Consider the following 131,451-nt stretch of genomic DNA (forward strand, 5'->3'; position numbering starts at 1 on the left):
GGCTGCCTTCAAGATATTTTTCACTGTCAGAATGGCTTACTTGTCAAAGCTTTTATTTGGAGGACATTCTGGGGATACAGTAACCCCAGACCTTGGAAAATACCCGATTCTTTAAGGTTCTTAAGGTCCACGGTCAGTCATGAACGTCCTGAATATTTAATGGGAGCAATTAAGATAAGTGTATTTACCAGATTCAATCGAGTCCCTTATTTCAGACCGTGTGAACATTGTTGTCGATGGTACCCACTTAATTTTTAAGAGTATGATGCTACTTTTCTGATTACTCATCTGCATTTTGTGATTCACCTCTACAGATGCATTTTCATTGACATCATTCCTATGCCAGTAAAAACATGCAAATTTTTCTTATTAAATCGGTATTCGTTCTCTTGAATTTCAGAGCCTATCACTCTTTTTCTGAATTGGTATTTTCTAACAGCTGCTCTTTTATTTTTTCGGACTGACGAGCTTTATCGTGTGTTTACTGTGCTACTCAAACCCTTGCCTGCCGGCGGACGGCCCTGACACCAGGGCACCGCGCTGATCCTGAGGGTTGTGCGCGTGGGGCCAGGCTGGTGAGACTCGTGGGAGCGGATGAAATCTGTGGCACCTGGATCAGAAACATGTCAAGAAGGTGTATGTATATATATACACGTGTGTATATATGTGTTTATAAAATTCTGTACCTTTTTATATCTAAAAATCTAGCAGCTTATGAAGAAATTTATCGAACTACATGCATTAATTCACGTTTTTAATGACTGAACTCCTAGAAAACAACGGTAATGGTGAACAAAAATGACCGACGCAGAAGCACCGGGACGCCTTCCCGTCGCTGGAAGCCGTCAGGATAGGCGCCCCTCGCTTCCGTGAACGGGCACCGAGGGGAGCGCTGGGCTCAGCCCGGCAGAAGCCGCTGAGGGAGCGGAGCAGGCGGGAGCTGGGTCCCCACCAGGCCCCCGGGGGATCCCGGCCCCCGACAGTGGATGGGAGAGCGGAGCGCGGACACCGCCGGCAGCCTGGGTCGGGCCGCGCCGCGGGGGCGGCGGCTGCCGAGGACAAAGGGCTGCCTCCGCCCGCGCCACCGCACCTGAGGCCCGGCCTCCCGCCCCCCCCCCTCGCGGCCGTACCCCTGGCGGGGGGCGTGGGCTCCGCCGCCCCGCCCTCCCCGCCGCTCCCCCGGCCCCGGCGGTGCCGCCGGCCTCCCCCGCGCTCCTCCGCTCTCCCCTCGCCCTCCCCCCGCGTTGGTTCGCTCTTCCCCGCCCCTTTCCCCCACCTCTCCGGCCCGTCCCACCCCCGGCGCCCCGCGGTGGTGTGGCCCGGCCCGGCGGCGGAGGGAGGGAGGGAGGCGGGCGGGCGCTGGCTGCCGGGGCTCTCGCTGTCCGTCCGTTGAGGCGCCGGCCCCTGAGGAGCGGAGCGCGGCGAGCGCCGAGCGAGCGAGGAAGCGGGAGCGGCTCCCCGACGCCGGGCAGCGCCATGAGGTGAGGGGCCGGCCGCGGGCGGCGGCGGCGGCGGTGGGCCCCCGCCTCTAACGGTCCGCGGCAGCCTGCGGCGGGGGGCTCGGAGGAGGACGAGGAGGAGGCGGAGGAGGAGGAGGAGGAGGAGGAGGAGGCGGCGGGGGCCGGGCCGGGGGGGAGCCCCGCGGTGGGGGAGGGCTCCATTGTTAGCGCCGCGTGGGGGAAGGGCGGCCCCGCCGGACCCGGCCCCCGCGGCGGCGGCGGAGTTGCGGGGCCCGCGGGGAGGGAGCGGGCCCGCGGCGTGCCCCGGGGCGGCCCCTCGCATGCTGGGCCGGGCGGGCCGCGGAGGTGCGCCGGGCACGGCGGGAGCGGGGTCTCCCGGCGCCTTCCTTTCTTCCTTCCTTTCTTCCTTTCTTTCTCCATTTTTTTTTTTTTTCTTCCCCCCCCCCCCCCCCCCCCCCCCCCCCCCGTAACCGGCGGGTGTTGCATTGCAGCAGCGGCCGGGCTGTTCCCCGTGCGATCAATAAGCAGGAGCGGGGGGCTGGGGATTCCCCGCTCGCAGCCGTTTGGGGCTCTCGGGTATAAACACGGCGGTGCCCGCCGCCAGCCGAGCCCAAACGCGGCGCTGCCCTGCCCCGCGGGGCACCCGGGCTCGCTGCGGGCTCATTCATTTGAAGCCGAATTCCTGCCGCCGCGGCTCGGCCCCGCGCCCATTTCTTTCCCTCCTGCTTCCCCGGTCCGCTTCCCGGGCGGCTGCGAGGCTCTGGGCGCCGTGTAGGCCTGGCCCCGGTTCCCGCTGGGCAAGGAGCCGGGCTCTGCCCTCGGAGGTGCTGCGCTTGGACCGGGTCCTCCTTTGTGCTCCCTCCGGGGCACAGCACAATCCTAATTACAGGTTTTGAACTTCTTGCCCCCCGCCCCACCACCACCATGTGTCCACACCTTCTTCCATGCAAAGGGCAGCCTCGTAGCTGGAAGCATGGCGAGGTACCCCCCTGTTTTGTACAAAACTTTATTCCTGTATTTCCCTCTAGTCTTCTTTGTTAACTCTTAGCATTTATGTACTACGTTATTTTAATCCTCATCTTGTGTTATGATACTTTATTTTCACTTACTCATGTTACTCTGGAGAAATGAGATGCCCTGCAAGTTCAAAGTTACAACTTAAAAAACCTTACAGATCCTTCAAACATAGCAGTTTTATTTCGATAATCTTTAACAGTGTACTGAGTACTGCTAATCTCACAAAGGTTGATACAAACATCTTGAGAAGCCCTGTATAAATTTGGTTTCTATACTGGCAAAAAAAAAATACTTTCAATGTGCGGTTGATGCTGAGTGAAGTAAGCTCTACCAGCAAGTCTGTGCTCTCGCTGATGTAACTGTGTGTGTCCTAGGGCTTATGCCAGTTCAGAGGCAGCACAATGTTCCTCTTAACCAGCACAACAGGAAAGTGCCTGTGTTGAACCTACCCTTAGGTTGCTTATTTAGGTGTTTGATTCGTTGACTTCAAGCAGTTAGTAAACGTCGGCAAATGATCTGGTTGTGTGCCTGAAACTTTCAACCTGCTCCTGAGTACACAGCACGAAGCTGGTAAGAGGGAAGCTCCATAGCGAGTTGAATGGGCTTGCTGAGTGGTCATGGGGTATTTTGAAGAAAGCTGACTCCAGAGGCTCGATTCCAAACCTTTTTGAAAAAAAAGAAGCAAGCTGTACTAATTAAACTACACAAGTTACGAAAACGATGTGGTTAAAGCAGTATTTTCCTCTCTATAGAGACACCATTAAATTGACTCGGTTTTGTTTAATTGGTCCAGCTCCAGTACAATGGCAAGCTTTCACTGCACGCTCTCCCTTTGGACTTGTTTAGACTAGGATTGACGCTATATTTCTGAAACATGTTTAAACCAATATCTGCACACCCTATTATGTTTGAGCAATGAATTTTAGCGTGTATTTACTGGTTAAGGCAAGTCCTGATGGGGGAGGAGTGAGAAGGTGGATAAGGATAAGTGACCAGTGCTTCGTATATAGCTCTTCTATATGCAGGTATTACTGAAAATATGCTTTTGACGTGAATGATGTTGATGGTTTCCTGAAATGCATAAACTGCATTCTGCTATTGCTGTTCCATAGGTATGTATGCAGTTGGCGCTCCAATTTATATAAAAAGCAATAAGTATCAGAAGTCATTCTGAGGTGAGGTGGATGCTCCCCCACCCGCTTCCAGAAAAAAAAACAACTTAGTTTCTGTAATGTCCTTTGGTGCCTACATGTGTGAGAACCCAATCTTCGGCCATGTCAACCTGACATGATTATGATAATTTCATGTTAAGGTCTCACATCTTGTCTAGGCTGCTTAGATGATCAGTTACTAAAGAGCAAACTAGTTGTCCTTGTGGTAGGTAAAATTAAACATCATTGTAGACGGCATCTTGATATTGTAAAATGACAGTTCAGTAAGATGCGAACATCACAGCACAAGTTGAACACAAGAATTAATTCTTGTAGTAGTCTGTTTTGTATTTGAATCAAATTTATATGCTCTTTGGGTAGCATCTGTTAGGGTTGCAGGTGGCCGATAACGTTTATTAGACTTAATATTAAGCATCCCAGTTAAAAGGTCTAGCCTAAGAATGAAGTGACTCAGTTCAGGACACAACTTGAACAGCCACCCCCCAGCTTTAGATAAACAGTTGATTTTGATGAACACCCATTTCTCTTATTGTATTGTGGCTAGCTGACAAAGTACTGCTCTTAATGTAGTTTCCTGAACGGACTTATAATAGGAACCCAGAAATAGGTGTATTCGGTGAGATTTCCATTTGCTAGCCAAATGGAATGTGGTGCTGGGAAAAAGTAGTTAAAGTATAAATAGGAGCACAATTTTGTGCCCTTGTTCTAGGAATAGCGTAACTTCCCATTGTATTTATACAAGAAGCTCATGTGTAAACAGAATGATAGCGAAGGGTATGTTGAAATCTGTGTTATAGAAGCTGAAAAACATAACTACTGGTACAGTTGGGATTCTACAGTGAAGGCTAACTGATTGATCTTAAGTTTTTATTTTTCGGTATCCAGCTCATTTTGTATGCTTACTCTAAAAATAAATGAGCTTCCTGAGATGCTGACTTTTTAAATCAAACTGTGTAAGGCCTTCTCTTGGGATTTCTACATCCATTTCTTTGTGTGGGAAAGAATTGTTTTTCATTAGTGTGCTAGTGAGAAAGCAGACTGCTTAATCTGGCTTTGTTACCCAAGTTTCAGGAACTGGGAAAGAAACAGTATTATATTAGATCTTTATTTATTTTAGAATTTTAAATTCCATTATTTCTAGAGCTCACGGAATCACAGAATGATTGAGGTTGGGGGGGACCTCTGGAGATGATCTGCTCCAACCCTTTGCCAAGCAGGATCACCTAGAGCACGTTGTGCAGGATGACATCCAGGCGGGTTTTGAATGTCTCCAGAGGAGGAGACTCCACAACCTCTCTGGGCAACCAGCCCCAGTGCACTGTCACCATTACAGTAAATAAATATTTTCTCCTATTCAGCTAGGAATTCCTGTGCTTCAGTTTGTGCCTGTTGCCTCTCATCTTGTCACTGGGCACCAATATTCATTTCTTAACTCATATTCGTAGCTCACTATATTAATTTGTGTTTGATAGGCTTCTATGCATATTGTATGTGTGAAGGTTTATTGTATATTTAGATGGGGCAAACAGCTAAATTGCTACAGATTTTTTTCTTTTTAGGAAATCATGTCATATCCTCGCTCATTTTTTCAAAATGAAAAGTTAAATTTTTGGTCTCATTAATGTTTCTGCCCACATTCAGTAGTTTTTCTGCTCAAGTATGTTGCTCTAGAATAGACTTTGTTACTTAAGTCTGTATTTTGTGCTGGGGTTAGTAAGCCTTCATTATATTCTAAATTTTGTGCTAGTATGTCTGATATCATACTCCCTGTTTTTTTTAATGTCTTTAATATAGGAGTGAAAGCCCATGCAGAAGTAACAAAACATGTACCTTCACTAGGACTAGGAATTCTTGAAGGATGCCATGTATGTTTTGTGGTTTTCCTAGACAAGCAGGTATACAAGAACATAATGTTAGTAGTGACAGTAGTATCACAGAATCATCTGGGTTGGAAGAGACCTCCAAGATCACCTAGTCCAACCTTTGACCTATCACTAACAAGTCCTCCACTAAACCATATCACTAAGCTCTACTGCTGTAACTGCAGTTATTCAAGGTAAAATACCAGAGTAGAAGAAGCCATTAATTTCAGTGGCAATGTTAAGTTATTGTGTACATCAAAATGTAGGGTAATGCTTTGGAATTTTGCCTTTATTTTAGTTTTAATACATGCATAAATAGTATATTTGAACTAGAAAGCTTAATTCAGTTAAGAAGTATTTGACAAAATATTGGAAGTGTAAGCAGGCCAATAATTTAGACTGGGTCTTTGTAATGGGAGCCAATACACTTCCTAAAAATTGCTCATGTCTCAAGAGCAACATTGGAGGTATAGGCAGTTTTTTTTCAGGTGGGTACAGGAATTCAGGTTACTTTCCGTCTTCTAAAGTAAACTAACAGATGGACTGAGTCATCTGTCTGATAGAAGTGCAGACTTCAGCTCGTGTTTTATCTGTGACAATTGAAAGTAATTTCTGGACTGGTTGTTTCTGCCCACCCGATAGGGAATCTGACAACTGTTTTGCCCTCAAGGTATCTGGATAGAGATTAGTGAATTTTTTTGATAGTAAAAGTGTAAGTCTTTAAAAGATTACTGTGTGAATGGAGGATGCATGAGTCACTTTTTTTTTTTTCAGAAGCTATTTATGACCATCTTACCAATTATGTTGTCAGCCTCTAAGAATTAGAAATAGTCTGGGAGTGTGTATAAATCAGGAATGCTCTCTGGAATGCTATATACACATGTTTTCTTGACTCTGATTCAGGGCTTCGTATCGTTTGTTACTGGAGGTCAGAAAACAAGACCAAGTTGGTTGGCTTCCTACTTCAGACTGCTATTTAGTGAAAGCCTTTTTTCTACGCTTGTGTAAAGAGGTTATTCTTTCAGCACCTGTTTCAGTGGATGCCTTCCCGAACACGCCCTGAGTGACGTATCTGCAGTGCCTTAGGCATATGATTGGAAATACTTGGTAATGAGGACTGCTGCTTGCCGTGCCAGCACAATTCATGCAGAACTATTGTGGAAGTGGGTTATTGAACTGCTGGATAGAGTCATTTGCTTTCATTACTAGAGAGCAAATGTATTTTGTGAAACAGATATTATTCTCTTCTTTACTGTGACCTTTCATCTGGAATTGCTCTTGACAGTTCATGCCTGCTTCCACTCATCAGTGTAGGAATACATATGCCAGCTCTCTAAACATCTAGACGGGTTTAGGTTTTAGGAGTCCTTTAGTGCTGAGGGAAAGCAAAAGATACCATCTTCTTATGTTTGATTGGGAAAAAAAGAGAACGTGATTTTTTTTTAGTAGTAGTTAAAAGTAAACAGAGAGGTAAGTCATACAATCCTTCTTGAACAGATTCAATATTTTTAAGTAATTTTTGACGATCGCTTCGCCACCCCACCCTTCCTTTTCCCTGCCAGTCTTTGTGAATTGTATAAAACTGTGTTGTGTTCTTGGGACGTTGGCATCTCCCTTGGGACTAATATGGGAGCAAAGTGACTTTTCTATCTGGCGATACTTAAACCTGCTGTATGAAAAGCCAGTGCTGTGGCCCTAGTGGCTCTCCCTGCTTTAATTTACCCTGTGTTATCACAAATACAAATGGAAAGTAACTAGTTTTGTGTATAGCTCTTTTTGTTGGACTACATACATAATCTTTTTTCCCTTTTAGAAATGTCTGCAACACCTAGTTTTAACTTTAAACGTTTCTAACTTTAAGAAGAAAAAATGATATCTAAGTAACTGAGTTTGTTTTGCCTTGCCTTGGTTTAAAATGCTGTGTACTTATACAGGCTTTAGATGAAAACGTGCAATTTTATTTCAGCTACTGCTGTTTAATTGCTCTAATGATTAATAAGCCTCCACCTGCCCAATGTCACTAATTGCACATCTTGCTTTACTGTAGCTATTTCACAATTAATGCTTTAAAAGTTCCTGAAAAAAATGGGGAAATCATTCCCGACATCTTTTGGCGGTGTTACGCTCCTGGTGCTCCTTATGTTGTAATTCTGTGGAGACTTACAGGCAGCTTATGGAACTGCTCCTTGTGAGAAAATGTGAAGTTCTGGGGGTTTGCTGCCCAAATGCCAGTGCCAGCCTGGTGAAGAAAAGTTCACTGTGCCATTAGATAAATTGTTAGTTTGCTTTGTCTTCTCAGTCGAACTGCTAGTAGTAAGTACGTGGCTTGGGAATCAACGCATAAGGGAGCACAAGGAGCTGAAGTTCCATCACTCTCTGAGTAATGTTTAGGTGGGGCTAACTTAAACAGAAGAGACAGCACATGCAAAAAAACTTCCATGATCAATATTCTGGCCAAAAAAAAAATAAATCTGCTCTTAGTTTTGTATATTGAAAATTCTCCAGGCAAAGCTTGCTTATATAAAGGAAAAATAGTGGTTAAAAAAAAAAAATTAGTCCCAAACTAGTACGTTTCTCTAAATTTGTGGGGTGGTAATGTGGCTTTTTTTTTTTAAGGTTACTCTTTTTCTAACTGTGGTTTAAAAAAAAAAAAGTGCTGATACCCCCTGAGGTATGGGGGGGAGAAGTGGAAACTGATTGCACTCTGGAGTGTGATACAGAAATGTTGTTTTGTTGGACTGGTCTGCTGCCAGAAACAACCCTAAAGTTTGTAGCACAAATAAGATTGCAAGGATTTTGTTTCAAACCTTCTCTCATTCTTCTTTTATTCACAAATTTGAAACTTAGTTTCAGTTTCCTGAATCAGATCCTAAAGTTATCTATACCTATTGCAAATTCCATAAAGAGGGTGAATTTTGGTTGTTGTATGTTCTAAGTATATGAGCCATCTAGTAAAAAAAAAGTTTTTAAAACTTTTGAATTTAGCAGAAAAATAAAGGAATAAGTAATCATTGGTGTAGGTAAAGCCTCTGTTATACTTGGTTGCAGTTTTATAGCAGCTAGAGGAGTATTTTCGTTCTAGAAAGAAATTTTTTTTTTTCTAGAAGTCAGTTTGTGGTGTTCTTAAAGCAGAATCCTAAAATACGGTTTAATGCTTTTTTTTTTTTAGGCTACTGACTACTGTCATCCTCCACTTCCTTGGAGATGACACTGATAACAGATTTTTAACTGAAACACTTAGGAGGTGATGTAGTTAAGGGAATGTTTTACTGTGGTCTCCTCACAGTTGAGGAACTACTGGTAAATGCTTTATATTTCAATTGTGTATGACAGTATGTCTTTGGCTGTGAAGCTAGCAGATATGATTGTATATTTTGTGGAGATTTTCATGTAAGTTGCATTGTTCTTACTGTGCGGATTGAAAATGCAAATGCTAAATGGGAAAGTGGTTGAGATTCTGTTGTATTTCATGCATTTCCAAAAAAAACTTTCAATACTGCTGTATTAGTGGTATTTTTACTGGCATTGGAGGGAAGAGGTGGCTGGTATTTTTAGGTTACATTCAACTTTCTGTTTGTCTCTTTGCAAATCAATCTTCAGCATATGCTCTGTGTAAATTTGTGCCTTGAACCTAGTAGTGTTGCTTCTTCAAGTCGCTAGCTCTTGAAATAGCTCTTTGGGGCGGGGGGGGGGATTGTTTTTCAGGCACCGAGCTTCCAACTCTAGGCTAGCAAGAATTTCTCTTCTAGTTACTGTAGCTGTTCATGTCAGTGATTCGTTACATTAAAGAATATATACTGCTGCTGCTTCTGATGACTTGTTCTCTTGTTGTATTGCTTTATTCTGTTGAAATCTTTTCCCTTTGTTGCTCTCTTCTAAAAGCTTAGTGTCTTTTATAAACAGTGCATAGTGATGTGTACATTTGATTTCCTCTCCTGTGTTAAACTCCTGCTGATATTTCAGGAAAGCGTACCAGCCTTTTGGCATACCTTAGTCCATTGAACAATGCTGACTCTTCTATGAAAGTATTTAGTCTAAAGTAACAGCTTGTTGAATTTGGACTTAAAACTGAACACAGTGAAGCTTTACTATAAAACTCGTACTGTTTTTGAATGCGGTTACAAAGCATATTTTTAGAAAACTAATTGGCTGCTGTAGATTAAGTTAAATTAATTTTACAACTTCAGAATAAAAATGGTTATCTGTGGTCTAAAACAAAAGGTGTGGCCATACTTAGCAGTGAAACTTAATCCAAATGAACCTAATTATGGCAGGGCTAATGAAGTAGTGAACAACGGTACTGTTATGAAAATGATCACTGCTGAACCTCATGTGCATGATCTTTGCGTGTGTAAGTCTAACCAGTAAACATACTACTTCAGAGCATGTGTAGGTTGGCTGTAGTTTTATACTACTCTAGCAAAACTACTGCTTTTTTTAAAGGAAATTAAGTTTAGAGGTACTTTTTTCCCTCGTTCAGAATATGCCTGCTTTGATTAAAAAAGCTTGAAATGTGATCAGAATGCAAGAAGCTACTATTACATTTTAATTTAGCATTACATGCTGGCTTATTTAGCCAAATCACTCTGATATAAGTGGAACATGAGGATGGCACAGGAAGCAGATGATACTTTGTGCCTCCATTTTCTGTGTGTGTGTATGAAATATGCTTTAAACACTGACCTGCCTTACAAGTCAGGTACAAACCATTTGGTCTGAAATGGAGAATGAATGAAGAAGTATATTAAATTTTGCAACTTGAAGATCTTATGGTATAATCTCAAGGATTGTGGTAGTGCTGTTAGTGCTGTTGTTTGTTCCGGTTTCCGCAACATTGTGTGATGACTCCAGTAGTCCTCTTTAGTGACCAGCTTAGTTAATTGCACCGTATATGAATTGCTTCTAAAATGGTTGCTGCTTGACTTTTCATCTGACTTTACAACCGTCTGATGAGGTGAGGAAACCTGTACTGCTGTGTTCTGGGGCTTCATTTTGTATTTTTCTGATGTCTTACGTTATTCTTTCAACCTGTAAGAAGATTAGTCTATCTTGGACTTCTTGGTTTGCTATACTCTAAAGGCAGCTTTGAAACTGATGGATACTACTGTACATTTATTTGCTGTACATTTCTTATTCAGTGATAGAACAGTCCTGTGTCCCTGCCGCTGCCACTATTCCCAACAATAGATAATTGCACAAATGGATGGCAATAAGATAAACACAAAGGTGGTTTTGTAGGTTATGAGTACTGTTGCTGTAGCTGCGTTGCTCTGAGAATATAAATAAGACAAAGGTTTTATAAGGAGAGGCAATATCTCTTACTGGGTCAGCTGCTGTATTGATGGGGAATGGGACACATGCAAGTTTTCAGACGTTCCAGTGCTCATATCTTGAGAAAATTACTCAATTCTTTGGAGACACCCTGTGGAGGTTTTGTACTGTGTGGATTGTTACAGGCACACTGCACATACAGGTAGATATTGTGGTTTTTAATGGGTAGCTTGTAATTTTGAATTCTTAGCCAAAAAAGTGAAGAATTAGATGCTTCAAAGCAAGTAAGCAGATGTAGGATCCTATTTAAATTGACACTTGGTTTTGTACTGCTCTGCAACCATGATGCTTGCATAGAGGAAGTGGAGATGGCATTGCAGAGAAAGATGTCAAAGTGAAAATTGTGAAAATCCTTTTCAGATGTTACTGTTCGTGTGTGAGAGCGTATTTTCCTTTGAATTATCTGACCACTGGAAATCAGCGGAGGAAATGTTCAGTATGGTTCGTTTGAGGAGCCCATCTGCATTATTTTTATAGAGAGGTGGTCTTGGTCACTAGAGTGGCTGCACATAGGTGGTAAATCTCTAGGGTGCATGGAAAGGGTTGCATCCTAGGCATGACTAATACTTAATAGTAGGATTTTATCTTTGCCCTGTTGAGGTCCCTAGTTAGTCATCGCAAGATAGAGGCGTGTATATCTAAGCCTTTTCTGGGTGCTGTAAATATCTTACCTTCAATGCACGTGTATCCCTTTTCAGAGGGAAGGTGGATGCAAAACAAGCAACCTCTTCTCCCTCGCTGCTTCCTGTTCCAATGCTAAAGAAAACTCCCTGTTCCTGATGCGTACTGTTAGCCTCTGCATGCTGCCTAAGTGTGAACGTGTGAGTCCCACATTTGATGGGCAGCCTCCATCTGTGGGCAGGTAGCTGATTTCTAACTGGTCCATTCTGCAGCTCCACAGTTAGGAATACGGAGGGAGGCAAGTGACAGTAATGTAGGGGAAATCCTTAGCTATTATGAATTGGGAAATATATGTAACTTTGTTAATCGCATGATTTCCATTACCAGGCCTTATATAATAAGGCTTATCTTTCCTTAACTTTTGTTTCTAAATAAATTATACTTACTTTGTAAGTGATGTTAGGATGAAGACTGAACTGTCCTGAAAGGAATCCTTTCAGGTTCGATGATTTATTTATATGCTTCCAGGCATAGTATTCATCATGCATTTATTTGAAGTCTTGCATTTTTCTTTGGGAGTTGAACAGAGCTCCTGATGTTGAAGTATGCCTGCAGATGGGGTGGGTCTGGGGGGTGAACTTACCCCCAAAGATCAGTCATGAGAAATTTCCTTTGTAACTCTTGGCAAAATACCACTGTCTTTCTTGGGAATGGGGAGGGCTTTGAAAAAGAAGAAAGCAAAATACCAAAGGAGATTGATAGTCCATAATTTCATATGCCTTGTAATGTATCAATTTCCCAGCCAGCTGAGTGATCACAATTTCCTCGCTTTTGGGGAAAGGGGAAGAGATGTTATGCAATTTTTATTGGCTTATCAAAACCTTTACGTCCAAACAAGAGGAACAGTTTAAATGTCCACATGTAGTTTTGCTTCAAAATTCATTACAGAGATTAAATTCAATGTAATCTGAGTTAAGTCTTTTTTCTTTAAAACAAAACCAATCCCTGCAACAAATAAAAAAATCCCCAAACAAAATGAAGCAAAACTATTTTGAAACAAAGCCATAGGCTTTTCTTCTAGAATTTGAGAGCTTTTGTTTTGTGTTCAGTAGGACAAAAGTCTGGCATAAAATGATAAAAGCATTCCTCTCTTAAGAACAGAGATTCTGAGCATCTAAAGAAATTCTTCTTGGATGTTACTGTAGAAATGAAGCATTGCTGGCCACGTTCAGTGTAGCTGTGAACTTTGTCTCAGCAGCACCATGTCTTTCGACCATTTAAATACATTGAATTTTTTAAATGTAAAAAGTTAGGTGTTGTGCCTCGGATCCTTGCTTAGGTTGGCGAGGAGAGTAATGTTTATTCTGGGGACGTTCTGGTTCTCAGGGTGGCTGGGGTTAATGGGAGCTTGGCAAGTAACAAAAAAAAAAAAGTTCCATATTGTTTTTCTGCAGTGGGTTCCTGTTGCTATGCGACAACCAGAATGTCACTTAGTCCAGGGTGTATTAAATTTGTATTCCCTGCACATAGCTCTGCACGTTCGTTTTATACTCTACCAGGAGGCCACGTTGCTGACTTCCTGTAGGACTGTAGTACGAAGTATATATCGGAGTTTCTATTCTGGTGCTTGCTGTGACTGTGCACACGTCAGCACGCTTGCACAGCCTTTCTTTGTTTTTGGATGTATGGGACACCTGTGCGGCACAGGCAGACAAAAAGGGGCGATGGTTGTGTTCCTGGGGGTGGGATGATATTGCCAAGCAACATGCTAAGGCTTCAAAAGGGAGACATTTCTTGTATGGAAAAACCTCAGGCTATGAATTTTGAAAACATTTAAAACATTTAAAACATGATGCAGAGAAAGTTAATGCAGGTGGTATACTATATGAATCTTCAAACCAAAAAATCCAGTTAATTTGTAGTGGTTAGAATTAACTTTGTTATTTGAATATGTTGACATCTCCCTTCCCTGTCTGAAACCAAGGCTCTCGCCCCCCCCCCCAAAAAAAAACAAAAAGAAACAACCAATGGCAGCATCCAAACTCTTCAGCCTCTCCCCATTCACTATAGATGGATGGATTCCGGAATGCTAAAGATGTGTTTGGGGAAAATTAGGTTCTGTGCCTCTGAAACCGGTAATGGACAAACGACAGTGCTGGCAAGGCATTATTCCATAATCAAATTAGACTTTCATAGTGGAAAAGAAGTCAAAAATAATATTTGAAGGCTAGGAGGATGTTAATTTGATCTTTGCTTCAAAAAAATGTCATGCAGCATGAATGGCAAATACAGAATTTGAAAGCTGCAGATATTTAATACTGTGCTTGTAAGAACAAAATTGCACTGTCTTACCTGATACGACATTTATCCTATACAGTAGCAGGTCTTATTTTTAAGCACTTCTCTGAATTTTGTTCTGGATTTTGAAAGCTATTTTATGAAATCTAAACTGAAATTAAGATAGATCCTGAAATAAGCAGGTCAAACGGTGTTACTTTTTCTGCTCTTAAAATTGAGATATGCCATTACCTAATATCTCTTTCAGTTGTCAGTCTGAAGCAGATTTATAAGCATGTGTGTTTTAATGTTTTTTTTTTAAGCTTGCTTATGTGTGGCTTCTTGATAAAAGTAAAAGTGGAAGAGTCAAAATGAAGTCAAGAAAGATCAGAAATATCTTGTAGTACTGTTCTCTTCCTTGTTTTACCAAGGATATGCCTCTAATGCATGAAGTATCATTAAAGGAAAGGCAGTATTTAATAGTACCATTTTCTTCCATAAGTTTGCTGCTTAATTCAGGGCTAACTGTTTGAGCATTGCATGCATGCTCCCAGGCAAAAGCAATAAATACAATTTCTCAGTGTCCGCAAAGAGTCTGCTGTAATGTAAAACACTCTTACGGCATTTTGTATTGATCTCACCCAATATGGAACTCTGTTACAGAGAAATGATGTCATGACATGGGTGGGGGATGCTTTTTTTTGTCTTATTTGGAAAAGTGAATCCATTCTTTTGTTTCAGAATTACTGTCACAAATTAGAGTACTGCCTGTAGCTTTTAACATTGTAGTGGCTTGGTTTAGTGATATCCTTTGGCACAAGAAACTGTAGCAACTTTCAAAAACTGCCTAGTCTTCTTGAGGATGCTCTGTGTATGTGGGGGAAGTAGGTCAGTTGTGAAGCTGTAACTTGAATGAAACGTGCAGAAAGTCTAGTGCATGCATGGGAAATTCGTAAATTTGAGATGCGAGTTGTAAGTAGTGCTGAGGTAGGTTATTTAAGTAAATCTGAAAGGAGCTCCAAGTAGAAAATGGGTCTTCTAAAACCACTTTGGTTTTATGATAAACAGCACTTACACGTTAAAAGCTTTAAAATACTAATCCATTTATTTTTATCTTCAGTTGTCTAACGTACTCCTCTACTGTTACTTAATTAGATCCTAAATCCAACTGTAATGTTGCTAGAAGACTGTCTGAGTTTGTGTTGTAATGTAGCCTACCCCTTTCCTTTTTTCTCCAAGTCTGGTAATGGCTGTGATTTTGCTGAGAACACCCAAGGTTAAAGAAAAATTCAAAGTACAAATCTGGGGCAGAGAGCAACGCTTTTTCCCCCCCCTCCCCTTCCAACACACACCTACAAACAAACTAACAAAAACACCTAGGAACAAATGCTGTTTAAAATCTTTTGTTCCCTCCAATCTTTTCTTCCTTTTTTTTTTTTTACATTGAGATCTGTAGTTCATGCTTTGTATGGTGCTTCATTGTATAATGGAGTAGAAATCCAAAACGAACAAAAAGATGCAGCAGTAAATTAACAATTTTTTTCCTGCATTGATGGTTGCCAGATGGAAGCAATCTGTGTATGGGTAATACTTTATCTTAATTTTTTTTTTCTTGCAGTTCAGGTGCTATTCTGCTATAAATAGGGCTATTACAAAATAGTCAACTTCTTGTATCCACCTTCCCACTGAAAGCTGATTTTAAGTTGAGGCAAATCCTGTAGGTTTGATAGCAGTAGTCCAAAGTTGTGTTTAGCTGTTTGAAAGAAGCTAACTTCTTTATGTATTTGTGGTCTGTCACGTTAACCTACCAGCTCTTGTTCATTAATACCTGTATGCAAATGCAAAATTCTGTAAAAAGTTTGCTTAAGTACTTGAACTCATCCCCAATAGGGACTGAATTCTGATTTGTAGGAAGAATTAGGTTGTTGTTTCAAGGCTGCTTTTTTTTTCTTGGTTGTCTTTCTATGTTGCAGAGGTTGGAAAGCCTGTAATGAAAGGGAAATACTTGAAGAGAGGATCATTTCATGGTCTCATAGTTTCCTGTAAGAACTGACTACTTTTTCTATGTTAAGGATTTTTGTGTCCTTTGGTACTGGTTGAGCTGGTCATAGTTGTCAAGATGCTTATTAGTTATTTCCTGACTTGTTATCCTATTGACTAACTTGAGACTGCGGAGCCTAAACTTAAAAATGTTAAATTTTTCAGCATATACCTTAATCCTTCAGAGCACAGAAAGCATCATATAACCATTGAAGGGAAAGGGCCCTAGGTCATCTTGGATTAAATGATTGAGATAGATTTGGTACACCAGTTATTGGGCTTCAGCTCTCCATTGGAGAAAACAGCTTGCAGTTTCTTGCGCAGTTGAAAATGTGAGCTTTATAAGAAGCAATGTGGAGCTATACCTGTGAGTATCACTGATGGCATTGCAGAGAAAACACATAATGAGTGAGAATAGTACTAGATTCACTGGTGGTGTCTGAGGCATCAAATTGAGGAAGAATACTGTCTTGGGGTCCAAGTAATGTATAATTTTATATGGGGCAAGATGTTGGGTCAGGTTACAGCCTACTGATAATAACCTGAATGAGGGGATGAGGTTGGTTTTGCAAATATAACTCTTTACCTTCACCACTTCACTTACTAAAGTTACGTAGCTATAGTATATTTCAGATTTCTTTCCCTTAGTCATGTTTCCCATGTGTTGCATGCTTCTGATTAAAATCCTTTCAGTTTGATCCAGGCTATTACCTGCTGCAGTGGATTGTGGCTGAGTAGTGTACTGAATCTAAAATGTTCTGACTTTCAGGAGAAACTTCAGTTTTTTATTAGAAGATGTGTATTGTTTTAACTATCTACATTGTTTAAAAACCATGAAGGAAAGTATAGTGTATTGGGTAATATTTTTTGACTTGCCGTCTGTATGTTCTTCTCATAGACTATAAGCGAATTGTTTTTAGAGCAGAATATTTTACTTGAAAATAAATCCGACTGAAGCTCTTTTGTTTTGTATCATGAGAGCTAATTTAGCTGAGATATAATTAGCAGTAGTCATGGCTTTTGTGTCTAGCAGAAATGCTACCTGTAAAGATAGGTGCAGTTTCCCTTCTTTGTACGTGGCTTATTTGCATTTGGTAGCAGACGAAGTGTTGGAAGTACCACTAGACAGTGTTACTAATTTTATGTGTAGCTAGTTGGTAGACGTAATGGATAAACCCTGAGACTAGTAATCATGGATTACTTGCTTCTCAAAACTTGATGAACTTTCATTAAAAATTGCCAGTATAGCAACTGCTGACTGCAAAATTACTTAAAATTGTAGAAACCTTTTAGTTTTGCTTTTCTTCTGTGTTGCAACAAGATACTGTTAGTAGTTGAATTTTTTGCAGAGTTCCTTGAATCTGCTGTACACTGCTAAGCATCTGTAGATTTATGTGAGTAACTTCATGCTGAAGTTTCTCGCTATCAGATGTTAGACTTGAAACACTTAATAGAAAATATGGAAGAACAGATCAAAAAGTGAATGGGAGTGGGGTGGGTGTCCATTTTTTTCACCAAGTTCTAGGGAATGCATATACAGAAAAAACTTAATTGACCATGTGGAGTAAAATCCAGAGGTGTGAGGTAAATGCTTTTATTTTTTTTAGTGGTAGGATTGTTTTCCATTCAGAAATGATCGTTGCTTTTTCACTTTTGCGTATGTATCTTAACTAGTAGGGCCAGCAAAGAGACAAATTAAAATGTGAAAGAGAAGCTTGGTTTTTAAATCTCTATCAGTGAGTTCTTAACGAAACAAATGCTTTCTTTTCGCTTGGCAGTTGATGTCTGTGTTAGCTCAACCTGCAGAGCGCGCTTTCTAGATGATTGTTTGGGAATTACAAATATCTATAGGTGGGGTGATCTGGAGAACATGTCCCAGGCAATCTCTACAGCTTGGGTTTGTAGCCCAGAGGTCGTGGGGGTGCTAACAAAAAAAAATGAGATAAAGAGAAGTTGATTGTTATATTTTATTTTTTTAAGCACCTGTCAGTGCATATAGCTGTTCTCATTTTCTGTGTTTTAGCTCAATAGCTGAGCTCAGTTTAGGGTTTTGGAATTTAATTATGTTTGGTCAGAATAAATGTTGTTTATGAAGCTCATTATCTGATGCGTGCTTTGTCTAAATTTCAGAAAATGCTGATGAGTGATGTTTAGCACTTGCTAAAGCTGTAGTTCAATGCAAGCTTTGTGGAAATTAGAAGTAGAATCTTTTTTTTGGTCTAGTGCTGCATATCTGGTTTTCTGCTGTTATCGTCTTAAATCTTGAAGTTAATTGAACATTATTATTGAACAATTGAATGTTATTTCTTGGAATGTCAATTAAAGCTATACAAGAATAATGTTTTATTCTTGTGAAGATGTTCAATATTTTTATGTGATTGCAATTAACTGGACAAATGCCAGCTGAACTGTCAATCCTAAGTTTCATTGGCATTTTAAGATTTCTTGATATGTCTTGTCTGCAAAATAGGTTCTTGTCTAAAATGGGAGCTTTTGTTTTCTAATTTTAAAGTGCCTTGATCTACAGTTTGGGTAGAACTTTGACGACTTGAACCACTTCAGAAGCAGTTTGCTTGAACTCATTTTCAGAGGTTGTAATTGAAAATGCCATTTTAAAAAGAGGCTTCAGGAAGCCCCTAGACAAGCATTCCCACAGTTTGGGAAGACTTGAGTGACATAGGCTGTGTGTTCCATGTGACTGGTGAAAAATGCTAGGATTACTTGCAGCTCTGTTTGAGATGTGGAATGCACTGCATCTATTGTTAGCTCTCCAACTGGAGCAGGATTGTTTTTCTCTTTTGACATCATGTAGCAACACTGCTGTATATAGTTTTTTGAGCAGTTAAAGGTAATAGCACTGGGAAACTGTCTTTCAGCAGTTACTTACGTGATTGTTTTTTGGTTTAAAATTCTTAAGAATATGTCAGGTTGTATATCTCTAGAAGCCTATAAAGTTCACTGTGTTTAGCTTCCCTTTTCAGGGTAGTGTCTCTTAGAAGTCTAAGCATTCTTTTTGGGCAACTCCACACTACTGAGATTATGCACTTAGTGTGTGTGTGTTTGCACCATAGTAGTGAGGATGATTGTTGCTGTCTAGCCTGTAAATAAATACAGCAGTCACAAAACCACATAATAATGTTTCTTTGCTGTTGCCTGTAGCAGAAAAGATCATAATCTTTTCTTCCTCACTCTACAATTTAAATACTGAACTCAGAATTTTATCAGGGAATGTACAGATCTGTTTTTTCTAAAATCTGATCTTAGTCTGTATTGTACTTCAAGGTGTTATCTTTTCTGAATTCATATATCTGATAACATGCTATTAGAGGGGCATGGAGCTATGGTTTTCTGATATTGTCTTCCATCATCTATCAGCTGTGGATGCTAAGGGAGCTGGTGGATGTGATTGATGGGCCGCTTTCCATCATCTATCAGAAGTCATGGTCATCTGGAGAGGTGTCGCATGACTGAAGACTTGCCAATGTGATGCCCATCTATAAGAAGGGCTGTAAGGAGGACCTGGGGAACTACAGGGCTGTCAGCCTGACCTCGGTGCCAGGAAAGGTGGTGGAACAGCTCTTCTTGAGTACAATCATGCAGCATATGTAGGACAACCAGGGGATCAGGCCCAGCCAGCATGGCTTCATGAAAGGCAAGTCCTGCCTGACCAACCTCGTCTCCTTCTATGACCGGGTGACCTCCCTGGTGGATGAGGGAAAGGCCGTTGACATAGTCTACCGAGACTTCAGCAAGGCCTTTGACACGGTCTCCCACAGTATTCTCCTGGAGAAGCTGGCAGCCCATGGCTTGGACAGGCACACGCTGTGCTGGGTTAAAAACTGGCTGGATAGCCGGGCCCAGAGAGTGGTGGTGAGAGTGGAGTGAAAGCCAGCTGGTGACCAGTCACCAGTGGGTGTTCCCCAGGGGTCGGTGTTGGGGCCCATCCTCTTTAATATCTTCATTGATGAGGGAATCGAGTGCACCCTCAGTAAGTTTGCAGATGACACCAAGCTGGAGGAAAGTGTTGATCTGCCGGAGGGTAGGAAGGCCCTGCAGAGGGACCTGGACAGATAGGGTCAATGGGCAGAGGCCAATGGGATGAGGTTCAACATGGCCAAGTGCCGGGTCCTGCACTTTGGGCACACCAACCCCATGCAGCGCTGCAGGCTTGGGGCAGAGTGGCTGGAAAGCTGTGCAGAGGAAAAGGATCTGGGGGTGCTGATTGATGCTCGCCTGAACGTGAGCCAGCAGTGCGCCCAGGTGGCCCAGAAGGCCAATGGCATCTTGGCTTGTGTCAGGGGTAGTGCAGCCAGCAGGAGCAGGGAGGTGATTGTCACCCTGTACTTGGCTCTGGTGAGGCCGCACCTCGAGTGCTGTGTTCAGCTTTGGGTCCCTCACTACAAGAAGGACATTGAGGCCCTGGAGCGTGTCCAGAGAAGGGCTACGAAGCTGGTGAGGGGCCTGGAGCACAAGTCCTGTGAGGAGCGGCTGAGGGAACTGGGGTTGTTTGGCCTGGAGAAGAGGAGGCTCAGGGGAGACCTCATCGCTCTCTACAGCTACTGGAAAGGAGGGTGTGGGGAGCTGGGGGTCGGCCTCTTCTCACAGGTAACTAGTGACAGGACTAGAGGGAATGGCCTCAAGTTGTGCCAGGGGAGGTTCAGGTTGGAAATGAGGAGACATTTCTTCTCAGAAAGAGCAGTCAGGCATTGGGACGGGTTGCCCAGGGAGGTGGTGGAGTCACCATCCCTGGGGGTGTTTAAGGAAAGGTTGGACGTGATGCTTAGGGACACGGTTTAGTGGGTGACATTGGTGGTAGTGGGATGGTTGGACCAGATGATCTTGGAGGTCTTTTTCAACTGTAATGATTCTAGGATGCCTGATAATTGGAGAACATTGCTTCTGGGGACTTGGTTTAGGTTGATTGGTTTGTTATGAAATGTTAGATAAGAATGTATCAAAGGTAGTGGAGCAGTAGATTACTTTTAGAAATCATGTAACTAGGATTGAAAGATCCTTAATTTCATATTAATTTCAGATAAAAAAATAATTTTAGATAGAAATAATTTTAGATAGAAAAAAAGAATGCTTGTTAACATTTCCTCAGCGTTGATCTCTAGGCAGTGTGGCTGTTTATTTAAAATGAGACTTCCTTCTGACTATTTTAAAGAATAGAAAGCTCTTAATCTTAACGACTATGTTTCCTGTCTTAGATACAACTCCCTTGATAACAAAACAATGAAAGCAGGATGTATAATTCAGACAATGTAAATGTCAGTGTTCTAGGATTCTCTGCCTGTGGAAAGAACTTGGTTTTGTGTGAGGTAGAGCTGTCAGTAATACAGTGGCTTCACTAACTAGAAGTAGCCTGAGGTTGACCAGTAGCTCCATACTCTGTCCTAGAAACCAGGACCAGGGAAAGCTGTTGGGAAGGCTCCAGCCCTTAGTGATCACATGGCATCTTGCTCTCCTAGCAGCCTAGAAGAAATTGTTTCGTTTGAGATTTTGAGGAATGTGCCTGTTGATTCCTCTTATTATTTTTTTTAAAGAACCTGTTATCCATGAATTCTTGTAATCCATTTTTAGCCTTCTGATACTATCTGCCTCCGTAACTTCCTGTAGCGACAAATTCCAGAAATTCCCTGTCTTGGAAAGTAACGCTTTTAGCCTTTAGGGTGATAGAAATTGTTATTAAGTCAGAAGTTCACAGTTGGCAGCTAACTTGAATTTTTCTTCTCGTGAATTCTTACAGTGTTGAGCAGTCTGGTTTATGGTATGTAGAACAATATATTGAATATATGTCTTTGCTAGTGAAATGAAAAGAGAGTTATCATGTTGCTTGTCATATACTGCAAGGCCAAAAGACTGTTAACTTTCCTTGGTGTAGACTAAGTGGATATGCAGTTTAAGTAGTTGAGACTATCCAAATAGCACCTTCCAATTTATTCCTTTTAGCAAATAAAGGTCTGCAATAGTAAGGAAAGATCTTTCTAAACATTTTGACAGTTTTTGACAGGTTACTGTAGTGATTGCTCCACAGTTTGCAATGTTTTTGTGAAACCATTTCTATAAAAGTATTCTCTACGTATGTAGGAGAGAGGCAGCATGTATTACATAATTTTTATGGATAGAGGGAAGAGCTTGAATGTTCAAATTTTTACAGCTCCTGTGCAAGATTTATACTATGCAAGAGCAGAGCTTCCTTGTAGCTATTTCGTGTCACTGTTCTGCTGCAGTACCTCATTACGTTTGTTTCTGATATTACAGGTCAATATAGTTTTTCTTTTTTCTTCCATTTTTAAAGCTGTAACTATGTAGATGTGTTTAGAAAAAAAGAAACACAGAAAACCGAAGTGGAAGTTCTGTGATGTAGAGGAACATTAAATTTGCAAATTTACTAAGTCAGAAATGATAGTACTAAGTCTTCTCTAAACTTTAAATTCAGATTTCTTCTAGGTCAGGAAGAAAAGTAGATTGTGATGTAGTAGTATCAATTGACTCTCGTATATTTCTTTCTTGTACCTCCTTATTATTAGAGTTGTAAAACTGAACTGGAGAAAAAATGGTGACCTCAGAAGATGTTACAGTGACAGCACTACATACAGTGTGGTTTTGATTGAAAATCTCAAGTAAAACAATTATTCTGTGCAAGTGTTTATTGCCTGGAGGGGGGGGAAAAAAGGATTGTTTATAATGTTATGGTCAAAATCTAGTGAAATGCTTGAAGTTACTCCTTTTGCTAGTTGTATAGTGACTATTATATTTTTGTTGTTGCTGTTGCAGTATATGTGGGTTGCCATAGTTTGTATGGAACGTTAAGGAATTTTTAACATGAACTTCTGGATATTTTAAACCTTAATTAGGCATTAATGAAGGTTTTGGGCTTTACTCCTTTCCTGTGTTCTCTTTTGCTATAAAAAGGAGTAGTAATTCAGTGATGGAAGGTGGCAATTTTGTTTCTGGACTTTGGGTATTACAGAGGTTAACAGTCTAATATTGAAGTACCAACAAGAAACTTAAGAGCAACCCTGCCTATTTTGTTCTGGAGAATCTTAAATATTCTCTCTAGAAGTTCGTGTCTCATGTACACGCAAGGTGTATTTGCTTACAGCAAAGATCTAATTTTTGTCTGACAATTGGTAGCTGTGAAGAGTGAATGTAACTTTGTGTAACAAAATGTAGTTGTGTTCTAGTTCATTCAAAATTCAATTAGGTTTCCATGTCAGGACCAAAAGCTGTCTTTATTTACATTTACAAAGCTTCTACTGAAAGAAGCGGAGGTTACATAATTTAAATTTAGGTCAAACGCTGTGTTCTTTTGAATGTTTTAGAGCAGTGAATGATGCAGAAAAGGCCTTTCTTTTCTTACATGTTAAAATAAGGAAGTGGTAGCACATAATGAGAATATATACCGAACGCCATGAGTTACTATTAAAAAAGTTTTAAAATGTTATATTTTATATTATGCAATATTTACAATATTTTATAATTTATTTATACGCCATATTGTACAATATTATACAATATAATACACAATATTTTATACTTGGTATTAAAATATTTTATACTTTAATATAAAAATATTAAAATATTGTATACTTGATGTTTTGAATTTAACTTTTTACATGCTTTTATTTTTTGTACTGGGGAATCAAATTCCTTGACTGAAAATATGTTCAATATTTTAGAAAAATGAATGGGCTATAAATATTTGTTTTGATGATTGTTTTCGTAGATGTATATAATACTATAACCTATATTAAAATACAAAAATACTGCAATAAATTGAAGTGCCTACTGAAATTGTAGTGACAATGAATTGGAAGTGAAATTCTGTTTATAGCAGCTTGATATTATAATTGAATCATTTGGTTTGTGTTTTGTGACTGGAGTTCCCAACATGGAATGTTTGTGAAGGGTGGACGTGGTTCTGACTGTCAGTGCCCCATAAATCTTGCAGGCAACACCATTTCTTAGCTGTTGCGCTTGTGTGTTGGTGTAGAGAAAGCAAACTGAACGGAAAGTTTTAAAAGCCAAGAAGAGGAAGCATTTTTTCAATAAAAATCAAGCTGGTGGGATTAAATGTGAGTTTAGAGACTTCAAGTAAACTAAGTCTATGCTACACTACTAGACTAAATCTATACTACTAATGGTTACATATTATTTTCACGCTATAGCTTTCTTTTTGGAAAAAGTGGTGATACATTGAAATTTGTCTTTGTAAGAGTTCTTAGCTGTTAGCAGACTTGTTATCAGCCAGAGAATGGGTCTGGAGGGAGCTTTCTGTCACTGCCACACCCAGGTTTCTGAACCTGACTGTTGGAAAAACTTTCAGAGGATTCCTTGTCAACTCACTGTTTAGAAGACACCTGTTAAAACTGTAGAAAGCACAGTAAAACAACAGAAGTCAGTACTTCGGCTTCTAAACATTAGGAAACTTCAGTGGCATTAGAAACTGAGTGCAACTCTTCTTAAGGTATAGGAGGAGTTTATGGAAAGTTATTCTAAACAGCCTCAAAATCAACACCTCTGGGCTTTGTAATGTAGTTTTGTTCTGCCAGACTTGTATAATTTTTAACATTACAGACTGCTTTAGCATAACAAACAATGTTATGACACCAGAAGGTATTTGAAGTACTTCTAAAAGTTTTGGAGGAAGAGAATTTCTTACTTATTTGAATAAAATAACCATAGCTGCAATAGAAAAAATTTTTATGCAAACTTGGGCAATTCATTCACTGGTTCAAATTAAAAGTTGGTATACTGAAACCAAGGACCTGCTGTTGTATTTCACATTGTTGTTTGAGTCAAATGACTTGCACAGGGCAGTAATTTGAGCAGGCACTTTGCAGACAAACAGACCTTGTGTATCTTACCAATTTTTTTGAATTAAATTTGTTGAAAATGTAACCTCTCCATGTGTGTTGTAGTCAAAACTTTAAAAAAACATGTAAATTTTCATTGCATATCCTGATGACTGCAAATGTTGCTGACACATGCAAATTTTGTCTAAGCTTAGACAGTCTTTCTAAAAAATAGTCTATATTACAGAAGGAGAGAATGAGTAGTACCAGCCAAATTCTGAGACAAGGAGCTTCCATACACACTTTCCTGCACAATTTTCTTCTGTTTCCTTGCAGACAGATTCAGACTGATCTATTACAAAAAGTAGAAGAAAAGGTTCTGTATTTCCTTTTTGTCCTTTATATACGCACCTAGCATGAAATTTCATTCATGGTGGTTGGAGCCCTAGAGAGCAAAAACGAGTCTTGAGAACCAACACCAAATACCACAAACCCAAAATGCTAGACTTTTTTTTTGAAAGAACCAGTTAATAGTTCGACCTTTGGCAGTCAGTTGTTTGAATGTAGTTACTAGTGCTGTCACAAGATGTTTAAAATTTCTACAAATACTACATCACTGAAGAGATCTGATGTCCAGTTTCTTGGGGACAATAGTGAGATTGATTGCTTCAGCATTTGTTGTTGCTTAAAATAGCTATGCCAATAGGAACTGCTAGAGGATAATCACCTGAAGTTACTGATAACTAGAAATGTAAATTCGATGTGAAATGCAGTAGCTGAGAAACTCATGCATGTATGTTTCAGCCGCCCCGCAGAGACAGTGTAACCTCTGGTAAGGTGAACAGGTCCTAAATTGCCAGACTAGCAATTGCCAGGCACCTACAAATGTTGATTCTGGCTAAGGTCCTTCCTCCTGTATAACAACTCAGACACAACAGCGTGTTGTGAGGATTTTAGTAGTCAAGTTGGCAGCGTGCTACATGTGAATAAAAGCTGTGCATGCTCAGGAGTTTTGTATCCATTTATACTCCAGAGTTTTAAAGCAGATAAAGTTCCAGACTATTTGAGGCAAAAACATGATATTTCTTATCAGCTGGATCAAACATCATTTGAGTAACTATAGAAGAATGAGTTTCCCCGATGGCCTTTATAATCTGAAACAACTGAAACTTAAATAGAATAATACTGAAAACAAATCTAATCAGTTTTATTATATTGAAAGTTGTTGAGAATTGCAACTAATTATCCATTCCTAGAGCATTCAGGGAGTGGTTGTTTCATTTTAAGAAAAATTATTTCTGAAAGCTTGTGGGTAAATGATAACCACTATGATAAATAATGATGGTGATAAATGTAATGATAAGTTAAAATAAATAATTAAAATAATTAAATAATTTTAATAATTAAATAATAAATTTTAATGGTAAATTCTTGATGTTGATTATTCTTCCTCGCTCTTCTCCGTTCTCAAACTTTCCTCATTTATTGAGGGCCATATGTAAGGATATGTTAGCGTGGTGGGGAGCATCTCCTCGTTCTCAGAATGGCCGTGTAAATGCCTCCTAGGAAGATAAAGGAAGGATTTCTGTTAGTTTCTTCCACAAGTAGAGCTTATCTCTATATGTATTATACCATGTAATATTTGAAACTTGGAATGTGAGTAGTTACTTCTGATAACTTGCCTGAAATCTTTAGGACTAATATGCTGCGTTTTGACCTTGAAAATACATACTTCAGTGTCTTCAGCATAGGGGAAATACTCAGTTGGGAGAATTATGTTGCAAATCATGCCCTCTCTCACTTATTTATTCTGGTTTGCCAGTAGCCTTGGAAGTCTTCAGTGTATTTTGTGGCAGACATCTATCTAAGAAGGCAGGATATTCTACTTTCTTAATCATAAAGAGCTCATTCTATAATTTGTTATCCTGGGACTTAGAATTAATTAGGTGCCAACTCAGAATTTACCAGGAACATTTCTAGACATGATTGCATTTGTAGGACTGTTTATCCCAGGCAGGTATGCCAAATATCAAATCAGGTGGATAAGTGCGAGAGAAAACAGCAAGAACACTTCTAAGGTTATAAAGCTGTCTTGTGTTGATGAGATATTCTGAACTGCGTGTTTCTTGTGAAAGCCTTTTTTCCATTTCCTAAGCATGAGCGCTTAGGTTCTTGCTCAGTTCATTTCTTCTGTCTGAGATGTTAAAGGAAGTTGGGATATTCTGGTCATTAAGGCTTTTTACTGCCCAGATTGAAGGCTGTGATGGAGAACATGATCAGAGTCGCAGATGGCATAGCACACTGTTTTGGGCCACCAGCTGGTGCTGTAATTGCATATTAGTTCAACTGTAACTTCAGGTCCTAATAAAGTTATGCGTGCTCTCTGAGTGTTTCTCAGACATGGGACTGGAGCTGCGGTCTAGGAACACTTGAGCCAAATCCACAAAATTTGTTTGAAAAATTAAATTCATTTGGCTGGTCGATTCTTGCTTCATACACCATCCTAAATGGTAACCTGCTGATCTGAAAATGAGATAATGACTGTTGTTGCATAAATGTGCTGTATAGATGTAATCTATGTGTGTTATAACCAAAATCTCTATCTATCTATCTAAGTAAATGATACAAGGTGCTGACTTGTCACTGACCGAGGTAATGGTGCTTACAAAAGGGCTCTGTCTGTTCCTGGAGAGTTTTCAGAAAGGGGTACGTGCAACTCTTGACCGAGGGTACGCTCTGCTGGTTGTAAGGCTCAAGGGCTGAGCTGCCTATGCACAGAGACACTCCTGAACTACAGAGTTGAGGGGCAAGTGTCAAATTTATCTTGACAAGCCTAACTGTTTCAGGAACTTCTGTGAATTTCACTTTTCTAAATATTTCATTGCGTGGTTTACATTATTTTCTTACCCCCTATTGCTTTTTTATGTATGCTGCTGCCTTCCCAAGTGATTTCCTACTTTTTGTCTGCAGATAATTCCACAGTCTAAAGGGTACTTCTCTGAGCTAAGCTTTCTAGAAAGCTAATTGAAGTTAATTTTTCCTTTTAGATTTCATCTACCTCCATTTTATTATTTATTTACATGGTATTATTTTAGATGCCAAAAACATAGTGCTTATTTTTCTTTCCTCATTGTTAGTTGGGTAATGATGAAAGATAGCCCCTATCTCTTTTATGGGATCTCTTGTATCTTGCTATCAGGACAGACCTATTTGTGTACATGCCTGTATGGGCCTGCATCATCTGCGCCAGGTTATTACAAACAGTTCCCATATAACAACCAGCAGCTAAAACTCTACAAATTATACACTCTTTCATGACAAGCTGTTTATACATAGGCTTGTCACAGAAAAGGGGGTGAAATGGTAAATCTTAAATTCACAGTTACCTGCAGAGTATTATAGGTTTTTACAAACATTCCTTTCATACTTTGGGGTAGATTTGCCACTTAGTAATTCATAACTTCTTGGTCAGTTGCTAGTAATGATACTGTTTGAATTGTTTTGACGAGGCCAGTATGAATGCTGGTTGGTACGTAAAGGAGTTGAATTTCTGTTTTACGCATCTGTTCTTAAGTACTATTTTTATATATGTATTTTTAATTTTGTATGAAGGTATTCCCTCTTGGTTTATACTGCTACATAAAATACTTATTTTGTATCTTCACCAGCCTGCTGCATAAACTGAATGTCTTTACCTGATGCACCATTTTTTTGTGATGTTCAAGGTTCTGCTTCACCTCTGTAAAGGCTTCTGTGTTTCTTACCTGCTGGGTTAAAGGATACACTGATGCTCACAGTGGGTCCCCCTATATGCTGTGTTTTGTAAGGAATTGTGAACGTTCGGTCTATGCCCTGACTTTGCCAATTGCTACAAATGCTCACTTTCCACAAAACAAGCTTACTAATTCTTTTCTGATTGCTATTAACCAGGAGGAGGTAGGATTCCATGTTGCTGCTTGTTATTGCACTAGTTTCATTTTGATATATTCTTTAAAATGACTGTTGAACTTGGGAAGTTTTTGGGGGGTGGTACAGTGAGGAACGCAGGGGTAAACTGTGCCATCTGCAGGAGCAGCATTACTCATAAGTAGTCAGGACTCATTCCACTTAAGCTGAAGTAATACTTAAACGTTTGTTTTTAAAGAGAATTCTTGCTGTTGTAGCTTGTCAAGATCTGTGTGTCCGTACTTGCTTTAAGAGATATTAGTTGTTAACACTGACTGATGTCTCTGCTAGCGGAAGGAGCTGTGTTGCCATATCTAGATTTAAATAGACACAGCGTCCTGCTGTGAGGCTGACTACTGTAAGGAAAGCAGCTACTGACATTCAAGCTACTGTTTTTAATGAGGCCTGGAACTAATTAGTCTGCCTAGATCACGGGCAGCTTTTGATCAATGGAATAAAAGCTGAAGTAACTAGTTTCTAAACCAAACCAGAAGTTTGACTGGGTTATGCAGTGGATTCTGCTGACAGCATGGCTAGCTGGTTAGCTGGGGCTTCTGTTCTAATGCTGTCTGAAACAGCCCTTCTGTAGGTTTCCAGTTTGTGATTCACTTCTGGTAATCAGAACCTTGAGTTCCCCCAGCTTATTTTTTCTTGTTAAGAATCTGTCAAAATTCTGATTTTTGTAAAAGTCGTGAAGCACTTCTGAAGAACTTTGTGTGAGAAGGGGAAGAACTGCCTGAGTAACACGTGCTGCTCATAGCCTGGGTTTGTGTTATCCTAACTAGCACGATGGTAGATGGATTCAGAAGTGTACGGTCTGATAAATATGATTAGTCATATGATTAATGCGCACTTACTGGCATGTAGTGTCTGAGAAACCCTGTTGTAAGTCTTGAAAGACTTTATCTCAACAGTCTTGCTTGATTATTTTTTCTAGATTTTTTTCTAAAACAAATGACTCACTTCATACAGGCAGTGAATGCTTTCTTTTCTGTAGAGGAACAGGGAGAATGAACAGTTTACCTTTTTGCAATAAGAGTGAAACTTTATAAAGACAAAACCAAAGAAAAAGTGTGTGTGGAAGTTAAAAGAATATAATTTCCTTAAGTCTATAACAAATTTGTTAGTGTTTTATGGAGTATTGCTGTTTCATTTCATGCATACAGGTGTGTAAACTCTGTTCTGTTGACTTTGTTTCATGTTACATTAACCAGATCTTACTGTTAAACTTCATCCTATGATTTTGGAAAAGTGCACTTGGACAATTGTTTATGCATAAATGGAAAATGGATTATAATTTATGAGGGACCAGTGGAATGAGCTGTGGTTGTAGTGTATACCCACATATGGCATAAAACAGGAAAAAAATAAATCTATTATCTCTGTGTCTGCCTGGTTTTGTTTGCTTACTTTAAGTTAGCAGTGGATGACGTTGCAGAATATGGATGTGTAGCTACTCTGAAAGTGCAATATTGTGTGATTGTGTGAAGGCCCTTGTCTTGCGCATTGCTTACCTAAAAGAGGCCTTTTATAGGGTGGGTAACAACTGAAGATAACCAAATGAAACAGCATTCTGTAGCTGCCGTTACCAAACTGTGTGCAGATCAGTTTAGTAGTGTATATAGCCTAAGTTTAAAAAAAGCAAACAAAAAATGACTCCCCCTGCCCTTTGTTGGTAGTCTGAACTTGCCAATGCCAGCAGTAAATACAGCCCATCTTCTGGAACACTCCAGGTGGGGGGTAGGATTCCCAAAGCTTTTACAGGAAGTAAGATGAAGGACACACCCTGCGTGGTTTAAAGATTAAACTTCTGAATGTACTTGTTAGAAGGGTGTCGTGACGCTAGAAAAACAGCCCAGTAGTAAAGGCTGTAAATAGCAGAACTTTGTCCTGTGGCATGGGGTTTAAGGTATCTTAGCACTTAAATGACTATTGCAGAGAACAACAAAATGATGATTAAAAATAATGCAAGACTGCCTGGAAAAGATGGTCTCTAAAATGAGGATATAGCTGCCGAGGAAAGGTAATACAATGGCTGGACTGGTCTGGGATTAAGAAAGATGCATTAAATTTCTTGATCCATAGCAGCTACCTTGTACAATGACAAAGGTTGGTGGGATGCCAGCTGGATTGTGCTTTTATGCTTTAAAACCTTTTCCAATAGTTACTGCAGTATTAGATGAACTAGTGAAAATCCATGTACAGATAAAGCTTTTTGGCACTTCTAGTTAATACAAACCTAAACAATGGATGTACTGATAAGGAGTCTTTATTTTCTAGCACAATCATTTTTCAGCTCACCTTTGCATTACAGTTACTCAACCAAATACTTTATTAGCACAAATAATCAATGAATACATAATTATGTTTTTAAATATTCATTCTCCAGTTGGAGTTGATGAATGATTTCTCTTCTTCTGCAGTTGGAAAGTAGTGATTAGTATAGGTCTCCAGCTGTTTGTGCTTCTGCTGTATTTTTAATACTAAAACCTCAGAATAAAAGCCTTAATTGGCTACAGCTGCTCTTCTGCTTGGGCTGCTTGTATTGGTGTTTTTTGGACTGAATTTATACTTCAAATTTAATGAGAGGCGTTTGCTTATATAATAATTCACTGAAGAAACAGAAGTAAAAAAAAAAAAAAAGGCACAAAGTAGTATTAACCTGCGCACTACTTTTGGTTTACACACTGTGCTTTCAATGGGAGTTTAGGTATAGTCAGTTATACTCCCTATATATGAGGAGATAGAATAACTGGCATCTAACTGTAACTGTGGTACTTGGGGGGGAAAAGTGTCTAAACATCCCTTCCAATTTTGACAGTAATGTAGTAAACACGCTTATTGGGTCTGGTTTTAGATCTTATTACTGTTTTGAAAATTTTATTTTCCTTTTTTTTCCTAGTAAAGGAAGCTGGTAAGTGCTCTTCTCTGTGCCCTAAAAGGGGAAAAAAAAAATACTTTTGTCAGAACTTTAAGGGACTTCCTGAGCTGTGTTGATAATACTGTTGTGTATAAAAACTTTTGCAAATTGTAATTTATTACGTATTTTATTATGCATATAATAAAGCATATTAAAAAACATCTCTAGTCTTTTTTCGAGTAATGTTGTTTCCAGGTTTAGCTTGTTCTGGAGTCAAGTCTTGTGCCCAAATACCCATGGAAATTTAGATGCAGAGATTTGGATTTGTTGAATAATTATTCGTGCCTGTTCGTACAGATGTACTGTGTGTACAGATTGTATGGTGTGTGAAAGCTTTGAACTGAAAGGACTCTTAGGAAAGTGTCCTTTTGCCATCATAACCAGTAAATGCAATGCAGTTTGCTTTTAAAACTTGAGGATAGAGGTAGTAATGGAACAGAAGGTCTTCAAGTGAACATGAATATGTCCTTGTATTGCTGTAGTTCTTACTGTTTAACAGATTAAAACATGTGAGGTTAATGTTATTGTGGAAATGAGTTAACTTTCTAGTCTTAATTCAGATTTTGTCTAAACCTGAACGTTTGTAAAGCAGAAAGAAAACTGGGGAGACAACTGAATACATCAGTCAGGAACAAGAAACCAATGCAAACAGCTGCTTGTTGTTTTAACTTGATAACTATTTTTCTGGTACGAAGGTAGATATAAGAGATAACATTTAAGAAGCTAACACACAAACCTCCTAAAATGGGGGAAATGTTACAATCTTAAAAAATTACACTGCCGAGAGGTATCAGATACTATGAGCTGCTTTGTCTGGAAAAGCTGTGGATATTATCAACACCTTTGGGACCGGTTTTTATAAATTCTGTTGATCAATTTTAACTAATGTGAACGTGCATCATGTTTTAGTAACTCAGATATGTGTGTTTTCTGCTATGGAGTAAGATTGTTCTTCTTTTCCCCGTAGGGTAGCCATTTTTTATAGAGTTTTGGTAGTAGACCATCTATTTAAGAGAGGCAAGATGTGTTGAAAAATAGCCTGTCTTACAGAGATGACAATTCAAATGTCAGTTTATACTAGCTACTCTGCATGGATTAAAAACAAAAGGCAACCTTCAAACAAGTGCTGAGAGCACGCTTCTGCATTGATGCGCTTATGTTGAAGGGCCGTGTGGTTCTGCTGCTTCACCTTTATCGCGGTAGGCACGTGACTGAGCAAGTCACACAGCTTCTACTTAATGGTTCATGATGTGTCTCAATCATCCCTATTTCTAGGACAAAACATTACATGTATTGAATGCACAAATGTTAATGTTAATTATTTACTAGATTGAATTAGTTACTGCAATTGTCTGTTGGTGTTCAAAGCTAAAAGTGGGTCATAGAGACTCAAAATACTTTTAGAGTGGATTCTGGCATTGATTTTCATATTTCTGCTTATGCTGTTCCTTCTCTAGTAGTTGGAGAAGAGCAGAACATTTCATTTTGTCTGTAGCTTCATAAAAATAGAAGTAACCTCTCCCTGCTGTTAGAGTTACAGTAGCACCTGTATTTCAGGAGAGAGTTAATTCCTCCAGCAGCTCCTGAAAAAGGGTTTTCTCTTTAAATCAAGCATGATTACCATAAAACAGTGGCTGTGTTTTTAGATCAAAACACCTTTGCCACCTTGTCTTCAAAATCATTAACTGTTGAAGCCAAACTTCAGACTTGAGGAAATGCTGAAATTTTTGCTGTTTGGCCAAAATAACACTGTATGAAGGATATTCAGGGGTAGAATGATCACAGGTCTGAATGATTAAGTTAATGATTAGGTTAAGTTGCATTTAAGAGTGTACAAAAGTGTACTTAAATCTAAGGGATTGGATTTCAGAAAGGCAAACTTTAGTACCTTGATTGAAGTATATTAGTAAAATTTGCTGGAAGATGTGAGGAATTGGGAGGGAGGGTAGTTGAGACAGGGCTTTGTTCAAGTTAGAATCTTAAAACTTGACTGACTTGAAACCTGACTTGAAGGGCTTCTGGAATAGATAACTTTTGCTTAACTAACTGCTTCAAGAAGGATATTACTAATAACTAGGTTATAGGAGTGAAAAAAAATTCACTTGTTTAAAAAGTGATGTTTAGAGACTAAATGGTGTGGGGAAGAAATAGGATTTAACATAATGCTGGATTAAACTTGAAAAAGATTCCAAAAGTAAGAGTGTGTGTATGTGGCAGGGGAAGAAGGAACTGATATGAATGTTACAACAGTTCGCTGTGCTGCTGTGATGAAATGCCAGGTTAGGAAAGTTCTTCATATTAAGTTTTTCAGGTATGGAAAATCGTTACCTCTTATACGTCCTTCGGCATACACTTGTCGCTTTCTGAAGAAGAGTACAATGAAGTAGAGTAGACATAGCAAGAGACCAAGCTTTTAGTAGTTCAGTTATTTTAGGGAACGGAAGGTGTTTCACGATTGACTCCAGAAAATTGATGTGTTACTTTGTCTTCGATGCTTTGTTACTGCTGTGAAAAATAGAAAAACCCATTGTGCTAGATAGGGCATGCTTTCTGAGAACACTAGCATTACTAACATGATGGATACTTCCCTGGTTTTGCAGTTGTCTATAGAAACATAAGTAAACTTTCAGTAACTTGAGACCACCTGTCTAGCTGCATCATTTGGGAATTAAATCTGGAGTTGAATACTCTATGCTTCTGAGGTATTTCCAGTGCTGAGTGGTAGGAGGGAGATCGGGATGCTGAACAGGCACTGCTGTTTAAACTAAAAACTGAGTTTCTTTAGTGGAAGATGTCCTTCTACGTGAACAAGGAGCATCTGTGCTGACTTACCAGGCACAAAATTTGTCAGTACTGTGGAACTTAGTTATGCAATATGTTAACGATGTCATTTTTACTTTTCAGTATCTCAGATGCTGGCACATCTTCTGTTGTGTTTTGTAAATACTGACCATCATCTAAATAAAGCCACCATTCATAAGGCTGGTGTGTGTGTGTGTACATATATATTTTTCAGTTTTTAGTTCTTCCCTGGGTTTCTTGTAAATAAATCCTGTGCCCTATGAGCTGCTGTGTGAAAATGCAGACTACTTGTCAGTTCTTGCACTTTTGTTCTAGCAGGCCGTGAATCGGGTGGATGTCTGAAGCATACAGGAAAAAAATGCTGTGTTTTGAAACGGGGCTTTTCTTGTCCATTGTTTCTAAACTGGGGAGAAGCATCTCTCCGGTGAGCGTATTTTCTGTGTAAATGACATGCGGGTTTCCTTGTGTCCTCTCTTCAAGGTCTGCTGCAACCGTGTGGTTTGATTTGGGGCCAGCTCAGAATAGCAGCAGAGAATGCAGTGCATCTGCTGCTTGTTGGTAGCAGGGATGACGTGTGATGAGAGAGGGGCGAGATCTGGAAGCAGCGGCACTAATGAGGAAGTGGAGTTAGCCATGGGCTTGGGCTGCAGAGAGATGGCTTTGCCCAGAGATTTGAGAACAGCACCTGTCTGAAAACAGGGAATTGGAGGAGTTGGTCACCTTAACCTGGATTGAGAGGTATTGCTGGGGCAAGAAAGCATAATTGAGAGGAGGAAGGGAAGCAGGAGAGAGGAGGTAAAAGAATGGAGCGGTTGCAGCAGGTAGCACAGTAGAAATGAAAAGGGAAAGCTTCGTGTGAGGGCAAAAGGAAGAGAAAGTGGTTGTGAAGAGCTTTGGCATGCAGAAAAGTTGGGCTGATCTAACCAGTTTTTCATTGGAACAAACAGTTGAAGAGTACTGTGATCAGCCTTGTCAGGTATTTGTCTAATTTCTTTTTGGAGAAAGAATTCCCTTTCACTTGAGATTCTAGCAGCTTCCTTTGTTAACCATCTTGGTGCATAACTACAGTCCTTATTGATTTCTTTTAATACTTGACTAAACATCTTAAATTCCTAAAATTTTTTTCTCCCTTCCTTTTTCTGGACACACAGAAAAATTATTCACCTGCTTTTAAAAAACATGTTTCACTTTTCCTGCCTTACTCTAGTGAGAGTACGAATTGGATTCCCTACTGTGTGTTGCTGGGTGCTTTTTTAAAAAACGGAAGCACTGGGGAGGAGGAGAGGAAGCATGCTGGGATTGTGAGTATTGCCTGTAGGACGTTCGGAGTAATCCTTCCACTTCATTCTTGAATAGCAGCGTTTCCGTTCACATAACGTGCCCAGATTTCTCTGTTTCACTTTGTTATACCTCGAACAGTTCATGGGGTGTGTATTTAATAGTGGAAAGAATTATAGGAGGTTCAGGGAGATCTATAAATTGTTGAAGATTGAAAACTTGGTTCCTTTGATGTAAAAGGGAAAGTACTAAGAGGTTTCCTTTATCTGGATCTTACCAAATCCTTCAGTTCAATGTTTTTTTGTTGTCTCCAGCTATGGATGGAACGAGTGAGAACACTGGTGTTTTGTTTCCCTTTCACGTACAGACTCAACGAGCCACTTTGCTAATCATAACAGCGTTTTATGAAGCTATTTTAGACTATTTTAAATATTTTAAACGATTTAAATATATTTAAATATATTTAAATATTTTAAACTATTTTAAATATTTTAAACAACTATTTTAAACATTTGTTTTGTAGTACAGGTCAGTGCTATAAATAATTCATGGTTTATTTAAACCTCCCAGTTTTAGACATTGAGCATTAGAACTTTTGGAGTTCTATAAATGAACGTCTTTGTGTACTACCCAAGGAGAGGCTGGTTGAAACCGCAAGTGTGAAATGCGTGATGTTAATCTGTGGGAAGAATGTTCCCAATAAAATGAGGTCCCAAAACAGTAATTGGCATAAATAAGGAACTTCTGATGACATGTCTGCAAATCAGTGGGACCTCCTTAAAGAATTTTTTTTCTAGAACTGTAGTGTGATTTAGCCAACATGGGAGTTCTGGGAGTTCATCTGCAGCAGTCCCCTGCTCAGACCAGGCCATTGTCAAAGTTAGGTTGGGTTGCTCAGGGCCTTGTCCAGCTGAATTTTGACGTCTTTGAGGATGGAGATTCCACAGCTAGCTTCTCTGGCAGCCTGTTCTAGTTTTTAATAGCTCTATTGGTGCAACTGCTTGTTTTGTGGTTGAAAGCTCTTTTTTTTGCAACCCTTGACTGTAAGTCTCATCCTTCTCTTGTGCACTTTTGAGAGGAGTCTGACTGTGTTCTCTATAATGACTGAGTGGTTGAGAATGGCAATTAAGTGCCTGCCTTTTAGCTTAAGACTAAAACGCAGCTGTCTCAGCTGCTCCTCATACATATTTTTCTTTGGCCCTTTAATGTTTTTCTGTTTGGCATACTCCAATTTGTCAAAGTCTTCCATGTACCAAGGAGCTCCAATCTGGACACAGCGTTCCAGACATGGTATCACAAGTGCTGAATAGAGGGAGATAATCATTTTCTACAGACTGGTTGTTATGTAGTCACAGGTGCAATTTTTTGCTCTTGCCTTTGAATTTGTTGAGGCTTCTGTCAACCAGTTTCTTCAGCCTGCTGAGACTCCTCTGAATCACAGCTCTACTGTTCAGCGTATCGATCTCTTCGGTTTGGGGCCAGCCATCCACTGGCTTGCTGAGATTGCATTCCATCCTGCTTTCCTGGTCATTAATGAAGACATTAAACAGTATTAGCTATTGACCCTGAGACATTCAGTAGCTTACCAGTTGAACTTCAAAGTGCTCCTCACTGTAACCCTTCCTCCCCCACACTTTGTAGCCCACACAGGACTTCAAGTCCTGTGGAACGCTGTGCCAAAAGCCTTGCTAAAGTCAATTAAGCGACATCACTCCCTTTGTTGGCAGAGCAAATCATCTTGCCACAGAAGGCAATTGGGTTGATCAGGTACAATTTGCTATTGAATATTCTTGCTGGCTGTCCTCAGCTGTCTTCTTGACTTTCAAATGGTTGTAGCAGGGCCTCTTGGACTATTTGCCTTCTAATGTAACAAAGATTATGCTGGCTGCCTCTGTCTCCCTTCATTTTTGTGCTTGCACTTTTTTAGTATGGTCATGACTACGTCTTTTTCCAGCTGCCAGGAACTTGATCACTTCTTAAAGCTGTTAGTAGTCTCAGAATGTCATACCTTGTTGCCTCCACCCTTGTTTGGTGCGTGTCATTAATTTCAAGAGAATTTCATATCCTCCGTGTTGAAAAGGAGCCCCTGACTTAAACTTCCTCTACCACAGGTAGTAAGTACTCAGTTCCTCCAGATTGCAATGAAGCATGTGCGTCTGGGAAGAAAACCTGTTGGTAGAGACCGAGGCAAATACACGTAGTCTCTTCTGTGTCCTTTGCAGCCAGATACCCTGTCTCGTTTCTGTAGTGGATCCACGTTTTCTTTGATTGGTTCGTATTGATGTCAATGCAGTGTTTAACTGAGCACTTGTTTTTAACTAAGTAGGCTTTACTTTTTATTTTTTAGGTGAAAGTTTTAGAAAGGCATTTCATACAACAATCTTCTTTGTAATGAGCTGTGAATTGCATATTTGTATATTAGCACCAGGGCTGTAATGTCTCAAAGATCAGCCACGTTTGCTTTACACAGCTCTGTACATAAGAGGCATCCATAATATTAAATAGGTTATGTAAAAATGCTACTATCATACTATTTCAAGAGAAGATGAGTGTTCTTTATCTGGAAGTAAAATGAGTTACGTGATCTACAGCAATGGGAAGGTAATGATGGATTCTATTGCGGAGTGTTCAAGGACTCGGATTGCCCTGGGAGTCTGGGCTTTGAAAGCTGTGATTTGTACCATGTGTTGAAAGCTTAAGAAATAACGTACGGTCATTTTTTTGTTAAAACATGTATAGGAGATTAGGAAATGTATGTTAAATGTCGGAAATGACAAAATCGTCAACAACCATCTATCTAGCTGCTAAAGATGGTGGTGTTTTTTCATGCCCACTGAAGACCTTACATTACATAGTATGACTGGGCTCAGATTCATAGAATTGTAGCAAAGAAAAAAACAAACCATCAAAAATAGATTATTTATAGCAAGGAAGTATCTGGCTAGCTTTCAGCACTGGTCTTAAGTTAAAGGATTTGAACTTATAAAGCTATGATTCTTCCTTTTCAATAAAGGTATTGGTTTTACGGCTGTTAGCGTTGTTCAATTACAGCAGACTGGTGCTTACAAATCGGTTCATTACCGGATTGTGCTCTGGAGCTTGTTTTCCATTTGCTTTGTCAAAAAGTATACAAACTGAGAATCCTGACTTTTCAGGATGTTATGTTTTCTTTATAAAAATTTGGTATATGGTATATCTTCATAAAAATCTGTCTCAAGTTGGATGAAAGACTGCGATAGCAATCTTGTGCTCCTGTTTCACTCTTGAGTAAAACTGCTCTCCAAGCAGTATTAGCCAGCCTGTGACAGAACCTTTGGCTTGCAATGCCACTGTATTGAAAATGCATTGAGGAAACTTAATCTAGTTAAATTACTGCGTAGATTCTGCATAACCTTCTAGTGTAAGTAAAGTCATAAATGCCTTTCAGAAACATGTTTGAAGAATGAGTGGAAAAATTGATTTGAGTGCAACATTTTCAGAAAAAATATCTGGATAAATTAATTACCAAGAATGCCATGTCTAAGAGAACACCCTGTGTAAGAGGATAAAAGAAAAAAATAATACGGATGAGTGCATGGAAGAAGCGTAACCTGAATTATCCTCTTTCATATTTCTAAAGAGATTAAACATAAGGTTGGTTACATTTCAACAGGATAATAAGAATGCCTAGAAAGATTTTTTTTTTCCACCCTCTCCTCACTACAAATCCATTGTTATGAAATAGCCAGGCAATGTGCTCCCTACAACGGTAAAGAGCATCTCTGTAGTCCTCCCATGTCGCCTGACCTCACTTCCCGTGTCTGTATTCTTTTTTTTTTTCCATCTAAACTCTAGCGGATTCCTGCTTAGCCATGCCAGCCTTCTTCCTCATCTCCTTGACTTCCCACATTTTGAAATTATCCTTTTAATGTGCTTCCAGTCTGCAAACGTTTGCTTCAAAGATGATGGTATTTCCTTTAGTAAAACTTAGCTTTCTGATGCTATTCTCCCTCTGCTCCTGTGCTTTGGATCTGAAACTTTAGTTACTTTTAAACTTTGCTTAATCTGTATTAGATATGATACTCGTTTTAGTGGTGTGTATTTGCTAGATGTCTTAATGTCATCTTCAGCTTGAGATGAAAATAGGAACGTTGACTCCACAGATGGTTTATGTAGTTAAGCTTGGGATGGAGATTGCAACTATAATCATTATTAACAGTATACAATATTATATTAATGTATATAAACATATATAACTTATTAATCATATATAATTTTGCTACCCAAAATCCATGGTTGAGAGTCTATTATTAATTCCTATCAATGCTTTGCTTTTATTAAGGTTCATCTTTGTAACAAGGCTGTTTCTTGCTTTGACTATCATCGTATTGTCTGTTAAATATCCCTTATTCCCTTTGAGTTTGAATAGGTTAAGAATTAGCACATACATCAATTTTTTCTGGAACCCACCTATTGCTTTAAGATAGACCGCATATAAAACCCTAGTTAATACATAAATCAAAACTTTACTGTGTTCTTCTTCCTATTGAAACTTTCATGTAATTTCAGTGGCTTTTTTCCACTTCTTGCACTGCTTGTGTCCGAAACACATTTATTCCAATTTCTCAGGGGTGCCTATTTCAGACTGTTTTAATGTGTGCTTTCTCTCAATATCACTCATTTAAAAAAAATAATAATTTGTACAGAAATTTTCAGAAGATTCATATTTCTAATGTATTATGAATTTTGAGCATCTGACTCAGGCACGTGTCTTCAGACTTAAATAACAGTTCTTAATGAAAAGAATTGCTGAATTTTATGTGAACTAGCATGAGAAATCTACAGGTAGGACTGAATTGCCAACTCAGAATGACTGCATGTCCCCTGCATAGCGTACTTTTGTGTTAAATATGGTAGCGTGCAACAATATTTCAAAAAATAAAGGAAAATACATGAGTTATAAATTGGTAATTCCATGTTGAAAAATACTGACTTTCATTTGAGATTAAGCTGTTCAAAATAATACTTTTTTTCTACCTGAGTGTCCTGGCGTGATTTCCTTAGTATTTTTGATGGTCACCTGCTGCCAGGGAATGGTTTGCTGCTAAAACTGTGAAACTGAAAGAACAGATTTCTTGGAAGAGAAATTTATTCGTAAATTACTTACTGTAAGAACAGACTGCTCTTAAATTAATGTTAAGTGATTTTACGCGTGAGTTGAAAAGCAGTTTTCTTTGTGGAAGGTGTTTATTGAGCAAAGGATGTTTAGTTTCAATAAGCTGTATACGAACTAAAATTCTGGAACGTAGTGTTGCATAATACTGTGCCAAAAGCAAAGCTGCACTTCTTTTGCAGGCGTTTAATCCCAATGGTTAGATTCAGCTTCCCTTGCTCCTCAGCAGTCGTGTTTTTTAATTCTAGTTGGGACTTTCCCATGCGGATTTCCCTGTAGTTTCTCGTGTTGCAGCTAATTTGTGTTCTGAGTAATTCATAAGAAGAAGTGGGAGAGATGAGTGATTATCCCTATCAGAGAGTAAAAAATGGGAGAGGGGAATGAATCCGTTATCAGTCGAAAGTTTTTCTAGTCAAAGGCAAGTGCTAACTCATGAGAGCTGTTAATGAAGCAATGTGGAGCTACTCCCTCTGCTTTTACCTCCCAGTTGAATGGTAACTCTTGTAGGAGTTTGACCTGCTATAAGAAATCAACAACCACTCTGGTTCTTGGGGTTTCATAATGTCAGAAGAAGAATCTGCATGAAAATCGGTCGTGAGGTACATAAGCTGGTCTCAGATTGCTCTTGCTCTAAAGCCTTAAATAGCAAGTTAAATACTGTACTGTCTGAGGTCCTGGAGTGGACAAACCACATCATTTGAATCTGGATGCAAGCAACAACACGACTAGGTTCCTTTTGCTGTGCCAAGCACACAGTGCTTCGTGCAACAACATATTCAGCTGGGTTTTTCCAGTGCCATACAAAAAAAAAAAAGAGGGGTTCTTATTTTTCCTCTCTAACTTACCAGTTGAAAGGTATCTTATTTGAGGGCACTGGAAACTTTTTTTAAATTTTTAAGGTGCTAGCGAATAACTACTGAGTTAAGCCAAATGAGCCATTTAGAACACATGCCAATTTTGTAAAGTATATGTTGTTGACAGAAAGTAGGGGTGCAGTGCCAAGTACGTATTTTTTTAATAGTGAAGTGGAGAACGAACATTTTCATTGTACTATGCCAGTAGGGGTTCAGGAACAAGTGGGGAAAATCATCTTACAAAACACCACCAAGACATAAAACTTGATATTTGGACCAGTATTCTGTTGCTTTATAAAAACGTGTGTTTTAAGATATCAGTATTAGAAGTGTTTGGAGTTTTTCTAGCTTTGTGCCACACAGTTTGAAAATCCTAAGTAGGCACTTGATGAATCAGCGTCTTTCCATTCCTTTCTGACCTACAAAGACTGCACATTTTAAGAAGGTTGTGTTTCTATGAATTGAGAACATACGAGCCAAAAAAAAACCCCACTGAATCACCAGAAGTAGTAAGTAGCGGGATATGATTTTCAAAAAATAAACAAAATCCAATCCTAGTTGTTACATCACTAAGACACTGAAGAGCAATCTTAGCTTTCCATTGCTTTGGTTTTTATATTTGATTGAATCATTTTTTCTGTGGCTGCAATTCTGCAGTTTTCCATATGCGTTTGAGCATTTACATCACTTTATCATTTTCTCTACCTCAGTAGAGGGGGGGGAAAAAAAAGCCTTGCGTTTTGGGCCAGGTGGGGAAGGCTTAGGTCAGCAGACTTTATTGGTGTCACTGTGCACTGAGCTGAAGAATTTGGGATGTGAAAGAAGGCCTGTGTTCCATCTGGGTGAAAGAGCCATGTCAGTTAGGGTTCAGTTTGCTTTTTGAGCTTTCCATATGATCTCATCACTGGAGGAGGAAAGTATATTCTCCCATAAGAATAATCTTATACTTACGATTCCTTACTACTATGTTTTTTTTTGTGAGCTTTTTGAGTGCCAGACCTCCCCTTACTTCCCCCCACACCCAACAAAAGCCAAACACCCTGTCTTTAGCTTTATATAGTATAGCTGTAGGTGGACTTATCCAGAATAATGATTGGGTTTAACAATCAGTCTTACATTTTTGTCTATAGAAGAACTGTTCCTAACATATATTTATCTAGCTATTTGTCAAGCTTTAGATTTTGGGAAGAGAGCTTGTATGCTTCGCCTTCTTGAGGTTTGGTAAGCACTGTTTTGCATGAATCCTCCCTTGTCTAGATATAATTTCATACGCTTAGTTTAGTAAATTTACTTGGGAATAGATAATCGTTTAATTTTACTTAAAGATTTAGGTTGTCACTTTGGTTCCCCAACCCGCTTCCCCAGTAAGTTGGCAGTCAGCTCTTGAACAGCTGTGTGTTTTGGCAGCTGCATGTGAAGCTGGAGAGAGTTGCCTTCCCTTATTCTCCTGCGTACCCCAGTGAATGTTTTTGTTGGGGAGGTATAGGCTAGTCCAAGTATAACCGTTACACCAGTACAACACGTGAGAAAAAGAAAAAAAAATTGTAGAGGCAAGTAAACAAAGGATGCCTTTGAAGGCCTAATGACATGGCAAAGAGATGGAAACCTTTTCCTTTTGTTCTGGAATGTGACCATAGAGAATTTGTTCGTTTCCCTAGTCTGTCCATAAAAATAAGTCTTGTAATCACACCGAAGTGGTTTTGATGCAGTGAAGGAACATGGACATTTAAAAAAAATCTATTATAGAGCTCATGTATAAATACTGAGGTGAGTGAAGATCTGTCATGTTGGAAATACAACAGAGAAGTGTAATAAGCTCGGAGAGCAAGAAATATAACAGGCAGTCTTGTGATTCATTTGGCTCCTGCACCTTTGAACTGAAGTTCATGTTTAGTAGAGGAATACAAAGGGTGTTGGGTCAAGTTCTAGTAACAGCCTTTATGTTAAATTTGGCATTTTCCCAGGAGAGGGTGGATCAAGGAAAGCAAACTAAACCTTGCTTTTTTATTAGACTTGTCAAGGACGTAGTAATGAGCTACTTGTATAGGTATTGATTTGGTGTCGTCCCTTCAGGTTAGTGGAGTATGGATCTTATTTTTAAAATGTGAATTATTTTGGGGGACTTAAATACTTAGTTTATGATGTCCCATTGCTGCAATGTAATGTGCTATGCTCAAATGCTGAGCTATCACATAAGCACTGAAGAGAAGACCTAAGGATTCTTACTTGCTAAAGCTCACATATTCATGCTCTACTTGAAAAATAAAAAAGTAATCATTTTAGAGTGTAGAACTTTTACGAAGGGAACGAAGGGAAAGAAATTGAGTTAATCTCCCCTGCATCTAGTAATGTACAGTTATTGAACCTTGAAAAAAAAAAAAGCTAGCACACCGTGGTGATTTAATTTTTCTGATGATGGTAGTTTCATTTTTCTGTCTTAACTACTGCAGGCTGGTAAACAGAGTGATGGATGGGGGGAACTGCTAGCAGGAGAGGAGTTTATCATCTTCTTCAGTTTGATACCTGGATATGAAAATTACAGGTCAGGAACATTAAAGGTTTAGCTTTAGGATTTGTGTGAAATGATGGCAGAGTGCTTATTTTGTAATAATAGAATAGGTCAACTGGAAATCGTTCATATTTGCCATTTTTTAAAGGATGTGAATCATCTTGTATCTTTATATGGGTAAGAATAACCCACTACTATTAAAAAAAAATTTCAAATGAAGCATGAAATATTTGTGATCGAGACTTTTGTGTAATATTTCCAGTTATAAGGCATAGCCTGGGAAGTGTAAGAATAGTTTGAACAATTTCTAAAGAAAAGATAGAAACGGTACTCAAGGTTATCTTATTTGTGCTCATGAATTGTGCTACTTGAATACCAAATAGCTGTAAAACGAGTAGTATTTTTTCTTATGTTAAATAAAATTATGTAAAAATAGAGCTTTTGTGAAAACTTGGACTTGTGGAAGGACTGTGACAGAGCAGAGAATAAGAAGGCTAAATTTGATGGTCTGTGCTACTAATTGTCTGCTCATTTACCATTACTTAATCATTCTTTGGTTCTACCTTGATTATTATTGAAACATATTAGCTTATACTCAGCGTCTCCATTTTTTAATAGAATCTAAATGAAGTTTTGTCTGCCACGTGATTGTGAATCTGAGGTCCATGCGTTTTTTTTTTTTGATGAACACTCTGTAGACCCAATGGCTTTGCTTACAAATCAGTATCTAGGTCCTGTCGTGTCACCTGGGGGTTTATCATGCCTGTGTTGAATCCAGATTCAAATGTAGCAAAGCTATGTTTTGGGTTCAGAAATTGTCTTAAGTTTTCTGTAATACTGCTACGTGTTTTAGAAAACCACAATTATTTGTTTTGTGCTTTGTGAACAATGCAGAGTCTTTCTGGATTTGAACATTGGTAAGATAGTTATGTGCCAGAATCCTCTAAATAGAGAGTATGTTCTTGAATCCAGTATGTTCTTGAATTGTCCTCCTCTCAGATGAGGGAATGTTCTTATCTACCTGTGGCATGCTTTTTAAGGGGACTGTGAAGCACTTGAAACTTGCAGCAAAGTTTATTTTAAGAAGAACCAGAGTTTTTGCATCTAAGCTTTCCTTGTGGATCAGATGTGATCCTTTCGGTCTAGGTGGTGTATTTAAATATACACCATTTCTTTTCTCAGTATAGTTCATATATTATAATTTTGCTATACCTATATTGAACTACTTTCTGTCTAGAAAAAGGATGGCCTAATTGGATGTCGTTATCCTATTACGATCTTAGGCGATGAGGCTAGAATATGTGCAGTTTTAGAACTGCAAGCATATTTCCTCATCTCATTTTGAATCTTTTGCTACCATGAGAAACACAATCTCTCTTCTCTCTTCTCCCCTAAACTTGGAAACCATTTAAGCATTTTTCTAGTTGTCGTTGTTGACTGCCATTGCAAATGTGATAGAAACTGATGCTATGTCAGTGTTATGTTTGACTGGTGCTTTGTCAAAAACATCATTATTGAAAGCTTACAAAGCAGCTGGACGCACTGCAGTATTTTCTTGTGCCAGGAAATGGAAAATGAGATATTGGGAAATGCAGCATTTTTTTCTTTAAAAGATAGGTGAGGGGAATTTGTATTTTCCCACCTTCATGTTTTATGAACAAATATTTCATTACTGTCCCTGTGTAATTTATGAAGAATGCATGTCTCTTCAGCCATTTCCATTCTCCAAATGGCAGGCCACATTCCTTGCAAGCCAGACAGCTCGTGTTTTGGATAATGCTGGGTCTACAGGAGTGCAATGTTCAGAGGACTTGACTTACTGATAAGAAACCATTCTCTTCTATTTTTATTTCCTCTCTGCACTGGACATTTGCTGTAAAGACAATTTGTGTAGTTCCACCCTCACCCCTCCTAATTGTGTGCTTATGGTATGTTCAGCTTTCTTGTGTTTCTATTACGACGATGTTCATGATATGTTCCCTTCTAACTTTAGACTGTACCTTAGCTTCCAGATGACTGTCCACAGCTAATCCTCTTTATGGCAGCAATAAACTCTCCTGATGATAAAACTGTAGCTTTGAGTCATCAATAGAACTGTTCCTTAGGGAGCAAATAAAACATCTAGGTGTTGACTGCAGTAAAATGTCAAAACCAAAAAGCATTTCATTTGTGAGCCCATGAACTTTTGTGTGCTGAACTTCATCCTGGTGTGTGTGTGTGTATGTGTATTTTTAAAATGCGTGCATACATTTTTATTTGATTCCTTGTGCTAACAGGGGCTAGGGCCTTCCAAGCCTCCTCTTGTAGAAGTAATTGCCCCTGGAAAACAGAAATTGTATGGAGCTAGTACAACTACACCTTCTTTGTTCTTTGGTCTTTGTGGACAACTTCGTCTATGGTTTTAGCGTTTATTTAAAATTCATGTTTTGTGGTGAGGAGAAAGGAAAACATGCAGGGAGAAAACTGCTAAGAAAAGGTGCAAAAAAGTAAATCGCTTCTTGATCTTTCATTAGTCGTTATGCCTTCTTTGTCTTGGCCACAGATTTTCAGAATGGATGCCTGTAAGCAGAATGTCAAAGTGCTAGCAGTTTTGAATTTAGGAAAGAGGACTGTGCAAGGAGCATTCCTTTAACTTTTCAAGTAGAAAGGATTTAACCAAAAAGATAATTTGTCTGAAGTAACTTTTATGTTCTAATCTAAATTACTTGTATTTTAACAGTGAACAGAGTATCTGCCAAGCACGAGCTGCTGTAATGGTCTATGATGATGCCAATAAGAAATGGGTACCAGCTGGTGGATCAACTGGATTCAGCAGAGTTCATATATATCATCACACAGGCAACAACACATTCAGAGTAGTGGGCAGGAAGATTCAGGATCATCAGGTAAGTGAATCTTTGAAAACTTTGAATAGAAATTGTAAGCTATTTTTATGATTCTTTTTGACACTATGAAATAGGTCTTCAGTAATGGGAACTGTAAATAGTAAACTTTTATTTTTAACTCAAGTAATGAAAACTGTATTGTGGCTTTTTCCCCCATCAGCTAAGTGTTTCATATACCTTCAAGGCAACATTCCTTGTACGTTCTTCACTGTTCCTTCCTATGTGCAGATACAAAGGGTAGGGAGGAAGACTTCTACACATGTCATCTGGTTCTCCTTTAACCAAAACGTTACTCTAAGAACTAATGTTCTTTCCTATTTTTATGCAGTTAGCTGCAGTCTACTTTGGTACCAACAGTTCTTTTTTTTTAGCTGTTTCTGTATTACAAAAAGTTGGATACCTGGTTTCTCATTTCCCCGATCAGTTAACTAAAACAAAAACAAACTTTAGATATTTGGTAATGCTGATCAACTACCACTTTGAGAAGTAGAGAAGAGAGTAGTAATGATCACATCTTAATTTCCTTGATGAAGAATTTAATAGATCTTGAATAAATGGCAAACTAGCACTCTGTTGTGAAATATGATCTGCCTTGTGATAGTTGGGGTGGAGTTATATCTATTATCCTCTTGTTTGAGGAAAATTTCTCTCACCTTTTCTTGATCTTTTATCAAGAAAACCTGAGACATGGAATGATAATCTCACGTGATTTGTCACGAAACACGTATTCCAAGTAATAAATAGTATCTGTGCATTTCCCTGAGGACAAATGTATATTTTTGCCATTAGTCAGGAGATAAAGCTGAGAGGATATGGTTATCCAAGTGCAATGCGATGTTCTTAGTGGTTGGCTTACAGCAAATGGTTGTACTGCTGGCTAGAATTCACCAGCTTTTGTGTGAGCCATAACAGTCTTGCAAGATGATATCTTGTGAGGCATAGAAGAAATCCATGTAAACTGTTACTGAAAGCACTGCAAGTTAAGGGGTTCAGCAGCCACAGTAGGAAGGTGATAACTTGGTTAGAAAAATTCTCACAAGTACTTTGTGAAGTTGATGGAAAACCAAGGTGGTTTCTAAAAATCCAAATGCATGTTCACATGCTAGTAAAGAAACTGTTGATGTTACTACATTGCTGTTAGGAAATACTGCATCATTTGAAATGCAAATTACCAACTTTGGTAGTTTAAGCAGAAATACCTTACTGAACATTGTCCATCTTGTAGATTACAGGACTGAAATTAACCCACATGGTTAAGGAATAAAAACTAAATGAAGCTGAAACTTGTGATGAAACAGCACTTGAAACTGCTTTAATTTTTCATTATTATAGGTGGTAATAAATTGTGCCATTCCGAAAGGACTGAAGTACAATCAGGCTACACAGACCTTTCACCAATGGCGTGATGCAAGGCAAGTCTACGGTCTGAATTTTGGCAGCAAAGAAGATGCCAATGTCTTTGCAAGTGCCATGATGCATGCCTTAGAAGTATTGAATTCACAGGAAGCTGGTAAGTCTCTTAACTCTACTTTTGGAAGATTGATCAAATAGAGATGAAAAAAATGAAATCTTTATGCATAAAAGACAGTAAGTCTTGCTTCCAATCATGATTCAGCCTCCAGCCATTTTAATGATTTGGGTGTTTTGTCTGCATAATTGTTGCTGCTTAACAGTGATTCTCAACCTGATTGCCACCCACATAAATGGAATTCCTAAAAACTAAATTGATTTTCATGGTATTTATTACATGTAGAAACTTGCTGACTTATTTTGGTAAATAAGCACCTGACCAAGAAATCTATACCTCTTAATCACAGTACTTTTCAGTCTTCAGGTGGTGTCTATAATATATTCTATTTAGACATTACAGCAGATGGATCAGTATAGCACTGGGACACAGAGGGAGTTCTCATTTTATGAGACTTCTAGACTTTTGTGTTCATGTAACCAAAGAGTTCTTTTGTCCTCATTAATCTTTAAAGGTTGTCTGTGTAACAAGAGAGAGTATTTCTGTGCCAGGTTTCTTGTGTAGAAGAGAAGCTGTGGATAACCTTAGTAGGGCTGTCTCAACTACAGCAAAAAAGGGTGACTTGATAAAGTTCCTTTTCATTCTTACAGCTTTTTCAACACTTGCCTTTAGAAACTAAGCTAGCTAGACCAAACAGTGCTGTTATGCAGTACATGAGGCCAAAAAATAAAGGATACCTAGCAGTGTAAGGTATCTTGCCAGATAAAATCATGCAGTTGTATATCATATTCTCCTGCCTACTAGTTGGATGTTTTCTCCTCTAAATCCTCCAGTTCTCCTTTCCCTAAGGGCTATTTGATTGTAAATATTTAATGCACTCCAACTGTTTATTATCTCACAAACCAACATGAGTGGTTGTAACCTTTAAGTTGTCTGAATTGTAAAGAGAATCTTTGTTTCTCCTTCCTGTGATTTTTGACTTGGTAGTAGTAGGTATAGGTGGAAATGTGTTAGCTGCATCACAAACTAGTGGTTGATGCTGTCAGCATTGGCGGAAATAACTGTTCTTACATAACTTTTGTGAGCCAAGAAAGAATGTGACTGGTTCATGTTGTCTATTAGTGACCTGTTTCACAGGCATATCGGTGCTCTAGCTTCCATCAAGATGAAATAAAAAGCAAACTTTAACGTAATGTGCCCTGAAAACACTTCAGCAGATGTATGAAGATGATTAGCTATGCACTGCTGCTTGTAAAAACATTCACAAGCACGCATATATAAGCTTTTTGTAAGCCCATTATCATTTTCTAACAATGTTGAAAGATAAGTCTTCATAATGTATCTGTTAGAATACTATTCCAAATTTTCATCAGTTGAGGGGTTTATTAGTGTATGGTCTGCATACTAAATATTTTGACTTTTATCAATGTAAGAAGTAAAAAGAGATGATTGAGCAACCTGCTCTAGTGGAAGGTGTTCACACCCATGGCACAAAGGGGTTGGAATTAGGGGATCTTTAAGGTCCCTACCAATCCAAACAAGTCTATGATCCTATCTTTCTGAACATGACCACTTATATAAGGAAAGTATGATACTAAATGGCTTGCAGTTCAGAAACAAATAAATTGGACTCCTTGCTCTGAGTTACTGCATTTCTTATATCTGTAGTTGGATGTTACTGCACTCTTTTAAAATTATATAGTCTCCCTCTCCTGCATATATTTGAAAAATGTTAGTGGTCTTTACTGGCATTATTTGAAATTTTATTGAGGATCTCTCTCCCTCTAGTGGATCTGCAAAAGCAAAGAAGTGGCGCATGTAGCACAGAGTGCAGTGACAGCCTTTTTGTCATTCTAATGAGTTTAGAATGCAGAGTGAAAGTGTTTGAAGTTATAGTAGAATAAAGCCATAACTGCAACTGGCAATTTTCTTACTAAAAAACCAACGTGGTACGTATGTCTCAAAGGACTATAAAGTGATGGGTGCCTTGTCAGTGGAATTGCTTGAAATATGCTGCATGTCTAGTCTTTTCTCTCCCTGATCTACAGTACTGAACATATGATCATTGTATTTTCTTTTAAGTTTGAACTCTGGTTATTTAAATAAACACAAAAGTCAGTGGGTTTTCACTCTGTTCTGCTTTGAATGGTTGTATTAACTAGTAGCTATGCAACCAGACGCTGTTCTTCTGGCTAGTTGAGGAGACCATAGGCTACCTGCACACCAGAAAAGAAAGACAATATGCAGGAGTGTACATTAGCCTAGAATTTTAAGGTAGGCTACTAAAGCTACAAACCCATGCCACATACCTTTTAGGAAACGTACTCAAAATCACAGTCATCTAGGTTGGAAGGGACCTCCAAGATCACCGAGTCCAACCTCTGACCTAACACTAACAAGTCCTCCACTAAACCAGATCACTAAGCTCAACATCTAAATGTCTCTTAAAGACCTCCAGGGATGGTGACTCGACCACTTCTCTGGGCAGCCCATTCCAATGCCTAGCAACCCTTTCAGTAAAGAAGTTTTTCTTAATATCCAACCTAAACCTCCCCTGGCGCAACTTTAGCCCATTCCCCCTTGTCCTGTCACCAGGCACGTGGGAGAATAGACCAACCCCTACCTTGCTACAGTCTCCTTTAAGGTACTTATAGAACGCGATAAGGTCGCCCCTGAGCCTCCTCTTCTCCAGGCTGAACAAGCCCAGCTCCCTCAGCCGCTCCTCGTAAGACTTGTTCTCCAGATCCCTCACCAGCTTCGTTGCCCTTCTCTGGACTCGGTGGAGCACCTCCATGTCCTTCTTGTAGTGAGGAGCCCAAAGCTGAACACAGCACTCGAGGTGCGGCCTCACCAGAGCCAAGTATGGGGGGACGATCATCTCCCTGCTCCTGCTGGCCACGCTGTTTCTTATACAAGCCAGGATGCTGTTGGCCTTCTTGGCCACCTGAGCACACTGCTGGCTCATATTCAGCCGACTATCAACCAGTACTCCCAGGTCCTTCTCTGCCAGGCAGCTTTCCAACCGCCCATCTCCCAGCCTGTAGCGCTGTTTGGGGTTGTTGTGCCCAGGTGCAGGACCTGGCACTTGGCCCTGTTGAACTTCATACAGTTGGCCTCAGCCCATCGGTCCAGCCTATCCAGATCCTCCTGCAGAGCCTTCCTACCCTCAAGCAGATCGAAGCATGCACCTAACTTGGTGTCATCTGCAAACTTACTGAGGGTGCACTCGATCCCCTCATCCAAATCACTGATAGAAATATTAAAGAGAACTGGCCCTAGTACTGAGTCCTGGGGGACTCCACTAGTGACCGCCCTCCAACTGGATTTAACTCCATTCACCACAACTCCTTGGGCCCGGCTATCCAGCCAGTTTTTAACCCAATGAAGCATACACCAGTCCAAGCCATGAACAGACAGTTTCTTCAGGAGAATGCTGTGGGAAACAAAAAAAAATGAATCAAACTTTCTTCAGTTGATACTCGGGAGAATTTTGAAAGACTTAATTTCATTAAGTAATTGTCTGAGGCAATTACTGCACCTTAATCAAATGACAAATGTGTCAGCAGTTCAAGAGATCATTTGAAGAGGATTTCTGGCTTTAAGGTTGCATGCTGTGTGTTCAGGTATTCAGTGAATGGTCTTAAATGTCTGGAATAAAGATGTCTGGTTTCTGTTCTGTATAGGTTTTGCATCGCATTACAAAAATTTTCATATCTCCATTAAATAGAGCTCAGTGTTGCTATCAAAGTGACTCTGGAATGAGAGAAGAGCCACAATGAAAGGAAATGAAATGAGTGAGAAAATTCTCCGATGTCTGAGAAAATTGATTATTCCTTTGACGGAATAGGGGCAAATAAGTAAATTATGCTTTGGGAGATGGGAAGAAGGAAGATGTATACAGAATCATAGAGCGGCTTTCGTTGGAAGGGACCTTAAAGATTACTTAATTCCAACCCCCTTGCCATGGGCAGGGATGCCACCCACCAGATCAGGTTGCCTGGGGCCCCATCTAACCTGGCCTTGAACATCTCCAGGGATGAGGCATCCACAGCTTCTCTGGGCAACCTGTTCCAGTGCGTCACCACTCTCTGAGTGAAGAATTTCCTCTTAACATCTAATCTACATCTCTCCCCTCTTTTAGTTTAAAACCATTTCCCTATATCCTATCACAATCTGCCAGTGTAAAAAGTTGCTCTCTGTCTTTTCTATAAACACTCTTTAAGTATTGAAAGGCTGCATTGAGGAGCCTTCTCTTCTTCAGGTTGAACACCCCCAGCTCTCAGCCTTTCTTCATAGGAGGGGTGCTCCAGCCCTCTGATCATCTTTGTGGCCCTCCTCTGGACCTGCTCTAACAGCTCCACATCCTTCTTGTGCTGTCCACTCCTCTGTTCATGCAGCCCAGGATGCAGTTGGCCTTCTGGGCTGCAAGCGCTCACTGCTGGCTCATGTCAAGCTTTTCATCCACCAGAACCCCCCCCAAGTCCTTCTTTGCAGGGCTCCTCTCAGTGAGTTCTTCTCCCAGTCTGTACTGATCTCTGGAATTGCCCCGAGACAGATGAAGCACTTTACACTTGGACTTGTTGAACCTCATTGGGTTCACAGGGGCCCAATTCTCAAGCTTGTCCAGGTCCTCTTGAATGGTATCCCTTCCTTCTGTTGTATCAGCTGCACCACACAGGTTGGTGTCATTAGCAACCTTGCTGAGGGTGCACTCAATCCTATTGTCTATGTCGTTTCTAAAGATATTAAACAGCATTGGTCCCAAGATGGACCCCTGGAGGGATACCACTTGTCACTGGCCTCCACCTGGACATAGAGACAATGACCTCAACTCTCTGAGTATGGCTGTCTAGCCAATTTTTTTATCCACCTTTCAAACTCTTAACTCTACAATTTTAAAGATAAGGGTGTCATGTGGGACCATGTCAAGGGCCTTATAGAAGTCAGTCGGTCTTCCCTTGTCTACTGATGCAGTCACTCCATCACAGAAGGCCATCAGATTGGTCAGGCATGATTTGCCCTTGGTGAAGCCGTGCTGGCTGTCTCGGATCACCTCCTTGTCCTGCATGTGCCTTGACATTGCTTCCAGGAGGATCTGATCAGTGATCTTGCCAGGCACAGAGGTGACACTTGCCAGTCCGTAGTTCCCTGGGTCCTCCTTTCTACCATTTTTAAAAATGTGAGTGATATTTCCCTTTTTCCAGTTGCTGAAGGAGTGTGATGAGTGACTTTTCCAGTTACTTATCATATTGAGATTTGATGCAAAAAGTACCTTCCAGTTCACTGGGAAGTGGTATTATTTTGCGGGGCATCAGTCTTCAGCCCCAAAAAGGCCTCGCTAAGAGAGAAAGAAAACAAGTATGAGATTGATATGTGTAATTTACATTTGAGGTGGTACTTAGGGTTGTTTGTTTGCAGATGAAAGGATATTTGAAAGATGTAACCGTCAACAAGACTATTTTGATTCTTTCTAATATAACTCAATGTATCTTACATTAATTATGTTTTTTTGTATGAATATTTAACAGTTAATTTGTTTTTTTTGTTATGATTTTAAATAATTTTGGGGCATTCTAGATAGAAAGACCAGGATAGGAATGTCTTCAGTGAAACTGTTCTAATATTGCCTTAGGAGACGCTTTAATTCATAGGAAAATCAGGAGGAAGAGAAAGAAATATAGTTTCCCCCACAGTCTCTGTATTTTGCTGGCCTAACAGTAAAAACAAAATTGAGGTTACATTTCTTTAAAATCATTAGTAACCCTAGAAGTGAAGTTGTTCAATTATTAAATAACCAAACCTTTATGGAGAAAAGATGCATGCTTTATCCACAGCTTTGGAAATACGCTGGTCTGTGATCCTTTCTCTTATAGTGAAGACAGTTCATTAAATCACCCCTTATAGGGGAATGTACTGACTTATAGACTGAATAATTTAGTATCTTTGGAAAATGCAAACTGGGATGAAAACTACAGTTGCCTAATTGGAATATGTGTAGAGACTATAGAAGGCTGAAATGAGAAACTTATGGGGAGCAGTAAGGAAGAGGGGGAGAAGAGCTCAAAATGTTTCTCACACTGTTTCACATCATGCTACAACTTGTTTCAAGAGAAAAATGATTTTGCTGCAGTGAAGTAATTATGCTGTACCTGTACTCTGGCAGCCTTCTGGATCAGGCTGTCAGCACTGCTTGTCAGAACGGTAGTAATGTGATGTGCTATTATTACCTGGGTTGTCAGAAGTAGAAGAATATTATCTATTTTTGATGGTAAATTTTTCTTTTTGTTTTAAGTATGGGATTGATTAATTTTTTTTGTAGTTACTAGCTTCTATAATTCTGATTTATTGGCCAAACTATTGATCTAAAAGGAGTTTTAACTGTTTATTGGACAAAATACTTTCATTTCAATTGCATGTAAGATCATCCAGAGCATCGTTAATTTCAGCTGGGGTATTGAAGTGGAGGAGAAATTGCTAAGTTTTCAGGGTTGTACTCACCTTTAAGTATTGCCTTTGTGGTATTTTTGATGATTTTTGTAATTCTTGAGGGATTAGTGTTGTATCAAGTGAAAGTATTAAAGTTTGGGTGGGCAACCAAAAAGAATTTCATTAAAATTTGATAGTTGGTCTTAAATGCAGGGCAGCCATAGGTAGAAGCGTATTAGTTTTGTGAATAAGGTTTTGTTTAATAAATATCAGGGAGTGTCAAGAAGGGTTCATATTGTTGTCTCAAATATTATGTGTAGAAGTAGTAGCTATGTTATATCTGACATCTTTTGTAATCAGGGTGTTGTTATATGTTCATTAACATAATTGTGAAAATTTAACTTTGTTATAAAGGCTCAATTATTTGATATTAATTAAAAATTGACAGTTATCACCTATAACATTGCTACTTAAAGAAACTTTTACAGAACTGGGGAACCAAGTAATAAATACCTTACTGATGGTGCTGATATATTTAACCTTTGATACTTTAAGATCATTTTTTAAAGTTTGTTGGAGTGATCTTAGTACTCTATCCTGGAAGCTTTGTCTCCATCTCCCCCTACGTAAAAGAGGGAAGCAGAGAGGGAAGCCACAAGCTTGCTTAAGGCCACCAAGTAAGCTTGTTCCCAAGCCAAGTGTAACACCCAACAGCCTTGTTTCCAAGGTTTTGCTGGCATTGATAGGAGGCTCTGCTCCCTTCACTAGAAAGCTTATCTGTACTCAAATTCAAATATGTCTTATTGAATGTTTTTGTTATCCTTGGCCCCTTTTTATTAACTTGTGCAGCTAAAAGTACCTGTGAAGTGAAATGAAAAGCATTAATTTCTGTACAGGAAAAGCAACATAATCACCATTTGCTAAAATAAATCAAAATTATCAATTTTGAGTCAATTAATTCAACTGAAAGCACTTATAAAATGGGAGTCACATATGAAGAGGCAGATATTTCAAGGAATGGGAAGTCTTAACTGGAAGGTAATTAGCTTGAATAGAAGTACTAGAGTAGTTTTGTTGCTTATTAATGCCCTAGTGTTTGAGCATTGTAGCCTTGCTTATAAATCCATAATACAAACCCAGGTCTAGATGAGAGGTCTAGATGCCACTTTACTTTTGCTAAACACTAGTTAGCAACTTTCCCTAAATTTTGTTCTGTAATGTTCTACAATAGGACAGGCTCTGAATAGGAGGAGAAGGAAGTAGAGCGAAGTGAAATAGGTCATTTCTCCATGATCACTTTTCCTAGTACTTCCTAGTATCAATCTCTGAAGAAGTCTGCTTTCCATTTACTTAGAAAAATCTTCAAGCATTTATTAAAATACATCATTTGGTTTATTAAAGAAAACAAACACATTCTTATATTCCACAAGAAAACTACATCTTTTAACTCTGGCTTTGAACTTTTGCCTGGGGTGTGCTCTTTGCTTAGTAGGTGTGCTCGAATTGTCCTTTATCATCTTTAGAAAAGGTTTTCACTGTTATGCAATACTTATCTTTATAACATATGCCTATACAAATTAACTTGCTGTCTGCTTTCGTTTCATTCGTCCTTTGAAAAACCATTCATACTTTGCTTTGTATATCAGACTATACGATGGGTATGTTACTTAGCTTTGGCACTGATACACTGAGAAATGAAACGGTGGAAATTCTTAATTACTGGGTTGTTCATATAATAGTTTCTCTAAGGCAAAAAATGAGGTCTTCACCTCAAACTAAAATTCTCGTGTCATCCAGTTGACCAAGTTTTTCTAAAGATACTAGATTAAAAAAAAAGATCGTCTTTAGATCCTGTACTCTTAGACTCTCTTTAAATGAACAGTACAGTAATTGCAGGTGTGTGTGTGTTGGTTTGGCCTATCCTTATATTGCCATCTCCCAAGGAAGCCTGTCCAGCTAAATGGAAATACACATTGTAGGTATATAACCTGTGATACATGTATTGTTCCTATCTTGAACAGTAAATATCCTGTTTTTTGTTAGCGTAGGAATGCAATGTCTTCTGGTGCTTTGTCAACACTGCCAACATCAGACAAGTGATATTAAAAGAAGCAGGGTGGAGAGTTTCAGGTGAAACTCCAAAGCAGACAATATATTCGCAAACACCGGGGAAAAAACCTGGAAAGGCACTGAGAAAAACATGTTTCTATTGTCAACTTGCCAACTATACTTTCATAGTGTTGTGCAACTGGAATTAATAAATTCAGCTCTTGAATGGACATAGAGGTAAGAAGTCAATTTGAGGTGAAAAGGAAGTTAAGGAACTTGATAAACTACGACACCGGTTGTGGTTTAAATAAGGGATGCTCAGTTTGGCTCAAGCAGTCCCCAGCAGCTGGGTGTCATTCTTTGAGCTATGCCAGCATAGCTGTCTCCATGGCTGTGGGAAGAACCAGATCAGGTCCTGATTTAGCTGGGGAAAACAATTCTTTCAGGCTTTCCCCCCGGGATTTTTAATGCATTGGATTTTCAGTCCATCTCTCACTTGATAGTTGCCCCAACTGTTGTAGAGGAAGGGTGATGCAAACGTGAGAATAAGCTGAAAAGCAGAAAACCTTTAAACTGAACTACTGCTGAACAAATTAGTATATGAAATTATATCCTCTGTCAAAGTACACCACAGACCGCACCATCTGTACTTTCTTTAGAAAAAGAAAGATGTTAGATTTTCCTTAAAACTTGAAATGAACAGATGATTCAGCTGTATCTTCTACTTGGCTTGTACTGGTCTTTGAAGATAAAGCGATTCTGTAGATGGAACAGACGTTTTGTCCAGGCAGGATCTGTGGATATTTATCTGGGTGCTTGATATTGCTAGTGTATCTTGAAGTGTTCAGAAACATCTAAGAAAGCTTTTTGTCACCTAGCTCCTGCTTGTTTGTTTATAGCATCTGTCCCCCTGTCTGGACAGTCCTGCTTTAGCAAGGAAGTGGTGGTCATGACTTCCTGCAGTAAATTAATTTTATAGCGTAAGAGATACCTTTCCCCTTGGGTACTTATCTTTAACTTGCTAGTGTCCATCAGCATGGTGGCTACTTCAGTGTGGGTTTGCAGAAGGGATTTCCTTGGTGAACATTCCTAATGGCTTGGTAGCTCACCATTTCTTTCTTGAAAGCCTTTGGTCTACTGAGGTTGCATTTCCTTCTGGTTAAAAAAAAAAAAAAACAAAACACCACCACAAAAGTACTAAAACCAACTGTGTCAGGTTGCTTTGCAGGTGATTGCGTTCAGCTCTCTTGCATGTATAGGTGTTAAAAAGCACCATAGCTTGCTGGAGTAGGTCAGCTTCCCACGTCACATTCTGCGAGGCTAACGGAGAATGTTTTTTTGACTGAGAGTGAAACGCTGGAGGTTATGAGAACAGGTTTTACTATGAAATTCTGTTTGTAGAATAACAAAATCAAATTACAACATCTGGTCTGTGCCACTTCATTTCCCTGCTTTCCCATCTCAGTCTTCCATAAGCAGTGGATGAACAGTCAGCACAAACAGTGAGATGATTTGTTTCCAAAGGTGATAGCAAAAGAAGGAAGGGGGAGGGGGCACCAGCAGAAAGGCTGCAGAGTGACAGTACGAACTCAGCCACTGCAGCATGGTGGACATCTAATAATACTCTGTTCAAGGCCAGTTAAATACAGGAGACTAAGTGGGTAGAGGTTCCAAGTTTTCATTTCTACTGCATTTCAGTACCAAATAGTCCCAATTGGTAAGTAGCCATAGTGTTGTAGTCCTGAGCTGTAGCCTTGAGCTAACAAAACCAAAGGAGATAAGGGATGAAAACAAGGATAAGGAAGTGGCTGAAGGAACGTTTCAGAATGACTCATAGTAACCTTTTGCTCATTAAGGGTCATTAGATGAAGGGGTATGAAAACAGGGGAATTGGTTGAGGTGCCCCCCCTGCTGGACCTCTGTAACACGCGCTCAGTAGGCAGTAAGCTAGGCAAGCTAGAAAAACCAATCAGAAGTAGCAAGGCAGATAGTTTCACAAGTTGACTGTGCGTAAATAACAGTACTTCAAGTCAGACGTGTGCGTGCTTTGCAGAAGCGTGCTAAACACCTGATTGTGCAGAATGAATTAAAAGACCTTCATGTCTGTTCTAGCTCTCTGTGCTTATTGGCTAGGTGCACTGGGCATGAACCTAGGGGTAACATTATGATCGAAAGATGTTTTTTATATTTTTGGTTTTTGCTTGTTTATTTTTAATGCTTAGGTCATTGTGACTTGTACTGAGAAATGACAGATCTTAGGGAAGGAAATATATTAGATGTAGCATGCAGTAATGGTGTCTAGCATCTTTACGCAGCTGCCCCTGGGTTGTGTCTAATTCCAAAGGTCTGTGAAAGGCTGCAGCATGGTGCAGGCAGCAAATGTATGGGCTGCTTCCCTGGCTGCCTGGGAGCTGCAGACATGGCTTAATGGGCATAAAAGCCTAACACCTGTCACAAAGAGGAGATGAGAGATGAGGGACTTGTAATGTCAGAAGTTTTAAAGCCAAAAAATTTTCCAGATGAGCAATATGGCAGATGTTTCTATTTTATTGATAACTTTATTATTAATTATCATTGCAGTTAGGTGTTTTGCATTAAAAATAATGTAAATTTACATCTGTGGATAGCTCTTGGAGATACTCCAAGCAAAATAGTACATCCATTGCATCATCATACACTTAAACATGAGGACCTAATGATTGCTAAAAAGAAGAACTAAGAAAGACAACCTCTGTAATACTTTCTGCTTCTGTCTTTTATAAGTAAGTTTGCATTATGTTTTAACTATAGAGTAGATTGTAAACAACTTTATCATTTTCAGGATTTGTTTTCTTTATGGCCACAGTGAAGACAATACTGTGCTGTTTTGAGTACGTGAATCTTTTTGTGTAGCCTTCAAAGAGGGCACTTGCTTGCTGAATCTGATGCAGATCAACTGTTCTTGAGGTCTCAATATATCACACATGGTCTTTTCGTGCTTTGGGTGACTTTCACAAGTTCAGGTGGCAAACAACTTCAACATCTTGACATTTGAGATGGATGAGATCTCATTACAACTTGTCCACTCTAACTACTTTGGTGGAATCTTGGGAAGAAGTTTGTTTCGTTTTGAGACCTCCTCAGAACTGGATAAATGTTGATTGTTCTTAATTCTGTCTTTGATTCTGAATTCCGTAATCTTAAGTGTAGCTATCGTCTAAATAATTTCCTGCTTCACTGACCATTTTTACAGACAAAATACATTCGCTGTGAACTGTACACAATTCCAAATTTCTCCATCATTCGCTTCTGTTAATACTTTTTAATTAATTTTGTGCTGTAAAGAAATTTGTGAGGAATACAAACCTATTTGCTTTTAAAGCATAGATCTAATACAATTTGAAAGATTTGTAATACAGACTTGATCATCAGAAAAAAGTCACAGATGAATGATGTCTTTCTCTTTTACGTTTCTTGTGTTTATCAGAATGCACAGTTTGTACATTTGCTGCATGCCTCTTCATTTGGATGCAATACTTGCGTATGCAAAAACAAAGTGCTTCAGTCCAAGTTGACAAGCTAAAATCTTGAGTAAATTTTGGTGTGATTTGTAGAAACATACTTACTTTCCTTCTCTCAATTTTGGGATAAAGTTCTGATGTTTTTTCTCCTGTTCTTTCTTTTTTCTTTTTAATTTCCAGTGTTCTATTTAGGTGAGTGCTTTTAATTTTTTGAGCCTTTTCTGTTCCTCCAAGAATATTTGTCCATTGTTTTAAGAAAATACAGACTTGGGGTGCTTTTCAAAGCTTTTGTTAAGTCCAATCACATATATATATAAAATTTATTTTGCATTTCTGTGAAACTTCCATCCATGTGAAATAAAGCCATTCTGCAGATATGTCAGGTAACATTTGTTGCAGCTTTTATTTGCTGTATTATGTTGTTGAGCTTGTTTGGCTTAAGCAGCAGAAGCAGACAGATCCTACGTCATGTGATGGCTGTCCTTTTTCCTTGATTTTCTTGTGCTCATCCTACCCCACTCCCCCCCACAAAGAAGAAATCCAAATAGTGAATGATCTGTCTTCACTTCTAGGTCCTACGTTGCCTCGACAGAATTCACAGCTTCCCTCTCAAGTACAAAATGGTCCGTCACAAGAAGAATTGGACATCCAGAGAAGGTATGGTACTGTAAGAGAACAAATTGTTCAATTAAAGAATTCAGTAATTCATCACTGATGATGAGAAAGTAAATGTCAATGACTTAAAATTACCCTGTTGCATTAGGGCAGCATTTATATGGTTGCAATTTTCAGTAATGCAGCTTTACTGTGTAAAATCTTTGTAGTTTGGTTCCTTCTTAATCTCCACACATTCAGAGATTGCAAAGATTGCTCTTACTGGTTTGTCATGAAAGAATTGAAATTCAAATTGGAAATGAAAGACTTCACTGCTGTCATTTTCAGCCAGACTAATTACTTTTCCAGTGACTGTTAGAGCTTCAGTTTTTGAGACATGTTTATAAAGAAGAAATCAGTACGCAAGGAAGGAACCTTTAACCTTTGGAAACAGAAAATAAGTCATCTAGTGGAACGTCAATTTTTCTTACTGGATGTGGATGCACTAAATCAAAATATTGTATGGGATAGCTCGTTCCCCTTTCTTCTATCTTAGTTAATTACCAAAAAAAAAAAAAAAGAAACAAAAAAACCCACCCCACAATCTTTATTTTCTGCTTTCAGTGTATAAACTTACAGAACCTTTAGTAGTTTAATTTTCGGCTATAGCAATATTGGTTATAGCTGTGCTGCCCTCAGGGAGAAGACTGTTCCTCTGGCCAGTTGGCACTCCTCCTAGTGTAGCTGTCCTCTGTTCAACTAGAGGCCACTGGATCCTGTCCCCTGTAACATTTTTAACATGTTTATATTTTTCCACAGTTCATTTTAATAATTAGTATGTATCAATCATGTGGCCAAGTTCTGGGAAAAAACTTCCTAGCTGCCATAGTCCTGCTTTTGTTTTTCAGGAGTTGGACTTGATGATCCTTAAGTGTCCCTTCCAACTCAGGATATTCTATGATTTTTATTCCATTGCAATATGGGTTAGTGTGGTATGTGAAGTGTCTGGGACTAGGGTATGTGAAAAGGCAAAGTCTTCTAGGCTGGTGGTATGAGACTGGGTTGACTGAAGAACAGACCTTGGTCTGTCTTAACCATACTGCCTGTGAAGCAATCCTGAATTATTTTACCATCAAGATACTCCCAGGAGATTAGCTGTTGTTCCCTTCCAGAAGGGATGCTGGGAGCAGTTTAGGTCATGTGCAGTACAGATGCAGGGAACAGAGTCCTTGAATAAATAGGAAGTCACCCAGTTTGACACTGCCAATACATGTAATAGTTTTCAGTGGTAACTGAAAAAATTAATTAACATGCTGGATCTAACTGGCAATGGCACTGAAGATATTTCTATTTAATATTTTTCGTTTTGCTTCTTTATGTAGAGGTGAGCAGAAACATTGCTAATTTGGAAATGATTCATGTTACATATTTGATTAATTAGCTACACGTGTAACAAAGTGTTGACATTAGAATTGGTCATGCTTGTCTTTTTCTTAGAATATATGGCACTTGTTTAATGTGAGCAGGGATCACTATCTGAAATTTACCTTGTTCAGAAATGAATATCAAGAAGCCCATTACAAATCTGTGTTTAATGTGTTTACTTCTAAACCTGCTGTCATGATAAAGGTCTCTTTTTATGTCACTTTTATTTTTGACAGATTTTAAAATGTTGTTTTGATTAGCTTTTTCTGTTCCACAGTAATGTTTTATTAAATTCCCCTTCTGTTCCTTTAGAAAGTTGTATTAATTGAAATTTATAATGCTGAAATACTCCTAGAGAAGCATTGTAGATGGATGTCTCCAGAAAGAAATGCTGCCCAATGTTAAGAGCCCCGAAAGTCTCTTGAAGCTTTATGCAAGAAGGCTGTATTATTAGATGCATTCTTATGGCTTCACTTCTCATTTCATCAGTGTGCTCTACTTGTTTTCATCTAATATAACTTCCTCTTTGAAGTCTGGTCCTGTTTTTGATTTTGATTTATTATTTTTTCTCAAGAAAAAGGATAGGGAACTGGCATTCCAGTATTTACTCATGTCGATAGCCACATTGTGGAAAAAATTGTTGTGTCATCAAGTTGAAGACAAACACAATTTTGTTAAACCATTTCACAAATGATTCTGCAGTCTCTGTATTACTGTAAGCATGTAGTTATAATACAGTTCAGTTCTAGCTTAGAGCTTGTGCGCTCTAGAACTTAAAGACACTTGGTCTGGAAGCTTAGAATTTATGCACTGTAATAACAATAGTCTTACTACCATAACATAGGGAGTAGTAAATAGTTTGGAAGAAAGAGATTTATGTATGTGTTACTTGTAGCAGATCTATAAGTGACATTTTCAGTCTCAGTAAAGACGGTGTGGGCAGAATTAAGTTCTGTAGGAAGTAGTAAGATGAGGTAGTGCAGGAGAAGGGAATGAATAAATGTTACTGTGTAGAAAGGAACGTGGAGTTGTGATTTCAGGAGAAATGTAGGCTTTGTGGAGTCTATTGCTTGTGAAATGTGTCTGTTGGGGTGAGGGTTTCTGTTTAAGATGTGGCTTAGTAATAGCTGTCTTTTAAGTGCTGTGGTCTCTTATCCCTCCCATTAAATATACCTGAATTCAGCACTGTTTGACCAACACCTCTGTAAAAGAGTTTACAAAAATACATTTTAAGTGATTAAGTCCACAGACAAAAATCTGCTTAGGTTAAAAAGTGAAGTTGGTAATGGGATCCTGTGGAGGTCATCTAGTTCAACCTTTTGCTTGAAGTAGGGCTAATTTCAGACTTATGTGGCTTGAAGCGTCAGGGCTTTTGTAGGCACTAATAGACATATTGTCTCACAAACGTTTTGCCAAAGGAGTGACCAGTGAAGAATGACACATTAGAGAGATCTTCAAGTGATCTAATGCTTTCCTTTGCTTTTGTAACCATTGTTCAACAATCTTGTGGAAACGGTGAATAGAAGAATTATTTCAATCATTATCAACAGAAGTGTCTCTTTTTGTTCTACGTTTTTTCCATTTTAGAAAACATTTAGATGCGTTATGTTCTGAATAAAAGTGCTAAAGTAGTACTTTTACTTCATTTTGCTGCACGTGAATGTTTGCATTATTTACTGTGCATTGAATAACAGTTTATAAAGCCGTTAGGAACAGATATGCAATGTAAAACACTGAGGTTTTTATGAGGCCAAGATTACATTAAATGAAATCATTTAGTTTGATGAATTGATAAATTCATTACTTTGTTTTTAAAAACCCTAATACAGGCTGTGTGTTTTCCCTATAAAAATAACTATGGGAATATTTGAAGATAACTATTAACTTCCCTTAACTTGCTCTGATTTAAATACATCAATAATAACCTTTAAAACACCTTAGCTTTGATTTTGAATCCTCAAAAGTGAAATCTTTCTGTTTTCATGGGAGATATTTTTCATTTTGTCAGTGTTAGGCAATGTATAGAAATTCTACTGGTTATTAGGAAGTGAACAATTTCACTTGACATAGGTATTTGTTAATAACTTCAGAGTTACTTAGCATTTTAAAATATATTATTAGTTCATAGCATGCCTCTGTGCTAGTCATGAATATAAATTTACCTTCTCTTCCAGCCATGGTAAATATATTGTCAGGAATATGAGTCAGAGAGTTGGTATCTAATATGATACTGAGGAATTTATTGAGTTAATATTTATAAATAACTTCAAAGTCATCACTGCTTCATAAATAAAGAGTCCAAGAACACCAGAAACAGAAAGTGTATAGATTAGGAGGAGTAATGAAGGTATACAAGCCACCTGTTGCCTTTCAGGGACGTAATGGACCAAAAGTTGACCGATTTCTGTCGTAAGTAATCAAAAATGTTAGAGGTTCTCAAAACTCAGTACCAGAACACTTGTATTTCCTGTCATTATTAATTATTTGATGTTTGCTTACAGTTTTAGATTATATCATAGATAGGTGCGATACTATTAAACAAAGAGAACTTAACTTGGTGTGTGACGCTACTAGAAAGTAGTATTGATATGGCTTTGTTTTCGTAACATCTTTTGGGAGGCTTATTAGCAGTGGATAGTAGAAGTTTGGAGACTGACAAGGTTAATGGTTTTTTATCCTTTGTAGAATGTGTTCCTTTATGCCTTTTGATAGCTTAAAAGTATTTTTGCTGAGGTTTTGCTAATCTTAATTTATAACCACCTCAAAAGGATTTATATTTTTTTGGTAAATTAGTATTTATTTCATATATAATTCCTGAGTTTTTTAAAAAAACACATGATTTCTGATTCCTGATTTTTAAAAACACTTGGAAATACTGAAAGGAAAAAAGTGCATCCTACAATTAATAGTAATGTAGTTATATTAGTACTAATGTAGTTATAAGGGAAGGAAAGTTTATGCCCATCACATTTTGTCCCTGATAGCCTGGCTTCTACTGTTTTTGGTATAACCCATGACCTTTCCCTAGTTAGTAGCCAGATGTATTACTTCCAATTCTCTTTACCTTTAAGTTGTTCCATCTATCTTACAGTTTATTTTGAGGAAGTAGTATTTCTTTAAAGGCATACAAATTGATTAGATTATGACTAAACGGTTATAATCTGAGATAGGCGTGTGAGTAAGATATAGTAGTTAGCTTTTTGCTTTAGGTTATAAATAATCAGTAGAATACTGCCATTACAAAGTCTATGTGAAGTTTGCATTCCAGAGACATGATCTAGGTGGAATTAAAGTTGAGTGTTTTTTTTCTTTTTTTAAAATGCATAAGCTAAGGCTTTCTAGCCATCCGAAGTTATAACAGTATAGTTTAGTTTTCAAGTTGAGGTGGTTTCATGGGACAGCCTGAGGCTATTTGGATCTTTCTTACTTATGCATTGCATAGCAGGAAGGGAGAGAAAAGGAGATTGAAACAAAAAGACCCATCAGCATTGTTTATCACACCCTAAAGACTTGATTTTTCTTGCCCTCAAAGTTTCTGGAAAACAGTGTTCTGGCATAATAATGACTTTTCTTAGTGCCTGTTGTCTCATTTTTTTTAATTCAATTTCTTCCTATTCACAGTAAAGTTTTCCTTAGTTCTGTCAAGTTTAGCTTTCAGAGATTGTACTGATTTTATGTAGAGTTAACGAGTGCAGGCTAGTTACAGTACTGAATAGCTATAGATGTTGGACAACATTGACTTGTTTAGCAGACTGAGAAGAGATCTCTTGTAGTTAAGACTGCTTAATGCATTGGCAAAATTACTGCCTTAATCACTGCAATTGAATATGTATGTTGCTGCAAGGATGATTCTGACAATTACGTTAAAATGTCTCTTTGAAATCTTTCTGCAAAATCTTGTTCAGTTCGTTGTTTTTTTAGTGTAAAACATGAAATTGAGATAAGAAAATGGTCTACGTTTTTCCAGATTTTTAGTTATTGTGGTTCCCTTTCCTGAAACTAATTCTATTCTGATTGTACTAATGACAATACCACTGAGAGGATTTGCCAATGAAAGTAGATTTTTCTACTACTGAGATCCTCAATTTTTGCTAAAATTTTATGTGCATTTTTTTCCTGCAATCTGGTTTCTGAAAGAAGTGTTCTGTTTGATCAAACCTTAAATCTATTTAATTGTTTACCTATTATGTAAACAAAGAGCATAAATTAGACCCCTTTCTCTGTTAGAAATCCTGTATCTAATAACCTTTGGCTTGTAGTTGCATCTTCATGTCTCAGTTGTGGTGTTTAGTAACCAGTTTTTGCTTAACTGATTAAACACTACTTTTCTCTTATTCCCTTATCTCCGTTCCTCCTTCCAGGGAGGGAAGCCGCCTGTGTACCAAATACTAGTATTTGGGTTATTTTAATACTAGCGTACAGGAAGATTAAATTGACAGTTGAGGATTTTTGTATGCAATGGTGATCAACATCAGGGGAATAGCTATAGTGACATCTAGACTTGATTAGTGTTTCAAAATCATGATGCAATTATACAATTAAAATGCCTTTACACTTAGTTTAATGCAAAACTATAAAATGTTCTTTGATGCAAACTTCAAAGAAAAAAAAGATTGAAACAGTAATGAAAGGTGAGTATCTCTAAGAATGAGAGGTCCACTACTGTTGAAACTGGGAATAATTGTCAGTTCCAGAGCATGTACTTAAACTTGCTTCATAAATCTCTTACTTTTATTGAACAGTCAAATGCTGTGGATCATCTAAGTGTCTGTTTCTTGTTTGTTCTATCTTGACTAGCTCTAGTCAGGGTTTCTCTGAAACAATATGCAGTATGCTTAGGTAGAAGTTGTCCAGACCATGTAACACTTGAGGATGCGTTGTGTTTTTTTTTTTTTTTTTTTTTTTTTTTTTTTTTTGCTTTAAAGCTAACTTGGTAAGAGTTCTATCAGTGAGAGCATATAACAAGAGTTCAGTTTAGATGAGGTAAAGTTAAGTTGATGCAACTGAGAGCTTAGGAAGTTGGGAAGAGGTTTAACCTTGATCGCTTCTGTTCAGTTATGTTACTGAGGCACCATGAGTACTTTTATTAAGACTTGTCTCAGTGGAGGCTGCCTCCATCTGGACATGTGCAATCTATTACAAAGAAAAAAGCGTAAATCGTGTCAAATTAATTATGAAATTTGTGGGCATGGTCATCCATGATACGTAAACATTAGCATGTAAGAATTGATACACATATTCAGTAGGTTTTCTTGACCATACAGGGGAGAGAGCTATGTGGCAATTACTGAATTTTAGAATGATGAATAAATTGCTAAATATTGAAGATGGAGGAGCAAGCTTAATGTTGATATTCAGATTTTATTGTAAGTTACTGAAAATTTGAAGGGCCATAGGAGATACACCTTTTCCCTTTCTGGATTTAGGCAAGAGATTAGAGGATTAAACTAGTAGCTACGTTCAGAATAAGTGACTTGTTAAAACACTCACTTTTTGATTTCTTTATGTAAACAGTTGTAACAGTGATAAAATTGGGTTGACTTTATCTAGTTAAATTGATGTCCAGTCGCTAGGTAGCTACTCTTAGGTAGACTATGAAAGGCTTCAGTTAGCAGCCGAGGTCACCTGTGTGTGTGGTGCTAGCGGCTTCCAGCTCACAGCTAAGCCTTGTGTTGCCTGCTTGCAGCCAGCTGCTCTGTTTGTTGCAGTGACTCGGTGGGAGGAGGAGAGGATCATGTGAGATATTCTGGTAGGTAGTGACTGTTGGATTAGATAATGGTATCTATGCCCACATGCTTGGGCTTTTCGGCATTTTACAATAAAACTCCAAATATTGTTGTCTTTTGGATGTTGCTCCATATACTGAGGCATGGGTAGAGGGGCTGGTGCAAGAGCTCAGAGGACTCCTGAAAGCACAGGCATTCCTAGGACTGCAGGACTGGAATGCTACTGACCTTTTCTCATAGTGCGTGCCCTGACAATGCAACTTTTAAAATCAGTAAGTGTACCTGAAGTTTAACGGCCATGAAGCTTAATTTGAAGTTTTGGTGGATCAAGTGATGGTTTTTGGTGTCTTCATTCAATACATTCCTCTTACTAATGATTTTTTCCTCATCCATATTTTCATTGCCGCTGTTGTCGTAGCTCTAAGCAGCTAAAACAGGGGTAGTATTCCTCTTTATCTTCCTCAGCGATTTGGTGCCCTTCTTTGACACCAAGTTATTCAGCAAAGAAAGAATGGAATATGAGATTGATGTGGTCATAAATTATGAGTAATAGCTGTCAAATACTAGGTATTATCTACATGCGACTGACCTGTTTGCTCAGTGCAGCAATTACTTCATTCAGGTCTGTTCCTCAATATATTTTTTTTCCTGCAGGCTTTATCTTGCCTGTTGAATTTAGATGTGATACAAAGATGCTTCTGTCTTTACTATTCATGGAAATACCTCTGGTTTTAACGTATCTGGCTTCATGATAAACCCTTTGGGTTTGTGGATGAATTCTGTTATTCAGGTTGATATGTTGTCGTCTTGGCACAGTTTTGTCATCTTTTTAGGAAGAATGTTAGTGGCCTGGTCTCACAGCCAAGGTGAAAATACGCCACTGTTAGCATCTCGAAGGTTTATGTGAATGTACAGGAAGAACTTCCATCTGAGGAAACAAGGTGACCTGTCAGAACAGACATCTATTTGGTTTCAGTAACTGTTTTAGCAATGAATTTGTTAATGTAGGTTTTTTTCTCTTGGTGCCCGTATGACAACAGTGTTTTTTTTTTTTAGACAGGATGAGGGATGAGATTTGTTTAATTCTTAGGCATCCACTTGCTGTTTTAAGTCTTTGCACAAATGGAGACACTTTCAGTAACACTTCTACAGGTGACCAAGGTGAAAAGTGAGAAGTCCCAGAAAAGGATGGTCTCTCTACAGCCATTAAGTCTGTTTTGACACAGAATATTGTTTCACCAGCAAATGCGAAGTTTCTTGATATAGTTGAGATCTTTGTCTTCCCCTCAGCTCGTGTGGTAGTGGTCATCTTTTAAGAGAATTGACTGAGGCTTCAATTCTTTTGATTGGCTATATTGAAATCTTTAATGAAGGGGCCTACGGATCTCAGTCTCACACAAGCTAAGACAACCTATTTTTTTGTCAAAAAATACAGATCTCAAAGTATTAGATAATATTAATTTGGAATAATTTTGTAGTTGCCTTGTGTGATTCTGTTACTTTTTCAGCTGTAACTTGCTAAAGGCATGCTAGAAAGTGATCTCGCTCATTTTGTTTAACATCAAGAGCTGAGATAGTAGCATTGCTTCTGAGTTGTTACTCCCTTTTATGAGTTGATTCAATACAAACTAGGAAGGCTTTATGTGTACCTGGGTAGGCTAACAGCAATGTTGTTTTCTTGTTTTCATGCAAGATTCTAATAACTTCCAGTAATACTGATCACTTTGAGACTTGCGGATTTTTTTCAGCAGGGATGCAATGGTGAGTACATTGCTTGTTGCGTGTTTATCCTTGTGATATTTCAGGACTGTAGTCATGCTTCTGATTCCTAGCTGATCAAAGGACAGGAAGAATTAATGCTGATGGAGTTCAGAGTCGCAAGTTACTGTTACAACTATGATTCTTTCTTAATCCTCTGACTGTCCTCAGCTGGACAAAAGTGTAGGGGCAAGAAAAAGAGAAAATAACTTGCTTTAACTTTAAAAGCTGTTGGAATTTTTAAAACAACAAATAAAAACATAATAAAAACATAAAAACAAACAACAAAAAACACAAAGAAGAACACACACAAAAAGAAACAAAAAAAATCAAACCAGCATCTCCAGAGTGAAGTCTAAGGTGGTTTTGGTGTGAAACTAATTAAGATCCAAAAAGAAATAGTTTCGTGACTAGGATGCATGATACAGCTGGTAGCTATTCTGAAGTTGATTATTAATATCTAAACCAGTGTAAAAGTACCCACATTGCATATGACTGATGTGCTGTCCAGTTTTATAGCACAGCGTTAACTGTTGTTAATGTACCTCAGCCGTTAGATTATAGTAATTCACAATTTTAGATAACTAGTCATTAGAACTAGGGGGAATGGCCTCAAGTTGCACCAGGGGAGGTTCAGGTTGGAAATTAGGAGACATTTCTTCTCAGAAAGAGCAGTCAGGCATTGGGACGGGTTGCCCAGGGAGGTGGTGGAGTCACCATCCCTGGGGGTGTTCAAGGAAAGGCTGGACGCGGTGCTTAGGGACATGGTTTAGTGGGTGACATTGGTGGTAGTGGGATGGTTGGACCAGATGATCTTGGAGGTCTTTTCCAACCTTAATGATTCTATGAATCTATAATATGCATTTCACTATAAGTTAGCGTGCTGGGACGCATTAGTAGTGCCTCTATATCTAAATCATAGAATATCCAAGTTGGAAGGGACCCACGAGGATCGAGTTCAACTCCTGGGTCCCAAAGGACCACCCAAAATATCAGACCTTGTTTCTGAGAGCGTTGTCCAAATGCTTCTTGTACTCTGGCGGGCTCAGTGCTGTGACCACTGCCTTGGGGAGCCTGTTCCAGTGCCCGACCAGCCCCTGGCTGCAGAACCTTTTCCTGATACCCAGCCTGAATTGACCCTGTTGCAGTTTCAAGCTGTTCCCTTGGGTCCTAAAAAGTTGTCCTGGTTGCTAGATAGTGTGCTTTCTATGGCTGAACAATATTCATGTATTGCTTTCACAATGTTTGTGAATATTCCTGTCTTTTAGGTGTACCAAATCCTTGACATTTCAGAAATGCTTAAATTGGTGTGTAATGACCCTTCTTAATCTCCTAATGCTTTTGCATAATATGTTTTGTTCTCTGACAATTTTAAAATTACATTAACAAATGATAACTAAACAAAGCCATGGAGTTCAATGCAAACAAATTTATCCTGGTGTTAATAAGCAAAATGAGTTCTTAATGTGTTCACGCATATTAGAACTAGTCAATACATATGTGCATGCACATACCCCTCTCAATAGTTAGAAAAACTTGAAATAAAGCTAACAAAAAGTACCCCCTGCTGAGCCAGAGCAAACATCCATTGAGCTTAATTACTCAAACATGTTAAATGTCCTGAATACTTCCCCCTGCTGCTCTGCCATCCTCTGGGCATTTTTGGTTCTACAGCCTTTATGCCTGACACAATTTCTGCTTTCTAAGTGCCCTTACATTTTTTTTTTCTTGTGGTGGGGTTTCTTCCTTGAATCACTCTGACAAGGAGTTCTACATCTCATCTGCCTGATGCGCAAAGGTGCTCTTTTTTTCTTGAGCCTTTGCAATTTGTATTAGTTGAGTTGAATCTTTCCTCCTAGATGTTGTATTAGGATGTCCTCATTGCTCAAGGTTTTAGACCTACAGTTGTCTTTTCCAGAATGCAGAATTCCAGCTTATTTTTTTCTTGTGTGAAACCTCTTTGGTACATTTCATCATAATGTTGCCACTCTTTGAACCTTTTCAGTTCTGCTGTTTTCCTGCCTTGTGAGATACATGAACACAGATGCAGATTAACCAATGGATTTATGAAGCAGGGTAATATTTTTCATGCTGTTCCGTAGTCCTTTCTTAATTCAAGGGTCTAGCTAACTTTTTTTTGAACAGAACACTTGTATGGATATTTTTAAAGAACTCTCAGTCTTGAGTCATATTCCAGCATTTAGTCAGTCCAGCATTTTATATGTGAATTAGCAGAATTCTCCTCTTCCCCCTACATCATATCAGCTATATCCCAGTTGTTTTATTTGCTAGGTTTATTGCCTGGTTACTTGGAGTTAGAAGATCCACCTGTACTTCTTCACAATCTGTCATCGTCCTTGCTATCCTAAAAAACTTAATATTAAGGAACTGAGTCTGGGACACTTCATTGTTTCTTTTCCAGGTTGCTTATGAAAATATGAAATGGCACAGTTCTTGGTATGGCTTATCACAGAACTGCCTTTGTGATGTTTCACTTCTGGGAGAAGTGACCTATATCAAGGTTCTATTTCTGTTTTAAAAATACATATATGAAAAAACATTTAAGTATCTTGCAGTTGCTTGATGTGTTATTAAACTCAGTGAACTGATACCTTCTAGATTCATAAACTAAATATAGCTTGAAATGGTTATAACTTAGTACCTTATCTACGTTTAGTTTTAGGATTAACAATGTGTAGCTTCCTAGATAAAATATGCTAATTTCTGCTGAATGAATTAGAAGAAAATAAAACTAACACAGCTGTTTTAGAGTAAGCGCTGACTCCTGCTCTGAATAGCCTTTTAGATACAAACATCTGCACAAAAAAAGAGCCAAATATGATTTAGTTGAAATTAGAAGGAAAACCCCACTTTCATCTAATAATATATATTTTTATCTGAGGGAAGGAGAGTACACAGGAAAACTAGATTTGTACGAGACATAGCAATTAAAAATGTAATGCCAAAAATATTTTTGAAGCTTAAATTTCTGTGGTTTATGTTATATTCTCTTGACGTTTTGCAGAGATCCTCTACTGGTTCCAAAAGCGTATCAGTCAATTAAAAGACCTTTTGGTGGACTTGAAATGCTAAAAATCAAGCATTTAATGAAATGAGTTGTAGCTCTAATTTCTTAGTTACTGCTCCTACGACTTTGTTTTAAGTGAGAACAGTAGCAGGCAGAAGAACTGATGCAGAAGCAGAACTATTTTGCAGCTTCTGAGGATGTTGGGTAATGTTTTCAGTAAGGAAGAGTCCTTCTGCTGTACATAACTGGGGCTTAATTGCTTTTAGCAATTAACAAATTATCAACAATTCAGTGTGGGATTTCTTTTTATTTTTTAAAGAATACTGGTATGAAATAGGATGGATTTGAATAATAACAGTGCATGGGCTGGCGTTTCCATTTCTGCAAGTATAACCTAAGTGAACTAGCTGAAGTTCCCTATGTTTTCAGGCATGTGTAAAATTAGGTGCGTAATGTAGGATTACCAATGACCTTTCTAAATAAAAGCAGTATATAGAAAATATATCTAATGCATTAAGGTGTCAAAATTTAGGTCTCCTTTTTGCTTTTATAGTTAAAAGCTGGCTGAGTTTCATATTTGTTGGGAAGCTACCTTCGGCTTGCGGCTGAAGTGCAGCAGAAAAGTTTGTGCTTAATATACAAGTTTTTATTTTTAAATGCAATGATTAAAAAAAAAAGCAGATGATAACTGACATGTTTTTTCAGTGATAGATACTGGTAGGAACGTAGCAGCCACAGCTTTGAGGAGGATGTACCTAATTCTTCTTTTAGTAGTGAGCTCTCCCAAGAGATGAAGAAGCTTTGAAAATCAAAAAGCTGTATTTTAGCTGACTAGAATCATGCATCTTATCTGACTGTTAATATATATTTTCTCTATTTGTTTTTTAAAACTTAAAAAAATAGGGCTATATATAGCTTTTCCTGCTATTTTGTGTGGGAAATTCCTTTCTTCCAGTCAACCTAATGGCAACAAATTCTTAAAGAACAACAATAACAAACACCCAACTTCTTGCCCCTAGGAAATTCTGTTGCCTTTGCATGGTTGTTTACTTGATTTCTTCCTCTCCACATTTTCCCCCACTCTGCTTTCGTTCACAATGACTCCTAAGGGCTGGAAACCCTGCCAGCTTCCGGCAGGGTTTCTCTGTCTGCTGCACCCTATTTTTTTTAATGATCCTGTCTAGTTTTCCCCTGAAGTTTTTCTTCAGTTTTCTCAACTCCCATTTTGATGAGACTTCAGTGTGTGTAGTCAGCAAGTGGAGAGGCATGTATAAACTATGCACTTTGCTTCTGTAAAATTTGGATAAATACTAGTCGACTAATTTATGTGAAAGATCTAATGTGTTTTTTTTGATGGGTATTTGTGATATTGCTATTTTACTGTTTTTATTCACTGCTTCAAGTATAAAATACCATGCAAAGAACAAATGTAACTCCATATCCCAAACTCAAGATTGCATCAGTGAGTGAATTATCAGCAACAGCTTTCTATTCCTACCTCTTGAAAGCTGTCTTTCCTCCTAACCAATTTAATATTGTGAAACTGGGTATATGAGTCTTTTTACTGTAAATGTAATACACCTGTTATCCAGCTCCAAAAAATAACATGTACAGTTTAGAATTTTATGTAGGTGCAAATGCCGTGTTTTTGTTCTCACAGTTGCAAAGACTGTTCATTGTTTTATCTTTTTGTCCTCTAATAGCTATTTGCTATTCTTGGTTTTAACTTTGCAGCTTAGTCTTTTCTTTTTTTTTTCCATGATTATAGACAGTTGCAAGAGCAGCAAAGGCAAAAAGAGCTGGAACGAGAGAGGCTGGATCGTGAACGAATGGAACGGGAGAGACTGGAGAGAGAAAGGCTAGAAAGGGAGAGACTTGAAAGAGAGCGCCTTGAACAGGAACAACTGGAGCGAGAACGGCAAGAAAGGGAACGGCAAGAGCGCCTAGAAAGGGAGAGACAGGAAAAAGAGAGGCAGGATCGAGAAAGACTTGAACGACTTGAACGGGAAAGGCAAGAAAGAGAACGGCAAGAGCAGTTGGAAAGGGAACAATTGGAATGGGAAAGAGAGAGAAGAATTTCAAATGCTGGTAAGAATTTCAAAACTGAGTGTGTTCAAGTACCATACTCTTCGTGTTTGGGTAATGGCGTGGGAGGCGACAAACAAGGGCAGTGAGTATAGCTGTGCAAGAGCAGTCAGTATATAACTTGTTTGGTGGAATTGCTTTCTTTCTTATGGCAAGAAGTCCAGGATGACTTTCCTGTCATAATTTTCCACTAACCGTGAAATAGAACGTAAAAATATTTGTTTGCTCCATTGCTTTACTTCCTGATTGCATAAAGAACTTGAATCGTGTTGGGCACCTCCAGCATTGGTTCAAGTATGATGAGTTGAAATTTCTAAATATTTTGTTGTTGTTTGCTCTGTTAAACAAGATGTATTCTCATCAGATAATTTGACAAAACTAGCTTGAATATGTTTACGTAGAGGGTATGTATCTAAATAAGGTGAAGTAATAGTGTGAGAAATGCCTTTCAGTATGAACTTTTGCTTCACTTATGATCATAGTGAATTACACTGAAAAGTATTATATGAATTTGTAGATAAGATAATACACTGCCTTTAGAAGTGTGTCCAGTGATAATTAGAAGCCCTTTCCCTTAGCTAATGTAATGGAACACTAGTCAAGCACTTCGTCTTTTAGTAACAAACTCAATTTAAATAAGAAGTCATCTTGTGGTAAAAGTCAGAGTATGCTATGTAACAAACTAGTCACTTTAGAAAAGAGGATTTTATTGGTAGATTTATTCCAACTACTTTGAAGTTTGTGATGGAGCTTATTCTAGGGAAGAGAGATAATATTTACATGCTGCCTGTGTTAACAATTCTACTAATAAAATATTGTACCAAATGTTAAGATCACTACACTTGCTTGCAATTTGCAACAAAACAAGAAGATAAAAGCTGATAAGACTGATTAATCAACCCTGTATCTAACCATCTCACAGATGGGATTTGAGAAAACTTATCCTAGAACATATTTGTAAATTCAAATGTTGGCACAAAAATGGTTGGTAAAATTTAAGCAGCTGTTGATAATATATAAAACTTTCCTAACAGTATTTTCACTTGTGCCTAATCCTCTGGTACTAACTGTAGTCTACATTTATACATTTTGTTTGAATGCTGGTTTTGTTGCTTCATTAGCTCCCTTTTTCTCTTTCTCCTTTTTTATCCTGCCTTTGCTGCTGCTTTCCATCTTCTGTCCAGCTCCATCTTTCGACAACTCCCCGTATAGCACTACACTTCCTGAATACTCCAGTTGCCAGCCTCCTTCAGCACCTCCTCCATCATATGCAAAAGCAGTCTCAGCACCAATGTCAGAGTCCACATCGGAGTATGCTGTAGTGACTTCTGCACCACCGACTTCCACTCCCCCTACACCGCCTCTAAGGCACTCTGCATCACGTTTTGCTACATCTTTAGGCTCAGCTTTCCACCCTGTTCTTCCCCATTATGCTACGGTTCCTCGTCCACTGAACAAAAGTTCTCGGCCCCCTTCTCCTGTGAATGCCCCAGCGACGTTGCCTCCAAATACAAAGCCTGTTGCTTGGTCTGCACCCAGTTTTGCTCCCCTTCCCCCGTCACCTCCAGTAATGATAAGCAGTCCACCAGGCAAAGCTACTGGTCCAAGACCTGTCCTCCCAGTGTCAGCTTCTAATCCAGCGACCCAAATGCCTACATCTCCCACAGCTCCTAATGGGCTTTCTGAAAATGTGACTTATCCAGTTCCTTCGCCTACCTCAGGTCCAACTCCACCTCCGCCACCTCCTCCCCCACCGCTGCCTTCCTTTCCACCTCTGTCACTCTCTGGACCTCAAGCTTCTCCTTCTCCAAACTCCCCTAATGCCTCGACTCCCTCATCCAAGCCTAGTGTTCTCCCTTCTCCCTCTGCAGCTACCCCTGCCTCTGTTGAGAACTCTCTAAACTCTGTGCTGGGAGACTCCTCTGCTTCTGAGCCAGTCTTGCAGGCAGCCTCTCAGCCGATTGAACCTACGACCCAGCAGGGTAAGGCTTTCTGTTATTGCTACTAATTCACTAATCAGTAATGCAGTCAAAAACAATTTGTATCAAAGCCCTTAACTGCTCCGAAGAATTAACAAAATGCTTCAAAAGTTGCAGTGATCTTAATACCACAACGAAATACCATCTGGAAACTGCTAAGGGAGAAGAGCCAGAGTTCTGTGGTCTGTCATAAGTAAAATTCTTGTTTCTTAAGCTCTCATCTGTTGAGAACAGAGCTTGTCAAATACTTGCTTGGTAAATCTTGCACTGTTAGTTTATTGGGACCATTGCATTAATAGGCAGCATCGTTAGTTTCCTAATGGCAGGTGAAGCAGGAGCATGTGTATGTGGCTTTAGACGTATGACCTTAAGTAAGGAATAATTTGAACCACTTTGATACTCACAAAGTAGCTTAAAATTTAGAAGGTGGTGCATAACAATGACAGCATTTCTTTCTGGACAGTGTTCATTTTGAGGTGTGTGCTGTATGCGCACGCACGTAAGGCGATTGATTGGTCTTTCTGTGGTGTTCTACCAGTATATTAAAAAGTTTCAGTATAAAAAAAAGACAGTTTAAGCAGATGACAGTCTTAACGGACACTCTACCAATGTGATTTAAATGTGTTTCACGTGGATGTAAATGTCTTTGTTAACCTGAATCCTGTTTTATAGTGACTTAATAGATTTAGGTCTTATGTATATAAGACTGCAGTAGCTTAGCTAAGGGTTTGGTTAGAGGGGATCCAGGGGGATAAGTAGAATGTAGCTTCATCACACAAGCCATGCAGAGTAGATCCTATTTGTACATGTTGCATTAAGTTGTGAGCTACTCTGTGGTTGAGTAGAAATAGGGTGAGTGGTCTTGGTTTTTTTTATGGAATAAAAGCATGCATTTCGATGGTGAGTAATCACTAGAGAGTTTAAAATGCTTCTAAACTTACAAGGGTTAGCATGATAGGAAACCAGGGCGGCTTTTGAATGAAATTCCTGCCTTTAGAGATGGCTTAAGGTGGTTGCTGACTTCGACTAGCTTATATCAGTTCTGTAGTCAAGCAAGGGAATAGAGTTGATGTGTGGGGCTGTTTTCTTAATCACAATTCCTGAAATTGTTCCTATAATATAAACACTTCAGCAGCTGCATTAAACGTCCAAACATTCTTTCTTTAAAACAAACTTTGTACTGCATATCTGTACTGTAAAAGATTTAAGGAATCATAAATAAATGGAAGAGCTTGTCCTTGTCAGGTTGAAATGTCGGTCTTCTAACTCACTAATTAGTGTTTGTGTTTAATTATTAAAGTTGACTCCTGTGATGTTTTTTGGACGAAAGACTTATTCAGGCTTAGAAACCGGTGTTGGAACTCGAACACTTCCAGGGTGCAGATGCTTGGGTGGTGCGTTAAATGCTCATAGATACAATGAGGAGTCATTTCGTACTTAGCACCATTTTGATAAGTAATTTTTTTCTTCTGCAGTTTGATACTTGTACATTACTTGACTCTAAAAGCTTTGCTTGCTTCCCTTCTGAAGGTTCTTGGCTGCAACACAAAACCTAACTGGAGGGTTATTGTATTTAAATGGCTCTGAAATTCTGGTCTCTTACAGTGTACTATATAATACTTTTAGTGCATTTAATAAGAATGTTCTCCCTTGCTGAACCTTGGAGTGTTCTCTTGCCTACAGAAAGGACACTTACCGGTATTAACTTCTCATACACAGAGAAAATGAACCTGTGTTTCGAGAGAGAATAAGGCCTTTCCTTTCAAAATCCTTAATATAGTCTTTTTTTTTCTCTTTGATACTAGGTGTTGTCCAAGGACCACCTGCACCTCCTCCCCCACCCCCGTTGCCCCCTGGCCCAGCTCAGTCTTCGGCAGCAGCCCCACCTCCTCCAGGCCCACCACCACCACCTCCACTTCCACCTTCAGGGCCTCCACCACCACCACCACCTCCTCCTCTTCCTAGCCAAGTACCTGCTGTTCCCCTCCCACCTCCTGCTCCCCCCCTTCCTGCCTCTGGATTTTCCGTTGGATTTATGTCTGAAGAAAATCGCCCTCTAACTGGACTAGCAGCTGCACTTGCTGGAGCCAAACTTAGGAAAGTGTCACGGGTAAATGCAACTATTGTCATTTTGTTTTTTTTTCTGATTTCTGTTTCTAAATTCTGTGTTCCTGAACTGGCTGTAGTTTTTGTTTCAGATTAATAGCCCTGTAAAATACATTTTGGATAGGCATAATTCGTTATTTAAAAAGTTACAGGTGGTGCTGCTACAGTCTTTATACAATTGTTTCTTTCTACTACATGAGCTTTGCTTATTTCATTGTCAGCTATAACTGTTTGCATGTACACTGTTACTTTGTGTATTGCAAAGGGTGAAGACTCCTCCAGTTCAAGTGGAGGAGGAGGCTCTGCTCCGTCTAAAACAGACAGTGGCCGTGGAAATGGGCCACTTCCCCTGGGAGGCAGTGGCTTAATGGAAGAAATGAGTGCCCTCTTGGCCAGGAGGTAAGTAGCTGTTTCTGTGCTGTAGCTGCTCTTAGAGGTAAGATTCTTGGTGTCTGTTTTCAGCTGGCTAAGGATCAAACAAACACGTGCTTGCTCATGTGGTTGCTTTGTGAAGTTGATAACATTTTGTGAATAGCCATTTTTACTTGAGTATAATTGAGTACTTTTCTTCTCTGTAAGTCTTTGTGCAGCGGTAGGGAATATAAACTTCAAAAGGATAAGGAATCCCAAAATCACTTGGAAAAGAGGGCTTTGTCAATTAAAGCATTCTGAAAGTACTTTAATGCTTATATTTAGTTATCTAGATAACAAGCTGTATGTATCCTTAATTACAGTGAACAGCAGTCTTTCATCATCATGGCTTTAAGATCTTGGTAACTTTTGTCTCTGCTTATAGGAGAAGAATTGCTGAAAAGGGATCAACAGAACCAGACCAGAAAGAAGACAAGACCGTGAGTTGAGAAATTTTATCTATGTCAAGTTACTCGATACTTGAAAAAGATTCTAATGATGTCATGGAAATTATCTATACTTTACCATACTTATATACATATCTTCTATTTTGTGAAGGTTATATTGTTTGTTCACTTTCTGCATAAAATTGAGCAGAACTATTAAGTCTGTTTAAAAAAAAAAAAGAATCAAGTATTCAAATGGTTGAGATTCATTTACTAGGTTCACAAGAGTCAAAGGTGTGTTTTTTCTCTCTGCCCCTCATCCCTGCCTTTATTCTTCCTTCCTTTCTCTTCCCTGTTAATCAGGAAGAATCAGAGTCTTCGACTTCTAAGGCTTCTTCAACAAGCACACCTGGTAAGTAGCATAGGTTTGTGAACTCTGACTCTAATGCTAAAATCTAATGATGAATCTCAATAAGCTGTGTTAAATTTTGGAGTCTGGCTCTTAGTCCTTGATTACAACCTGACATTTTACTGTAGAATGGTTCTGGGTTCAGAAATGTTTCAGAAGGCAGCAGATAAAAACATCTACCGAAGCACTATACCAAATGCACTATCCTATTGTGTTGAACCTGTGGAGCTGATGCATGGAAACAGCTGACAGTGAATATGAAAGCAAGCTGTCGTTGTCATTACAGGACATGAGCTGGTGCAGTAGTTTGTTTCCTTCAAGTCAGGCATAGAAAACTGTTGGTCAGATGTAAACAGTTACCACTTAGCTCAGTAAGGATTCGCTTGTGTAAATGTCTCTTCTGAATCAGTAGAAGTGCACAGTGTAGAAATTCTTTAAGCATTAATTCCTCTGCTGATGTATGACTGTGGCGGAGTTAGGAGCTGTAGTATGCACTTCTGCTGCAGTCAGTAAGGAAAGCTTTTGTATCACCAGTTCTGTAGTCGATCAGCGTGTATTATCAGCATGCATATGTATTCATACTGTAAATACTTGTATTACAAAACTTGGCTGACACTTGGGACTGTTCTTCTCTTGTACTTCAGTAGTACCTTCCTGAATGTTAGCTTCCTAGGCCCCCTCTTACCCTGTGCATAGTGGGGACAATGTGCAGTTTGTCATCCCAAGAGATGCTGCTTCCCCTCTGGAAGCAGAGGGGAAAAAGGAAAATGGCTGGGTAATGAACGCACCAATGTTCAGTATGTTTTAGCTTTCTCTGATTGCTTTCCCATGTGTGTGCTTCTTCACTAGATGATTCGGCCACTTGAAGTTTTGCAGGTCTTACTGTTGAAAGCCATTGCTGTAGGGCGATCAAGTTCTGGGTAAACACTAGCTGTGGGATAAAAAGAGACAGGGAGCTAGGTGTGTCTTAATGGAAATAATGGAAAAGCTGTTACTATTGAGATAAAGCAGGTCATTTAAAAGAAATTGGATTGCAAGGCAGTAAATGACGTATCGTTTTCCATATTTTTTTTCTTCAGAGTTTGCTTTGTTCTATTAACATGGAGGTGATGCTAGCATTGGGTAAATGTCTGCTTTTTGGGATGCTTCTCCTAATAATATAGGACAAAAAGAGGGAAATCAAAAACAGTGGAAGGAAATAAAGTAGTTCCTTTGGTTGGTGGTTGTGGTGAGAAGCCTCTTTGAACTTAAATGTCAAATGCACCTGGAGATGAGTCTTTCATTAGAAGAGAGATTCCACCTCATTTCTTGATGATGTAAAATGTTTTGATAATGCTGTGCATCATCATTGGAGCATGTCTTTAAAATGTTTAAGAGGAATATTTGGCATATTAAGTAGAGGCCAGGTCAAAAATTCAAAAAATTATTGCAATAATGTACTACAGCGCAAGTATAATAAGCAGGCGGTTTTCAAATGCCCTATTTTAGGGGCCTAGAAAAAACTTACGCTATGTGTATAGGTGGTGTTACTAGACAAGGATGAAATGCAGAAACTTTCAGTGAGATACTCAGGAATAAGGATCCTAAATATTTAGGGAGAAATACATCTACCTTTTAGAACAACAGATATATTGTTACTATCATAAATTTAAATTTGATGAATTTGCCATCTGTCTGTCCCCATTCCTTCACATCAAAGTATTTGTCATGCTACAGAAGTATTCTGTTCTCGGGAGAGGAGCCTTTGGAGAAAGGGTTGAACTACACAGTTGGGGATTGGTGTGGGACAAGAACATCATGGTGGCAAGTGTGGTGGTAAAAGTTACCTTTCCAGAGGAACCAGTTCTCTGAAGTGATGATATTCCAAGAATGGAAAAATCTACCTCCATGGCTGCCAAAAAGTAGGAATTTAGTTAGGAGTAATATATGTAAGGAAGGAAAAGTTGTTTTCCTTGCTTGTTTGACTTGAGAAGGACAGGTGGAAACATCACAGCTGTCAAGTGAGGAGTTGAATTATTACAATTATTATTAAAATACTGAATCTGATGTATAATAATACCAAAATGAAGATGAATCTTTTAGCCCCGTAGGACACAGTCCGAGTGGTGTTCTTTTTTGAATTCTATGTTGTTGGATGAGAAATGATGATTTGTGAGCTGTGGTGTTTCTTAGAGGCCCTATGTAGCATTGCTTTCTATAGATAGACATCTGATAGTTTTATCAGAAGTATGCTGAGCAATCTGAGTGGTGGATCTGTCATGACAAAGCTTCTAGTGTTGTTTTGAGCAGGCTGCTAAAATATTAAACAATTAGTCTTTGTTCAGTTACAGGATATCAGTGCTTAGTCTAGTTGTGTAACTATGTATAATTGCCATTAATAATATGATTGAAATTGTTATGCAGGGACTAGCTAGCATTTACGTCTTACTTCGATGTTAAGTTTACCCTTCCTATGTGCTGTGAACTACCAGTGTTCCAGATTCTTTGTCAGGAGGAGTATGATGTTGAAAGGGGAGACATTTCTTCTGGTCTCCTTGAGTTTATTTTTACTTCAGCTCTGTTAAGAAGCTATGCATTTTCTCTCCTCTTGTGCTTACAGGGAGAGCTATGGCATGATTGCGTAGACCTGTTAAGTCCTCTGCAAATGGTGTATTCCTTTTAGGGGAAGAAACACACAGTTACATAAAGCTAAATAAAATGTGACTTAAAACATCTTAGGTAATATAAACAAAGTAAGCTCAAAAACGTAGAATAGACAACAGACGTGAAACTTGAATAATTTTGCTGTTTCAGCTATATAGTAATTATGGTGGTTGAGCAAGCTGCAGCTGTGGCAAAAAAATTCTCAGATGATTTTGCAAATACAGCTAAAAATTCCAAGGCTGGACAAATCCTGAAGCCTCATATAGCAAAGTAATAAAGCTTGAGACCTATTACTAGCATTGGCAATGTGTAATTAACTGGGTCAGAGACGACTATGCTAGTAGACTTCTGCAGTTCAGATATTCTTCTAATTTTGTTGAATGCCGGAGAGCTTCCTGATTAGTATGAGATTCAGAAGAACGTTTCTGCCTTTCAGCTTGCCCAGTGTAGCAGAGTTGAACAGTACAAAATAATGGGAACAAAACAGCAATTAAAAACAAAACAAAACCAACCCTCAACCAAACCAGAAATAAAGACTTAAAAGATCACAGATACGTTAAAAACCTAAGTAACAATAGCAAGCAAGTAATAAAAATTCACAGTATAGAAATAATGTTTTCATTTGTACAGATTGTAAGGAATGAAAACCTGACCAATACGGAATGAAACCATTGTGGTGATAGTTATGTCATGAGGAAGGGCTAGGTAAGACCACTAAAGGAAATAGTCTCATTCGCCATACAATAACAAACAATACTCCTTAGCTGAAATGTTTGCTTGTTTTTGTTTGTTATTTTTTGTTTTATTTCTGTCTGTTGTCGACAAACAAAGATTGCTGTAATAAACTCAAGATGGTGAGTGGGTCAAAGTTGCTTGGAGAGGATTCTAAACAGAACTAAAAACAGGCTCTGTAATGGAAAATGAAGCATGAGATTATATAAAGATAGGTTTTTTTTTTTACAACTTGAATACAAATTACTGTCTGTGGACTAGGCCCAGAAGTCGTCTTCTGCAACATATAATAAAGTGTTTGACCTTCAGTGTATAAGCTGCCTAGGCAATAGCAGAGTTACCCAGTAAAACTTTGTCCTGTATCATGCTGTGGTAAGTAAACTACTACTTTTCTGGATCCAAGTGCAAAATGTACCTTTAGTTTTGAGTCTGTTTTGAAAGAGGTAATTATGCATTGCAACATTAGAAGCATCCCAAAAAGGGGACACAACTTTGGTGGAAAATAAATACCTTGTTGTTGAAAGGTATTCTAGTTGTGTGACGTTTTCTCATTACTGCTGTTGCTTCATTGAAATTAACACTGAATTATTTTTATGTAATTTGTTAACAGGTTAGGGAAACTCCTTTAGTTTAAAAACATACTCCCCCAGTATCTGAAGCTGACTGTTTAGTTATGGTTCCAGAATTCCATGTTTCACAACTAAAGCAATAAACTACATAAACCAAGGCAGACCTTTTCCCACTTGGTTTAAGACATGCATTAGATGACCCTGCTTGGCAGGGAGGTTGGACCCAGATGATCCCCAGAGGTCCCTTCTAACCTCAACCATTCCGCGATTCTGTGAAGAATCAAATGGCGTTTGCAATGTCTAGATGTCTCAAAGATGCTATCACAATGTGAATGGTTGCATGACTAAAAATAAGACGAATATAACAGGAGGTAGCTTAATATTAAAGAACTAATGCAATGTAGTTTAAAAAAGGAAAATGACTGACTTAAGTTGCTAGGTACTTAAGCGTCTTCACATAATTATACAATAAATGGAAGACAATAGTTTTTATTTTTTCTGTGTTTGACAGAACTAACAAGAAAGCCTTGGGAAAGAACAAATACAGTGAATGGAAGCAAGTCGCCTGTTATATCCAGGTACTCCATTTTGTACCAGTAGCTATCTTTTTCTATAAGTTTGCTGTTGTTGCTCATGCTACTAAAGATATTTGACTAAAATAGCAAAAATAATACAAAGCAAAATTTTGGGGTTTAAAAGTCCTGCTATGAAACTGCTTTTGGCAATTTTAATTAAGAATAAAGTGTTGCTTTTGAAGAATGGTGAAAAGTGAAATTTTCATGGTAAAAGTAAAGCAAAAAGATTACTTAATAATTGTTGGCATATAACTTCAATAATTGTGGTATATATTTGCTTACAGAAAGGGTTAATTCTTTCTATTTCCTTACATTTTTAAGTCTGAAATTTCCTGCAGGGGAGACCAAGTTCAGTGCTATCATTCATATATTCAGTAATAAATCTACTGAATAGCTTTTCTCCTTTCTATTTCTGTGCTAATTATAGAACCTATATCTTGATATTTAAGCATCTTGGTGAGGTTTGGTTCAGTGACAGTTTTCAGTAGTTGCCTCATAACAATCCAAAGAAACATCCTAAAGAGTTATGGAGTATTATGCATCCTTCACTGTACTGACTGGTCGTTGGTAACTTGTCAACTGGAATTCCTGTTGGCACTGGGCATGATGGTAGGCATTTCAGTAATAAAATTACGTTAAGTAGGCTTGTAGCTCATTTTAGTTTTCCTGTGTGTTCTGGATACAGAGGTTAAAAGGTTCTGACCTGTGATAATCTGAAAAAGTTACCTGAATTTCTCAAAAGACAACAGAAGAATGTGTTAAACCTGAGAATATTCTGTTTGAAATTACTTCAATTCTCATTAAAATTCTGGCATATTGGAAACAGCTATACAAGATTTGTTGATTTGGGAAGAAAATAATTCTCTAAATGGCATTACTTGTCGTTGAGGTTGCCATTGAGGTCTCATCGGTTCTAAAATTAAGTACTAAACACTATCAGACTATCAGTATCCATGTCTTAATTCCAGAAATTACTAAGTCCAGTAACTTAAAATCTCTCCAGCCTTGATTCTGGTTGCTTGTATTGTGGGTCTCTTTTCATTTGTTCATTTGTTTTTGTTTTGTTTGGTTTTGCTTTGTAAAAAAAAAAAAAAAAAAAAGGTAACATTGGTGGTGATGTCCTCCCTGTTCTACTGCCAGTGTAACAAAATACTGCTTCACAAACTTTGCCTTGATTTCTTCTTCCTACACCTACCTGGTAGATCTTACATGCTTTAACAGAGATCTCTTATTTTCAAGCAGATTGAGGTATAAATACATGATATTGAGGGGGAACTTGTCACAGAAGTATTTTTTTTTTTTTAAGGAATCCTAAAGAGATTTAGAGCATTTTAGATCTGATTATTTGAGGTATTTGCTGACCTGACTATTTGGGTATAGATTCTCCTATTCTCAACCTATTTCACTGATCTTATTTCTACTGGTTAAATTCAGAGTTTACTGTAGTCTGTTTAAAAAAGGTTTTTTGACCTAGAAAGAATTACAGATGTTTTGAGACTTCTCTTGAGATGTGTTAAGAAAATCTCTTCATCAAGCTTTTCGTTGTCATCCAATGAAAAATGTTGATAGACTGCTAATTCAGACTAATTAGAGCCTCAGTGAGTGTATGTTCTATAAGCACTTAACTAAGGAATTCTTTGTTTAATCAAATATCAGTATTCTATTCCAGTGCTGTCATAACCTCCTGGAAGGTTCCATAGCATATATTGTAAAAACTGCAGCTAAAGTTTTCCAAGCACTGTTTATGGTTTACCATACCAGGATGAGGAATGTTTCATGGACTGAGAAAGGAAAGGTATTCATAGAAGGCTCTCTTAAATATCCTTGCATTTTTCTAAATTCTCTGAAGTTGACAACTCTGTCCACAAGCAGATTGTTAAGGTTTGAGTGAGTTAGTCAAAGGGTGCTGCTACTTGAAACACTAATACCATGTTTGCCAGAAAGGGGTTATTTTTTTTTACCTGTTAAGCCTAGAAAACCTGCTCCTGACCTATACAGAGTGAATGTGCTCATTTATGGGGATTAAATAAAGCGTGCTTAAGAAAATGGCAAGTAAGCAATATTTTCTCTCAAGAGCTTCCAAGCAACTAGACAAAGGATTTGTTATTCAGAATGAATGTTAAAAATCAATGCTATCCTATTTAAAATAAACCCTTTTTTTCTAGCGCAGATTTTTAAGTATTGAACTACATGTTTTTCATATTTCCTGATATGTTCAAAATAGAACTCTTGGAACACAATCAGTGAGGCTCCATTGTATTTAAGGTTTTAAAACTGAACATTAAGGTCTATTATAGCTCGTTAAGGTAGTGTTTCTCCCCTACTCATAGACGGGAATCTCCATGGAAAAACCTGCTTGTTTCTGAAAACAGGCTCTATGATTCATTAAACAGGTATTATCCTGTTAGGATTTGAGACTTTTTAATGATTAAAATCTTTCTTACTTTCTTACTTTTTTTTTTTTTTTTTTACCAATTCAAGGGTGGACTTTTTCTACATAGATTGGTAATCACCACATGCATGATCAGGTTCCTCTTTGTATTTCATTTGTCCAGTTAAGTGCATTTTTGGAATGTTTTTGGATGGTTCTGAAGGCAAATTGAGGTGGTTTAAGAACCAGCTTTGAATTCAAAATAAATACTAGATTTCTGTTAATCACCACCTGCAAAGTTAGAAATTCTTGTTGGATATGCCATGATTTAGTAAACCTTCTGCATTGTCCTGAGAAATTTTTCAGAAATGTAAGAAATATACAGGAATAGCAGATAGTTTTCCAAGTGAATTTTCATGTCTTGCTGCCACAGGTTAAGTAAAGATAAATAGATTTTGCCTGACATAAGCATATGAAAGAATAAAGGAATCATTAAACATAAATTAATGTTTCAATTGGGAGAATATTCACAAATTTAAAAATAACTGTCTATTTTAAACTGTAGTTTCTGTAGTGGTACAAAAATTTTGCAGAAAATACTGACATTAAAGCTCTTTGGGTTTTAAGAGCTTTCTGCAGCTAAACTTCTTAGAGCTTTGAATTTTTTTTTGAACACTTTGAATTATTGAATCAAATTCCACTTTCATTTTTCATCAAAGCACTCACTGTGGTGAATACTTCATATTTTGTATAAGAAGTTCTCCTTTGAGATACTTATCTTCGGTGGTGTATTCTGCATGTTGGCATGAATAAAATCTTTATCTTGCATGTTTGTTTTAAGGTGCTTTAGGGATTACGAAGGTTGCCTCACTGTCCTGCTAGGCAATGCTATGAAAAACCACATGGGAGTGCTCTGTAGCCATTTTAGGACTAATGGTTGGGATGTTTTATTTGCTAATTTTCAGTGGCTAATATCTGTCTTAATGGCAACTGCATTCACCATGAATCTTTTCTCTGAGCAAACTGGAGAAGGAAAAGGATAATTTGGGTAGAGGGGAAGCTAGACTTGACTGAGATAAGTAATTATCTAGTTTACAAGTTAAGGTCTTTCATATTTGATTGAATGAAGAATTTCTTGCAGGACTTCTTAGAAAAAAATTGAATGCATTCCTACACCTGAGTGGTCAAGTTTTTAAGAAGGCTTTCCTGTTATACCTCTAGACAGGTATTTCACTAGTAGGAATATATGGCATAAGATTGGCAGAGCTACCTTTTTATTGTAAAGATTTTGAGCAAAATAAGCAGCAGTCTGTTTGTGGAGATACATTCTTTAAAGTATAAGTAATTTTATTAAAATACTCAAATATGTTCTTGTTTGAATTCTTTTAATAAAACACTCAGTAGATCCCTGTTATCTCTTATCAGGAATAGCTTTGGGGAGGAAACTGATTCTTGTTTTTTAGTGCAGTCTAGTTGGGTAAATGCTATAATGCCCATATAGTATATGGGAACAAAGAGACAGTTAACAATCAGAAACAATATATGGAGAATCTGAAAAACTCACGCTGTTCTGCTTGGAGTCAGTCTGTGTTTGCGCTTTCAGGTATAAACTGCAAAAGTAGCATTCTAAACGTCAGATATGTGAAGCAGCAGCAATTGCCAAAGTTCCCATCTTGATTTTTATTTTGAGCAAGGAATTCTTTCATAAGGAACTTAGCACTGTCAGTATCTAAAGATTTTTGTAAAAGATCCCAAACTGTGGTTTGTCTTCATAGCATTAGCACACACTGTCGATCTTCTGATGGCTACAAGGTGAATTCTGTTTTCCAGGTGCTTCTACAATAAAGTTATTTAATATTTCTTACTCTGTCTTAATCCATGGATCGTGTATTTCATTTCAGTGTGTTTCAAGTCCAGTAATGTTAGCAGTGTCTCTTTTGGAACCTGTTTAACAGTATTCTGATCCCATGTGAAGAACAGAGCTGGTGGTGTAACAGAGAATGTTCCTGCACCTATCCGCTTTGATGCGAAGTCCATCAGCAAAGGGACAGTTAAACACTGCTTTTGCTGACTCTGTTTTGCATGGCTAATTATTGGCAGTTTTTTCCTACGTGGGTGCAACAGGACTTCACATAAGTAACTTGTCAGTGCACAGAATTAGTCATGAAGCTTTAAAAACATAAGTGTTGATAGGTTTCTACCACTTGCACCAGAGTTCTTGCCTTCCAAAAAAAGAAAAAAAGGATGTATAAGTTTAAAATGCTGTCACCAGATTACTTGGTAGCTATGAATTTGTATTAGAATGGTGCCAATGCGATGTTACTGTATAAAGGTTGCGTGGAAAAAAATTGCAACTCGTGTCACATGCTGTCTTTTGTTTTTCACACTGTGAACCAACAAGAGGATAAAGTATGGAGAGTACAAACCTGAGGAAGTTTCTGTAGTATCAAAATGACAATTGAGTGTGCATCCCCTTTTCTGTTCAGAGTTGCACTTGGAGTGTTTTTCTTCTGTTAGCAAATAAGAAAATAGTCTGTCAAATTTTAAGTCATGAAGACCATCAGGATTGAGGCTCATTCTGCTATTATTGAAAAGTCAGAGCGTAATCAAACTATTTCTTCATGGATAAACTACTATCTTGTAAGGGGAGATGAGTGAAACCTGAAAGTACTGGTTTTGTTTAAAAAATAAGTATATTATAGGGGTTCTTTTTTTTTTCCTGAGTGAGAGCACAGCTTGTTCGTGCTACATAAATAATTTTCCATTTATCTAGGCGTTTTTAAAGCAATGGATACATTACTTTGTGTCCCTCATGTACTGAAATAAGATACTATGTATGGGAAAGAAAGTAAGAAGCATAACTGTACCTTTCCTGCTGGCTTATTTTTTTCCTGTGCCTGGTCACCTTCCGGCTTAACAAAAAAAGGTTGTACCTTCAAGTAACAAATCTTGAAAAATGCAGTGTTTAATTAATTCCTCCTATGTAAGAATTTGTAACTGAGAAACTGAATGTAAGCCAGGCTTTTTTGTTCAGTGATACCACATATATGTACAGTGAAATAGGACCCAGTTTATTATACCATTACCCTACCCTTAAAGTCCACATCCTATAATAATTCTAACACTGGGGGAACATCTTGAAATTAACTGTCAGCAATTTTTTGCAAGCATTTTTCTTTATCCTTTTATAGAGTCATAGGGATTGTTAGGATGTAAAAAGTAATTAAGAACAGGAGAACATTCCTTCCTCTTTGTCTGATGCCAGCCACCCATTCCTGTTTTAGAGAACCATTCTCTATTTCTACTGTTAGCATCTAGCTTCTCTCTCTGCTTATAGCTGTGCGTATGGAAGGCCCTTTGGAAGTGTAGTTAAGTACATGAGTCTGAAAGTTGCAAATTGTATAAACAGGGGATCAGAAAAAGGGAAAAAAATGTGGTTGAAAATCCTCTTATTTTGGAACATGTTTTAAGAATGCAGGGTAATCTTTGTAGGCAAATTTTCGATGTCTTAGGAGAGTAACCAAACATCAGAACCAAAACATCAGAACTTCCTCTCAAATATTATATGATAAAACTTGCTGCCATTACAGTATCTTTGTTTTCAGTAGCTTTAGAATGCGTGGAATAATATAGGTTGGAAGGACCTCTGGAAGCTGTCTATTCCAGATGCCTTCTCAAAGCAGGAATTAGATAAGGTTATTCAGTCTTGCCCTGCTGAATTCTCAAAGTCTTCAGGGGTGATGCCACACACCACATGCTTCTAGGTTGCGGTATCAACATGCACTCATTAAGAGGGAGTGCTTCTTTCAGAGAGCCTTTTCTGAGATAAGTAGTTTTAAAGGGGAAAAGGAAAAGTATTTGACATTCGAAGGAGATCAGCTTTTTATGAACACTATAAAAACATCGGAAACCACTGACAATGAAATATGTCTGCAAGTTGAATTGTTCTTATTTTGAACTAATAACTTATTCCTATGGTAATTAATATTTCCAGTGCGCGGAAAACGTTCTTGGTTATTGGTTTCCATTCTGTGTGGTATTATGGGTCTAATTTTTTTCCGTTTTTCTTTTTATTCATACTTTTAATATTGTTTTGATAGATGAATATTAGTAAGTTTGATGGAGAAGTATTATGTATGTTGTAATAATGAGCGACCAGTAACTTACTGATTTGTTTTTGTACTGCAGACCAAAATCTACACCAACGGGGCAACCCAGTGCCAATGGAGTACAGTCAGAAGGTCTAGATTATGACAGATTGAAGCAGGTACATATGTTGTGCTTTGTATAGAAAACTTGGGTATTGGGACCTGAAGCTCTCAAATACCATTCTTGAACTGTTTTCTTAATTAGCTCCAAACTTCAGTAATTATTTAATTATTAGTAGTTACTTTTCCCCAAGCGCTTATTTCAGTATTCTTAGGAGCTATAATTGTACGATGCCTGCTTACAGAGCCCCATTACTTTCTCCCAGATGCTTGTTCCTGCTTTTGCATTACACAGAATACACAAGATGGTGTTGATACTATAGATGGAACTGGTAAAATTAGTTTGCTTGGAAAACCTTTCTTTCCCCTCTCCTCCCTCCCAAAACAAACAAAGACTGCTCTACCTACCAAAGTATAACCTTTTTTTTTTTTTTTTTATATCAGAGTTTAGCACTTGAGGTCATGAGCTTGGTGATGAAACATCATCCAGTGGTATCACCTTTTCTGGCTATCTGTAGAAATGAGCCTTGTGTGAAGAAGGAAGCCTCCTGTTAGGTTAGCAAAACGTGTTACAGGATGCTTTGGAAAACTTTTCTAACAGTTACCTGTACATGACAATTATTTGGCAAGCATACCATAATCTGAGCAACAAAGACCTCAGCAACAGATCTGTCACTTGTGTCAGGGCAGGAGATACCAGTTAACAGTATTCCTAATATTTAGACGAAGACCTCCCATGCTAGAAGGAAGGGAGTTCCTCATAGGAACACTCGCAGGAGCAAATTGATTTAATTTACCTTTGTTCCTCAAGCTACGAAGAAGTCTTCCTTTGAGGCCATATGATCGTCTTTGCTGATTATAGGTGATTTCTTTTCATTCAAGATTCTCTTTTGAGAGTAGTTGATATTTGGGATGTAGGGATGATACTGATCTGAAAACGTTTCTATGAGGTGTTCCATGTTCTCTGCCTAAGACAGTAAGATAATACTACTGTATGTTTTTTCTCTGTAATGCTTCATAATGCCTCTGCTAATACTTAGGTTGTTCAGGAAATGTACATTCTTTCTGGCTCAAAAACAAAAAACACCCCACCATTTCTGATGTTAACACAAATAGATTCCCTGTGGGTTTTTTTGAGTCTTGTATGAGGAAATGCAGTTTTCTATTTTCTAGTAACTGTTCCAACCAGATGGTAAAAAAAAAGATATGCACTCTGTGCAAATATGATTTTTTTGCTGTTGTCCTGGAAAGAGACATCTTTGACTTCTTTATAATCCTTTTTGGCTACATAAAAGCTTGGGATTGTAGTGTCTGTTCTGGAGATAAAACAGGTGGTACTCAAATTTTATGGAGGATTTTCAGCACTCATGCTGCAACTTGCAGATAGCAGTCTAGATGATTTTATGATGTTGTCAGTGCTTCTTTTGAGTTGAAGTCTGTGTAGATCCTATAATCTCATAAAGTTCAGATGTACCAAATTTCCAGCAGTCTGAGTCTAGATGGCTAGATTGTTTAGGGTGGATTGTTTTGTTTTCGGACAAAATGGGCAGTTACTATTAAGTATTTGACACATCGCAAGTGCATTCTTGTGCTTCATAACAGCTTGTTGGCATATCCATTCTCTAATGGGAGGAATGCAGCTCTTCCCACCTTCTCCAGGAGCTTAAATTGCATGAGGGTACCTCTTAAGCTTTGATGCTGTTACTTGAAGACAGTTCATGCGTATATGGTGTGTGTATGTGTTTGAGAAACATCTAAAAAATGTCTAGTATTGCACGTTAGTATTCTAATTGTGTTGAAAAGCTGAAAAAGAGCTGAATATCTTCATTAAAATTGAATCTTTTGGAAGTGTTTACTGATGATTACTGTTTTTCCTGGGATGAGACTGTACGTTTAAGAAACAGACAGTACTTCCCACTCTGGTTTCAAAAGCGTTTTCTTAAAATAATTATCCCAAATCAGATATACAGAAGGCTGCAGAAAAAATTGATAGCATTTAACTCAGTCATTTTGATTAGGTCAAATTCCAGTTTGTGACTGGGGCTAACTTGATAACTTGATCCCATTTTTTTTTTCTTTGAATGTTTTCTTGGCCTTTTTTTTTTTAATTAGATTTCTTTGTATTGCATATGAGCTTTCATCTATGATAAAGCTCCCTTATTTTAAAGGGATGATGCTATTATTATTTAGGAATTATATTAGTGCAATATTCTAACTTAAGTATTTTCCTTCTTTAATAAGTACTACTGAAATCAATTTATAAGACTTACACTTTTTAAATCTTATTCTTACTGAAGATATAATTTAAAGAATATTTTATGAATGCTTTAGATTTTGGGGATTAATTCCTTAAGATAAAGGGTGGAATATAAATTTCAGAACTGTTAAAGGTTGGTTGAAGGCTAGAATAATTTCGGATTTCTCTCAGTAGAAAGCTAGATGTTCCAAAACTAATCTATTACTCTGACACCATAGGATATTTTAGATGAAATGAGAAAGGAGTTAACGAAATTAAAGGAGGAACTCATTGATGGTAAGTATCAATTTATTTTGTTATTGTTGAGTCTCAGAGCAAGTAATTTTTAAGCTGCACCAAAATGTAAGCTTAGTATGCTTTTATTCTGAGAATCAAATATTGGAAAATATAGACTTGTTGATATTCTGTTGGCATTCTTTCATTTGTGCCTGTGGAGACAAGGGTTCACAGGTTGAGATGAGGACAATCTAAAGGGAAAAAGAAAAACAGGCAAAGGCTGCATGGAAGCAAAGAAAATAATATTCCCTACTTCCCTTTAGCAAACAATATTCGGCCACATCTTGGGAAGCAGGGCCTTGATAGACAGCGATTTTTCAGGAGGACAGGTTTTTGTAACAGGAGTTCCCCTTCTTCTTCCCCTTCCTCAGCTTTTATTGCTGAGTGTGAATTTATATGGCATGGAGTATCTTTTGGTCAGTTTAGGTCATCTGCCCTGGCGATGTCCTCTCCCCACCTCTTGCCCACCCACAGCCTTTTAGCTTTGTGGTGATTTGGAGGCAGCCTTGATGCTGTTGCCAGCACTGCTCAGCAAAAGACAAACCATTGGTGTGATATCAGTGCTGTTTCAGCTGCAAGTGCAGAGCACAGCACTGTGTGGGCTGATGTTGGGAAAGTTAATTCCATCCCAGCCAGACCCAGTACTGTGCCAGACCTACTGGTGTGTTGTATGTCTTATTTCCTCTTCTCTGTTTTTTTCAAAAGTGCTTTGACACCAAGTGTCGTCTTTTGAATGTGTGCTCTGAGACATTTGCAGTTATCTTTTATATCGTGGTTGTAAACGGGCTATTTTTATAATTAAAATAATCCAGGGTTGCTGGTGTGCGTATTTCAAAACTAAATATATTCTAATATTCACTATGGTTATGTTTCCAGCTTCCAGTCTTCTAATGTTTGGTCTTTAACATAAGATTCGAGTAAAATAATTTTCACAATGTTCATTTTTATTTTAACAGAAGATATTTTATTAAGTAGTCTTCCGTGGTTATGGGAAATTATTTAGGAATAATAATCTTTAAGATCGATGAATCAAAAAGTAAATAAAACTGTATGGGTGTTAATGTTTTGTTTTTTACTGCTTTGTGGATTGTACCAAAATGAAGTATGGTGATATTGAAACTGGTACCACAACTGCGAAAATAGTAAATGTCATCAACAGATGTGGTGGAAAGAGTTGACTGCTTTTGTGCTACAATGCAGTGCTTTTTCCATACTTAAATCAGTAACTGTTTCATAAAAGACTTTTTCTTCATTAATATTTTGACTATGCTGTGTACCACAGCCTTTTGGATAGTACGATGCAAACAGTGTATGGCCGAGAGGCTATTGCTAAGCTTAAATAAGCCCACACACATACGCCTTGATGTCTCAGTGGTAGACTTGCTGGAGATGTAGAACTGAAAAATAAAAAGTTAATGAAAACCTAACAGGAGCGAAAAGCGTTCTGCCTAGCTGAGAGTGACGCTTGCCTTTAACCACATGAGAGGCATATTACATATAAATTATTCATTTTCTGAGACGTTTTAGTAGGATGAACTTTCTTTAAGAGGTTCCTTATTAATTCTGGCTTTCTTCCTTGACTTGAAATGTTTGATTTGTTAATTTCTCTCTCTTTCTCTCTAGCTATCAGGCAGGAACTGAGCAAGTCGAATACTGCATAGAAAGACTAGTACTAAGCCGATGTGACTCTTTAACTTGATATAAAACTGACTACGTTTTGTGAGCTGTTAGAAGAAAATGGAGACAGACACTTGGAAGGAGGGAGAAACAACATATTCTGAAAAGCTTCAGGCACATCACTCTGGTGATACGCTATTTTCCTCCTAGTTTGCAGCTTTTTTCTGACCTTTACAGCAAGGTGGAAAAGAGTCTTAAAGTTACTGTAATGGTTGTGCAGAATTTCCTACACCTATCAGACAAGATCACAGTGCTTTGAAGTATACTCATGACAAGATAAAATTGCACATGTTTCAGAATTTGTTGTTACACAAAACAAACAAACAGGGAAAAGCTTGGGAAGGCTTTTCAGAGAGGTTTTCTTTATTAATGAAGGATTTAGCAAGTTATACTGTTGTACTTCAAATGAATCTCAGGTTTGTCTTCCTATCATATCTGGTATTTCCATGAATAATTTAAAAGATCAGATGTGTATAAGTTCAGTTCACAAAATAATGGAATGATGAGAAATATGTGCTTTTTAAGGGCAGTATTTGTAAGTGAATAACCTAGACAGGGATCACATGTTGAGTTTTTGGAATTTTATGATAGGAAGCCTCTCTAGTTAGCCTTCATGCAATTTTATAGGAAAAAAAAAAGCAAATACAGTCCAGAGTTTAAAGATGTAGATGCCTTCCTACATTGTTACAATGCTTTACCAAATCTAAGACTTCTACATAATGCGAATCAGCAGTCAAATGTAAATCATTAGTATGTTGTAGATTTACAGTAGATTTTTGGGCTTTTTTTAGATTTATGCATGTGGACATTTTTGTAATGTAACACAACACAGCTTTTTAATTAAAAGAAAAATTGCATGTCACAGATATTAAGTAGCCTTTTTATTTTTAAGGCTTAATTTATGCCCAGAAAAATGTGGGATGAGGGAGGGGGAAGGCGACACATTTTTATTACTTTCTACACTTTTTCTTCATCTTACATGCATGTGTAATAATGAGGAAAATGTGACTTTTATCAGTAACCATGTTAATGGAACCAGGTACTTAATCCTTTTTATATCTTTTTTTTTTAGTTTTATATTTGAAATTCAGTAATACTTCCATAATGGTTCTGAAACTCCCATGTGAATCTAACTCATTTCTTGGCAAGAGAACAAACACTTAGACATCTGAATTGCTGAGGATGCACCTGTATAAGTGCATTGTTCTTTATCTTTTTACCATGACCTTCTGCTTCACGGTTTTCTGAGACTACTTTTTTGATTGCTTAATGAAACAAGACAACAGTTAGTTGCATTAGAATAATGGAGCATGAGGTCACAGTAAATGTCCCCTTCTTCTAATTTATCTGCCACTTTCCTTGGGGGAGGGATGGGGGTGGGGCATGACAAAAACAAACAAATGAAAAAAAACAGCTGCTCCAAAACGCAAACTCTGGAAAGTGTCAGTGGTATGTCATTGGTTTCAGTCACTAAATCGGGAATTATTTTTGGGAGAGATGACACCCTTATATTTCCCCAGATTTTCGGTTTTTGTTTGTAATTGTTTTAATGTGGTACAGTTCAGTGGCATATAAATTCTGTGAATGGGATCTGTAATGCTTTTGGAAAAACAATACAGATCAAAATCTTCCCATTTCTTTTGCACTAACAATTTCTCTGAGCCGTACCAGTGCCATGTTTGCTTTGTGATCTGTGCTGTTCCAAAAGAAAAGTTTACTTTCAACTTTTGGAGAGGTTAATGTACATGCAGCTTCATCCTTAGGACAAATGCTTTCAATAACATACTGTCTTAAGTGCTGAACACCAAAGTAAAGCAGCACTTAGTGCTTTCAAAAGGCTTAAAATGGAATTTTTCTCCAAACATTTCCTGTTTCTATACCTTCAAAGTCTGAGAGAAGATGAAAGTGGAAATACTGACCAACTGAATTAATGAATCATTAAAAAAAAGTTTTTTCCTGCATGTGTTTATTGAAGGCATTAAAAAAAGAAATCCATAGTAAGCTTGTAAAGTACTGTTTTACTCAAAATAAGAGGAGGCATTTTCATCTTTGTTAATGTAACTTTATTTTACATTGACATTTTCAGCATTAAGGAAGTTTATCCTTGTCAGAAATCATGTTTGATTTGTTTATAGGAGAGTTCAGGAGTAGCATAGTGGAATAGTGTGAATGGGTATAAGTGGTCCAAAACTAAATGATGAACTACTAGATTTTGCAAGGAACTGGCTTATGCACTAAACGTTTTGTGCCTTGGTCTAAAATTAACATGATTTCTGTTTAAAAGAAAAAGGAACAGATGTCTTCTTTTGTGCTGCTTCTACATACATAATTTCTGTAATCCCAAATTGCTGAATTGGTTCTTTCCAGAAAATCTGATTGAGTTAAAGATAACTGTAAACATCTCCTGTCATACTGACAGTTGCAACATTTTCAGAGATTTCAGTATTGAAAATGATCTACAGAAGCTAAGATTATTTTGCTTACTGGTAACTAAGTTCTTTGAAAACCATATTGTGGTGGTTCTGTGCTTTTGTACAATGGATGTCTTAAACTGAGGACAGTTTAGGGGATCCTTTCTAATTCCAGGAAAGCGTTGCTTTTCTCAACACTGTGATCTGATCTGTGATAAATCTGTACTATATACAAGTGGCTAACAAGTCAACCACAAACTGAATGTAAAAATCTTAGTGCTGGTGCTGAAATCTCTTCAGACAGTCATAATGATTTCCAGTTCATTGTTTTAAAAAGTTATCAAGCATCAAGTGTCAATCAAAAACTGAAGATGATCACTAATGAATGTTGAATTTTCATGCATTTAGGTTTACCTTCCTTTTAGTTTCTCAGTTCGTTCTCTGCTATTTTTACCATATTGTGTCATTTTAAATTTCTTACGTGCTAACGTTTTGTTTGAGCGAATGAAATAAAATTGCAATATATACATGTTGCCACCATTTATTTATGGAACTTCATAGAAGAATATCGTACATTTACTACTAAAATTCTCGAACTTTAATGACTGTGATAATTCCTTAATCCTTGATTTCACCACTCATTTTTGTTTTTCCTTTGGAAGATTTGATAGAGAACATTAAATACCTTACAAAGAATGTAACTGCACTGGCTATGTAATATTCATGAATGATAACTACTGTACATATATCAAATCCATTTTAAGTGTGTGATTTTATTTACATTTTAACCAGGCACACTTTGTTCTAGGTATCCACAGAGAACTCAGAAGGGAGGGACAGGGAAAAACTAGGGATAAAATAACTACAGTTAGTCCAACTTTCTCTTGTTGCTTTTATGTTAATTACTTATTTTCAATATTAGTAATAAAAAAAATCTACCATGAAAGATTAGTATAGCTTTCTGTACACTAATAAGAACAGTTTCAATTTGTCTTAAAGCAGAATATTGCAAGTAGCTGTTTAAATGTTCTTGATTTAGGATACTAAAAGCTGTGTTGTTTTGCTGTTGCTTTTTTATTCAGAAAGCACCAGTTCTTATCCTCTTCTAATTTGCCTGGTACATCTTAATCAACATTGTTTTGAACTCCCATTTCTTGCTCTCTTGCCATTTTTTTATGGACTTGATATTTCTACACAGTTGTGAAAGATGCAGTCAGGCTGTGTTCACTGTGGCAGTTTCATGCTTCAGGGTACACCTGTTGCATGACAGTGTGTTAAACTGCGGCAACTCTTAACTAGTGGCTGTGAAAAACTGCAGTCTGAAACATCAGTGTTAGCCAACCAAGCTAGCAAGATTAAGGCACTCTGCAACCAACACGGTAATGACATGCACCAGCACCGTACTCAGTTACTTCTGACTGTAGCCTAAATGGCCAGGTATCTGTCTACAGCAGCAGGCCCAAATCCAGAACTGCGATTCAAGTTGTACTTCATGCTACATGGGAAGATACCTTTCCTCTCTGCTGCCAGCGATCCTTATGACTTGCTGTCTGGCTCTGGGAGAGCCTGGGTCTGTCTCCTGTTTTCTTGAAGCCTGTACTTCAGGAGAGAGGAGACAACTTCATTGTGATGCAAATGTGTGATACTATGGCATGTAATTTCTTATTTGGAAGTCTTTTAAGCCCTTAATGAAAAGAGGATCTTGTCAGCTGAATACAATAATATACATATACAATACAATTTTTCTAGTGTTTCTGCCAGTGAGGTTGGTTCTCTTCAGCTTTTTCTTCAGTGAAATGTTTAGGGTATCTTTCCTGTAAGGTGTTAAATCTTGGTTGTTTTGTCTCTGGCAGTTAGGAAGCTAGTTATTCTGCAGGCTGGCTTTATTTTATTTTTTTTGTAGTTTACATACTGATTTTAGTTGTTTTATTTATTCAGCTCTTCAGCTTAGTCTTATGTCATCTTTGTTCACCATGAGCTGAAGTCAAAATGCAATGCCAACACAGTACTGGTAAAACATAAGTTCTGTGTGTTGTGTATGTATATAGAACATGTTAAGTGGTTTTGGTTGCAGGAAGATGGAAGTTTGTTTTTTATATATATAAAAAAACAACCAAACAAAACCACACTATAATACAACATTCTATGTCCTTTACCTGTTTTATGCAGTCTTAGCTGCCCCCAAACTGACTTTTTTAAAAGCGATAATGGGTTAATCCAGCTTTGTCAAACATTGATGTTAGTGTCAAGTTTGGCACCAACTGTAAGTTAATTTAAAAAATTTTTTCAAGTAAAATTATTGCTAGTTAATAGTCTGCTATAACTGGGATAGCATTTTGGCAACAAGTTAAAAATTTCTGATTTAAATTCCTGAACAGTATTATGAAGTCTGTCCATGAGTGTCGAGAGATGCATGATACCTATTTTTTAAAGTTGTGTGTTACAAAAGTAGAAAAGTTGTCTGTGGTTGATCAAGCCGGTGATTATTGACACTTGAAATATTCTCTTCTGAAAATGGTTAAGTATGCTCAGTTGCAGTGCTAAATGTTGCTTGCCAGGGTATCTCAACGGGAGTCATATAATGCTTGCAAATATGCCCCATCTTTTTAGTTGGTGAACAAGACTGGCCTGTTGGGGAGCAAGGAGAAAATTTTCCAAACTGACTTTGTACTGAGACTATTAGTTCTTAGAGGGACTATATTTTCCTGACCACATAGGCTATCACCATTGGGTTTTTGATAGAAAATGAAAAGGGAAAGGAGTTGGTGATTTCAGTGAAACTGGAGCCAGTGTATAGTACTTGAAGAACTGGCTAACATTCACTTAAGTCATTTATCTTAAGGGGTGACTTTGGGATACGGAAACAAAGAGGATTAAATAATCCTAAATTACATGCTATCTAGAAGAGTCTTAATGAAGAGAGAAGTAAATTTGTTAACTGTCACAGCATATTACTACTTGTACACATTCAAAAGTGTTTCTTTAAATCATCCCAAATGAATGCCTGACAAGGGTGAAGTATTTTACTTCACTTCTTTAGGGATGGTAACCTAAGACTGATGAAATTCATATATAGTGACTGGCAATATATTAAAGTTGATTTGGGTTTATAATCTTAATTTAAAGGGAAAAAAATGTTAATGTAGCTTGGTGTAATTGTCTAAGATATCAAATAGAGGTGTAGTCCTAAATTCTGTGAAAGCTCAGCAAAACCTTAGTCCCAGGACTGCCTGCATGTTATCTGGTAATCAACACTTTTCTTCACGTGGAGTAATCATCACAGTGATTCCAAAAATCAAGGAGTTCTGTAAAACTACCTCCATTTTATAAATGGATCCCAGTTGTACTCAGTCATTACAAAAATGCCTTATCTAATTTTTTCTAGAGTTTGGTGTCCTGAATTTTACTCAGTCCTACCTTGGTAAACTGTTAAATGGCAAAGATGTTGAGCAACTACTACAGATGAACTACAGTGCTACTGTAGGTGTTGTAGCTGTCAGCAGTAAGCTGAAAGTTTTCTATGGATGTGCTTAATTTTTCAGCCGTTCTGAGTTACGGGGACCTTCTCCTGTCTTCCCAGCTTGTTATTAGAGCTGTTACTCGTGTGACATTTTCACAGAATCCTTAGGGTTGGGAAAGACCTCCTAGATCATCACCCTACCACCACTCTCGCCCCCTAAGCCATGTCCCTAAGCACCACATCCAACCTTTCCTTGGACACCCCCCAGAGACTGTGATGTCACCACTTCCCTGCTCAACCTGTTCCAATGCCTGACTGTTCTTTCTGAGAAGAAATGTCTCCTCATTTCCACCCTAAACCTGAGGCCCTTCCTTCTACTATTATTGCAATATCTGCAAGAAGAGGCTGACCCCCAGCTCCCCATAACTTCCTTTCAGGCAGTTGTAGAAAGCAGTAAGGTCTCCCTTGAGCCTCCTCTTCTCCAGACTGAACAACCCCAGCTCCCTCAGCTGCTCCTCACAGGACTTGTGCTCCAGACCCCTCACCAGCTTCGTAGCCCTTCTCTGGACACGCTCCAGGGCCTCGATGTCCTTCTTGTAGTGAGGGGCCCAAAGCTGAACGCAGCACTCGAGGTGCGGCCTCACCAGAGCCAAGTACAGGGGGATGATCACCTCCCTGCTCCTGCTGGCTGCACCATTCCTGACACAAGCCAGGATGCCGTTGGCCTTCTTGGCCACCTGGGCACACTGCTGGCTCATGTTCAGGCGAGCATCAATCAGCACCCCCAGATCCTTTTCCTCTGCACAGCTTTCCAGCCACTCTGCCCCAAGCCTGCAGCGCTGCATGGGGTTGGTGTGCCCAAAGTGCAGGACCCGGCACTTGGCCATGTTGAACCTCATCCCATCGGCCTCTGCCCATCGACCCAATCTGTCCAGGTCCCTCTGCGGGGCCTTCCTACCCTCTGGCAGATCAACACTTCCCCCCAACTAGGTGTCATCTGCAAACTTACTGAGGGTGCACTCAATTCCCTCATCCAAATCATCAATATTTAATATTAAAGAGGATGGGCCCCAACACCGACCCCTGGGGAACACCACTGGTGACCAATCACCAGCTGGATTTCAGTCTGTTCACCACCACTCTCTGGGCCTGGCTATCCAGCCAGTTTTTAACCCAGCACAGCGTGTGCCTGTCCAAGCCATGGGCTGCCAGCTTCTCCAGGAGAATACTGTGGGAGACCGTGTCAAAGGCCTTGCTGAAGTCTCGGTAGACTATGTCAACGGCCTTTCCCTCACCCACCATGTGGGCCACCTGGTCATAGAAGGAGATGAGGAGGTCAGGCAGGACTTGCCTTTCATGAAGCCATGCTGGCTGGGCCTGATCCCCTGGTTGTCCTACATATGCTGCATGATTGTACTCAAGAAGAGCTGTTCCACCACCTTTCCTGGCACCGAGGTCAGGCTGACAGGCCTGTAGTTCCCCAGGTCTTCCTTACGGCCCTTCTTATAGATGGGCATCACATTGGCAAGTCTTCAGTCATCTGGGACCTCTCCAGATGATCATGACTTCTGATAGATGGTGGAAACTGGTCCAGCAATCACATCTGCCACCTCCCTCCCTCAGCACCCTCCGGTGGATCCCATCTGGCCCCAAGGAGTTCTGACAGTCCAGGTGGAGCAGCATGTCTCCAACTGTTTCCACCTGAATTGTGGGGGAGTTCTTCTGCTCCTCATCCCAGACTTCCAGGTCAGAAGGCTGAGTACCCCAAGGGTAAGTGGTCTGGCCTATAAGGACAGATGTAAAGAAGGCATTAAGAACCTCAGACTTTTTCTTATCCGCAGTAGTCATGTTCCCCCCTGCATCCAGTAAAGGATGGACATTCAAAGATTTTCAAAGATTCAGGATTTTCACTAACCTTTTGTGACTGGAGGTCTATGCTGCAATTGGTCAAGCACAGTAGAGTTGAAAGTGATCTCCCATGATCATCCTATGTTTACCGTCTTAAGTGTAATTTTGTTATTTATTTTTTAATCAGTGAGACACTGGAACAGGTTGCCCAGAGAGGAGGTGGTTGCCCCATCCCTGGAGATGTTCAAGACCGGTTTAGATGAGGCCCTGGGCAACCTAATCTAGTGAGTGTCAGTCATCCCTGCCTATGGCAGGGGGGTTGGAACTAGGTGATCTTTTAGGTCCATTCCAACCTGGGCCATTCTATGATCACCAGCCAGCTTGTAGCCACCTAAGTCCCTGCTTTCAGAACAACTTTCAAATTAGCTATAAGGTTATCTGTGCTAACTATGCCATGAGCGTGCTGAACTATTATCCTAGTTTTCTTTACAAAGCTTCTAGGCATGTAAACAGTAGCAAGAAAGTGGATATAAGAAAAAGCGTAAACCAGTTCTGGAATTATTCTACGTAGGGTGATAGCTGCAGAGAAGGATGCAGCTAGAAGTGAGCAGGCTTGCAAGAGTCCTGAAAGCTCACTAACATTTTTCAGATTGAGTCTGGATGCTGTTTGAATCTGTAAATATAGAGGGTCAGCAGAGGTGGCTCTCTAGGCAGCCTTACTGCTGCTTTTCCACCACCTGTAGGCCTAGTATGTTTGGGAAAAATAAGTAAGTAATTAAAAAAAAATAAAAATAAAAAAACCAACCTAGCTCTCTTTTGAACATAGATTATCTGCTGCTTGACATTTTTCCCAGTCAGTAGTACTCTAGTGTTATGTTAGTTTGACTCCGCATAGCTTAGGAGTCCTCTAATGCTGCAGAACCAACGATCTTACAGGTGGCCATTGTGTCCCTCCGCAGCCCCAGGTGCTGAAAGGGCTCCCTGAGGAAAAGAGGAGTGCAGACAAACTCATAAATGCTTCCTGCCCTCAGGGATAAATATTCCAGACCTCTGTCCCAAAAATAGGAAGATTTATATCATCTTTGAAAGGGAACGAGATGTATTGTTAATTGAGTGACTGAAGAGCACCCTTCCTTGCAAAATGAGTATTTACAGAGGTTCTCTAGTTTCAGGGGGGGTTGTGAAATGCTTTGCCACACTCCTTCCCTAATTTTTCTGGGACCATGGATCTAGGGAAGTTTGTCATTGCCATGAAACCCTGAGGCTGCAGCAGATGAGAAACTTTTGAGTTTTATTTGGTTCTGCCAGTGAACGATGCTCATATCTGAGACAAAATTGGTCAGTAACATGCCTTGTAATTTCTGCCCAGTAATCTTTGCTCCATTAACGAAAAAAGCTCTACACTGCTCTCAATCCTGCAGGCTGACAACATGCTAAAGTGTAAGAAGCAGAGAGGGGCATGTGAGGATTCCAGTCCCAATGGAGTTGCTCTGTCATGGGATTTCGCAGGGTAAGTGAAATGTCCTTCCTCCTGTTCGGTGACTGATGACAGAAAGGGAGTCCTGAGGAATACTAGCTGGTAATGCAGGATGTCAGTGACAGTGGAATATCACTGGCATTCTTAAAGGACCATTGTCACATACACTGGTTTTATCGGCAGATCTTCAAGAGTTGATAGAGAAAGATGCAAGTCAAAGTGGAAAACAAAACAAACGAGTGAAGAATGTCTTAAGGTTCCTTGTGCCTTCTGGTGATGGAAGATCTGCTTGCTAAGGATTTTGGCCTATATGCTAACCAGCACCTGCATTCAGTTCTTTAGTGATGGACCTGCTATGCAAGTCTTCAGTGGTACATGTAAAGTCAAGCTTCTGACAGCTTGTGTTTGAGCTGGTTGCAGTGAGTCGTTCAGTAGAGGAATAAAGGGATTGCATAGGTTTTCCAGAAGACTTGACTTAAATATTATTTTTTTAACTCAAATATTTGCAAGAATTTTGGATCGTCTGAGATGAGAACTTTTTTGTGTCCTACTGTTATGCTATTTGATATTAGTTGTATGGAAGTGTATCTCAGTTATGGAAGATGAAGGAGTAACCAAGTTCTTTCTCACAAAATTGTCTTTTTAAATGCGCCACAAAACTGAAATTAATGCTTTTATATGACCTGAGTGCATGTAAAAAAGAGATGACCACAGCACCCAGTAGTAGCTGGGAGTGTGAAAGCTGAGGAACACAATCTGGTCAGACACTGGGAGTTCAGATGTAGCAGAGGTGAAGTGCCTAATAAATACTGTGTACCCAAAGAGATATCATAATTAGCTAGGGGTGCATAGGTTCCAGTTTTGTCTGATTATCAGGAGTCCTTATTCCAGCAGTAAAAAAGAAATATAATATTCATTGCCTTTTTTCTTTCTTAAGGAAAAAAAAAAAAGGAAAAATAAAAAAGTGGTAAGTGATGCAAAGTGAAGTTGGAGATTAGAGTCTTTCTCTAATAAGGCAGGTCAATGTTTAATGAGATCGTTCTGAGAGGCAGCGTTGCTGAATGAGCCCCTAACTCTGTGCTGTGGTTTAACCCGGCCGGCAGCCAAGCACCACACAGCCCTTCGTTCACCCTCCCCCCTCCCTCTGTAGGATGGGGGAGAAAACTGGAAAAAAATGAAAGCCTGGGGCTGAGATAAAGATAGTTTATTAGGACGTAAAGGAAAGGAAAATAATAATAATAATAGTGCTAATAATACTAGTGTGCACAAAAGAAATAATGCATGATGCAATTGCTCACCACCCACTGACCAATGCCCAGCCTATCCCCGAGCAGCCGGCCCCCCACCCCGGCCAGCCACCCCTATATATTGTTTAGCATGACGTCAGATGGTATGGAATACCCCTTTGGCCAGTTTGGGTCAGCTGTCCTGGGTCTGTCTCCTCCTAGCTCCTGTTGCACCCCCAGCCTGCCCGCTGGCAGGACAGAGCGAGGAGCTGAAAACTCCTTGGCTTAGTGTAAGCACTGCTCTGCAACAATTAAAACATCAGCGTGGTATCAACATTATTCTCATCCTGAATTCCAAACACAGCACCCTACCAGCTACTAGGAGGAAAATTAACTCTACCCTAGCCAAAACCAGGACATTGCTTTCATTGTACTGTTTTTAGTCTATATTGTGGTATGCCAGTGACAAAGTCTTCCCTTCTGCACATTTCTATGCAGATCTTAAACTACGTGGAAGATGAATGTATGGGTTGCACACTAGTAACAGCTTTCAAATTCTCTTTAAATAATAGTAATTAAAAGTCAAGTGTTCTTCAAAGTCAAGTGTTCTACGGAATAATAATTTGCAAGCTGAAAATAACCAGATTCTGTAACTTATCTGTTATATCTTAACTAATACTCTTGTATTATTTATTGGAACTAACCACTAAAATGCAAGTTTTCACTTTTTGACTTAGCCTGTTAGTTAATGTTAGTTTTCAAATGTGTTTTCGTCTTCTGTTTCACTTGTATTATACCTCATGAGCTATTAATTGATGTAGGAATTTATAGTAGAATCAGCAAGATATTCTGTACTTTCAAGAACAAATAGTTATTTCCAAGTTGTGTTAAATGGCTGGGCTTGGTAACCACACGCAGTTGGGTGTGAAGGGTTATTGTAAAGAAAAATTCTCGTGTAAGCTATTTGACGTGGTGTAATGGAAGTGTCTGAAAGTAACCTAAAGGTATAGTTCGCTACAGGTGAGGTTAGGGATGGGGATTGGATAGTGTGCCTTCAGGAAAAGTAGAATTTTTTTTAAAAGGGGAGGGTTTCAAAAAAGAAGGTAGGCAAATGTGAGGACTTCAGAAGGTTTCTGACAGCCACAAATGCAAAGTTTGAAAAGAAAAAAGAGAGCTTCAAATGACTTAGAAAATAGTGGCGTGTTCAAAATAATGTTGATTTGTTGATTAGAGCATCTAGATTTTGTCTGTTCCCAAGTATTGCTTGTTATGGAAAGCAGAGAAAATGATGCTGCTTGTAATTTGAAGGGGAGGAGGAGGAATGAAAAAGCAGAAAAAAATCAAAGGTAGAGTTATCGCCCTTTGTAGGGTGATACAATTTTACAAACACAGTTTTGAGAGTTTCTAGATATTCTCAAGCAAGGAATGAGCACCTCATGAAATGTTACATTTTCTTATTGTATTACTTTGCACTTATGCTTTCATTCTTTTGTTAATGACATAGAAATACAAGATGAAATACATAACTTAAGTCATGTTTGACTAATACAAAGGGAAAGGAGTTCAGTTCTGAAAGTGTAGAGACTTTCAGTGTTACAGTTTAAGGTCTGAACTTCTGGCAAACAGACCCAAAACAGTCCACCTGTGAAGACTTGACCACGATTAAGGACTGCTCCAGCAGTAAAGTTTTGGATTTTTCAGTGTGTAATAAATTGTTAATTACATTTGATATATCAGCTGAAGGTCACCTTCATTTGCCATGAAGTCATTGGTTTTCTGGGGAAAAAAACAATTAAGATCACTTCAGTCTGCAACTTCTAAAGCAAAGGGGTCATCGTATATTTATCTTCTATGTTGTCATGAAGGCAATAAGTTCATGCTTTAACTGGACGCAAATAGTGAACATTTCTATCTATGCTGCCAGTTATAATTAAAAATGTTGCACGTATTCAAGCCCCTGAGTCTTCTCAGCTTCTCTAAAGTCAATGTGAGTTGTGTTACAGTTTGATTTTTGGTTTTTAGTCTGAAATGTTTCCAGACATCAGATGTAATTCTGTTTTTGAATATTAGTGGTCTTGTATTTACACAAACTAGTAAATACTGTCCATCTTTTTTTATGCATCTACAAAAAATAAAAATGTAAGCAATAAAATATGACTTGAATTGCAGGAAATTGCTTTTTTTTTTTTTTTATTGGAGATTGGGAATCCTGCTCCTGATACCCAGAGGGGTGCAATAGAATGGCTCACGCTATTTTTAATTGATTACTTAAAATCTATATGCTATGGACTTGCATGCCTCTTGCGTACAGTGTTGCATGTTATGAATATTCTAGTGATTTCAAATGCTATTAATATGACTACAATATAGCAACTGTAGTATGCTGTGAGTAAACAATAAAGGATATTTGACAATATTTCTAAAGTAAAATTGATTTGATAATTAACTCAAATACAGATACAATAAATAAACAGAAATTCCTTGCAAGTAATGTATCCTTTCTGAGTAAGGAGATTAATAGTATTTATAACTGGTACAATTTGGAGCAGGTATTACAGGATGATGCAGTGATTGCAAGTCTTCTAGGAGTTTTTGAACTCTGCTACTGAGTTTCAGTTTGGTAGAGGTAAGGAAAACAGGGCTTTTTATGAAGAAGTTCCTCACATCCAGAAATGGCTTAATGTCTGCTTTAAAATGAATAAAAATGAAAATGCTCCAAGTATGGAGTTATGTCAGCGTTTTTTTCAGATCAGCTGTTATTGCCAAAACTACTGCTTGCAGAGGAAAACTTAGGCGCAGTGCTGCAAAGATGTATCAGAGCTGTGCTGAGATTCTGTATGCAAAACAGTGACTTAAAAAAAGGTCCTTGTATATTTTATGAGCTGCATGTAGATTTCATGTTCCCATTAATTAGTTTCTCCTCTTGAAAATGTTAGATTGGAGGGAGAGAGAGAAGCTTCTATTACACGTTTCTCAGTGATAACTGATCAACTCTTCCTCTTCATATCCATGCTTTCCCACTTATAAGAGGTTCTATTTTGATACAGTTCAATATCAATTTTTTAAATAAACACTGATTATTTGAGATGAATGTAAGATGTGTAGTTTTTTCTTGCATTCGGGTACTGATTTTTGTGTGTGTGTGTGTTGTGGAAAGGTAGTTCAAGTGATTAACAGGGCAGCCACCAGAAAAGTCTCTCCTGTTGCGATGGTTTCCTTTCACAAAGAGGTTTTAGATGCTCAGAATGTAGATCAGTGAGGTAAACCAAAATAGACTTACTTTACAGTCATCCTAGCTTGAGATGAGAGGTATTCCACAGGGCAGTTGAGGTGTCACTGAACTGTTAATTGAACTGTTCCCTGGAGAACAACTTCAGATGTTTTTAGTGTTAAAATAGCTTCAGAACAGGCAGTGGATGACCGTTCAGCCATAGTGTTTTTCAGGCTTAAATATAGCTTTAAATGCAGACACACAGGTATGGCATCTCTGTGCTTCTTCCTGTGAAGAGACTCTTCTATTGCTGTCATGGGAGCAGTGTTTTCATCCTGCAGTAATACTGACAGTGCATTGTGAGCCGTTGCGGCAGGACACTGGTTTCTGTAACCAGCAGCTCAAACCAGAGTGGTGGGGATGGCAGATGCTCTGGGCACTACTGGCATCTCCTGCTACTATTTCCACCTTGGCTTGCAGACAGCAGCAAATTGTAAGCGAGGCACTCTGTTGCACTTCTGAATCTGCAGAGAGACTCCTACTCTGATGTCCCACCTCTCCCCAGCCAGGGTGAGACAGGGAGAAGCACTTGCACGTTTGTGTTCATCCTCCGGATTTCCTAATCCTCCTCACTCAGCAGCCTCACATTTATTCGCTTGTCCCAAGGTTGTGTTCTGCTACTGCAGAAAGGCATAGCTGTGCAGCTCTGGTCTATTAAGTGAAAAAGGCAAGAACCAGGGTTTTTCGCTTATGTACTTCACTGAGAGGCAGTGACTGATCTGTGTTTTGAGGGAAGAACAAAGCATTTCAGTTTCTCTAGCCTATTTTTTTTACCTACTCCTTTTGCTAGCTGGTCTGGTGATTGGTCAGTGGTATGGGAGTTGTGCCTAGACTGCCAGTAGCTGGGAATAACCTTTAACTGCTTTGTGTTCGGGCCTGGATTTACACAAAAAACTACCTCAAAGAAAACCTTAGTCTACCTACCAAAGCCTCCAGACAATTAAATGGCAAATGTAAAAATTGCTTTCCTTCGTTTGTGAACTCTTACTTCCTTTCTTATATATACTTATCATATAAGTTACGCTTTCTTGAAATAAGCTATGTGTCTCATAATACCTAGGGAACAACTCAAATATAACCAAAATAAGAACATAAAAGCTGAAATACTGCTGTTGAAATTGAATTTCTGCGTTTGTGGCAATTGAAAGTAATTGTAATGGTCATTGCATCTACCATAACTGGAGGAGAAGAAAGGGAGAGTGAACAAGTGGGAAAAAACATCTTCCCCTGACCCTACCTCATAAACTATTAACAATTACACCTTTCACACTTTTTCTTCAGGGAGCCAATCTATGGAGGGCTCAAGGGGAGACGTCCAACAATAATTTCTTTCTTTAAAGTTATCTCCTTGAAACTCTAACTTCTAGTAATTTAAAGGCTTTTGACTTGCACATTGTGAAAACAGCATTTCTTTTATGAACAGCACATTCTCACCATTTCCACTTAGTGAAAGTAACGATAATGCCACCAGTATCTACCAGTTTCCACAGAAAAATGGGATTCCCATATTATTTAAGGGGAGTGCAATCCCTCTCAAAATATGAGAGTCTGAGGTCCACTACTGAGTACTGAAAATCTTAAGACTAGGCAGCACCGAACTCAACTGAGAAGGGAGGATGAGTCTCTTTGGACCTTCATGTAACAAGAAGGAAACTCAGATTTGAGTCCTAAGCAACTGTTTTTAGAGACAGGCTGGGAACTGGTTCTTTTGAACCCAGGGTCCATTTCAGCATCTTCAAAGCTGAAGAAATGGTTGGCTGCTCTGTTGAATCGTGTTCCTGGTGGAAGAACTCATGTTCCTATTAACATAAAGAGCTTAATGTCTGGCTTCGGTCCTAAAGATGAGTTTTGGATTCAAACGTACCCCCTCCAAGATGAACAACTACCTTTTCTGTGTGGGGCTTATATTCTGCATAAGAGATTTGTAGCTTCAAACTTCATAATGTCTCCTCTCGATGAAGGGAGGAGGTTGCAGATGTATAAGAAGGCAAGACAACTTCCAAAAATACATTGCATTGCCACAAAACTACTTTAACGTATTCCTGCCAGGGCAAAAACTCTTTTGCAAACCACCACAGATGAGACATTTGGGCTAAAAAGTGTGGAGCGCATTGTTTAACATTTTTCTGCATACTTCCAACTTTAAGAGCCAGCCAAGTTGAGATGACAGTTTGAGATCCCAACTGTGGCTTAGGATATGCTGTGCACCATAGAACTTCCTCCCCGTAAAATGCCTTGTTTAGGAATTATATCCTCTGTGGTGACCTGACTTTCAAAGTTCCTTCAAAATATTCCCCGTGTTGTGTGTTAAATCACGCTGCCTTAATCCAGAACTTTTTCAACCACTGTTATTGACTAGAAATCCTTTTTAACCATAGTCACACCAAAGATCTGGGGACCAGATCTGGGGACTGAGCACTGCCCACTGGAAGTTGGAGCAGCAAGTTTCTCAGAGAAACCCTTTTTCCCGATTGTTTTTCCTTGCAACTCACGTCCCTGTGCCTATAGTGTCCAGGTAGATTTTCCATCCCATTTTCTCATGTCCTCTCCATGGTCATGTAGGTAAAACCACAGGCTGGCGCGATGTGTGTACCCACTCTGTCATCTTCCTTGCACAGAAGGACGCTTACCCCTGATAGCCGAGACACTGGTTTGTACAGGTGGGGAGGATGATCAATTCTCTCTAAGTTGGTGGACCTCTTCAGAAAGTTTCTCCACAGCTGAGACACAGGCCTGTAGGGAGGAGGACAGACTTTCTTCGTACTGCCAGGGTTGTTTAGCCAATTCATCCACTGTGGGTTCCTCATGGTCTTTCCAGGTCATTACTGCCAATGGATCTTGCCTGGGAATACTCTGTAGTCCAATTTCGAACTATACCTTGATGTGTTCTCAGAATTTTAGAGTAGGTCCATTTCTTCATTACCGTGTTTAGATTTAATTCAGTGCGATTCCCTTAAAAATTTGTATTTTATTGCCATTGTCTTTTGCAAGTTGTTTTGGGCAAGATTTTCAGGATTACTTTAATTGAAACAATTTCCTTGATTTTTTTTTTTTTTTTATGAAGCCTGTGCTCCTGAAATGGAAATATTTGAAATGGTAACATTTGTGTGTAGTACTGAATTTGTATGCTTTCCAAATTGTCACCTACAGATGGAGAGGATAGGATTCTCTGTATTGCTTTGTAGATAGTCCAGGAGAAGGAACTGTTACTGAAGGCCACCTGAACATTTCCATCCAGTTTGACAGGACCAAGGGACTGTAGCGTGCACCCCACTACAACTAGGGCCTCTATACTCATCTACAAGTGTTCTTTACAACAATGCAAGTTGATTGAAAATAGGATTTGCTGGGATCTGGTGTGACCTTCTACAGTTCTGTCCCTTGGTGAGCTGATTCAGGAAACAAAATCAGAAAAAGGCTGAAATGAATCGTAAGGATGATGTCCAGTAAAATTTCTGTTTTTATCAGGTATTACTAACATAACTCTACAAGCATTCTTTTCTTCTGTATCCCCATGTTCCCTCCTTATTTGTAAAAGTAGTAGCCACTAGATCCTCTCAGTGCTGCTTTTGACTTGCTCTGTGCAAACATTTGGGAAGAGATAAGCAATCTGCATGGATTAATGTCTGCCAAGTGACTTGTCAGAGATGATGCAGGAAATATGATATTCTAGCTGAGGACTAACTCCAGCTTTCAGCCCAGCACTGAATGCTGAGAGAAGCTTGATGTTAAAGCTTACACTTTTAAGATCCTGGTAGAAATACTCATAAATATTGTAGAATTTAATACTTGAGGAATATTATTTAAGTATATTACTGCTTCCTGATTTTTTGCTATGTGCAACTCTCTGTTCACAGCAATGTGGTTATAAGTGATTGAACTGATCATGGACTCGTTTATGAGTTTTTGACTTTAGAGATGCTTCCTTCTGCATTAGTGTGTCTCACTGTAAAGTATTGTTTTAGTTAACTTCCCCTAGTTTATCTGGACTGAAAACAATGCATATTTGCAGCTTCTTAGGCATTAACACTTGCCATTGAACAATTCACTTTATTGATGAGTGCTATGGCTCTAAGTACTGTTGCAAATGTGTACACGACATAAATCTGGACTGGTGTAAACAATGGAATTATTTTACCTGGCTGTATGATAGCAGATTACTGCATTTTCCCTGAACTTCCTAGTCCAAACTGGTCTTTTTAAGTGTGGTGGTTTTACTCAGCTGGGCAGCTGAGCTCCACCACAACCACTCTCTCACTCTCCATCCTCAAAGGGAAAGGCGGAGAAAATAAGATGAAAATGGCTCAAGGGTTGAGATAAGAACAGGGAGATTACTCAACAATCATCATCATGGGCAAAACAGACTCAGGCATAGGGAGATTAATGTAATTTATTACCTATTACTAACAAGCTAGAGCAATGAGAAACTAAAAACAAACTAAAAACACCTTCTCCCCATCCACCCTTTTCTATGTCCTTCCCCCCAGGTGATGCAGGTGATGCCAAGTCTCAATCCACATCACTGCCCACTTATCTAGGCCACATTTCCCGAGCTTGTCTTTGAAGACTTTATGGGAGACAGTATCAAAAGGTTTGCTGAAGGCAAAGTAGACCACATCCACCACTCTCCCCTCATCTACCCAGCTAGTCATCCCATTATAGAAGGCTATCAGATTGGTTATTTTTTATTTTTTTTTATCCTTTACTTAAATCTACTCTCACAGAGACACAAACAACATCGCTCATTGGCTCAGCTCTGGCCAGCAGCAGGTCCCTTTTGGACCCAGCTGAAACTGGCTCTTATCTAACATGGGGCAGCTTCTGGACTCTTCTCACAGAGGCCACAACTGCAGCCCCCTGCTATCAAAACCTTGCCACGTAAACCCAGTACATTAAGATCACTACCATCAAATAACTGAGTTGCTTTTAAAACTGTGACATAGAGAATGTCACAGTTCCTTAAGATTATGAAAGAATCAGGTGCCTCTGTGACTTATGAATAAAATACATTGCACTTTGAAATGAAAAAATTATGTAGAGAAAGTACTATCAGGAGTTTAAATACAAATGGAATCAGAAAGCATTTTATCAAGGATAAAACTGGGAGCAATAAGAATATAAGTAGAATAGATTTGTGGAAAATATGGAAAGATGTTACAGCTAAGCTAACACCAGAGAGCAGCACAGCATGTTAAGAATGGATCTGGATAGGGAAACAGAGCAAGCTGAAACCCCGGTGTCTGAACTGAGTTTTTCAGTATTTTCATGTTGGCCCAGTTCCAGTCTGGTATCACAGACTTGAGTGCCTGTCAGTGACTGAAATGCTTCTGGAACCTCTCAGTTCAATTTTATCCAAAAGGACTCCAGTCTGTGGGCTCTGAGACTGCTGTGTGTTGCAAAGCACACAGACAACAGCAAGACTGGCTCCAAAAGCAGGCACGGCACATCATCCAAACTGAAACATTAAATACAGAAGTATCACAAAGGATAGTTCAATATGTTATCTCTTTGCTGAAGGCAGATGAAGCACATTGACCCAGAGAAGGGTTTATATTCTTCAGAGCCAGTTTGTAAGACGAACTAATAAAAGATGTCATCCCACCCATCCAGTAGACACTGTTTATCCTAATGCTATTGTGGCTGTCAAGAGGCTGTTGATCAGAAGCTCTTGCAGTATAACTGGCTTAACGCCCTCAGAAAACTCTCTAATAACAATGATTTTAAAAACTCTTCCAGATATAACTTGAAATCATCCTCAAATCTTAAGATTGTATCTTAAGAGGACAAAGGTAAATCTTCTAAGCTATTAATGAAAATACTGACCAGCTCCAAATAAATCCAAGGGGAAACTCTGAGATCCTACTTTGTGCCCCACTACCAAAATCAGTTATTGGTTAAGCATATTTTTTCAATCAGAAGGATGCTATTTTATGGCAATTTAAATTAATCTATATGTGTATACAAATGTATATAGGCAATTCTCAAGTCTAGTACAGCAATGTGAATTTTATGTCTCTCAGCTCTTGTTCCATTAGGGCAATTGCTTTTCAAAGGTGGTAAATGGCAAGCCCTTGTTGAGCTTCTCCTACTAACAGGTTAGTGTTCCCTGACTTCTGTCTGTCTGGGTGAGTACGCTGGGCATCCACTGTGTTACACGCAGCAACTTTGCTCTCATCAACTTGTATCATTGCAACTGTAGTAGGTTTCCGTACTTGCTGCCCTAAATGATGGTAAGAATCATATATTCAAAACTAAGTGAACAATTTAAAATAAAGATGCTACTCACCATTGTAAGGTTTTTAAGTTTTTTGATTGTAGAATTTACTGTTTGATTTTTGGTCTTTCAAAGAAACAAAAGACAAAACCATATACATCTTTTTGGGTGGGGAGTGAGAGAGGAAGAAGATTCAAGAGAGTACTGTTTTTGCTTCTTATTAGATGTCAGTAGTGTTTTTATAGTTTCAAAGAGAATGATTTAAATGCTAAATAAAATATAACAACCCTTAAAGTGTAATACAGCAGAGCCAAAAGAAAGTACAACTTGACCAAGTTCAAATGATCAGCTTGAAGACAAATAATTTCAAAAAAACTTCTTGAAGTTGCATTATTGAAGAATCATAGAATCATTAAGGTTGGAAAAGACCTCCAAGATCATCTGGTCCAACCATCCCACTACCACCAATGTCACCCACTAAACCATGTCCCTAAGCACCACGTCCAACCTTTCCTTAAACACCCCCAGGGATGGTGACTCCACCACCTCCCTGGGCAACCCATCCCAATGCCTGACTGCTCTTTCTGAGAAGAAATGTCTCCTCATTTCCAACCTGAACCTCCCCTGGCACAACTTGAGGCCATTCCCTCTAGTCCTGTCACTAGTTACCTGTGAGAAGAGGCCGACCCCCAGCTCCCCACACCTTCCTTTCCAGTAGCTGTAGAGAGCGATGAGGTCTCCCCTGAGCCTCCTCTTCTCCAGGCCAAACAACCCCAGCTCCCTCAGCCGCTCCTCACAGGACTTGTGCTCCAGACCCCTCACCAGCTTCGTAGCCCTTCTCTGGACACGCTCCAGGGCCTCAATGTCCTTCTTGTAGTGAGGGGCCCAAAGCTGAACACAGCACTTGAGGTGCGGCCTCACCAGAGCCAAATACAGGGTGACAATCACCTCCCTGCTCCTGCACTATCCCTGACACAAGCCAGGATGCCATTGGCCTTCTGGGCCACCTGGGCACACTGCTGGCTCATGTTCAGGCAAGCATCGACCAACACCCCCAGATACTTTTCTTCTACACAGCTTTCAGAGTTGCAGTAGCTACCGCACTTTACAAATCAACTGCTTTCTTCCCACATCCTCATGGTTTAGCATACTTGTGTTTCACACGTTGAAAATGCTTAATGAGATTTAAAATAAATAAATAGAATGTAAATTAACTTAGCCCCAGATTTGCATAGGTGTTTAGGTGCCTAATTCCCAATGATATTAAGTGCCTCAATACTGAATATGGAGTTCTATTCCTTTTTGCTGATGCCTCAATTGCCCTTCTTCCATAGCATGGTATTTCCTTTGTGTGTTTTGTGTTTAAATTTTACATTTTCAGGGATAAAGGGATTCATGCAGGTTTGTACAAAGAAATTGTTTTCAACTCGGAGTTTAGAGACACTTCAATGCTACAGATAATATATATGAACTTCAGAATCTGAGAATCTGTCCTTTTTTTTTTTTTTTTTTTTTTCTTTTTAGAGGTATTTCGGTCCAGAGGTTAGTATTTCACTGTTACTGAGGTTTTGGGACTTCAGCAGTTGAGATGTTCTATTCTGTTCAGGGCAGAGGTTGGGATTTTTTTGGTTATCTGACTCCCAGATTCATGACTAAGTTTTTAGATTGACAATTAAAAGAGCTGTCTCAGTTAATAAAAAATGAACAAGTCTAGAAAAATTGATCCAAAAATCATGTGTTTAATAGGCTCCAGAAATACACGGTTTCATATTTGAAAATAGATGACTGTACCAGTGGATTTTCATAACACAATCTACATCACCAATGAGAAGAGGCTTGAAAAAGGAGGATGGGAGGAATCATGGACACATCTGTGCATCCTCAAAAGATGCTGAAATGATTAAAATGTGTTTGTAAGTATTCAAAAGGTAATTTGGTTTAAAACAAAACAAAATGCTATCATGAATTTGAAGAGAACAAATCTATTCAAACCATTTCATTGAATGAAGTCACCTGCTTAGTTCATAAGGATAAAGACATGACGATTATATCTTAACTTTAATGATGCTCTGACAGTGTCCCACAAGACCACATAAGGGAGTAGAAAGTGTAGTCTAGAGCTCATTACTGTTTTAGTAATGTCTCAAACTGGTGTAGGGGAAGGAGAAAAAAATGTATACTTGCAAGGAGTATTTGTTTCTCTGCCCAAATGGAGAGGGGGAGGGTGAAGATGCACTGTCAAGTGGAATCGAGATGAACATCTGTCCTGGGTTCACTTCTCAAAGTCATTTTATATAAATGAGAGTTCACAGTAAATCCCGGAAATTGAAGAGATGGCCCAAAATCTAAATATGACATTCAGTGTAGATAAACTGCAGAATAAATGCAATGAAGACAATGATTTCACCGTGTGAGAGTCTGAAATGGTTTACAAAATTCTTATGTTCTTCATTGGAGAGTTTTATAAAAAGATCTCAATGCTGGTTGAGACTTACATGATCGTACCTCATTGCAGGAGTTTGGATGATGCTTGGAGGTCCAATCCATATCCACATTTTTGTTGCATTTATGGAGATTTTGTTTATAGAAATTCCATGCAAGAACACAAAGTAGCCTGTGACAATAAAGAGCTTTTGATTAGAGAATCTAATCCTTCAGTTCTTATTCAAAGCTGAAACTTTGCCTGTATGATGTTGCAAGTTTAGACATTTTAAAAGTTTTTCATACTTATGATAAGTAATACTAGCAAACAATATAGGTGATATCACAAGAAACTTGCAGTCATTTCTCATTAAACCAGCATCTGCTATTTTATTAGTCTGACAAAGCCATATAATTTTGATGGGCTTTTCAGCCATAAATCTCAATTGTGGGCTTACGTTAAGAGTTGCAAAGATTTCCACTTTTTGCAAGGGTGGAAAAGAGGCAAACAAATAGACATGTGAGTGGAATTCATTTTTTTGTGCATTTAATCTACTTTGCCGGTGGCCCCGAATTTATACCGAGCATACACAAATACTCAGCTGAGTTACAAAAGGAGCAGTTAAAATGTCAAGTGATGATGGTAGAGTACTATCAAATACCACTAGTCACTGGGGAAAAGGAGGAGGGGTCTGCAGCTCTTGCTTCCCTTTGCTTTTCTCAAATGTGCAATTGGTGCAAGTTACTGATATTTTTATTCAGGTGCATTCTTTCTTCTAAGCATTTTTATTAAAGAATTCCTGAATTTCTTTCCTTTTTCTCTGGTGACTGAATGGCTTTTTCCTTGATCTCAGCCTTTCGTTATGTGCTGGTACAATTTTCTGAAAGGCAAAAATAACCATCCTTCTGGGGGATGCTTGGTGTTAGTCTAGGTTTTTTTTTTTTTTTTTTTTTTTTTGTTTCCTCATCAGTGTCAGTTGCTGTATAGCTATAAATAGGTGAGAAAGCATAAGAATTCAGACTTTGCTTGCAGTAGCAGTATCTTGTTGTATTAAAAGAAAGAAATGAGATAAGATAACCTGTTAAAAAAATATGCATTTTACCTTCTAACAAAAGTCTGACCCTTATTTTTATGAGCTAACCCCATAAAACTTCAAGAAAAAAAAAAAAAAAGAAAAAGAAAAAGAAAAAGAGAGAGAGAGAGAGAGAGAGAAGGAAATCTTAGCTCTGTGGTTCGAGTTATTTCCTGACATGAGATAACACGTTCATTTACTGTAAACCTACAGTTAATCTATGTCCACAGAAAACTTCATTGTGTGGGGTTGCTTAATCCCATCAGTGTGTTTAGAATTAAGACGTTTGAGCGTTACCATCTCAGCTCAAGTCGAGTTGAATGCTGGAAAAACAAAATGCTTTAGGGAGTTAATAAAGCTAGAGTTGTCACTTACAGGAGCCTAGCAATACTATTTGTCAGCTGAATGCTGGGGCTTGGGACCTCTTGCATCCTCACCACCTTGCTGCAGAACAGCTGCTGTCTGCAGTCTCCTTAAGTGTGTCTCTGTCTGTGGAGAGAGAGAGAAGCAGTTTGGGAGCAATGCTGAGACATCCTTATTTCTGGAAGAAATCACTACCTCTCAGGAACAGGAAAAAGTCAGGAGTGTTAATTCCCAAGGGAGCTGATGGCCATAAAGGAAACCTACAGCTTCAGGAGTGATTGGCACTGTCTCACTTTCCGCACCCAGGTTAGGTCTTCAAGTCTAAACTACTCAGCCTAGGTGATGGAGATGAAAGAGAATGGAGAGAAACTGGCATCACCAGAGTATGAAAGCTTTAACTCTCAGGCTGTAGCTTGACAATATGGGGCCATGGTTGCTTCCTTTTGGCTCCTTTTCTCCCAAGGAATTTGTTCTGGTTCTCTGACTGTTGCACAGCTGGTGATTTGGGTGCTGTCTGAAGTAGGTTTCTACCAATCATCCAACTTGAGATCATTGAGATTACGAAGACACAGAGTTGACTTCTGTATGCACCCTCTTTCTCCAAGGGCATCATGAGTGGAGAAATTCCCTTCTGAGAAACGCAAAAGATGAGGGGAGACTTTCCTGTCTCATTCTGGGAGGAGTGCTTTTCCTGTGCCCCTATGTCTCTTTCAGAAGCTGGCAGGCTCCCTTCAGTTCATATGATGTCCAAGAAATGTGTGGACACTGTGTTCTTTTTTAAATTTCTTGTCCCTATTCCCCTTTTTAAGTGAAGCCATGTTTCCTTGTCTTCTTGTGCCCACTACAATTGTCTTCAGAAGTGGTGATACATTAATTGCTGTTCTGTGATTTGAAGGTCCAATTCCATGTCATTTGATTTCTTTTATAGTACTTGATCCACAGTTTATCTCTCTCCTGCCACCTTTATGGGTTCTCTGAAACAGTATTTTTTATTTAAAAATAAAGTAAAAATTCTCAGGGAACTGCAGGAGATTGGGGTGTGGTGTTGCCTGTCTTGCTGCTGTGGTGAGCTGCTCCTTGGATAAGTCATAGGCCACAGCTGCCAAGCCTCAGCACAGCATTTTGAGGCTTATCAGACTTCTCAGGCAGCTAAACTGGCAGCAGACAGAAGTGTTTCTGTAGCTGGGCTTCTTATATCACTGAGTAACCATCTCTGGCATAGGCCAAGAAATACAGCTCGGTTCTTCCACTACTTCCCCACAGCATCTTCAAGGAAAGGCATGTATCATCTGGCTGGTTTACTAGAAACAGTGCTGCTTTTTCCTTCTAATTCTGAAAAGTGTAAGGATTTTCAGAGACTGAGCCAGAGACATAACCAAGAAAATCCTCCAGCTGAGGTGAAGCCTGATCTAAGGAATAGAGGTGGCTGCTGATGCCTGCTGATTGCTGACTTTTGATGCCTGTGCCCAGATAGTTAGTTAGTTTTTGTTGTTGTTGTTATCAAGAGGCAACAGTTTATGGTGAAACTTTTTTTTAAAGGCCATGTTCTAGTCTCTTCCACGTGGAAGATGCTCAGATGCATCAGGCCACCTGAGCACCAGCAGGTTGTCAATGATTCAGGTAGTGCCCTGTATTGTCCACTTCAGCATCCTCAAGGGTGGATTAAATGAAGTGTCCAATGCCTGCTGCTTACAGTCCTTCTGCTATCTTCACATTTTGCAATGTTGTGGTCTTGTTTCTATGCTAAACCTAAGAAAATTCTGTCCTCTGAGAGGGACGGTAGTGTTGCAGGATTTGGGGAATTTTATGACCAGTTGTTTATTTAAGTAAATCTCTTAAGTTGCTGGGTAGGTACTATGTCTAAGATAGATGTCTAAGATGTACTAATTAACAAAAGGTCTTCATCACAACTCAGCTGTGTATTTTATAACAACTGTAGTGGCATCTGCTGGTAAGGCTTACAACTGCAATGTTTTCAGTGCTAACAGGTGGGATATCTGTGTATTAGTGCTGGCATTCAGGAATGTTTTCTTGAGCTATTTAAAATGCCATATCAAGGAAGCAAAGCTGTATCAAGGACACCTAAAGCTCCAAGTGAACAGACCTTACCTTATCGCTCACAGTGACTTGAGATAGAGGTTGGGCTGGACTCCTCAGTCTTGTTCGAGACAGAACGACCCTGTAATCCAGCAACAAGTTCAAGCCTTTGTTTTAGATATCATGGAATAGAATATGCTCACTAATTTTTATTTACTTATTTTAGGGACTTGCTTTCCCTGAATTGATGTCAGTGCTAGAAAACCTTAGGCTTGCTGAAGCCATCTTTCTTTGAAGTGCAACACAGATGAAAAATGGCTGAACCATGTGAATGTGGTTTCCTAGGCAGGCCAGGTAATTTTGGTATTTTTCTTAGTGACACTATCAAAGAAAGTAGTATGTCCTCAAAAAGGAGAAATGCAGGCAAAAGGAAGAGCCTCAGAAAGTGTAGAGAAGGAATAAAAGAACCTGAAACCTATTGAGGAGGATACAGCATATCTCTGGCTGTGTCTGTAAGCATTTCCCTGGGGTTTATAAATGCAATGTGTGCAGCCTTGTTGTAGGTTAATTTAAGTCATTGATACAGATGCGTAGAAGATGTAATGCAAATTACTCTTGAATTAATGTTGTTGTGACGACCTGTCAAATACCATGCAAATTTGGGGAATTCTATTTCATGTAAAATGAACTTCCAGTTCAGCTGCAGTGGTCCCAGGCCTTTCTACTTGGAACTCTGTTTATTTCAAATGCTAAAAAAGTTACTTGTTAGACAATCATTCGATGATTTAAACTAACCAGGCAAAACCGTCATTTCTCCTTCCCAGGGCTTCCCACTAGAAAAGATAAAGGATGGCCTAAATTTGACACTTAAAGTAAAAGAACATAATATATGCTTTTGAAACACAGAAGGGATTCATTCTTCTGAAGGTACTGCAAAATTGTATGTTCAGTTGAAACATCTTTTTATATACAATGTCGGTAGTAAACGAGAAGCAGTTGTATTAGCAACTTGGGAGTCCTTGTAGCTCATTTTGTCATATAATTCATAGCGGCACTGTCTGGTACCGAAGTCTTTTGAAGACCTAAATTTTATGATAGGTTTCAAGCTGCAGATTGTGTCTAAAATAGGATTATATGTATAGCGTATATTTAAGCAATTTTTAAAAAGTGAATAATCTAAAATACCTTTTCCCAATGGGAAGGTGTTAACTTAGCATACCTGACCTCTACAGATCCTCTTTGGGCACAGCATTTCAAATTAGTATAGAAAACATACATATATTTGATAATTATAGTGGTGAGAGACTAAATTAGTTACATGGGCCCACTGCTCTACTACGTGATAACTTGGCAAGTAAACATTGTTGGTATACAGATCAGAGGCACATAAAAAATACCATTTAACTCTTTTCTGCAGATTTGCAAGAGCCAAGCATAAGTGTAACTTATTTGTTCCTTCTCTACAGTAGGAAACAATAGATAAATAATGTACAGCAAAGATCTGACTAAGCTTTGCAAAAACTCTTGTGCTTAGTTTTGGTGCTATATAAATGAAAACATTTCCTGAAGGACTGTGTTATGTTTTAGAGCTGCAACAGCATAAACTCTCAACTATTACTACTATTTTAATAGAGAATAATTTGATCCTGTGTTTGAAGTTTTTTGGGGAAAATCAATAAGACTGATGCTCTGATGTAGTATATTCCACTGTGGGGATACAAGAATAGTATCTGTTTTAGAACAGAACAACAAAAGGCTTGAAGTAGCTTAAGTTGATCTAAATGATCCAGTATATTATTCTAAAAGAACTCTTGCTATACTGTCTGGTTATTTGATTCCTGACGGCTTACTGAAACTTAATTTATTTTTGTCCAAATCCTCTCTTCATTGTGAGCACTTCAGCTCATTAACTTCTCTATGATATTACTGAGACAGCTAGCAGGAAATGACCTGAAGCACAGAAACCACACTGCTGGGACAGCTATTTATATGCACCACTGAAGGCTTTCATTTGTTGTAGTGCTTAAAAAAAAAAAAAAAAAAAAAAAAAAAAAGCACCACCCTGCCATTTCCTCCCCATCTTTCAGATGGCACTAGCTTGCCCTGATGACAAGCAAGAACTCAGTGAAGTTGGAATCTCCCCTGCAAACCTTCACACCAAATAGTGAGCATGTGTGTCTGCTTGGCACAGCTTCAGGAACCTGAATAAATTCATTCCCTTATGAAGGACTTGGCCATGGATCATCTGGCTCCACAAGAAAATTGTAAATTGGTGTTTTACATGAACTTCCACTGAACCTGAATTGTAGTGCTCATATTTACCACCTCCACTGCTTTCAGTAGTAGACAAGTACTTCTTGTTAACCAGACTACTGTGGAAGAGGGTCTGATTTCCTGAAGCCCAGCAGACCACACGTAGAAATTGGTGTGCCAGTCCTGAATGCATAGCTGGTGCACAGACACAGGTTAGCTGCACATCCATTATATATTAAGCATCTTGCATTTCACTTACTACTTCCAGACATGCTGAGAGTAGAAGATCTGAATTTCACCCAACTTACTGAACTTGAATCTCAGTTCAGTTTGCCTCTGGGAATAGGAATTGTCTTGTCTGTAATGCTTCTCCTGAAATCTTGTATGGCAACTGAGGTTCAATCAAGAAGCTAAATAATTCTGGCAAGAATAGTCTCCAAAACTGATAGGAGAATTTGTTTTATAAAAACTGGTTAGATTTTTTTAGGAATTGTTAGATTTTCAGGAATTCAAATTCATGATAAGAGGCACATGCTGCTTCTTGGGGTGGGGTGTGGAGGTGTGGTTAGGGGAGTAGGAAAGACAGCAGCAAATGACCACCTACCTACAGAAAACTGCAGGTGTACCTGCACCCAGAAAGTTTGCAGCTACACTGCTATTTTCTGTTCTTTTTTTTTCCTAAGGCAAATGCTGCAAGTTTTGATGCTGTTTTGCTGCATGTTTGTCTAGAAGTGTCTTCTGTAAATGGGATGCAGCTAAAACTGATAGGCTTCAGGATCTAGCATTAAATGCTGTCCCACCCAGAAATCAAAACGTGCACATCTTGCTACCAAGCACAGCTGATAAGGCCACAGAGATGACACTGTTTTGTTCATAAGGAATTTCTGATATATTTAAAACTTTCATTTTCCAAAGACTACCAACACTTTAAAAATGTCTTATAAAACATAAATTTCAATGTGCCATAATTCATACAGTTTCAGTAACTCATGACAATTGGGGGGTGGGGGAGGGACCAAGATTTAAATTATCATTCTGCCCCTTAAGCTAAGGCCTAATCAGAATGATTCTTTTACTTAGAAATGCAAAAATGGTCTAGAGAAAGATTCACTTTTGAACACTCTCTGAACTTAATGGAATTTTATGTTTTAAAGTATTTCTACTGAAGCTGATGTCTGAACTGAACTAGTTCAGGTCTATAAATGAAGTGTGTGGGGATGTGTGTGGGAGGTCCGTTTGTTGTTTGAATTGGACCCAACCATAAACATACAGTTTGATGATGAGCTTGAATAAAAAGTAATGCGTTTGATTCCTTCCTGTCCCGGCTGATCTTTCTACTCCTTTCAGACATATATTTATTTTCCTCCAAGTTACTGTATGCTAGTATTGTTCTTATCTATACATCCACTTGATTATGTGTCTGTGTGCTGAGCCTGTCATTGATGTTGCTGTTTCATTATGTGCGTAATTATTTCTCTGTGGGCAGCCAAAACTGCTAATGATGCCGCATCAATTGTTGCTACTGTGAGAGCTGAGAGCTGAGTGTTAACTTCTGCAGAGCATAATTAAAGTTAGAGCATGTATGGTAAGAACAATGTAGGTCAGAGCATTCTCAGAATTGCTCCTTGGATGCACTAGTTGTGGCTGTTTTTTTGGCATCCAGTTCACAATAGCTTACTCCATGAGAGACCTTTGAGTTTTCTGTGCTTCCACAGAAAGCATCTTATTGCCCATTTGTAATGTGGCTTTTGATTTGTGCATCACATGCAGATTCTGATGAGATCTGTTCCTTCAATGGGATTGTGATAAGCATATTTGACCCAGTTCTCCATATAGACCCAAAATCTCACAATGTTTTTCTTGCTCATTGACACCCAAAGTAGTGTACTTTGCTCTTGGAAAACGTGCTGAGAAGCCAGGATCAAATCCACAAAATGAATGCCACACAAAATGAATGGAGCATGATCACATAATGGAGAAAAGAGATGTAAGGATGGAGAATGATGTATTTAATTATGCCTTATTTAATGAGTTTTGCCACCTAAGTGCACACGGAGAACATGACATGTCTCTGTTGCGGGCAGCGTCACTGTAGCAGCATTGCAGCAGCCATCACCCCCAGCAGGCATTGGAGAATGGGGTCCTCATGGGCTTCTGGCCTGAGACGAGCTCTGGGTCTGTGTGGAACCTGGTCCCCAGAAAGTTTGTGGAGTATTGGAGGCCATCCTGGGCCTCACAGCCTCACAGTTCAACTGGCTGCAAAATGATGCTACTGTGAAATATGGGTCGAGACCAGCAAGTTAATGGAAACTAGTGTATTTTTTTCCCTACAGGGATGAAGTCTTTGCATGCCATTTTTCTCACTGATAATTGGAATGCTAATTGCAACATGTCTGACAGTAAATGGTCAGAGCCTAGCACTGATTGCTTTGCTTTCCTCTGGTCTAATTGCAGCGCCTCAAACCAGAAGCAATACCACACGCACACAGTGAATGCTCCAGCTTGCACAGGAGGCACCTGTAAATAGTCCCTTGTGTTTTGAGCATGTTGTCCTCTTTGGTTTAGTTTCCAAAATTGCTCTGGAAGCACAGTGCTTTCAGCTTTTGCTGAGAAAAGCATAATTTGCCTTGAACTCCCACACTACTCTGTGGCAGTCCATCAGAGAGGGCTGCTATTGGAGTGAAAACATTCTCACAGCCCTGACACATGTGAAATGCTGTTTTAACTGTGCTTGTGGTTTTGGTTTTTTGAGGGAAGTGAGCCCAAGAATGAAGGGAGCTAACTTGCATGCTCCTCTGCCAAGTTGTTTTGTGTGACCTGAAGGTTATTTTTTATTTTGAAGCATTTGGGTTAAATAACACAACCCTTGGAGCACATGCCTCTAATTGCCCTCAGATACGCATTTTATAGAAGCAAACTGTGTGGCTGCTTTGACATGGAGAAATACCCTTTAGGGTATAATATAATAGTAACAGTGGCACAGGGCAGCCCTTTTAACTCAAGCCAGTGCTGTAGGCATCATCTCGGATGTGTGTGACAAATCCTAATTTCCACGTAGAACATGGAAGAATCAGTTTACCAAATATCATCCCCTGTTTGTCTGTCCCTATGTGAAAAGTAAGTTCTGCCTGAGGTCACTTTTGAACAGCTTCCTCAAAGAACAGAAAAAAAAGAAATATACATATTTGAGAGGGTGGTGGATGCAGGGTTCAAGAAGCAATTGTATCATGCAGTCATCTAATTCTTGTTCAGCTAACAGGTAAATTCTGCAGCCACTGAGCTGTTTATTTTTAACCAGTCCTAGATGCTTCCCTGGAACACTAGTAACAAAAACTCTTCAGACAGAGAGGCCACAGGAGCTGTAACAGACTGAATTTGTTGCAAAAACTTCAATAGACAATGAAAATTTAAATGGAACTTTGTGTAAGCACTGCACAAAAATAACTTACCAAGCTAGTGATTCAAAGCTTTTTTTTTTTTTTTTTTTGCTAGTCAAGGCAATTGCTGATGCCATCAAAGCACTGGGACAAGCAAACTGTCATGTAAGAACTGTTATTTTCTGCCACCATAGAAGGCTGCTAAGGGGCATCAGCAAACACACAACAACAGCTGACTGCAGCGGTGGGAACATGCCTACCCAGCTAGGTCAGACAGCCTCAGTTCCCCATCAGTTCAGCCATCTGCTTGGGCTCGCGAACTGCTATGCTTGGTCTGCCCTGTAATCACCTGGTTGTACAGACCAGAGTCCTTGAGTTTAGCTTTCTGCTCTGAGTATGTCCAGCTGAAAACTGTCAAGGTGGTTGGGTGGTCATTGCTTGCTGCAGGTGTTGAGACGTGCTTGCACTGATGGGACAGCCAAGTGCGTAAGTGCTCTTTGTTACCTATCGCCTTCCAGAGGGCTTCAGTATGGAAGGATGTAAAGGGACAACTGAGAGGAGGGACTTAGAACGAAGGAAAAAGAAGAAACAAGGATTTATATTTTTTTTCTTGAACACCGTATTGACTGTTTATTCCTAAAATAAACAGCCTGTGGTAGTTAATATCCACAGGGAGCTAGCTGGTCAGCAAGGCAGGACTTAAATGTATGCACATAAAATAGACAGGCGAGGGGGCTGTTGGTTCCTAGCTTGGTAATAGTTGTGCATAAACTACATCAGTTGAAACATGTACTCTAAAGGAACGTGAAATTATGGTAATACTTTCCAGCGAGTCATAGAGTAGTCCACAGCCTTGGTGTCCTATCAGATACAGCTAATATTGCTGTTGTTTTTATTTTGTCATAATAGACATGTCTCCAGCTTCCATCAGTTTAGGTGAATCTCTTGCTCTAGTTTCCACAAAAAGATTCTTCCTTAACATACTGTGTATTTGTTAATTTTACCCCTAATACTGTTACTATTTTGTTCTGTGTCATATATATCAGCGAGCAAAGGCATCCTAGATTAGACTGTATGGAGTGGACTGTAAAGGTACTACATCTGTGACTAAACTAGCTGAATTTTATGCGAAAAATACATAATTCTCTGTAAGATTTCTCCCCTCTGCCGTTTCCCATTTTTTTCCACGCTGTATATTTATTCAGCAAGCCAATACTTGAGATAACAAAGCAAAAAAACAGAAGCAGCTCACCACAATATTGGCATTAGTGGCTGCTTTGAGACCATCTCTGAATATCGCATTTTTATTGCAAGGTAACAGATTGCACTAAAAAATAAAATTTCTGCTTCTAACTTGCATGTCTTCCAACCTTTCTTCCGTCTTGCTTTTCCAAGTATGACCCCATATACTTTGTAGCAGGACTCTGATTTGGGATCGTTCTCACAAAGTCACTTAATAATTTAGTGGTAACTGGAAACACATTTTGGTTTGTTAGTTTGTGGTGGTGCTGTTCTAACTGGCATAGCTACCGGCATGGCACAGCGCTGCTTTTTTCCCTCCTGGTTTCCATTACTCCATGGTGCAGCCAATTACTTACACCCTGAGGATGAAATTCAGTTCTAGTTGCAGTAGCTTAAAAGAAATTGTTGTAACAAGCAGGATTCCTGAAGAAAGCGTGCCACTGGCTAGGGCAGCTGCTGAGGATGCAAACATTACAACAGTTTTCCTGTTTGAGGAGCAAAACAATAAGGCACAGACATGCTGCTTGTTTGCATGCTTGTAGGCAAATTTTTTGCATGTTGAATGTGCTGAAGCTTATAAACTAGGTTTTAATTGCACTGTGTAGATTGCAAGTGAAACCGACTTTGCAAAATTCCTGAGAAAGCTCAGACAGTTTTACCAAGTAAAACTTTTCTATATAAAATTTCTGAAGTGTTTCTTTGCATTACGTATCTAACAAATGTATTATGTATTGTAAATACAATAATTATTAATACAATAATTATAAATACAATAATTATAAATTAAATTTGTAATTGTGCACAATTGTGTGCAATTATTAATTCTGTACAAACTATATATTCAAATTGTGTGATATGTAGCATATATAGTTATATAAACATATTTATAAATTTCTTATGTGTTTATATACTCCATAGCCTCATGTTCATAAACACAAGAATCGATGTTTATTAAAAAAAAAAAAACTTTAAAAAATCTCTAATTTGCTTAGCATCATTTGCCAACTATCGAGTCAAATAAGACTGTTCTATAGTTTATGACTCATTTCCTCTCTGGACCCTTGGGAGCTGTGGTATTTTGCCTATTTTCATGCACATGAAAAGCAGTATTGCACCTTGCTACTGTTTTTCGTTTTCAAATTTGCATGTGCTACTTCTAATATGCTAATAACAAAAAGTAGTTAAAAGAAATAGAATAAGCATGCATAGTCTAAAGACTAGGAGGGCTCTAATTTTGCAAAGGAAAGTCAGTGGATATCACTGGTGCTTATTGCTATCTCAGAACCATGGCCTAATGAGGAAAGCAAACTGGAAGCAGGACTCCAGTTCTCCAGGACTCCAGTTCCTCCAGAAGGAAAGGAAGGTTTGGAAACTTAAGCTTAATGAACAGAGCTGAACACATATGATGATGCCAAAAAATTTAGGGTTTTGCATTTATTTTTTTTAGTCTTATTTTGGGAAAGTTTGTGTAGAGAAACTGGGGGATAAGACTGGAGCACTGGGAGATTCTCAGTAGTTTGAAAAGAGGAAACTCTCGTCTTCCAGAGCAAAGGAAACTTGAGAAGGGTCAAGAAGCTGCTGGTAGCTGTAGGCAGAAAGAGAAAATCATCTCATCTTGAACTTGAAAGCAAAACTCAATTTCAAATGAGAACTGTGTCAGCAATGGGAGTGGCTAAGTTTGCAGTTTGGGCAACCTATGCAGTTTATTTAAATGTCAATACATAGGTAAGAAAGCATTTGGAGGAAGATCCTTCCCAGAGATTTTCTTTTGAAGTAATACAAGAAGCCTCCCTGCATTTTGTGTATTCATGAAGCAGATGTTTTTAGGATGAGGGCTGCAGCTGCCAGCCGACGTGCAGAACTGCAGAGGGAAGGTGGGACTGCAAGTGAGAGTGTTTCAAAAACTGTCCTTTGTGTCCTGAACGTTGTAAGGTGTTTCCAGATACGTTGAACAGGAAAACTTCTGCAACCCCACTCTATCCCCCTACCCCAAGCCTTTGTGAAGCTCTCATGATTATACAAAGAAATTTTTTCATGTCAGGGTTCTGGGTGATGCTGCTTTATCCTCTTCCCTTTTTGTCTGCACAGAGAAAGGATGAGTGCTTCAAACTAGAAAATGCTTTAAAATCCCAGCTTTGAAATAAGGCTGGAGGATGCTATAATAATCTCTTCATTTCTATTTAGCTTTGCCTTAAAGCTATCTGCAGAAGCAGCCCTGACATTTTTTTGGCCATTGGCAGTTGTTTTGCTATTCTACCTGGGAACTTGGATAGTCCAAGAAATCATTTTGCAGCTTTCTGATGCAGGACACCACAGCTTCACCAAAAAGCTGGTGCAATGCTGGCAAAGGTCATAAGTCAGGGAGAGGCACTCCAGATAATATTTTTATATAAAGCTAATGGAAGAGGAACAGAAAAGAAAGCGAATTGGTTATTTTTTAGATTGCTGTGTGGTTTTCATACTTGGTTCCCCAACAGCCTTTGCATGGGGAGGGTTTCCTGCCTTTCTTTTCATCATCAAAAGTGTGCGTGTGGAAGATGAGTAACTCCAGATCTTTGTCGTAATAACCCCTGGGCCACACAACAGCAGCTTCACCTTAAAGAAATGGAGTGAGAAAAAGGGAAAAACACAGTTTGATGCAATGCTAAGGTTTGTGGGTTCCCCAGCACACGGGCTTAGCGCTGCTGCAGCTCAGCACAGCAAGGGTGTTGCAGTAGGAAGGTTCTATCCGGGTTAAGTTAGCCAGAGTAATTTTGAAGGGAAAGCACAATTCAAAAGTAAATAGAGTGAGCTGTATTGCCTGTTGGCATAAATGCAAAGCATGTATGGCCAGGAAACATCTTTGTGTTTGTGCATGGGAGGGTGCTTTCAGGTCAGGTTTTCACTGAGGTTCATTTGTAGCCAACAAAACGCTGGCTGCCTCCCACCTGTACTCAAATCATTGAGGTTATCCTTCCCAGCAGCCTGCTGGGAGGAGGCTATAATTTCATGCAACTCGATGCCATGCGCTAGCATCTTGTGTATTTTTATTTTTTTTTTAATTTGATATTGTGTTTTAAAAATATGTATCTTAAAGCAGTATCCTGTAACCTACTGCCCATGAGATTTCCAGATACACTTTATGCGCAGCAGTCTATTTCTGGCCCTTAAATACTTGTCAAAGCTCTCTGGGACTGTGCAGCTCTGTGCAGAAC

The 131,451-nt window shown here is 38.7% G+C and overlaps 1 protein-coding gene across 7 annotated transcripts; it reads left to right on the top strand.

The window, feature by feature from the left end:
• The first annotated feature begins 486 nt into the window (after positions 1-486).
• ENAH (ENAH actin regulator) lies at positions 487-98,522 on the top strand. 7 transcript variants are annotated; one of them, XM_040551029.1, is made up of 15 exons: positions 487-636; positions 46,761-46,926; positions 48,259-48,436; positions 60,942-61,026; positions 74,669-74,988; positions 76,170-76,967; positions 78,770-79,074; positions 79,336-79,469; positions 79,867-79,921; positions 80,231-80,279; positions 84,732-84,798; positions 87,126-87,188; positions 91,355-91,433; positions 93,850-93,907; positions 95,531-98,522. In XM_040551029.1, the coding sequence occupies exons 2-15, from the start codon at positions 46,795-46,797 to the stop codon at positions 95,566-95,568; spliced, it is 2,361 nt and encodes a 786-aa protein (XP_040406963.1). In that variant the 5' UTR covers positions 487-636; positions 46,761-46,794; the 3' UTR covers positions 95,569-98,522. The 7 variants fall into 7 exon arrangements, with proteins under 7 accessions (XP_040406963.1, XP_040406969.1, XP_040406962.1 ...); XM_040551028.1 differs by lacking the exon at positions 487-636 and adding an exon at positions 1,297-1,481; XM_040551032.1 differs by lacking the exon at positions 487-636 and adding an exon at positions 1,307-1,481 and having other exon boundaries at positions 76,857-76,967.
• The last annotated feature ends 32,929 nt before the right edge of the window (positions 98,523-131,451 follow it).

The sequence above is a fragment of the Cygnus olor genome, chromosome 3 (assembly GCF_009769625.2).
Source record: "Cygnus olor isolate bCygOlo1 chromosome 3, bCygOlo1.pri.v2, whole genome shotgun sequence".
In the NCBI taxonomy this organism is placed as follows: Eukaryota; Metazoa; Chordata; class Aves; order Anseriformes; family Anatidae; genus Cygnus; species Cygnus olor.

What these genes read in the sequence shown, in the direction of transcription:
- ENAH (XM_040551028.1), top strand. An exon ending in ATTGAATTCACAGGAAGCTG is followed by an intron (nt 48,437 to 60,941) that starts GTAAGTCTCTTA and finishes CTTCACTTCTAG; the next exon opens with GTCCTACGTTGCCTCGACAG. An exon ending in AAGTCGCCTGTTATATCCAG is followed by an intron (nt 84,799 to 87,125) that starts GTACTCCATTTT and finishes CCCTACTCATAG; the next exon opens with ACGGGAATCTCCATGGAAAA.